Below are 128,288 nucleotides of genomic sequence, written 5' to 3'. Positions count from 1 at the left end.
GATTAGGATTTTACCACAGTAAATGTATGTTAAGTTTATAAAATATAATGCTTTGTTATAGACCATGTATTTTTCTTGTGACCCCCACTGGACGAAAGGACTAAACTATTGAACTATAAAGTAGTTCAAACCACCACAACAAGCAGTAAAATGCTGCTGATTCATTAATGCAGCAGTAAACAATCATACAATTTCAATAATATATCCATTACAGGGGCTGTTTTTCTGCAGAACCAGTATTTTGTTTATATGGTACATATTCCCAATATCACTCCTGTGCTATCTGATGATACTTTACTGAAGGTACAAGTGTGAATCCAAGGCTTTTACTTGTAAGGGCGTGTTTTTACATTGTTGTATTAGTACTTTTACTGAGCCAAAGTAAATGAGTCTGTCTACTGAAAGAGGGGCACTCCCAACAATCCAACGATACCACAAACCACTGCAACCAAAATAACAATGTGAGGAATAAAAGTAATTCAACAGTTTTGCAGGTGTGTTCTATTGTTCGAGATTCATGGTTTTCCTGTTTATTGTGATATTGTTTCCTCAATAGGACTTTCTTTTGCTACTTCTAAAGTAAATATGATGTAATAGCACTTTGTGTCCAGAAGGCGGCAGTGTGGATCTCCAGGAGAAACAACATGACTCAACAGCGCCACGTCATTTAATTATCTCATTCACAAAACCAATAACTCCTCAGCGGGGCACTTACAAGTAACACGAGCTAAATGCAAGGCGACGAGACCCATGAAAGCAGCCCAGTCACCTCTAACTACTTCATCTGATGGGCTACTTTATCTATGCACGCTGCATTTATTGTATCTCCATTAAGAGGTCATGATGGCACTAAATCAAGAGGCATAATGTGCCTTATTTATGCTGCTTTTCCCCAACAGTGATCATGAAAAATAGCTGTTTAGTCAGTGATCATCATGGGACAAACAGGCACTGCTATTAACAAATAAATAATGAGGAAAACACTGGCTTATTATGAATATTACAGCTACTTACAAGCCTATCTCTGGCATATTGAGAGTTCTTTTCGGCTACTTAAAAAGGAGGACAAACCGAATTTAAATGTTTTTAAATATTTAAATATCATCCCTGCAGACCAATTTATCACAGTATCCAACACTTCAGTTAATAAATAATCCCGTTACAACCTGATCACTAAGAGAGATGTGATTTATGACGGTTTATTGCAACATTATAGTTATAGCCTATAACGACCTGAGGTCATAAAGTGTTTTTTATCGAGTCACGTTCTTTTATTTGAAGAATAGTAATAGTATATAAGCAGGGTCACAATACAGTGACTCTTGCGTCTGTGCCACAGATTAAATTCTGATGTTCTTAAAAATAAATTTCTAGGGCAAAACAATAAAGACTTATAAGCAGACAACAGGGAGCAGACTTGTCTCCATAAACTCTGAGGCTAATATAGCCACTACTGAAGTATTACAATTGAGATATTAAAAGGATACCATAAGACAAAAAAAGGTCAATAAACTATTTCTCCCACACAACCTTCATTCCCCATGAGAGCAGCCTATTGCAGTTGAGTGATGAGATTCAGAACATTAGGAAGGCGTGGCCAGCAATCAAACTGCCGGAGTTTCCAGTGAAGGCTGTGCGCGTCCTTCCTCAGGTTTCGGTAGCCGACCAGTCAGACAGACAGTCTATCAGCGGGACCGGGGAGCTGCGCGTATAGGACACACGGAGAGCTGGACAAAGCGCACCGGGTCGGCGCATGCATTTGCTCATATTTCTTTCCTCTCTTCTGTTCTGCTGCGTCTCCAATGCTGGATGCTGGATGCAATCCATCCGCGTGTCAACAACACACCTCTGACGGACAAAACATGGACAGTCTAGGCAGCCGCTGTAAGATTGTGGTGGTCGGGGACACGCAGTGTGGGAAAACAGCACTCCTGCACGTTTTTGCCAAGGACTGCTATCCAGAGGTAGGTCTTTCAAAAGTCTGAACCAGAGTGCTTTTAATCTGAAGATACATGAGACCAGGAGTTTGTGAATGAGTGAGGAGCACTGCCATTAAAAGAATACAAATATTGAACAGTTCAACTTCAGCACTTGTTCACATCCACCTGCCGTGGAGCCGTAATGAATGACTGCAATAGTCCTGTAATAGTCCTATAATGTCTAAACGGACTTTTATTGTCTCTGCAGTGCTCCCCATAAAACTTTAAGGCGTTGTCTTCATCTGTTTTATTATTTATAAAATAAAGTATCGAACTCGCTTCACTGTTAAATGTGTCTGCCATTATTTTAATAATCTGCTGCATCATTTCAAATATGATATTTTTTTTTCTTCCCCCCCCCCCCCCCCCCCCCCCCTCCACCAGTCTACTCTTCTGAAGCCTGTGGCTGTGTATACACACGTTTATCTTGTCCGTCTTAATTGGATAACGAAAATAAATCTCTTATTTTCAGAACTACGTGCCTACGGTGTTTGAAAACTACACAGCCAGCTTTGAGATCGACAAGCACCGGATTGAGCTGAATATGTGGGACACGTCAGGTAAGACAATTTCATCTCTTTGTCAGCACCGTCTCTTAATAAAGGCTGACATCAAGTCAATCCACTCCCAGCCCTGCCGTGGTGCCCGTCCCTCGCTGCGACCGTGGGAGGATTGCCTCCAACGCCCCTCTGCAACTTTCCCAGCAGTCATCTCCATGACAAATGGCTTTGGCCTTGCCACCTTGAGAAGGATGGATTTTGCTTTTAGAGTCTTCATCTATATCTGCTATTTATGATTCTTGTCTTTGCTTGAAACTTTGGTGCCAGCCATGTGTCTCTTGCGTTCCTTCATGTGCTGTCCGCTGTGTGTGGCTGGCTTTTCCCATGCTCTGACCGGGGTCAGGCGGCTGTTGAAAGGGATGCGGGTGCGGATAATTGAGACAGGATGTGCCTGAAGGGACCAGTAACTGCCCTATAACTGTTAACGTGCAAAGACGCGTTGGTTTGCCGACATATCGGCCAGATATTGCTATTTGTGTTTGGGTGAGTTTCCTTCTTTGCCACATTGTCAACTTTGATATTAAGTTTTATTTCCTTTAAAATGTTGTTAAAGAATCGTGAATGTAAAGAGTCGTGTTTGCAGAGTTTACACAGCGGGCCTCATATTCCCGTCACCCTAAAATGATTGAATTTAAGAACTTTCTTTTCCAGATTCATTAATCAAGGTTTCAACTGGAAGGTTTAGTGACTTGTGATTTTGCGAATATTGATTGAGGAGCTTTTTCCAGCCTGAATAAAATTCAGTCACGTGAATGACTTTCCCATGTGATCGGCCTTTATTTGCTTCTCGCTCAGGAAGTCGTTTTGGCCACCACGCTGCCATGAAATCAGTGAGACTCCTGCACAGGGAAAAAGCCATGGTCTACTTTCATCCCGGTCTTGTCAGCATGAATGGATGAACTGCTCTGAGCTACCCTGAGATCTGCGTCTCAGGCTAGAGGCTCTTGTCAGCTCTCTGACCAGCGACATGGCTGGCCAGTCACAGGACTGAATGTAGGATCTTCCCAGGGGGATTTCCTTCTTTTACCATAAACATTCCCAAACATAAAACAAAAAACGATCCTCCAGGAGAGATGATGGGAGTATTTTTATGTTAGACGGCCAGTCGGTGAAAGAATGTTGTTTTTCCTTGGACCCCGTGTCGACCCGGGGAGTTAATCAGCTTGAGCCTGTCAGTCAGGGGTCGGGGTCCTCTGGGGCCCGGGGCAACAACTTAGAAGAGTTCCTTATCTCTGGGCTGTAGGAGCCTAATGATGTAGTGGGAGTATTGTGCTTCTGTCCATCTTAAAACCCTAAACCACCTTTGGCAGTGTTCGTCTTTAATCTTCAGTCAGGAGCCGCCCACCCCACAACAAACACGACGTCACCCAACCCACTGGGCAAATGTGTGTGAGTTTGGTATGTACGCGTGCTTCTGTGTTCAGAGGTCCTTATGTGGTATGCCATTTTCCACCGATTCACATCAAACACAGATGTTGATATTTTCTCTCAACAAGAAAAATAATTGGCTCACACATAGATGAGAGAAGCTTTCATCTGAAGAAAATAGCATATCTCCCATCGCTTTTGGATTCAGATTAGTTAATTGCCCCTCTCCTGCCCTTTTCTAGCTTTGTTTTGATTATTTATCTCCTGTACATTAGCAGCAGCACCACCAGCTCAGTGCCCAGGCTCTCAGGCACGGTCGCACCATCATTTAGAGCCAAATCAATGTATTTCAATGCAATCGCTGAAATCAGTGGATTTACTGGCGGAGGGGAGGTAAATGTGTGACATGCTTTGGCTCAGAGTTAAACGTCGGTAATCTTTGACCTGTTTTACTCTGTGGGCCTCTTGCGAGCCGTCAGACAGTGCTGACCTATGAGGGAACCAAAGGGGGTCCAAAATGGAGGAACCTGTCCCTGCTGTTGAGTGCCAATAGAGCTTTCCTTCGTCGCAACATCAACCCAGCCACATCATCACCAAGCTGTCAGTGCCTGCTATTTTGAGAAGAAATGAATTGTGCTCTCCCACTTTCAGGTGGCTGCAGTCTACAGTACAATATATATTTATATATTCTTTTTTTTTTACCACCAAGCTTTCAGCCCCTTCACACAAAGTATTGTCTCCCTTATAATTGTGGGTGAAGTCTGCGTGCTGCGGTCTGGCTCCGTTCACAAAGCAATATCGATCGCTGTCCGAGGCATGGCTATTCAAACAGCTTGTGTCTCGGCTGGTTCACATTTCTCCGGTATCGGTAGATGTGCATCGCCTCGAAAACAAAAATTTTCCCAGCACTCGTTGCCAATGATTATGTTGGTCTCATCAAACCGGTTCTTCCACAAGAACTAGTCCTTGCAGGATGTTTGAGAACAGCGGTGAGGTGTTTATCTAATCGAGGTCATTACCGAGCATGAATCTGTATGTCTGTGCATGTGTGTGTGTGTGTGTGTTTGTGTTGCTGTTCTAAATGAATGGGTATTTTAAGAAGCATTACACAGAAACAGGGAGGTCTTATGGCTTCTGGGAACCAGAGGGCAACTTTCCGCTGTGTTTTGTATTCTGGCCTGTTAGTCAGCTCCAGACCATCTGCAGAATTAAGTCAATTAGAAAGCAAAAAAAACAAACTGTGTCTGTGTATGACTGTGCAGGCAGCAGCCACACAGTGATCGATCGTCTGTTTCACCATTGCATGCATCTGTATCTTAAAGGACTTTTAAAGCAGCCCAAGCTGCTAAGTGGTCAAAATGTAAATGTGGCTTGGTGATAACTTGTCTGAGAGCCATTAGTGATTACTGTCGACGCTCATGGGGCCTATTGGTAGTCAGCCAGTCAGGGTTTTTATGCCTGAGGCATTAATACACTCTTCCTCTCTTCCCAATATGGTAAGGGTGCCTGGGAAAGATTCCCTCTAGCTGTTTCTTACAAGACAAAGTCATGACAGCCCGGGTTTCCCCCAAACTTCCTGCAGTACAGCAGTAGACTCATGTCTCTTTCTGCACTCCCCCCCCCCCCCTTCTGCCTCTCTAATGCCTGACCTGATTCTCACATGTACACTGGAACTCTTACTTTCTGTTTAGTCATGCGGGAATGTTGTTTTGTCAAGTGGCTATCCACAGGAATCTTGTTTTGCTTCCTTCTTTTGCTGAAATCTTTGCTGCTAATCGCTCTCGCTGTGGTGCTTTTTCCACTGTACTTCCCAGAGATCGCTCGTCGTTCAAACCACGTGTCCCTCGCTCTTAACCCGAAATGTTCTGTCAATGAAATTTGGGTTTCTGTTATGGTGCTTTGAATGATCAGTGATGTTCGCTGTAGTTTCCCCCTTTTCTTTCCCCCAAAGTGCTGCTGCTGGGAACATGAAACGCATCACTTGCTGTGCAGTGGAGGAGTTTTCCTGCAATAGACCTGCCTGACACGGGGTGGTCTCAACAACAAATATAAAAGCTTTCATAAACTGCCTACAGTTTGACGCACTATTGTGCTGCACAGAGAGCAGAAAAAAAACATTTATTTACCTGAAAGTGTCACAAATTGTAAGACATTCTAAAATAAAATGACCACATTCACATAGGTTTCACAGCCACTTTCCTATATTGCGTCTTCCTCCGTTAAAGTCACGTCTGATGTTTTATTTTCGGCTCATTTCTCTCGACAAAGCTGTCTCGACTTTCCACAGTCAGAGGTGTGATTGTTTCGACTTGAGCGACGATAACAAAACACTGCGAGTGTGCAACACCACTCCCAGCGCCAGCGCTCACTCAGAGTCACAGTCTGGCTGTCTCCGTCCTCTCATACCGACTTTACAACATTCCTGGTGTCTTCTTTGCTGTTTAAACCCCACATTCTCAGCGCACTGGACCAGTAGGGCATTCAGAGGCCTGTAAAACACGCTGGGTTCAGCGGGCTTTTCTATTCTTCAACACTTTACGCTTTATTAATCTTTAATAGAGAATGAGTGAACTGCAGCCACAACTCAGGGCGTAACTACTTTCAACAGGCAGCTCTTTGCCCTCAAGGCCACAGCTCACTGGAGCCAGAGGATGCTCAGAAAGTGCTGTCTGACCTGAGCAGCGACTACGCTGAACGCAGGAGATGACATGATTTGCTCCGGGCTCTTACGGTTGGTCCGTTTGGCCTTTTTTTGTATCACAACTGTAATGTTAGACTCAGCGTTAAATAATTAAAAACCAACATTTCGTTCTCTTTATCCTGAATTTGCAATTGGAGAATGAAATTATGTTTAGGTGGTTGCAACTCACTGGTAAGGGAGCTGTTTATTTCACCACAGACAGCAAATAGACCTTTTGTTTATTTTTGTCTTCATCCTGAAGGGAGGATGATGACATCCTTTCAACTGCCGACTGAGTTGTTTCTAGTCTCGGCCCAACCAGCCCAGGGCAATAACGGAACGAAACCTGTTTTGATGATGCATAGCAGGCTAGAAGGCACTCCCCTGCACCGGGGGAGAACGGCTGCATGACATTTTTGGGTAATAAGTAAACAGATGATAGTGCAAGCTGTTGAAATACTGTAACTTAAAGAAATAAAAAAAAACACATTTGAGAAATTTAGAAAAACTGTCCTTATCCAAAATGTTGGGTAATTTGCTTCTTTTTTTTTTCTGTGAACATAATTTCAAAGATCCAAACATACTCAGTTTACAATAATATGAAAAATAAAGAAACATCAGATCCTCACATTTGAGAAGATGACTTAAATTACTTAATTAATGAATCAATTAAACATTTTTATCAGATTTCTTAATTTACTAATTGATTAATGGATTATCAAATCAACAAGTTCCTACAGTTCTAATGTAGTTGTTTATACAGTTATTGTGCCACCATTACATTGTCACAGTAATATATTGTAAAGCCTCTTTGATGAAGAAGTTGCTGCCCGGCTCAAAGTGCAGACTCACAGAGCCACTAGCATGGCTGTAGACTCTGACTCTTGTTGAAGCATGAGAATTCATGTCAGGTGTAACATTTTGTATCGTGTTTGCGAAAAGATCACAATGTACACATTTAATAGAAGTTTCCCTTTTCAATTTGGTGGCTGAGTGAGCACAGAGGACGGTGAGTTATAATGTTCTTCGACTTGTGACTGCCGTGTTGGATTTGGAGAGGTTGGAAATAAATTTGGGCGTTTTTGGTGCAGGTCGCCACTCTCAAAGACAGTTACTGGTAACTGGTACAGTTACTATTTTTGGACAGAGGGGGTACAGTTCTGTTCCTGGGGCCTGGTGAGCTTGACAGAAAAACCACAGAGAATATATTCTGGCTCCTCCATGACTCTCATCCCCCTGGTTTGGGATGAGCCTGCAGCCTCTCTGGCAGCCTGCAGCTGATAATCCCGGGGATTTCAGTTAATAGTTGGAGCCCACAAAGACGTTTTGCATATTAGAAACTAAACAGCAAGAGCTGCGTGTGGTGAAGTGGACTTGCCGTCTTTGAGTGTCACAGTACTGTAAATTCTACACACTACCTCACATTTCATAGCCAAGGATTTTAGTGACTTCTGAACGGATCCCTCCCATGATCAGGAATAATGAGCATGGCTAATACATGCAACTAAATACATTTAAACTTCAAATAAGAAGAGAAATGTAAATGCAGTGAGCATTTGCTTTACGTTAACTGCCACTATGTGGCTGTTAAGTGCCTTAGATGTCAAGGTTTTCCATTAGACAATAACTAAAATGTATTTTACAGCTCACACAATTTGCTCCATATCACATGAATGCATATCACTAAAATGGCACTGACAGAAATACCTCATATTATAGCTTAGGCAAATTATTTGGGCATTACATGAACAAATCCCCTCTGTGTTGTTGACATTCCCTTCTTCTCCTCTTTGTGAATAGTCTCCAGCTCTAAATGTCTTGAATAATGATGGTCTCATGCACAGTGGTGCACTTCATTGCACCCTGACTCTCCGAGTGGGTTTGTGTGACGGAAACTCTGGAGTACAGCCAGTCGTCCTGGCTGCTGGGCTCGAAGTCCTGGTTCTTGAGCAGGCAAGCAGCTGTGCTCCATCCCACTACGTGAATCATATTCATAGACGATTACACAAATGGTCAACGAGCTGAAGAGGAACTGGCTGCGCGGTTGTTACAGTAGCTAAGAGAAGGGAGCTGGAACAGCAGGATTGTTGATGTGCAGGAGAGCGTAAAGTAACTTCTCTGGCGGTAGATTGTCAGTTATCTTTTCCTCTGTGATATTTAGTTATCCTCCCATCTTTCTTTTTCCTCGTCGGTGTTAAGGCGGCTTCTGAAGGCGTCCGGGTCACCAGCAGTCAGGGGCCGTGTTAAGCAGTAAGGGGTGGGCAGAAGTGCTCCATGAAAGCCAGCCAGCTTCACTGACAGGAACACACAGGCTGTAATTACCACACAGAATATCTGCTCTCCTCGGTGACACTGTGGAACACACACTCGCACAGACACCTCTACTCACACACGGAAGTGCAGCCTGCCACCTGCACCACACAGGCTTGTACCCATTCCTTTGCTCGCTTTTACACGCAAACGTCCCGAGCATCCCACATGTCCTCCCGCCCACAAACAATAAAACAAGCACTTCTTAGAGGCCCCCCCAGAGGAGACCGCCTCCCGTCCCTTCTGATCTCTCATCTCCACCAGAGGAGCCTGTAAATGTGACCATGGACTTATGAGCTGAGAGCCACCACACATTCCTTCACCACATCTCAGCCCCCATGCACTGTCAGCGTAATGCTGCGCACCAGCCAAAAGTGTATAATCTGCTTAAATAGCATGTCTTCTGCTGAACTGTGCTGCACTCTGCAGATAGGCCGTATATGGCTTTTGGCTTTTAATTACCTAATGTGCCAATGGAAAAAAACATAGAAAGTGGGAATGAACATTAAATGGGCAGAATTAAAATGAGTCTTTTGGTACGTGGTGAAGAAAAGAAGTGCAATTAAGGCTTTTGATGGGCTCACACTGCTGTCTGACACCTTGCCATGCCGTGCTACTAACAGAAGAGAATGACACTGTATGATGACAGACTGGGAGAATAAAAGGATAAAATAAAGATAAGAAACTGATTTGTTGCCAAGCGTTTAAGGCAACAACAATACAAAAGGTCGGATATGAGAATAAATTGTAACTAATAGTCGGGAAGATCAATTACATTCGATTATTGGAGTCATGCATATGTGTGAGTGCATGTTTACAAGCGTGTGGTCATGTGCGTGATCGAATGGGTTTGTGTATGGGAATTCCAGCAGCTCTGACCCTGGGACCTCTCCTATTGTTTCTCAGCTGAGGCCAGAGGCGTAATGAGGACTGATCCGGGGTGCTGGGGTGGGAGCCGGGAGACAATAAGCCTGGAAAGCGCAGCAGCTGCTTCGCCCAATAGGCAAAGAGATTGGGCGAGTGAGGGGTTGAAGCGAGTAAAAAGCATGAGGGGGGGGGGGGGGGGTGCCCTTTGAGCATATTATAAGAGCAGCAAGTGTTCACTAGATTGAAAACTGCGGAAGGGGACAGAAGGGGTAGACAGAAGGAGAAGTGTACATCTGTGCTTTTCCCACCCCAGCCCACCTCCCCACCCTCCGAGGCTTTTTGTCGTGAGGAAGGTTGGTTGGTGGCACCCTTGGGACCTGACCCACTGTGGTCCTCGGGGACGCCGACACACAAACGCCAACTGTGTCACACTTTTAAACCAATGCAGCGCTCTTGTTCCATGCTAAACACACAGCTACATATGGCGATATAAGAAGGCCTGTAGGGGACTTAATGCAGTGCTTTTGTCTATTGTGTTAAGAGATGGAGGAAACGCTTTAATCGTGCAACCTCTGTCGCCATTGACCTGAAGTAACATGATCTACGGCACGATGCAAAGGACATTGACAGGGTAGGATGTTATAGATCCTAAATGTAGTCACTTCAAAAGGCACATGGACTTGACCATACAAACTGGGAGCTTCTTAGGTTTGATGAGGAATAACTGACTACATACGAAGAGACACCAGTTTGATGCTGCTATTTGTGATATTCTTCTATGCTTTACATAAATAAAGTGCAAGTACAAGACTATCCAGCATTCAAGCCTCTCTGTGCTTTACTTATGTTATATAGTAAAGAGGTTCATGCACAAAGTGGCCAATGAGCCAGGACAATATCATTTGCCCTAATAGATATCCAAAGAGAAACAAACCTCTTCTTTCTAAATGAATAAAAACACAACAAATGATACATTTATTTAAAAAACATTCAATTTGGTGAGTGAACTTTGGTGCTTGCTTCTATTTAGACATTGCTAGTTTTGCAGTGATACTTAATTATACTTGATAGATATTATATAGGTGTCATAACGTGGTTCAGATTGAATTGCATGTGTAACACAAGGAACACAATTTTCAGCAATGTCTGCGTCACTCGCCCAGCACTGTTCATGTGTTGACTTCAACAAGAGAAGAGACACAAACTATTGCTCGAAACCAGGCAACAGTAGCAATCGTTAATGCCTTTCCAGGCAGACAGGAAACCTAAAAGGCAAATGGAGCCCTGTGTGTTTTCTCCCGGTCCACTCCCTCTACCGAGCGCAACAGAACCCGATGCAGCGGCAGCTTTGATCAGCCCACTTCAAAACAGCCACGCTGACTGGTTCTACTGTCCCCCCCCCCCCGGGAGCAAAACCCTCTCCGCATCCGTCTGCAACCCATCCGAGCGTAAGGGGATACAGGGAGGGAGGCCGTCTTTCACTTCCATCCTCCACTCCCCACCTGCACCCCGCTCACACACATTCAACAGATCCCATCATTTATGGATGACTTTATTTATAAACAAGACGCGATGCGCTCTCTTTCTCGCTCCTGCTGCTTTTGTGGAAGTGAAATTGCACTTGAAGTAGGGCCACGTCTCCCTGGCGGTCTCCCTGGGGAGTTTCAGAGTGGGCTTGGGGATAGATAGCGCCATGATCGGGATGAGTTTGGATGGAGGAAGTGGAGTCGATGGAGCAGAGGACGTCCTTTTCCACTCGCAAGCTATTCTTTCATATGCCGCCTGAATATTCTCACATCTTCTTTCGTATCAGACAGATAGCCGTGGACAGAGAAGCTTCCGTCAGTGTTATTACAAGTTTTAATGAAAATCCTGAGATTGAAAGATGTGTAGGAGTGGAAATAAAGAATGTGATCGTGGCTGTTTTACACGTGAAAAGGAACAGAAGGCGATGTGGAGTGATGGTAGTATTTGAGGAGGGCTGGTAGCTTTTCAGAGCAGAATTCATTGTGCCATGGAAATCACCAATACTAGGTCAAATAATTAGAGTGGGTGTCTAATGTTGACAGTACACTCCAAACATCATTGCATGAACCCGAATACTGTTGAAAATGGTGTTGTATAACCAATATTCAAGGCAGCCTGAGGTTTTTTCCTTCAACTATTCGTATTCATCCAAATGGAGGCACTGAGCTGCCGGCTTGGTGAACCTCCGGCATTACACTTTTAGACAAACATTGTCCCATGCATCAGTTTCAAACTTTGATTAATTGAAGGTTGACTATAGTGCAACTCCCTGTTGCAATGTTTGATTTGAATTCAACTGATCAACTTTCAAGGAGTTAAGCTGGAAATTCATACTAGCCTGCTTTCTTTGAAAAAAAAAAATATATATCTGAAATCTTCTGCTTTTAAATGTTCAAGTTGAGCAACGAGACAAAAACAAATCCAGCAAGAAGACTTGTGTTGGGGATATCAGAACCAGCTGGGGTCCAACACTGAGCGGTGAAAGAAGTTGTGCAAAGAACAAATAATCTTCAAGTCAGCATATGGAGTGCTTTAACTGCCGTTTGTCTGTTTGTTTTTTCATCAAACTGTGTCATTAGATGGATCTTGTCCAAACAGTCTGCTTTGACGAGAGTCAAAGGTTCTGGTGTGAGAGGCGCAGAGCTTGAGGAAACACATGAAGACAGGTACTGCGTGTGCTCACTGCCAGCAGTTGTTCCCAGCTGCTCGGCTTCCTCACACAGACAAAAACTGTGAATTGTAACATCTAAACACATGAACATCTCCAAGGAATTAAGTGCCACAGAGGGGGGGGGGGGGGGGGCACCAACATAGACTGTCACACCAGATCTCATCATGTCACACTTCGAAAGGGAAAATCAAAGCAGAGACATGATTGTTTTGTTTTTTTAAACGGAGACTGGGCATGTATAGATGGACAGAAGGAGTGAGCGACAAAATAAGTGTAGTGATCTTTAAAAGCGAAGCGCAGCATGAACCAGAGCCTTAGACAGGACACAGAGATCAAACAACAGGCGATGAAATTCAAAGCGGTTTCTACTGTGGAATGAGAGTGTGTGTGTGTGTCTGTGATTATAAAAGAGGAGCTGGGGGTGTGGAGAAACTGAAAGCGGACACACTAGTCCATCTCCATACCCCTGAGGCTGAGCAGGAGACAGACAGTAATGCCGCTCTGTCCCTTCTTGCCTGTGCTGTCAGCGCTGTGGCTGGCCCAGCTTTTCAACGACAGACCCGGGCATTGACTCCTCGGCAGCACGGCTCAGAGCTGATGCGTGGAAAAGGTGCTCGATGCCCTTCAAAGGCTGCACTTCTTCCACAGGGAAAGCACAGGGAGCTTTGATCAATATCCCCTGTGTGGAGGCTGCAGACATGGGAGGTTAATGGCCATTTAACCCGGTGTCACCTCTACTGGCCTGGCTGTGTGCTAATGCCTTTGAAAAACGTGACACAGCCATCTCTATTACAGATCAACAGATTTATATATGTGTGTGTGTGTGTGTGTGTGTGTGTGTGTGTGTGTGTGTGTGTGTGTGTGTGTGTGTGTGTGTGTGTGTGTGTGTGTGTTTTGTACACGTGTATGGCCTATATGTCAGACTGCATGCGCAACCAAAGATAAAAGCCCCAGTCTAGAGTCCAGGCCAGCTGAGGTTGCTTCATTACAGGCTTTTTAATGGTTTGTTTCACTGGATTGAGTTGATTTTTTGCTCAGATTCACTGCCCCAATCGGCTGCAGGCCGTGGCACATAGTGATGTCTGTGTTGCTTCTACATATTGCACAGAATCTGGCAAACATTTCATGTGATCTGAAAATGCAATATCACCTCCTAGGTTCAGTATTTCTGAAATCTAGTCTTTATATCATTGATGGCCATTTGAAAATGACATCACAGGAGGAGGAAGTATACAGTCCATCCGCTCTGCTATTATGTACCAGGAAGAACATCGTACAATGGAATCGTTTATTTGAGAGACTTCACTTCACAAGAAATAACAAATGAATTAAGAATGAGTGGATCCAACAAGAAACTGGAACTCTGAAATCCATTTTAATCTCCTGTTGAGATTCTATTCTGTGTTACACATCTCAGGATTAATTTAGTTATGCAGTAATTAATAAGAAGGTTTGACCTGGACGTAATACAATTATATTTTAACCCCCCTATCTATGACTAACCCACTATGACTAAAATAGATCCCTAAATGTAAAAGGACCAAAATAGTGGTTTTGCATGTTTTTACCAATTTAGAGAGGCACTCCAACGATTTAGTATTACACATCCATAAAGAAGTAGGACACAGCAGATTTAAAAAAAGAATGATTCAAAATCAAAACAATAGTGGGCAAGATATCATGACTTTTAGTCCATGGTATGAGCCAAGCTTCGAAAACGCTGGATCCTACATTTCCCATAATGCTACTCAATAGTGTCCTTCATTAGACTTTACCTGCCAAAACACTAATGAGAACAGCATCCCTTTCATTTTCTACTTTTCTATTGATTAATTTATTGTATATTAATTAACAGACACTTTAATCATGCTTGAGTTGTGTAATACATCACAGTGAATCTCAAGTCTGCTTTAATATTTATCACATTCGTGAACATTTAACACTGACCAAAATGAAGGCAGATCTTTATCTTCATTGCGACAGATTACACAACTCAAAAACACATTTCAAGAGTCTTCTAATTGATTTCCATATCATGCGCAAATGAATGGAAATCAATGGTTAACCTGGAACGGCATTAAAATGATGGACAGAACTCTGAAACGGTAGAGCCGGCATTTGAAAACTCCATGCTAATGTGAAATTGAGTTTCAAATTTTTTTGAAGTCCCCTTCTTATAGAAGCACTAGTTTTATGCCAATCTTCCCGGTAGGTATTTTCCATCTGGAGTGCGAGTTTACAATTCCTGCCATGTGAATAAGGTCAGTGGCACCATATGCGGTACACTGTATTGGATTCCGGACGTGGGACTGTAAAAGAAAGTTTTGTGCAGGCTTACATTCACACAAGAAAACACGCCGTCTTGAGCAGCAGATGGGTACACTGGGTCAAAGTAACTTCACCTCCTCTCAAAGGGTGCCTTGGCAGCCGTCTCCTTTTTATATGAGAGTACGCACCCTGATTGAGGAGCAACCATAACAGTGCACAACACAGAGCGAACCTTCAGCAATGAAAAGTCTGCTCAACCTTTTAAAAAGGATGGAGCGCCAACCCTCTTCTCCTGCTTTTAGTCACCTCTAATCAATGCACCGGAGTCAGTGGCCTCCACGATCCCCTCCGCTCTCCTGCTCGCTTCCTCCTTACTTCCTTTCAAGGCCTCACAATGAAGCCATTTGCATCCCTCCGGGTTGCTACGATACACGGTTACCCCAACTTGAAATGTTTTTGCCTTTGCTTTGAAGGTGCATTTCAAGAGGAAAACAGCTGCAGGAAAAGAATAAAGACGGCGGGTATGTGCCATTGAATGAGCTGCGTTTCTACGGTTTCGGCTAACTCAGTCACACTAACTGCTGTCGTTTATTTGTCTACATTTGAGAGGGTGTTTGTTGCCTTATACCCTGCCTTTGTCTGTGTGCATGGGTGTTTTGTTTCTTTCAGAATGTCTATGTGGCCTAATGAGCTGCTGTTGACTCCCTGCCATATGTGCATAAACACATCAGAGCCGCGAGGAAAAGACTGTTCTTTTCCCCTCGCTCATCATGGTTTGCGTTTTAGCTGTGTATGCAACGAGCACGCAACAGACGCAGAAAATCCCTGCTGTGATGGTACAGATTAATGCACTGATGACTGGAAGGCTTTGTTAGATGTTAATGCGCACTCAATTTCACAGGTTTTCTAAAGAATCTTCTCCATCTAAATGCATCATTTGTGTTTTATTGTTCCGTTTATTTCATCGTCTGTCCTCATAAAACAGAAATTCTCAGGGAGGAGGGTTTGAATGAGCAGACAGAGCGCTGTCCTGTTTCAGACAGACTGTCCCTATGCGTCAGGGGACAGTAGGCCTAAATGAAGTCAAACCACAAACCCTCGATCACTGTACATTAGCGTTCCTGTCCGCCTCAACATCTGCTGGGATATTCAGGCCTTTGATGAAGCTCGACTGACGGCTACTGAGGAACGCTGTCCTCTCACCTCTGTCACCTCGGCAGAGCCTCCTGCATGGCGCCGCAGCGAGGCTTAGCGCTAATTAGCCCCGTGGAAATAAAGACAGAAATCCACTTTCCACTTTGGGAGATCGCCGGTGCTAAATCAGGCTAATGCTAATGCTCGAGTAGGTTTTGTGAGGGGTGGTTTATGCCCGTCCTTGGCACGACGTAGCAGGGCCCCACTCCTCGTCAGGCGTGATATTTTTTAGTGGTTTCTGCCAGGCTGTGCTCCCCCCCCTCGCCCTCCTGCTCCATCCATCTCATCCTGCTCCGTCTGAAATTCAATTGACCTTTTGTTCTACCTCACAGTGAATGGGCACAGGCCAGTCTCACCAATAGCCAACCCAGAGCTCTCATACCTCTTTATTTGATCTGTCCTGCCGAGTCCAGTGCTTTGATTACCTACCCAAACACCCACTGCACAGCCCCTCTCCTCCCCTCATCTACAGCTACATCCTCTTTTATCTCTGATCATGTCTATTCGCTAGAAGGCGTACAAGTGCCTTTCAGGCGGTGGAGGCGATATATTTTACAATCGGGATAAAACTGTTTTTTCCCCCTTTCTCCTCATGTTGTTGATCGTTATGGTGATCGGCTTTTATTTGTGCCTGCTCGGCTTGTTTTAAACGCAGCCCTTTTCTCCTCTCCCTGAGAGGACTTTTCTTTCTGCCTTTGCAAACGTGCTGAGGTAGCTTTCTTGTCACTCAAGGCAGAAGAGCTCAGAAGTGCTGCGCTGTGACGAGGTCTGTCGTGACCGCGACCTGCCTATCATTCTGATCGACAAATTGATCCCGGAGGCCTCGTTCCAACCTCTAATTACATCTCAAGTCAAACAAGGACCATTGTTTCAACTGTTCTTCCCCCGACATCTCTTCCCCTTCATCTGGAGTCTGCTGTAATTCCGCGGTTGCTTCTGTCATCTCATGCTTCTGCACATGCCCTCGCCCTCGCATCAAAGCCATTAAATCTTTTCTGTCCCCTCTCCACCTCCACATGCTCTTTTCCTCCTCAGCTCTAACCTCAGTATGGTCTGCTGCATTGTGATACATACCAAAGACCAACTTCAGCAGCTACAGCACCTCATGTGTGACCACTACCAATCAGAGCTCGCTGTCGTTCAATGTGTGCTTTGCTGACTGTTCAACTTGGCATCTGTTTTATTGGGCTTTTTTTGCGAGCGTGTGTGTGTGTGCAAGTCCTGCTCTGTCAGCATTACAAAACGCTAGCAATCTTGTGTTACTAAGACGATGACGGGACTGTGATTTCCGGATAATGTCCTGTCAGGGGGGGGGCTAAAATTACATTCATTTTTCATTTCTTTATATTACACTGAAAATACGATTACAGTGTATGTTTAAAAAGAAAAGGAGAAACAAGATTGCTAAACGTGTTTGTATCAAAGAGCTTACAAAACTGCCATCAGGGTTTTGCTGCGTTTAAAAGGCAGCACTTAGTTTTCACCACTAGATATGCTGGGGTCTCTGTATTGTTTTCATACGGATTAATATTCACCAAGTCACAGCAACAGCGCCAGGCGGTGCAGTAATTTAGCAATGGTTGTGACACTTGAGACTGCAAGTCAAGCGATGGGGCCCTGAAACAATTGTACCCATAACCGATCTTTCGCATATCAATCACAACTAATCATTGCATTGCTTACATTGTTCTAAAAACAATGCAAATGATTGTATCATGGCAAATTTGTGTCACCAATAAAAACTAAAAAGTTTGCAAAGAGCCGTATCAGTATAATATTTCGTGCCCTGCATTTGTACAGAGAGGCTTGAAGAATGTTTACGTATGTACTGAGCAAGTTTCATGAAATGAATAGTGCACCATTATATAACAGCATACAGTTATCTTCGTACATTCATGACATACACGCCATGAACTATAGTGTGATAGGCTGACTGCAGAGGGTGGGGTTATGCATATGCCACAATAACGGGAGAGAAGAAGACTGCAAGCAAACATCAAGAATGCAGATTTCATGCCATTTTCTTTTTTTAAAAGTCTTTAAAGATTTGAAAGGCATTCAGAATTGTTGTTCGCCCTTGATGGCAAAGTGCATTTTGGTGAGAAACAGAATGTAAACAAAAAAAATAGTTTCTCTTACTTGGAGTCACAAAACACATCAATCTTTAATGTGCAGGCTGTTGCATTGTTCTCAGGTCATCATGGGACAGCCGGCTGAAGAACTGGGTCTGCGGGCCGCATGCAGCTCTTCTCATTAATCATTAACAAAGAGAACATAGTGATGCTAAAACAGGCTGTAGCGCTGTTGTGCAGACTCCATTCACCCCGCCAGACAAAGTCTCACAGCTCTTTTATACAAGCTGGCTGCCTATTGTGTCGGATCTGGTATGAGCATGTTAACAGCAACTATAAAGATAATCCATAATTATCACACTCAGTTGGCGTGGCCTTAAGAGATTAAATGTAATATCAGAGTTGGTTTAGTGTGCGACATTCAACAGGAAGTGATTCACAGCTCTATGCACATTTCTTGCAGTTGTAAAGGTAAAATGTGGCGATTTGTCCCCAAACATGGGAGTTTTCGTGACGCTAAACTTAATGCAGCCAGGGTGCTGCTGTTGCTATCGAAATGTAAGAGTTCAGTTTCGTACCAATTCCCAGGGGAGGCAGGCGGGAGGGAGGCCCACAGCCACAGAGAGAGAGAGCCCAGATATTTTTACAAGCCTCCTAATGAGAGCTGTAGGAGAGCAGGACCCGTGGAACCGAGCGACTTGCGAAAGTACAGCGGCACCACGCCGCCTTCTAATTTGATCAAGGTACAGAAATGAAAAGAGAGCGTGGGGAAAGGCATACGAGTGCATGCGAATCTCCAGTCAGAAATAAGTTTTGGATTTTAAAACACGGACCATTTGCAAGAGACACAGGAAAAGGGTTGAGTCAACAAAATGAAGAGGTTCAACCTTTAGTTTGGCCTTTGTGCTGGCATTCGCTGCTGTTTCAAGGTGATTATGGATTGTGTGCACAAGTCCTCCGGTCTTCAACGCACTATAATTCACTTTTGAGTGTGTGTGTGTGTGCTTGTCTGCGTAACCCCATCGACATTCCTCATGAAGCACTCTGATGAAGGGAGGCCACAGCTGTGTGGAAGCCCAAGAGACAAAGATACTGAAATATGTGCACACAACTGTTAAGCTCGAGACTCATTTGCGTCTGCAGAGTGCATTCAAGATGCAGCATATCCATGTTTAGGTCACAGCCTCTGCTTTAACGAGCTCTTCATGTATTATTGACCTTTAGATCACCTTCCAGGAGTATGCAGTATGTTTCTGATAGGCAGAATAAGCCGTATGGCTGGGATGAAGAACCTCATGGGGTTTAATTCAGGTTAAAAACAAGTACACACAGGAATTCCTCAGAAAACACCGTGACCTTATGCCATATGTTATTGTGTTTCCACAGGTTCCTCTTATTACGATAATGTGAGGCCGCTGGCGTATCCCGACTCAGATGCAGTTCTCGTCTGTTTCGACATCAGCCGCCCAGAGACTTTGGACAGTGTCATAAAGAAGGTCAGTGGTTTTTTTTTCTTTCATCGACTCCTCTCAACACTTTGGATCAGCATTTAATATCTGCTGTGACACCGGAGAACCAACCGGAAACAAAAAAAAAATCTGTTTCTCCCGATCAGCATCTTGTTCCCACTCAGCAGCAGCAGCTTGCATTTCCATGGCTCAACAATAGAGCAAATCAGCACAGAGGTTAGAGCCTCCCGCTCCGTTATCTCATTAAAACGTCCATGGACACTTGACCCTTGGGCCTCTGAGGAACGGAAGGTCAGAGTGAAGAATGAAAGGAGAGGCTTTGCATCCGAGTGGCTGCGAGAGGAATATCACCTATACGCAAATTTGCCACATCAGCCATATCAAAGAGGAGCTGTTGCAGAGTCTGTTCGCGAGTACTCAAAGGGCTCTTTTGTAGGCAATCCAAAATTACATTGAAATTAAAAACCAAAGTTTTAAGCAGAAGAGTTGGCCAGATGGTGGCACTTAAAATTTGTAATGGAATCTATGGTTCAGATGTTGCGATACTGGAGTTGAGTTTGGGGTGGCGGTTAAAGTGTGATACTGGCAGGGCGAGGTTGTGGTCATGGAAGTGCTTTTACAGCCGGTGGCAATACCTATTGTATATGTAGGGACACCCAACGTAATGGCTGTGTTTGTTGTGTTGGATGGGTGTCATGTAAAATAGGCCTGTGCCTGTTAGTGGTCCCTCATCTTGAAGCCATGTGTGTGTGTTTGCCTTTGAACTGCGCTCCCTGTGGGCCAAAGACAGTTCCCACGGCTGGCCCGTTGACGTGTTTAGTGGTCTGAGGGGAGCTGCTAAAATGCCCCTTGCAGATTTCGTAGAACGAACCTTTTTTTTTTTTTTACTCACACATATCTCACAAGCCTCGGTGCTCTCTGTCAACAGGGAGAAGCAGAGCTGCCGTCAAGCTTTTTGGTTTTCCCATGTATCCCTTGGCAGGGGGTTACCATGACCCCTGACCCCTAGCTGTCGCCCTGGTAATCTCTGATACTCAGGGGCACATGGAAAACCTGTTGCACAATCACCATCCCAAATTAGACTCTTGACCTCTAGGAACAAGCAAACCAAGGTTTCTGGATGACAGCTGGGGGAGGAGAGCGGGTTAAACAATCAAAGCTTTTGATAGGGTATAATTGGTCGAATAGGGGTGGGCTTGAAAGGTCAGAGGTTGTTTTCAACATAAAGGGCAAATGGACACCCTGACATTCTGCACACGGCATGAGGAATATTTCAGAGCCGTCGGCTGCGGTCGTGTATTAACCAGCAGAGAAAAGAGACTGTTGGTTCCGTGTCAGAAGTGACATTTAAGACTGCTCAGACCTTTTCTGTACAGAAACCTGAAATACATTGACGGGTACTGGAGAAACCTGAACCACGGTGGCATGAATAAAGAGCAAGCAATGTGAAGATGTGATACATTTCAGTTTATTATCATGTGCATTTTTCACTGCTTTCTGGTATTGACCAAACAATTAAGGGGTTAACCAAGAGAATAATTGTCAATCAATAATTTACAAAAATGTTCGTTGAAGCCCTAATGTCACTATGCATTGATGCATTGATGCTTTACAGGAGTGCAACTAACCATTTCTTTTTTTCAATGAATTGATTTGCTTTTAAGTCTCAGGAATGCTGTTATCAGTAGATTCTAAAGACATTTTCATTTCTCTTTGACTCTTCAGCTGAACAATTGTCTTTTATCAAGAGAGCATTAGTCCCCATCGGGCTCAGGTGTCCAGTGTCGGACCAGCCAAAGGTCGTCACTGTATCGCAGTCGGTACGGGCAGCTCTACGCTCATGTTTGGCACAATCAGTGATGTATCTCTGTCGGTTCATGTCTCAACAGTGGCAAGGGGAGACGCAGGAGTTTTGTCCCAATGCCAAAGTGGTGCTGGTGGGCTGTAAGCTGGACATGAGGACAGACGTCGGCACCCTGAGGGAGCTCTCCAAGCAGCGCCTCATCCCCGTCACCCACGAGCAGGTGAGAACATGCCCGTGATGGATATGTGAGGAGAAAGAGGAGGGGGATGAGAAATGAGAGAAGGACTTGGATGGTGCCCTGGGGGGGGGAAAAAGACAGACTTGAAAACAACAATGGTTCTCCGGGAAAATAAATTAGAAAGCGATCCAGCGATTATATACAATTTTTCCTTCTTGGCATTGCCTCTCAGGTGAAGTCCCGCAGGAAGGGAGTGTGAAAGGGGACTCATGCAGCACAATCAACCGCAGCAGACTAAGAGCCGTGTGAAAGCCCTCGGGGATATGTTGCTGGGGTTGGCGTTTTGACTGAAAGTAGCTGACAGGCGATGCAACGTTGCTTTATGTCAAGGGCCACGGAAGAGGCACAGGCGGGTTAGTGGAGTTTATGTCGAGGGACACATTTTTCCCTGAAATGAAATATTCATGCAGATTTGGGGATTTTCAAAATGCCAGATGAATAGAAAAACAGACATTGATAAATGAGTGAGCCCTTTCATCGCATGCCGCCATGACCTCTAAGCCAAGGGGATGATAAACTGTTCTGTAAATCGGTGAATTTTAAATCAGCTTTCATCGTGTTCAATTTGTGCTCTCACGTGTTGGACATACAAAAAGCGGAGGGGCTTTTTCACCACCGCACAAAAGCCCTCAGAACAAAGGAGCCTTTTTTTCCACCGCTGTCGCAGAGCTTGCCGGAGGCTAAAAGCACGAAGCCTCCAAAAAAAAAAAAAAAACAGCAACTGAAAACAACACGACAGTTCATGTAAATAAGATACGTAAACAAAAGATGGAGTGGCAAACCACAGAGCTGATGTAAAATAGATGGGGACCATTTGTGGCCATGCCTACATTAAACTATTGTTTTGCTCCTTCTCAGTCACTGTTTTCATCCAAGGCGACTGCTGTTCGTCCCTCCAACGAGCCCAGAAAACTTGTGTCACACAGCAGAAGCTAAAGCTGTGCACAACAAACATCTTTGCTGCTCTAATCCAATAGCCTGTGTCGTTATCCTGTTGTTGATCCTAAATTGAATTCCAACACCGCTGAGGAGTCGCCGGAGAGAGCGACCATTGGGTGAACTCCAGACATTTCCGCATTAATCAGCCCAAAATCTCATCAAGCCTTTTTCCGCTTGTTACAGCAATCTCTACCTTGGCCCTCTCCAGCCGCCACCCCTGCATCTAAATCTGCCGTTCCACCAAATGAGGAATTCATTGCTTCTTATATGCGGCTCAGTGGACCGCCGCGATAGAAATCAAACCACATCCACTGGGGATGAAAAGCTCTCTGTGTTGGAGAACATGCAATGTTAGGGTCATGGGAAATGCAGTCCTGTCTCATCGGTAACAACCTTAACCTGTTTTGAGCCTACGTGACTGTGTTTTGATGTACTGTAGCGAAGAGAGAGGCAAGAGGGACTTTGGAATTAAATTTGTCCCCGATTTGATCTCAAGCAAACAATTTACGGTCTCAATTAACTGGGCATATTGTAAGATTACTCAGGGGTGAGCTCCAGTGCTGGAGGAGCTCAGTTAGAGTTTAGTCTCTTCTCTCTAAATAGCTGCATAGACCATGTCAACAGTGGCCCAGTGGGCTCTGTTCCCACTCTCTCACCACAGGCGGAGGAGTCCGAGCCTCTACATTATTCATGCCTCAGCTGGAGGAGCTGCATTTGTCTCCAGACACGTTTCGATCATTGAAATTCAGTCTCCGGATTAGATTGACATCCTTGTCTCCGATCTGCTGCCTCTTTCGGGGACATTTAGTCTTCCACAGTTGAGATATATAATGCCTGCGTATTGACAAGGTACAATGACGGATAAGGTGCGTGTTGTAAAATTGAATTTCGTTGTGAAGCGCTCTCACAACACCTTGATGTGGAGTAAACTCAAGCACAACCTCTAAACAAGAGAGAACGCATCATGGAGAAAGAAAGAAAAAAAAAGAGGCTGAAGGTTGAATACAAAACCATTGAAAGGAGAAAAAGTGTAACATAAATGTGTTGTGAAAATGTCAAGTTTTACCAGCTGAAGTTTGCTGTGGCACTGCAGATAAAATGTTGCATGTATTCTCCCCTTTTCATGTTTCCTGTTTTGAAAAACAGTCCCATAAATGAAGCTTGCCTGCTTGCTAATAGTCTCTTGCCTGTCTCCCGTGTTCCAGGGCAGCACGATAGCTCGACAGATGGGGGCAGTGGCCTACGTAGAGTGCACATCCAAGGTTTCAGAGAACAGCGTTCGCGACGTGTTCCACGTCACCACGGTGGCGTCGGTGCGGCGGCCGCACAAGCCGCAGCTAAAACGCAGCAGTTCCCGCAGAGGCCTGAAGCGAGTGTCACAGCTGCCCCTGCCACCCCTGCCGGGTCGGACTGAGCAAATAGACGAGGCCCCGACCATGAGGAAGGACCGGGCCAAGAGCTGTGTGCTCATGTAGAGACCCATCACTGTAAATATATATATGTATATACATAAACACAGAAATATAGAAACCAGAGGAAGTCTATTTATTGTTTTTTTTCCCCATTGTTGTAGTTTTTTTTTGTACTGCAGAGGAGCGACAAAAAAAAGAAACTGTGCCGTGGAATGATATGCTTTGGATATTTTTTCTTTTTTTTTGCGTGTGTGCATATATTCTAAGCTGTTTACCTATTTGTGTTTTAAAATGATGGCAAATTGGACGAACCCTCTGGATACAAGGAAGCTGTGATAGGGGAAATGCCGTCTAGTCCCGGGTATTAAAGAGGAGTTAATTTCCTGAAACTGCCCTAATAGGAGGATGGCACCGCGTGAGGGGGGGTGAAGGTGTGAGGAGGACCATGTTGAAGCGGGACGTCTGGCGGTAAAGCTTGCTGTTGTCAGAGATCGTGTTGCTCAGTGACAATGAGGCCTAGTTCTCTCGCTGTGCTGTCTGAAGTTGCTTCCTGTCACCATACTTGAGAGGAAATGTACAGTAATGCTAAAAGGGGATTGTAGTGATTAGATGAATGATGGCTCAAACCAAACATTGGGAGCTGGAAATGAGATTTCGTAACACTGAAATATTGTGACGGTGTGTGTGTGTGAGCGTTACCACCAGTGCATTTTAGAAGTCACAACATATTTGATTTTGCTCATTTAAACACAATTTTTCTCAACAACTGCAACTGTGTCAGTTTGAGTCACTGAATTTCATGCTGTTGTATCTATTTTAAAGATGTTTCTTTGTGGAAAATAAATTGGTAAAATGTTGGAGCTATTTTGTTTCCCTTTCACTCTAAAGCAACAGCTTGACTATAGCGGAAAAAGAGGATTTTGGGCTAGTTATTACTTTTTTTCATTACATGGCATCAGATGTAAATCATGTGATTTCAACAGACTAACGAACTGTCTCATGCTGCTCAAAAGGAGACGTTTTTCACAATGCTCAGTCTTTTCTCTCCAACTTCTATGTGCATTCCTCTACCAGCCTTCAAAAGCCACATCTGTAGCTAATAACTGTCCATCGCCTTCTCTTAATGTCATCTCCGTGCTCTCATGTTGCCCTGCAAGTCAAACAGCACTGCAGCCTGAGGAATGAGTCAGTCTTTCAAAGCAATGTGCACGCTGTGTAGACCTCTCCACTGGCAAAAACTAAATTGACTGCAATGCAGCAGCACCGGAGCACTAATGTAGTGTTTTTAAATGACTGACTCCATACTGTTGCAGGAGCTTCAAGCCTATCCAGTACGACGGAGGACATGACAGATGAAAAGCTCTTTCATCTGCAGAGAACAATTTTGCCATCCCAACCTGTCAAAGCTGTTTCTGTAAAACAGTCCATTGGTCAGTCTTAATGTTTCTCTGAGGCAGCAGGACTTTCAGACTAGAGTGTTTTTTGAAGTTGGCAAGCTGCTGTATCCTGACAGCATTTATTGGGAGGTGAGCGTGGACAGGCCCACCTACTGTAAGTCATAACACTCTGGCAGCAACTGAAAGCTTTAACCTTACAACTGTCAGAGCCGTCTGGCATTTTAGCCGGCGTTACATCCCTGCTAGACATTAAACCATTAAAAAGACGAGCTCAAATAATGGATGAAATGTCAGAGAAATTGGGATGGATGAAGACAGAAATAAGATAAAACAAGAACCAAAAGGAAGTGATAATATACTGCTAAAACATAAATCTTTACAGTATCAAATTTCACCCCCTGTAGGCTTTGAAAGGGAGCTCTGAAAGGTTTCCAGCTTTTTCCTTCGCGCAGGACAGAAGTTGCAGATTGCGATTGGAATCACAAGTCTTACAATCGACTCACAACAGACTGCAGGCAAAAGAGGGGGTCGAGATTAGGGGTGGGAATCTCTAGGCACCTCACGATTAGATTCAGATTCAAATGGATACGATGCGATTACAAAACGATTATCTATTCTTCTTGATGCAACAAACTGTAACTGCTATTTTCAAAACACTGCATATTTGTAATGATTCATACTTAAAAAAACAGATGAATTTACTTTCATTATCTTATTAATTCAATGGTATAAGTAGAAGAGATGTGTCAACTGGAGGGTTACATTTCCAAGCACTGCAAAAAGAGAACCAACAAGAAAATAAATTAAACTCAGAGCTCAGCATGTTCTGAGTCATGTAAGCTTATTCACAAATAAACAACACAGACTTGTCTTCAAATGAATCCCCCGGTTATAGGGAGATATATGAATATACGACCACTGCAACACTCCTCTGTAAGGGAGAAAGGTACAGACTTTGAGAGACAGCTGTTAAGCCTACAAGGAGGTGAGTGCTTTATACTCAAAGATGTATTTTCAGTGGTATATGCCTCAAAGCAGAAAAAGGATGGTGGGATATTTTTTGGATGGACACATGACTCACTGAGGAGCTGTAGGAAGGTGTTGGTTGCCCCTGGCAGGAAATGAGCAGTGAAAATGAGGCCAGCAACCACAGCAGGGGCTCAAGACCTGCTGCGCCCCCACAGCTCGGGCTGAGACTTAGGAGGATTAGTCTTGTCGTGCCGGTGTGTACGTGTTTTTGTGTGTTTAACAGAGCGGACGTTGGGCAGCATCATCTCTGTTGCACTGGCCTGCATCTCCCCGTCAGCCTGCATATCCATCAAATAAAGCAGTCACCCAGACGCTGATACAGACGTGTACATCTTGTCGAGATGAAGACAAATCAGCTGCTACTTTGTTTGTAAAATTAGGCTGGCAATCGCATTTAATCTCGACAATCTACTCCCACTCGCAGGCGGGTTTATTAATGCAGGATGTCTCGCCTCGATTTCAGCAATCTGATCAGCCATTTGCCCTTTACCGCTGAGACGGCGGGAGGATTAGAAGTACCTTTGTGGGTTCACGCTCTGATTCTGCATTCTTGAGTTTCCTTTCAATTCCACTTTTCCAAGTGGCACAAGCACAGAGAGCCCAGTCATCTCATCCCTCAATGGCCAGAGCCGACGTCATGAGCACAGGAAGCACGCGATTGCCGACGTTCTTGGCTGATTACAACAATTTGCAGATGGGGTTGTGTCCCCAGACGTGGCAGAGAAAGAAAGAGGGCGAGAGAGAGAGAGAGAGCGAGAGAGAGAGAGAGCGAGAGAGAGAGAGAGCAAGGGACAGAGCGATTGACAGAGACACAAGGAGGAGGAGGGATGGACAGTGGCAGAGACAGAGAGACAGTACTTGGCTTGCCTGCTGACAAGAGGCTACAGAGCACAGACACAAATTGCATACAGTCATGAGAGGATTTGTAATGAGAGGCAGTATGTGACCAAGCTGAACTCACACTCTCTCTCTCTCTCTCTCTCTCTCTCTCTCACACACACACACACACACGGCAGAGATTGTCGGCATTCCACATTCACAGTGCAGGAATTGACCATCAGTGTACTGCACAAGCAAATGCCTTCGCCACAGCATATTAATCCGACGACCTTTCCCCGATTACCTCTCAAGATTTTCCAACTTTATTGTTTCCCGTCTCCCAGCAGATAAACTCAACAAAGAAGAGAGAAACCTGGCCCCTCCCAGAGGGGGTGAACGGACTGGGGAGATTAATTATCCTACGGTTTAGTGCTTTCTGCGCTAACATGCTGCAAAAATGTGTGTGTGTGTGTGTGTGTGTGTGCGCTTTCATATAGCTTCTCAGTGTGTCTTCATCTGAACGTGTCTGAATTTACATCTACATCTTATTGTAGAGAAAATGTTTTTTTACAGGAGAAGCAGAGCAGGCAGAGATTGATTGATGGGAGGAGTTATTGATATTTTAGAAAGCTGTGTTTTTCACACGTACCGTATTACCCTGAGGGATTAGAGGTTGTGTGTTGTGAAACTGAGCTTGAGGAGGTCTGGTAAGACGGAACCGATGGAGCGGTTTGGCAACGACATTTACTATCCAGCTCCTGAGTTTTTAAATTGGTTCCATAGACAGATATTAATCTTGGAGGGGCATCTGTTAAAACAGCGTTATCTGTGATGTGAGAGGCAAATAGTAGGGGTGGGGGGGAAAATCGATACAGCATAGTATCGCGATATTTTGCGTGGCGATATTATATCGATACACGGACGCCAAGTGTCGATACTTTATTATATAAACTATTTACAAAACAAATCTAAAAAATCAAATCAATTGCTTTTTCAGTCCACTAGATGGTGCGGAGTTGTTTTCTGGTGAGGTCAGCAGAGGTGCCGGGTCTGCGTGCGTGATTGGTAGGAAGTTGGTCGAAACAAAGATGGAGACATCAGAGAAATAACTCAGAAAAAACATGTTGTTGACACAGTTTTCCTTTGGGGACATAATTTGAAGTTGAAAAAAGTAATAAATCGCAATATATGTTATCACAATACTCAGAATATCGCAGTATCGTGAAAGTATCGTGATAATATCGAAGTATCGCGATAATATCGTATCGCGACCCAAGTATCGCGATAATATCGTATCGTGACCCAAGTATCGCGATAATATCGTATCGTGACCCAAGTATCGCGATAATATCGTATCGCGAGATCTCTGGCGATTCCCACCCCTAGCAAATAGTGAGTACCGGTATGTGTCAAGAGCAGGAACATGTCTAAACGGGCTGCTTTTTTTTCCAATCAGTAAAAAGCTGGACTTTCACCTGATATATGGTTGTTGGTTACTTATATTACTTGTATTTTATATGTCAACAACTCTGTTATGGATTGCCTGAGAGTTTTGTACAGTTAGTCATGGTGCCCATGAAGAGATAAAGACATCGATTATTTCCTAACCTTTCCTCTCGCGCCACCGGCAGATCAAAGTTTTATCTTGTGAAATATTTCAGCTTCCACAAGATGGATTGCCGACAGACTTTATACACACACATCCATGTTTCCTGGCTGATGTATCACAGTGACTTTTGGGCAGATTATCATAAAATTCGGCCTCACAGAGCCAACTTGCATGGCTGTAGATCCTTCATCGCGGTAGACTCTGTAGCTGCTTCAAGCTATTACATGATATACATTCACTGCTCCAATAACATGGCTGAATCTAACGGATGTTTGTTTTCCAAGCGGGCAAACTAACAACCTGCCAGCAGCTAATTATGTGGTAAATAACTACAGGAGAAAGTTTCATGTAAAATACTTTGTCACTTTGCAAGCAGCTGTTCTGTATTTTGGCACAATCCAGCAGACTGCTTGAGTTTTCTTGTTCGCTCAAATTTGGAGGACAAGAGGTCATCAATCTATACCACCTGCTGTAAAACATCAGCATGGAAACTGACATGACTGCTGTCTCTATGTGGCTCCTTATGGTCAGACAATGAAATAATAACAACAATATAGTTGTATAATACAGAAATATTGGAAATACAACTGTATATTGGTAGTGATCTTCAGTCGTGTTGTTTGAGGTAGGTCAATAAATCCCAACATCATCTCTATCCCCTCGGCCACTTCTCATATTTGCTGCAGGGCGTCACCCACTATAGTCACACGTTAGGGAGATGCCCTTTTAGTTGTTCTCTGTTTGGCCACCGAGCAGCTCGACTGGAGCAGTCGGGGGTTTAGTGCCTTAATAAAGGTCACGTCACTGTCAACCACTGAGGGGGGGGAGAGCATTTTCTATTCCCTGCTAGTGTAAAATAATCTCACCTGTCCCTGTTTGATATGAAAGATATGAAAAAAATGATTCTCTTGAAATAAGTCAGGGAACTAAGGTAAATGTCATTCGGTTTAAAAAAAAGATAAAGTTCATTTTCATTAGAAACCTGCAGGGTTCACTCCATTTATTTTTGTCCATCGGTTGTGAAAAGAATATCTTTAACATTTACATTTTCAGCTTTCATCCACTGGATGGTGGAGCTACTTTGGGGTTCATAGATAGGGTCATCTTCTTTTTTACATTTTCACTTCTAATGAAGGGGTTTAGATAATTGGGTAAAAGCGAACTTGAAGGAGCTGCATTTAACGTAGCAAACGTTATTGGCATCATCAGCGAGAAGAGCAGCCAGCCGCCACCCAGAGCAATATGAGGCTGTACAGTAAGGAGAGAAATGCTGTTAATGTGCCAGCACTCAACAGTGCAGATGAAATAAAATGACCATATTTTTACCCAAAACTGTGACAGATTTAAGGTTAAAGAAACTGTAATTGATATAATTGGGGCCTTTAAACAATAAAAAAACGAATCAGTCACTCAGCTTGGTACTGAAAATGTGTAATTGCTTGAGTGTAATACCATGTACCATGTTCAGGAGGACAGCACTTTGGATAATTATAATCTTGCTGCACCTTTGGATATATGAATATAGGCAACCCAGACTGTCCACACATAATATCACCAAGGAGACAGGCTCATGCGTCGTCTCTCTGGGCACAAAGTGTCTCAGCCGAGGTGATTATAGAGTAATCAAACCCATGTCCACTTATGTATCTCAGAATAGGTTTGTCAAGCCGCCTAATCTGATGCTGAAATGCCTCCTCCTGCTCACATGAGCGAGCAGGCTTTCTGAAACAATATGACTTTGGTGTGGACAATTAAACACTCATTAGAGAGCCAGTCAGGTGTTTTGTCACCTCTCGCTGCTGTTTGACTGTTCTTCCCATACGTTTTTGACCTGCAGGCATTTCAGACTGGTAGACTATCATCATCCACAGCTCAGGACAATGCTGGTTGTAAAATATGACTACAATGAGAACAGATAGCAGACAAGAAATACAAAACAAATTATTAACAGTGCGTTCTCCGACAACCGGACGGCAGAATGTGAATCTGACCCCTGAATAAGTCTCCACAGAGACACTGACGTCATGGCAACCGTGAAGGTGATGCCTCAGAATCTTAATGAGCTCGATGTAATTTCTGTGGATGTACACCAAGAGCAACGTAGAAAAACGGAGTCAAATTCCTTGTATGCGCTCGCATACATGCCAATAAAGCTGATTCTGATGTCTAAGATACGTCGTCAGTTAACCGGTGGAGGAGAGTCACTCAGAACAAAAACACGGCAACAAAACAAAAAGCAAAGCATGTCGGAAGGAAATAGCAGAATGGGATAAAGAAAAACGAGAGAGAGAAGGAGAGAGAGAGAGAGAGTAAAATGTGGATGTTGGGTGGTTTATCGGAAGGGAAAAAACCACTGAGGCATTCCTAATCAGACCTGTGTAGCCCGGAGCACACACGACAACAAGACGCATGCCCCACTGGCTGGCTCAACGATTCCGGCCTTGGGACCGGAATCGTTGAGCCAGCCGGTGGGGCACACATACTGGGACTCACACGCACTAACATGCACACGTGGACGGAACCAGCTACAGAAACAAAGCAAAGAGAAGATCGGGTTACAACGCACACCGAGAGCGAATGACTTGATTCTCTGCTCAGGTAGACATTACTCCTCTATATATTTACATAGAGATTAGCTGTTTGATGCCATATTAATGTTCTGAATATTAAATTTAGCACCTTTGAAATGAGACGCATCGGGGCTCCGAGACCTGCTTCAGTAGTTTGCTGTCGTCTGTGTGCATTTCGGAGCGCGTGCCTGTGGCTGCATGCATATGCCTGCAGTGCACACACTCGTTTCTGTATATTATACTTTAACTTTGCATTGGCTTTGCAAGCACAGCTGTGTATTATTCTGCAAGCCTGCGTAGTACATAGGGAGGGAGGGGGGGGTATATTGGCTGCAGTCCAGCTCCAGCCACGCTATTGGTGCCAGTTTTGGATGGCACATCACCAAGTTGGCAGCGACTGCTTTCAGACTCAGAGGCCCGAGCAAGAAGCAGAATGGCAACTTTGTTATGTGGACTGCTGCTGCAGAGTTGGTTGTTATATGTTGCAGTTAAATGGCAGCAGTATAAAGCGTGCTGGCTTTGACTTGCAAATGGTATTTCAGATGAGTTAAGTGAGGGAGAGATTGACGCGTCAAGACCATGACCACAAATGAATGCGTGTTATGATGCATTTACATGCATAAAGAAACAACACTTACATCAGTCTGTGTGTTTCTGATAAGATAAGGAATATAGACCTCATTAATTCAAGAGAAAGATATTGTTTGCGAAACAATCTTCTAATGAATAAAAACTCATTTGTATGTTTCTTTCCAGCACAATGCACATAAAGCAGGTTTACTGCTGATTTTTTGTAGACTGGGAGGGCCTTTTGGTCGCTTGTGTGAGAATGTTTAAAAGTGCTTATTTACAGTGTGATCTGGTTTGTTTGTTTTGCAACACAAAGTGTATGTGTGCGCCTTTGCTTGTGTGCATGTCTGTGTCCATGTTTATTTATGCTCTGTGGCAATGCATACATTTCTTGCTGGCCAAAGAGGAACGGATGAACAAACAGAGAGTGATGGAGGACCAGACTGGAGACTTTAGTGTGTGTGGGAGAGTCAAAGGTAATAATGTGTTTCTGGGTGGACATAACTCCTGTTGATGGCTGACTTGTGTCGGCCTCCCTCCTGCACGACACATAAATCACTGCCACCCCCGCTGAGTGACTTTACACCACACAAACAAACACCCAACAAAGTATTACCTCACTCCAACTTTTGCGTACTTCTTTGAAAGCTATAACTAAATAAATATTCACAAAACATACACAGTCTACTGTAAATATTTTCTAACTGAGTGGGGGAAATAGCAATCATCCCACAGAGTAGTCTGAAGGCAAATGACAGCCCTACACTCCAGATTAGGCATTTTAAATCATGTAGATTTGGGTAGATGTTTACAATATATTGCCCACCCTTATAGGATTCTCAGCAAAGTGTTTTGATCTCCTCTCTCGAAGCACAGCGGGTATATACTCCTTTCTCCATTCACATTCCTGTAACACGAAAGCTGCAGCTCGTGGCTTTTCTAACAACATTTTCAGACCAGTCAGAAACCAAAACCATGCTTATTATGAGCAGGCATCCAACACCAGAATGTCATCCTGGTTTATACATGAGGCCTACACCCCCAGGGCAGGCCTGGAGCAAAGGTCAGGGTCCGGCAAACTAGAGCAAAGTTATCTCGCGCCGAATCGGAAGACCTCGCTGATGCATCTCACAATGGAGAGATTTCCTGGTGCAAAAGCAAGCGCATGTTTAGGTTTCTTGACTTGACAGCCACAAGGATGTGCGATTTTGTAAGAAGTGCAGGTACGCAGCTGACAACTGGCTGAAAGAAATACTCTGGATTTCTTTTAACCAGTTGTTTATTTCCCTTGATGCACTTCTGTTTTCCATTTTCCACAATCCATTACTGCGTGTATTGCTTTCTTGTACGGCTTTTTGTTAAGTAACATTTAACACAGTCCCTGAAAAGCTACTCTAGCAGCTAAATGCTTTCCCCTTATATCCTGAAATGAATGCGTGCCGTCATCACTTTCAACATGAGCATATTTTTCTTCATAAACTCATTTTTATCAAATATTTCCAGCACGCAGTTGCACACAGGTTATTATAAAAAATGAAGAAAAATTGTTGTTAATAAATAAAGCCGAAGCATCATGTTGATGAATGGTGTTCATCTCTCAATAGTTGGAGTGGTGTGAAGAATCGTTTTAAAAGCGGTTATTATTATGAACCTACATCTGAGTCAAATTAAATTTGAGCCTCCCAGAAGCAGAACAAAACAACTTTTCAATGTAATGTTTTCAAGCGCAGGTGTGTCCATGACTGACTCACTAGGACATTACAGTGATGGCTTTAGTGCTTCCAGCTCTCCCAAATGTCTGAGCCAGACAGCATCGCAGTGAAGAAAGAGCTCTATTCAAAATGGATTGCCTGTTTAAACAGCATGTAGAATTACAGATGTATACATCTAGCACTTGCATTAACAAACCCCCCTCTCTCTTTTTCTCTGCCAGCCTCCCATCCTCTCCGCCGCTCTCTTTTCTCATCTTCTATTCGACTTTAATTCAGTCTTTATCTCTCTCACACTCATTACTTCTTTTGCTAAGACAATGACACAGGGTCACTCTAAATGGCCAGTTACGAGGAGAGATGCGCTCATCGGCAAGGAAATTAGCCTGTGTTTGTGATTTCACTTCAGATTTTCAGACTTAATTACGTGTGTGTGTGTGCGTTGCTCGGTGTGCCTGTAGATGTTTGTATGTGCAACGTTGTAGCACATGCGTGGGCACCATTAGTGATGGAACTGTAAGATGAAGGTAATTATTGAAGATAGCACGACTCAGGTCTGTCTCCTGGAAACAAGGAATGAGCGCTTCTGTGTTTCTAGAATAGACCTGTGTTATTAACAAAATATTGTATCTTTTAAATGTGAAGCTGGGATGAAAGTAAAAGAAAGAAAGACCTGACAGACAGCTCTGAATGGAAGAAAAGATGAGCAGAGATTATAAAGCCATAGATAGTGAAAAGCTCAGATTCAACGCAGAATTGGACCGAGTCATTTTGGAACCCTCGGCAAGTGTGAGGCCACCAGAATTCGAAACCTGACAGTCCATCCCTCCTGTACTTAAGCATTGTTTTAACCCCATCACCAACCAAAGGCTAATAAGGATTTGGACGATACTTCAAACATTTTTAATTCCCGCCTTATACAATATCTGTACATACGTGCTACATGCCCACTCACCACCCTGACCTCAACCCCCTTTATTCTCCACCTCGCTGCATAAAGGGCTCATTATGTCATGCATCCTCACTAAACATAGTTATCGGACTTAAACCATGAGGTGGAATTGTCCCTTTCCATTTGGGGCTATTGCTCTTTTACAGTTTCTGTTTTATTATGTGAAAATGTACGAATAAAATGTGTTATTACTGCTGATGCCAATTCAAACGGCTGTTTATACTGCCCCTGGCAAATGAGCGGAGCTTTTTGTCTTGACAGTACCACTATAGGAATTCCTAAGAGCCAACTTTTTTTAAACCCAGCACATAGCGTTGGTTTGCTTAAAATCTAAATTAAGTTTATATTATTTGACTATTCAAATTTGGGCATTTTAACCTTTGTCACCTATTTTAAATTCTACAAATTTCCCCCTGGTGATGAATAAAGTATCTATCTATCTATCATCTAGAATAGTAGAACCACTTTCGTGATAAATACTCACATCATAACACACACACACACGTGTTATTCACAGCACTTACACATATTATTTACAGATGGGAGTGATGGGCAGGCGTCCTGCCATCTACTCAAGGGTTCATCAGCACACACGCACTCACAGACATGCACAAATGCAGAGGTCATAGGTTTTCCCAAAACGATCTTATGACGTCATTCTAAGAAAAGAAAAGGTACACACACAACAAATAAACACATACACGCATCACCGCACACCTTCAAAATCACAATTCAGAGAGCAGAGAGCAAAAGATGACAAAGCAGCAACGAAACAAGTGAGCCTCGAGCTCAACATCAATATCTCCTATTGATTTCCCTTTTGTCCTGACACAGAAAAAAAGAATAATTTCACAACAGTAGACCGTCCTATTCTGTCCTCTGTTCTCCCCCTGCTCCTCTCTCCCTTCATTTCCCTCTACAGCTGAGGAAAGTAAAACCTGCAAAACACCTCCACAACAACCAAGTCTAAAACTTCAAAACAGATTTGCGCCATTGTCGCAGGATCCTAAATCATCTGATGACCTGGAGAAGCAGCTATCTCCTCAAAGCAGGGTAAGAACTGAGAGTCAATGTGAGAGTAAAAGGCCGCAGGCAAAGCTAATGACTGTAGATGCATCCACTAGCTCAGATTATGGAAAACAACAAAGTGTGTTATCATAATTATGCAGACGACACACAAATCTACATAACTATGTCACCAGGGGACTATAATCCCATACAAGGGCTGGGTAACTGCATTGAACAAATCAACAACTGGATGTGCCAGAATTTTCTTCAATTAAACAAAGATAAAACAGAAGTAATTGTTTTTGGTACCAATGACGAACAATTAAAAATCACCGCTCAGCTTCAGTCACTGATGTTAAAACCCACAAACCAAGCCAGAAATCTAGGTGTAGTTATGGATTCAGACCTCAACCTGAACAGCCATATCGAGACAATTACAAAATCAGCCTACTATCACCTGAAGAATACATCAAGGATTAGAGGACTTATGTCTCAACAGGATTTGGAAAAACTTGTCCACGCATTTATCTTCAGCAGACTGGACTACTGTAACGGTGTGTTTACAGGTCTCTGTAAAAAATCCGTCAGAAAGCTGCAGCTGATTCAGAACGCTGCAGCTCGAGTCCTCACTAAGACCAGGAGGGTGGACATCACTCCAGTTCTGATGTCTTTGCACTGGCTTCCTGTCCAACAAAGAATTTACTTTAAAATCCTGCTGTTAGTTTACAAAGCACTGAATGGTTTAGGGCCAAAATACATCTCTGATCTGCTGCTACCTTATGAACTCAGTTCTTAATTGCTGTTAAATCTCCTTTTCTCTTGCCTTATGTTTTGATGCTTTTAATGGTTTTAAAAGGACTGCACAATATATCGCAATTTCCTCCGGGACCGAGTTCATGCAAGGCGTACACTATAAAACGCAGATCGGCAGAGATCTTTTCCAGACGTGGTTTGTGTGCGAGTAATTGCAGAATTGCGGCAGTGTATGGTTGATTGCGTGCAGCGTAATGTCTCAGGGAGACATCGATTATTGTTACAATGTATGTTTTAAATCTCCTTTACTTTTGCCTTTATGCTTTTAATGGTTTCATGTGAAGCACTTTGAATTACCTTGTTGTTGAAATGTGCTATACAAATAAACTTGCCTTGCAGGCTTTGATTGCTGAGGCTGGAAATAATATTGTCCCGAGTCAGGTGTCATTCCAGGTCAAGGACCAAAGAGAGAAGAGAACCGAGGAGGAGACAGGGGAGTGAATCATTCCGACCTGTTCATCAAGTCAGTTCATTCTGGTAAAAAAAACATAAACCGACATTAAATACACAGCAGCATCATAACATTGGATACATATTAATGAGAGAATATTCTCACTGTGACCTCAAGCATGCACAAGTGGCTGTTCCTGAAAATCCCATTTAGTATCTTGTGGGAGCTGTGGGGTTTAGCATGCTTTCTAAAAAGGACCAGAGTAACACGACTATTAAATATACATCTGCACTTAAGCTGCGCATTCCTCAGGCTTCTTCTTGACAAATGAGGCCAGCTCTGGTGTGTTGACAACACTAGCTTTGCAGTGATATCCTAATCCTTTATTTACTTCTGCTGTAGCCTATAATATATATGGGCAGCAGCAGCAGCAGTAGTACTCTGCGTCCAGATGGCTCTGCTGGCCTACAAGTATACACTCGAAAGACACAAGATGAGGAGGTGGATTCTCTTGGCTCCGTGTTTGACGAGTATTTAGTCGGCCGTGGGTGTTTGATTGGTGTTCTAATAGCAAAGGGGCTGAACGCTGACCGGCCACCCCTGGAGGGATGAGAGGTGTGAGAATAAAATCAAATTAGCTGAAAAACAAAGAGGCGTCCGCGGAGAAGCAGCCACATCTATGACGACTGGCAGACAGACAGACAGAGCCACTCCCATCGGCTCTAATGAGAGGAAGAGCCGGGCCTCCACTCCCCATGTGGTCACAACACAGACAAGCCGGAAACAGGGACTTCAAAGCAGCCACACACAAACGCCACACACAGGGTCTGTCTGAGACATCTCCGGTCATGTGACTGCAGGCCAGGTGCACTCAGACTGGATGCTTGGCAAAGCAACATGGTTTCTGCCCCTGTCATTTTGATCAGTAGCCAATCGAAGCCTCTCTCTCCTTCGAGGTGGACATTTTGGGGGCTCAGGCCACCTCCCAGATTGGCTGAGCACCCGCTGCTCTCCAATATGCCCACCCGCTCCCCACAGTGTCACAACAGGCCTCTCATTCACACTCCTTCAAGCCCACCCCCCCATCTCTATCTCCCCCTGCCAGGTGGGACCAAACACATGCCCGCTGTCTAATAAACACGAAGACGTGCCAGTGTTGCCCGGTTAGCTGCGAAGACTCCTGAGAGACATCCAACTATCACACAGACGTGTGTTAGAGCCAAACAGTTCAGGGAGAAACCAGACAGGCAATAAACAGAACAAATCCCACGGAACTTTAAAACACAGCAGAACAAAAGCAGCTGACAGACGAGCAGCGCACACACACACACACACACACATCAGACAATAGAAAGAACAAGGACATAAAAGCAAAGAAAGACAGAAATATGCCAAACAGCGCTCTACAAAGCAAAGGCCTCAAAAGATTTTCAGCATGAATACACACAATATAGCAAATCAGGGGGATGGTATGGGGGTGCCAAATAAGAAATTGCCTTTCCCTTCTGTTCGTTTATTTCCTGCAAAGAGGCAACGATGACCAATATGTCTGACCATCAAAGCAGAGCAGCTTCCAGCCAATAGCCTTGTAATGTAAGCAGGAGTGGCATTAGGGGAGGCCGCCGAGCTCCTGGTCGGCTGATGGAGCCAGACCGGCTCCCCGATGATGACAGACGCACAGGGGAAATCAAGCCAATCATTCACTCCCCCCTCACACCTCCCTCAAGCTTCTCCCCTCCCTTTACCTCTAACTAACTACACTCCTGCTCTTTTCTTTTCTCTCTGCCCGTATCGCTCTCTCAGCCTCCTCCGTTGATCTATTAACCCTTCCCGCTCAGCAGAGGAGCCGGGGCAATATCAGCCTGGCAAAACAAATTCAACAGACAGTGTAATGCTCGCCACTTCAGCTAAGCTCCAACTGGAGCTCTTGAACCGGAAATTACATTTTCACAGCTTGCTAACACTGAATTAATGCCAATTATAATGGGTGTTTGAGATGAAGATGCGGTGAAAACAGCAGCTACATTTTAAGCCAATGAGCCAAATGTTAATACCACTTGGTTTTAGTTTTTGACAGCTGCAATTTGTGTTCAGAGCAATGGACAACACCTGCAGCATTTGCCTCTTTCTTCACTTTGCCGCTGTCTTTTTTTTTCCCGTCTCCTCATCCTGGGGAAGTGGTGTCATATTTAGTAATTCAGGGCAACAGCAGTATTACCTCCGTCATGTACAAATGAGAGTTTAAACAGCGAGGAGAGGACTAAGGAAGGCAGGGGCACAATGAGAAAAGGTGCTCATGTTTCTAGAAGAGAGAGAATAAATGGAGAAAATGATGGCACTTGGAGGGAAGTTAATAGTGATAAAGCACTCTGCTGGAAGAAAGGCCCCTCAAATCCATATAGCTGTAGCTGCTCAACCGCCACTAAGAGATGGGATTCTAAAACAGTACTTTTGCCAGAGTTGACAGACTTGCAGAGTTTTTGAGAAACATAAATGTTTCTCAAACATATATAAATGTACCGAGTCGCAAACTCACGCAAAGACAATATACCACCATCACAATTGCTTTGAATCCAGTCTCGATGTTTTCACAGGAGAGCGATTGAAACTATTCCTAATTTTGGAGACTGTATGAACATCCACACACACTGTGGAGAATTGATGTGTAAGTCAATAAAAAAACATTTGTTCCCGGATTAATTAAGAGGAAAAACAGCGTTCAAGTAAGTGTGAAACACTAAACAAAGCACTGAAACTCCAGTATATTAATTCCAGTGTAAGTATATTCTGTATCTGCATAATGTACGACAAAAATGCAAATACAATTTTTATTTTCATGTTTGAAAAAGCTAAATTATAGCCGAAATACATGTTTATCTTTCTCCATACTATACAGTGCCATAATGATCATGCCATTTTATATAAAATTAACTTTTCATTTTCAAAGTGACAGCCAATCTGCAACCCAATATGAAATTCTAACTGGAATTTGGAATTAGAATTATGTCCTCATTACAGCTCATTTACAGCGATGAACCATTGATAATTACTTCCAATTGGCTTTAATCAGACGACACCATGTCTGCCTAGCAGACATGAATTTGGACTTGTGTCTCTATGCAAATTTTAGGCCCATTTCAAATTCAGTTTTAAATATTAAGTTGAGTTTGTAGCAATTCATATATTACTATAATTGATGTCAATCCAATTTTATGAAATTGGTTTGTAGAACGCTAAGAGCATTGTATTCATTGGCTTACAGAGACAATCTAGTTTGTTTTTTTACAAAACTACATTTGCATAGTGTTCGATTTTGAGTTACGAAGCTGTTTTTGGAAACATTTTTGAAGCTTTATATCATATTATTTTCTGTTTTCCTACAGGTAAAACGATGGTAATTTTGCTCCTGTCGATTTTAAAAAAGTCATTCGTGTTCAAGGCACTTTTCTTGTGGTGTGATGTGTAGCTGAAATTAGAGCTGAATTATCACACATTGTGCAGTCAGAGTATCACAAGTGTACCGTAATCCTCAATGATAATCACACCCGTCACCAACACCATCTGGAGCATCAACGCTCTGCTCTCAGATCCAGCGCTCGCCTTCATTCCTCTCCCTGCTTGCATCTCTCTGTGTCCACAACCCTTACCTAGACCGCTTCTGTGTGCTTTTGATAAATCATTTGTCAACCCAGTCAAGCAGGTCAAGCATCATAGCTTTCTCTGATGATGGAGACGCTGCATATTTCGCCTGCAAAATATGCAGCCACTGTGTGCTGATCGAACGGCAATGAAGCAGAAATGGAGTTGCTATGCAGCTCTAAGGTTACTATTTATGATAAAATTTGAAAACAAAGCAATCTGGAAATCGTGCCTGACAGGGTAACATTAATTGCCATGCTCCAAAGATAGCAGATTTACAACAGAACATGTTTTATTTAAACACATTACCAAAACATTAGAGACGGCTGGAGAAAAGCAGGCCTTGTCGTGCGATTGCTCATCTCTGGAGGCTGTGCTGTGGATGTACACAGCTCATTAAAATGAGCAGCGATAATGGGAACAAGCTTGATTATCTAGCTAATGACATGTTGTCTCATAAAGAAACCAGGGAGCTACAGCACAGGGATTAACTACTGTACAACACTGCACAGCCCAAAATATTTCACATCCGCTGTCAGATTGTGAGTGTTGCGCTGTGGGCTGATGACCAGTGCTAACGTGCTGTATTTTGTGTAAACAGCAGCCAGGGTCAGAGCTGGGTTAAAGTCACTTCATCTGGATTATTAAAGAGCAGTTTTTCTCACGAGTGGTATTTAGCCATGCAGATAGTCGCTGAGATTTATGCCTCCAATCCAATAAATGTAATTCAATTTGTGGGGCTTACGGCACTGAAAACAACATTGTGGAAGTGCCAAAAACTGCAGTTCATAGAAAAGAGAGTCAACTCCCATAGAACCTGATGTTAAAATGCCCAACTTTACAACAGAAAGAAAACATGTTTACAGGCTGGAACAAAACATTTTTGGTCTACAGCTAATAACCCGGAAACTACGGCCATGTTTCATGCAGTGCATGCATTAAACACTGAGTACAGCCGAGGCTGATGGGAATGTATAGGTTTTGCAGGGCTTTGGTCATAAGCATTGGACAACTTAAACTTTTGCCCTGATGATGGTGCGAGATGAAGTCAGGTTATCACCAAAGTAATAACAATTCACCTTGTGACACATTTCTGGTCAATCCAGATCTGCAGAATTACGCTCGCTGAAAACAGCTAGTCTTTGCAGGACAATGTCCAAGTAAATCTCATCCCTATGAAATATGTTAAGTGCGTGTTGACTGCGTGAAAATTGATGACTCAAAATGTTTTTTCAAGTGGACTAATCCTAAAAAAATAAAGAAACAGGGTTGTTTGTCTGGCCTTTGGCTAGTAGTTCAATTTCGCTCTCGCCTGCACATGACACAGTAACAGGTTCCCGCAGCAGGTTCCTGTTGGAGGAGGCACAATGCTCGTCCATTGACCGAGAGGCTGCACTGGCCCAGTGGCTGTACGCCCAGGAGCAGAGGGATGTTTGTGTGTGTCTGTACCCATTTGCTCTTTCCCTCACACAGAACCTCTATGGTGATGTTTCTGGCACTCTGCAGTAACATTTGACTTGGGTCCTCTGCCAGTTCCTCCAGCCTGGCTCGAAGAAGAAAGACAGGTGAGAACTCGCATGCTGAACTGTTCTTCCCATAAAGAGTGTGTAGTGTCATAATGGTATACTCCGAAGGGCAAAATATGAAATGTAAAGATTTCTTTTAGCATATTTATGGGAAATCAGATTCTCTTTCCCCCATTTGCACAACTTACAAGACATTAAATAAATGGTCATTTCCGATGTGATGATAGATAGCCCTTTATCTGAAAGTTTCCAAATGCCTTTTAAATGTCAGAATATTCTGCTTTCTTTTGAAGTATAGCATCAGTAGAAGTATAAGGTCCCATCATCATCATCACATCTCCGGTGCGATTGAGCTGCTGACATTTGGGATGTTTCAGCAGTTTTGTTTGGAGAGCTGTGGGATCAAGTGTCAGCCCAGGTGACTGCCTCCCCTTTCCTCACAGCAGTTCACCCATCTCGTGCCCTACACAGGGGCCCTCCTCACCCGTCAGTCAACCTCCTCCCTGCTGAGCGACAGCTCTGTCAGCTAGTGGGGAGAAACTGAGCGAGTCCGGTCACATCTGTTGTTTTACAGGCAGCCTGCGTTCAGCCCCGGGGATCTCATTATAACCCGGCCTGTCGAGTGAATCGCTCATGAAGCACTCAGCCACACTATGATACAAACACGCAACAAGACTGCTTGCTTTTAGACACAAACGCAGGCATATGTTGCTCGTCCAACACAGGCAAGTCTGACCAACCTGCCCACACACACATACATATAGAGACAAATGAGCCAAGAGGATAACGAGGCAAAGAGAAACTGCCGCTTCACTGCAACACGCGCCATGCACAAACAATAAGTGACACCTCTCAGTATTCACTGCTTGTATTCTGGTGCGCAGCTGTCGATCTGGGTTTAAGTTCACCTGCAAACATGCACTAAAAGGTGAGCAAACGCAGCCTTCGATGTCAAAAAGGCAGCAGTCAGGAGGCAGCGAGGTGCGGGTTCAGGCTCAGTGCCACTTCTTGATTAGACATAGTCGGCAGATTTGCTTCACAATGCTGATTCTCACTGGCATGAGGGGCACAGTGCTCCATGCAAATTGTCGCTGTCTGTTTTAACGCCGGTGTGGTTTGCGCGTGAGGGAGGCAGGAGAATGAGCAAATGAGTAGAGAGTGGAGAAGGGAGGTGGAGTGTGAGGGATAGCGAGGGTAAAAACAGCGTGCATGCTGGGATATGCATGTTGATGCGAGCCATCTTGTCACTCTGAAGGCAGGTTGCCTATTTACCCCCCACTGTTAATTACGTCCTTGTACAAACATGCACACACTTTGCTATCAGCCGCTGTGTTCTTCATCCAAATAACTGCTATGGTGCTTTTCTATTTCACAAAATAACAAAGAGACGCTTTCAGTTTCTTACAATTTGGATCTAATTTCCTGCCCCCCCCCCTCCCCCTTAATTTATTTTGTGTATGACAACATTGTTCTCACCAAAGGAACTGTAAAACCAAAAGTGCTGTCCATATATAATCCTTCATTACACATAAACACTGTGTGTGTGCACAACTGCAGTATGTCACATTGCCAAGAATTAGTTTTTCCCTTTCAAATAAGTTTGGCTGACCTGTATTATTGTCGGACCGTTTGTGTTCTTTTAACAATGGTGATGCGTTCCCAGGTTGCAGTGATTCATTTCATGACTGCATCCTCACTATTACAGATAGGAATAGTGCTAAACTGTGAATAAACAAAGACGCAGGTTTTAATAAACCAGAACTACCGTACTTTTCGGACTATAGAGCGCGCCGGTATAATGATGTAAAAAAAGAAAAGAAGAATTTGTACATAGATAAGCCGCGCCGGTCTATAAGCCGCAGGTGTCCCCGTTGAACAGCAAGATGCTTTTAACAGTACTAAAGTTGTCTTCTTCTCTGAACATCATAACATGTCGCTAGCGCTAGTAGCGGCTTATAGTCCGAAAAGTACGGTATCCTTGCAGTTAAGTGAGAGGGCATGTGTATAGCTCTGATACTCTGTTGGATTTTATCGAGAGACAACCCCAGCTATTAGTCTTGATGTACTTGAAACAAATCTATATTATTCATCTATCCAGCAAACTCCCCATGCAATCTCCATTTTCTTTCGATACCGACTCCTCATCCACCGCTCTTCCTCTCAATGTCCATTCAATAATTCAGCACACTCCTCGCTTTTAGTGAACACCACCGACCCGCGCTCCCATGCGTCTGTTTTACTGGGACGCCATTGCCCATTCTGGGAGAGTATGTCAGTGTTTTTTAGCATTTGAGATTTTCAGTCTGGCTTGTGGGTCAAGATCAGGAGCGGACATTAAAATTCATAACGGAGCGATCCAAACTCCGAAGGCACGTCGGTAGCCGAGGGAGCCTCGGGTCGGCATGCACAGACAACAAGCCCCAGGCCAGAGCAAGGCCACTGTCTTCTCAGTCAACTCACCTGGGCTCGCCGGGGGCATTCATGTCCACGGACCAGTCGACCTAGCTTGCCGATGACTTAGAATGAGACGTTGCATTTCACCTTTAACCTTGCCTGGATATTTAGGATGACACTGACAACACTTTGCTTGGTTTGGATTCTGTACAACTCTGCTGGTGGAGCTACATCCTCCCCTTGTAAAGTTCCTGATGGCTGTGGTGCCCCAACTACAGCAGATTGACCTGCTTGTCCAAGTGGAGAAGAGGAGAAACTTTGAACAGACTAAAATTCCTACTTCTAAATAATTTGAATCCGAAAACTATCGTAATAGTGTGCAGGCTGAAACTGTCCTTGATCCGATGCACGACTGCGAGGCGGACTCCACCACAGCTTCGTATTTGTAATACAATCTCTCGCCAAAGGCTACACACCAGGTTAGACAATCCTTTTCATCCAGCCTCTTGTCCGTGCTGCGACACTCATTTAAATTCTCTCTCGAAAGACATTTTCGGTATGTTTTTTTGGCTGATCATTGTTCCTTAGAGGGACAACCTGTCTTCCATTTACAGGCTGGACAAACAAATAGATAAAGATTAAACATTGTTGATGTCTGTCAGAATATAGAAAAGGTTGTAGTCACACACATCTAGCAGTTCAAACATTGTGGACGTAAAAATGTGACTATCCTGTGTATACAGGACAATGATTATAAATTGTCAATATTCTGGATATCTAAAAGAGTATAACAAAAGGAAAGAAATCTGATTAGAATGTGAACCACCACGTGAAGGCACGTGGTGGTCGGATTAACTACACTTGAACCTGCTCAACCTCTAAGAGATACTCGACCATGCAAAAATACACTGCTTATGAAGACACAGCAGCACTGTTTCAGATGCTTACGTTGATCAAACGATCACACCATAAATCGATCAGTTGACAGACACAGACTTAATTGACCAAAATTGTGATAATCGGATAACCATTTAACTTCTTTATCGAGCAAAATGTGCCAAAGATGGGCATGTTTCCGCTTCCCCAGTGTGAGGATTTGCTGCTTTCATGTATTTAAATAATTGCTAATTGAATATATTCTGCTTTCAGGCTTGTTTTCTGGGAAATTGCTTCTTTTTTTTCTAACATGAACATTAATTACTGACATATTAATCAGTGACTGACTGATGGACTGATGGAAATAATGGAAATTGCCTGAATCTCTGCTATTTTTTAAGTAACAGATGGAAGAAAGCTTACATTTACAAGAAAGATAAAAAAATAAAAAAGTGACCTGTTATCAGAAAAGGGGAAACTTCTACATCATGTTTCAATTTAACAGATGGTGCATTCTCTTCTTCCGTCTCCAAGTTCCCAGAGAGGGGTGATACATTCACGGAGGCGTTGGCTCGGTGTGACTTGCTGCTCCTCTAAAGCCTTTTTATCTTGTGAAACTTTGTGTCTTCTGCCTTGATGTGCAGAGTGCCGGCTCTCTGGGAGATGATGGACATTCGAGTCTGTGAACTACAGGCGGTCCTCTCTGTTCCGTCTCAGGTTCTTGGTTTTACTATTCATCTCTACTGCTCTCTGTTTTCTGCAAAAGGGAAGCGACGTTGCCTTTCATTGACACCTCATTCCCGGAATCCAGCTGAGCAGGCACAACGTTTTGGGGGATGCTCTCTGTGTGTTCTGGGGATGAGCGACCAGAAATCCAGATTCATTTAATATGTATATCCTATAGACACACTGTCATTTTGTATTATTTGCAGAATCAGAATCGTTTATTGCCAAGTACGTTACACATACAAGGAATTTGACTTGGTGACTGGTGGCAGCAGAAACAGGCTGTTAACGCTACACCGACAAAATATCAACTTTTAAATTAAAAATATCGAACTGCACCGTATCTTTGTTTAGGTGCTTTAGCTTTTGACTGCCCCACTGTCTGCCATTTGGTGCTGGGTTTTTAGAGCGGTTAAAAAAAAGTGAAAACATTTGCCTGACTTCACATACAAGTGGTCATGTGATCCGTTGTAAACATAAAAATAATGACTAGTGCAGCTTATTTCTGGTAATTCTATATTAGGAAGACCAACAATCTCTCTGTCAATTTACAATAGACGTATAGCTGAACCAATCTATTGGATCGACCAAATATTAACTGATACAAGATTAATAATTCATTTTGGCAATTTAGTAATGTAAAAGATGAATTAACTCACTTAAGTTACCAAGTACATGGCAGGTTAATAAACAACAGGAAGGATTGTTACTTATGGATAGATGGGTCATATTTCTGTACATATTGAGGCAGCTTACTCCATTATGCAATGCAGTATGCTGCAGGGTGGTAGCTTCTCTTAAGACACTGAACAAAAAAACAGTTATTCTCATAGAAGAACATCAACTCACGAATATAATCTGCTGTCAGATCACAACTTGATAACTTCGTACCTCTGTAAATATCTTCAGTCACTACCAACACCACCAGTATACCCTCATTTCTCCAGCTCACGCTCCTCTCCACTTCATGGGCCACTCGCTCTCACACAGAGAAACTCATTACAGCTAAGGATTAGATCGATCAGTGTGAGGGGGGAGATGCCCAGTGGAGAGGCAGCCGGCCCGGACCGAGCAATTTATGCCAACAATGGAGCTCATCTCTGCATATCCTGACTGCTTCACGAAGGAAAACACTCTGCATCAAACCACACACACACACACACACACACACACACACACACACACACACACACACACACACACACACACACACACACACACACACACACACACACACACACACACACACACACACACACAGGTAGGAATAGCAAAAATCTGCAAATGGTTACTTGCTTAATTAAAAAGGTAGATCGATAATGAGATTAGGCCTAGAAAGTTCATGGTTAGAAAGCAGTGCCTCACACGCACAAACGCACTTGCAGTCTGTATTCACGTTCTGAGAAACGGCTGTTGTTGTTCTTCAGCGTGTCTTCACAGTAGCCTCATCTCACTCACCTTCTGCACCCTCGGCCTATCTTCATTTCCCAGATGGGCAATATTGGCTTCAGTACCTGTTTCCCCTGACTCAGTAATCCTCATCTCTTCAAGGTGTGTGTGTGTGCATTCAAAAGTGTGTCTGCACATGCATGTTCATGCGGGTATGCCCATGCCCACTGTTGTGGAGGTTAATAACAGATTAAGCATCAAAGCAGTGAGCACCGTGGCAGCCGAGCTTTCCATAAATTAACTTCATCTTTTGTCTCTATTTCTTCCTTATTTGTGTCTCATTATTATTTTCCGGGTGGAAAACCATTCAAATAAGGATAAGCTAATCCTGCCCCTGGTTGGGGGTGATATTGGTACCGCTAATTGTTTACAGTAAGGAATTATCGTCGGCCAGGTGGAGGAGTGGGCGCCTTGTGAAGTGATCCTGTCACTGCTATTTCACTTTACTTCACTTTGAGGCTTTGGCTATAGGCAAAGAACGCTCCAGTGCAAAATCGCTCAATATATTTCGGTCTCGAGGGCAAAAAATGGGGAAAAAAAAAAAAGAAGAGTAATCGATAATCTTAGAATGTCTGTACACAATACGGGTTGCTTTTTGTCTGAGTCTGTTTTCAGGCTAAATCTCAGCTCCTTTATCGATATATCATCTGTCCATAAGAGGGTTCGCTTTTTGAAATCAGCACAAGCTAAGCCCTAATCACACCCGTTAAACTAGTCACACACCTGAATAACGGTCAACAAACAAGACAATCAAGTGCAGATCCCAGCTTCCCCAAACGCAGCGACTGGGAACAGTGTGCCCATAATTCCTTTCACCACACGGATGCTGTCCTTGGCCTGAGAAAGAGCAGCATCCCGCAGGCAAAGACATCTTCTCCTCTGCACAGAGGAGATAACTGCACCACTCTCGGCCTCCAGTCCTTCTCCCCCCACCAACCTGCCTCTGCACCATCCATCCTCCTGGCCGTCAAAGTTTTCCTCTCTTACGACTTGTCCATCGCAACACGCACACACTCAAACTGAAACACAACGCCACTTAAAACTCGCTAGAAAGACGAGGAGGGAGAAGAAAGACAGAACTTAAAATTAGTTTGGACAGCAAAGCTTATTTTTTTTCTTCCTCCTGCTGTGGCGTTGCTGTTATTTGTGTATCGCTGCTGATCCCGTCACTTCGAAGTGTGCATCCTTTGATTTGGTCAGAAGTTTTTGATCCCCATTTTTAAGAAGCTGGCACACAGGGGTTGTTTTCGTGGCCCAAAAAAAATCACTTTAACTGGAAATCAGTGGCCGATTCCAGATGGGGCCTTCACTGCTGGGAGTGAAGTGCATCGTCTCTTGTCAGTGTGTCTGCAAAGTGTTTATCAGGCGACACACTGGCCAAGGAGATTATTATATTGACACTGCACCCACAGTTCAGAGGGGTTCGGCAATGACAAGCATCCAGCGGTAACAACAGGTGGATAGAGAGCCGTCATACTGCACCATGTCACAACAGAAGCAATCTCAGCCGAGAGCTCTTACCACGGCAGATAACAGGGACATCATCGTCTCTGTGTCGCCTCGATATACAATCAAGCAGCTGCAGCGCGAATACGCTGTGACAACTTAAAAGCAGAATATCAGAAATGCTCCAGTGGAGTCTCAGTGCTCTGATAGATTAGCAGTGGGGGTTTTATTCCTCACTTGCCCTCATCTCACCATGCAGATGGATGGGTTTCATTGATGAGTTTTTAAAATATTGGTTCCTGAGACTATTGGTTCATATGAAAGCAGCTCCAGTGGCAGCAAGGACCAGGACTTTGTTTTTCAAAAGGGAAATATTGCTTTGGTGTTTTTCCAAATGTCACTTTGCAATGCTTTGCGCACCATCAATTCCATTCAACTCCAGAATACTGTGTTGGTTAGGAGGACAAAATGAATTAGTCATCCTTCAGAGATTTTGCTTTCACATTTCTAATGAGGTAAATATCTCTTAAGTATATTCTGTTTTGTAATGGAATATTAGGTCATTGTGTGGGCAATGTTGCAAATGGCAATAAAGGATTGTTGCATTAATGTGATGGACTTCTTCGATCTAATTGGCTGGATAAGCCAAAAAACAGAGAGACATTATCTTCTGGTTAATTTACTTTGAAGTTATTTCTCAATAGAATTTCCAGAAAACTGTACTAGTACATCATTATATATTATACATCGACAGGACTGGAAAGAGTAAGCGAATGTTATACTCTTGTAAAATAACTTATTTTAAATATTTTTTTAACTCAAGTACCAGTTACTTACATAAAAGTAAAAAGTATAGTTAGAATACTCTGAGTAAACTTTACATTCTTAAAATGGAAGGGGATAATGGATAATATGATAGACCTATTAAAGTAAAGAACACATTTAGGCTACAACATAACATTATGTCGACTTATAAACACAACACAGACAGCTCTGATGTCCAAACCAACAATATTCATCTTCTATAGCCCTTCAAGATATAACCAGAAAGACAAATTAAACTAAACAAAAAAAACCCGACAATAAATTACAGCGTACACTGCAGCAGGTGCAACTATGCATTATTAAGCTGCAGAATTGAAATAGCCTGACACTTGTTATAAACATGACAGGCAGACAACAGAAACAGTATAAACTCCACAGCAGCAGACACAAACACACATTAAACAAGAGAGAGCTGCAGTTTTACACACCCTGTAGGCTGGTGCGCGCACACACACACACACACCCCCACACACGCGCACAGATGTTTTCCTCCAGAGAACTACAACCATCACAGTCAGCGTGTTGGGTTACTCGCCAGTCTGTCTGAACGTCATTCTGCGAGCATCACGAAGTCCTCCACAATCTGATCCAGGTTCAACTTCTCTGGACGTTTATTCGCAGCTTACATAACATAACCAGTCCGACTCAGTCAAGCAGAAGTCACCTGGAGAATACACGGTGAACATTTGAGCTCGCTAGTCACACTAAGCGTGCACCTGGAGACGACACGTGGTGGGTGTGTTTGATTTGGGTCACCTAGCGGGCTCGCATTAAACCGCTGCTTAATTCAAGTAGAAATACACAACTATCCCGAGGCACAACAATGTTTACCTTCAACCGTAATGACGTAACTCTTCATTATATTGCATTGCTGTACTTTTTTAATAAACTCGGCCCATAAACTGGGCCTAGCCCTGTTCATTGTGCCCGCCCGGCAAACCCTCTTGCACCACAGTGAACATTTCCAGTGTCGCCTATCTGCACACGTTCTGCAGATAGGTATTCCTCAACCTTCTTCTTCTTCTTCTTCTTCTTCTTCTTCTTCTTCTTCTTCTTCTTCTTCTTCTTCTTCTTCTTCTTCTTCTTCTTCTTCCCCACTCTCCTATACAACACCCAGAAATATCCTTGCTGCATCTAATAATTATGTTGATTTTCTCAGATTTCTTTTCTATTCCAGCAGTAGGCTTCACCTGGTCCTTACGGAGGCAAAATTCATGATGCTTCCTGACTGACTTGTCCTCTTTAGATTCTTGTGTCACACCTACTTGTCTTAGCTCTGGTCCTGTTTATTTCTGATCCATTTACTCTCGTTGGACAGTGATACTGATTTATTAATTTTTTTTAATTACTCAATTGGCACAAAAAAACAACTTTGGTACAAAAATGAGAGTAAATGTAAATTTCTTGGCGATATCGCCAACCCCTGTTGGATATCCCAAAACGTTGACACATTAAAACCGAAACTAACTGCATGTCTATATCACACCAGAGAAGTGGTGATTTGGGTGAACTGACCTTTTATAATAAGCCATCATAAGTACAAAGGGGAATGGTGAATGGACTTGTTTCTTCTTTTTGAGAAAGAATGAAGACGACTCAACATTAGGTCAGACATTGTGTCAATAGCTCAGACAAAATGGCCTGGAAAATGCATATACTTGAAAACCAACACCTAGTGGTAAAAATGACGTCCATCCACCTCCATTACTGTTTTCTACACTGTATTTCGTTGCCCCCTGGCCCTTAATCAGTAGATATTGTTCTGTAAAAAGGAATTAAGTGAAAGTGCTGTTTGGTTATTAGCATGAGCGGTTTGCTGATGAGCTGCATAGTCAGCCTCATAGATCCCATTCTGGACAAGAAGCGATAAAAGCAATTTATTTGATAAAATAAGCCAACAGCAACTCTGAGTGCAGAGCAAGTTTTTATGAGGCAGCTTCTTTTTCAAAACAGCCAATTCCACTGCTGGTGTTCAAAGGGAAGAGTGCATGATTATATTCCTTTCAACCCCCCACACACTATTTCTCCATTGCCAGCCTAACAGCTGCTTCTCCTTTGGCCAGCCTCCAAATGGATGACTGAGGAAAGTGAATGGGTTTTTAATTCCACTTGTTAACACCGCTTTCTCTCTGGTTCTCCTCCCTCAACCTGCAATGCCAGCACCGCCAGATAGGATGAGAACGTGGAGTGGAAGGAGGGAGAATAAACAGCAGCAGTTTGTGAAAAACACAAGAGCCTGATCTGAACATCAACAATTTAAATTAAGAGGACATTGATTAGGCATGAGCTGAGCTATTTGAAGTGTTGCATTCTCCTTTCCCTTTTCTTTTGTTGGTTAATTAATCATGAAGAGGTTTACTCGAGTATCTCAGAGGAGGCAAAGAGGAATGAAGCAGTGATGTTGTTCTGCTACTCCCTGAGCAGACCTCCTTTGAACTCCAGAACCACAGACAGGTGAATGCAAGATGCCTCAGGCAAGATGGCTGCAGTACATGTAGAAAGAGAAGCCCACAGGCCACCATAAAATCCATCTCATGATTCGACCCTTTTCACCTTACACTGACTCTATTACATTACCCATGTGACCTTTCAGTGAGCCATCGTCACATGAGGAAATAAGGGGAGAGCAGCACAACTGCTGTTAAAGAATCCTGATCAACTCATGTCAATACAATGAAAAGTAGGAGGTAGAACGGCTTCTAAGAAACATCTAAGGTGCATAGGTCAGGTGTTCTTATCATAAAGATGATGACAAAATTGTAGAACACACACACACACACACACATGATCAAAGTGTAAACAACATTTTTACCTGCGGTTGCCAGGGAAACATTTCAATTGCATGTTTCTCAGCTGTTGTGAGCATTTGGAGTGCACCTGAAACATTCATGTAACATGCAAGCAACATTTAACACAACAAAGTACTAAAACATAAGGTACAATGCAGCCACAGATAAATACAACATGACAAGAGTATTTAGACTACAGGTTATAGCTACAAATAAGGCTAATGGTAGAGATGTGACCCGAGTCTGACATTCAACAGACAGACAAATGTAGTGTTTAAAAAGTAAGCAAAGGTTCCTAAAGGACAGCGTCCATACACCAGAGACACATTAAAAACGAGGAGCGGGGTTGGGAAACTTATAAACAACTGCTGGAGCATATAACCCCTGGATGCTTTAAACTGAGTGCCTGCGGCATGCAGATGGATGAGCTGTGACATCCATCCTAAGTGCGATGGATTACAGAGAGCCAGTTTGATTTGAATAACAAACTGATGGCCCTGATGTTTCGCTGCAGAGGTCCAGGTCTCTGGCCAGAAAAGGTCACAAGCTCCCATCGCACCAGGTGATGGGTTTCAAACATCCACTGGTCTCTGTGTTGGTCTGCCTGTTCGAACACAGTCCAGCTGGGTGGATGGAGGCGGTGGAGTATGGATTGTAGCTGCTACTCTTACTTAGTACACTAGCACCAGTGGTGGGCTGGTCAATAGAGGGCCATGGGGCCTGGCCCCACCATGAGCCACACAAAAAAAAACAAAAAAAATTATAATAATCATAAATTATACAAATTGTCAATATTTGTGTGTTTGAACTATGGAATGTACCCAGTAATGTGTGCAAAATATGATATCTGTGCAAAATATATGCTTTTCCTGCTCGTCCTCTCAGCCTGTGTGTAGACACGTCTGAGAACGCGCAGCTTGGGCCAAATCGTTTTGGCCCAAAAGAGGCGGGTCTATGAAGCAGTTTAGCCAATTGCTGATTCAAGATATAAATGAGTGACATACAATTTAGCCAATCAGCGCCCTCAAATAGATTCAGCGTGGGGCCAGAACGATTTGGCCCCCCTCGCTGCGCGTTCTCGTCAGGAGAAGTCTCTACAGGCGAGCGCGAGCTCTACTCACCAAAGAGCTGATATCAGATCAGCCTGACCTCACAATCAGACAGCAGACTCGCGGGAAAGGGAAGCAGTACATGCGAAGCTTCTGTACTGCACACCAGACAGGTTTGGCTAGCTGGATGACGTTATGCTAATCTCTTATTTAGCTTTTTAAAAGAACAGGGACGGATCCAGCACCGACAGTTACGGGAGTGAGGGATGAGGAGGTAAGGAAACATGAGAACACCAGGACACACATGAGAACTCTGTCAAGCTACATATTAGGCAAAGTGAACATATTTTCTTCTACATAGCTGTCCTCAGTCTCATCTGCTTAACTTGGTCATGGAGGCATCAACATGTAATAGAGATGTTAAATTAACAGTGAAAACTCATCATAGCTTAATTTAACATCAGTATTCATAATTACACTTCATGTTTACTTCTCCTGATCTTCACCTCCTATAACAAGGTCCATAGGGGCATCTCAATAAATGAACATGTTATATTATATTATATAAGTGTTATTTACTGATTGTTTTCGTGTTGGAATACATGTTAAATATTTAACTGCAAAGTAGTAATGCGTGTTTGATACTTTAATTAGTTTGCATTAAATCATACTGGGATGTTTGTTGAAATTGATAGGATGGCCCTACCTAGAACATTTTCCACCAGCCGCCACTGACTAGCACATTTTCATCAGGTAAAATCACACATTCAAAACCGTTCAACTGAAGACATGATGGCAATCACAAAGAAATTGAAATTATGAAATTGATCCCAAGATGTAGATTGTAGATCAGTAGCGCTAGAAAATAAATGGTGACCTGTGCAGGGAGCGATAAAGGTCAGGTGAATCAAACGGCAACATGAGCAGGAGGCTGTGTCCCATACAGCAGGCAAGGTGTGCCCTCTGGTGGAGAAACGGAAACATTGCAGTCCACGGTGGATTTCCCAGCTCACTATTAAAACTCAAAAATCTTAACACAAAGATTGAAACAAATGGATAGTGTGCAGCTTCTCTCTGTTTGTCGACAGGTAACACATTTGCATGATCATTTGCTCCACGGTTAATGATGATTCATAAATAACTGTGAAAACAGAAGCTTTGAGAACATAGACTTTATTCAATTCATATAAAAGTGACACAAAAACTTTAAAAAACAAACAGGTGCTTCAGCTAATCTTCACGGGGACAAGAGCCGGCCGGCATCGCAGAGATGCTCTCATTGGGGAACCGATGGTCGTTGCATCTTCACCTCAATCAGTTGACATCATACTGTATGTAAAGACAAACCTTTACAGTAAAACCACCAGCAGAGGCCGGGGTAAGCCTGGGACAAACCACTGCACCCTTTACACTCCTCCTTCCCTGCATGTTTCCTCTCTTCCTACAACCCTGACTCTTCCTCACACTCCTCTTTTCGCCCCTTTTCTCCTTCATCTAGTTTTCCTTTTTGTCTGTCTTCTTTCTGACCCTTCATGTCCCTGAGCTCTCCTGCTCTGATTGGTTCCAGACTTGCCACTGAGCTTTTCTTGCCGACTCAACATTCCACAGCTGGAGACTGCACACACTCACACTCACTCACACACTTCTCCTCCTCCCTTCCCCCTCTGTCTTAATCCAACACACGCAGCTTTTTTTTCTTTTTCTTTTACAATAGCTCTGTGAGACACCAAAAGCCTCAGACTTAAATGGCTCCAATGAATTCCTGCAAGCAAAAAGACAGAAATGCACTCAGAGGCAAGTTGAGGGAAAAAGAAAAATGTTTGAGGCAAATGAACTCTAAAGAACGTGGTCATTACCCTGCGCAAATGTGAAATCTTAAAATGACGTAGAAAAAGACTGGAAGGAGGTTTTCTTTTACTAAATAGTGAATTCACTTTTAAAACATTTTTTTGGCTCTCATGTATACAACGGAGTCATTCACTTGAGGGACTTTTCCTTTGTGAGGCAATGAGAAGTTCAAGCGTTGGCGTTTATCCCTTAGAACGTTTCCAAATGTCTTTACCAGTCGTATTTAAGTCAAAACACATAATGAAACCTGCATCATTAAAAAGACAGAGTGAAAAATAGCCAAGTGATAAAACACACAGAGAAGTGAACTGCGCCCGTAAAAATGATGAATTAGACAAATGTCAAATTGCAACTCCATGGTGCATACAAAGAGAATCACTGGCCTTAATAATTGCTGAATCAGCACCAGATGGTACATTAGAAGCCAAAACAAACACAAGTTTGGAATGACTAAAGGCAAGTGGATGACCAAGATTGAATTCGCTCAAGATAATTGAAGAAAGTGCCAAAATGTCCACAGAGCCATGGGAGCTGAAAGTCTGATCATTTCATGACAACCTTCAGTCCTGCAGTACCAAAAGGACAATGTAGTCGACTTAAAGACCAGCTTTCAACACTAAGAACCCTCAGACGGTCACCACTAATAATGGTCCCTGTCACCCTCCACACATTCACATTTGGACTTCTTCCTCCTCTGCTCTTCTGCCAGCTGGTGCTGACGTGTCAGATCAGAGAGGAGGAGAGAGGCGGACCCACAAAAACCACACATGCATCATCAGTAACAGTTTACAGTCTTACCGCTGCACAGACAACGACAAATCAATGGGAAGGACATGAATGCACTAAAACAACAAAAACACACCTCGAGTTCCGGTAAATACTGTCACGGTAGAACAGAAGAAGACTGCGGCTATGTATTTAGAGGACAGAGACAAATGGTTTGAGTTCAGAGTCGATCTGTGGCTGTGATTGTACTTTTTTGCTTTGTAAGTCTTTCAATCAAAATGGGAACAAAAAAAAAGGAAATTTACACCGAGCAAAAATTTACATTGGCTCCAGAGGAGACATTGAGGAGTGATTTCATAAAACCGATTTGTGTTGAACATTTCCAGCTGCTGCAATAAACCTAAACTCCGGGTAGATCCGTTTGTGGGCTTCATGAACGCTTTCAGGGGGAAAAGCTGTACATATGGAAGGACCTGATTTATCTGGAGAGAAATCGGTAGAACTGTTAAGTCTTGGCAGAAGATGATTGAGAAGGCGGGGGTTCAATTTAAAACGAAACAACTGCTGCGCTCTACACAGCCCTTCAGCACTTTAAAAATCTTTTTTTTTTGGTTTCAAAAGAGACAACAACATAAATGCCACAATGTCTGTCTGAATCAGCCTCTCCTGTGCAAAGGGTTGGGTCCGGTTCTGGGTCGGTCTCTGCTACTCTGCCTGCTCGTTCAGCTCCATGTCAGACACCAGGATGTTCTTCTCAACCTGCTCCGCCTGGCTGGAGTTGGTGCGGCTGTAGCGGGCCCCTTCATAGGACCCCCGGGACCCGATCGTTCGCCGACGGTACAAGTAGATCACGCCGACTATCAGCACCACCAGCACCAGGCCCGTCACCATGACAACAATCAGAGTGGACAGGTGGTTGCCACTATCCACTAGGTAGAGGTAGAAGACGGATGTCAGGATTAGTGTAAACAATTAACTTTGTCCACTTTGTCAATTTGGCCATTTGATCCGAGTAACGCCGGCAGAAGATAACTGTGCTTACTTGTTACAGCTGAGGTTTCAGCAGCTGCAGACGAAGGAAAGGACAGTTAGTAAAAATGTATCACTGATCATTGATATCTACTGGGGTATTTCTCAGGCTGCTCCACTGTGTCTGTCACAGCTTCATTGTTCATTTATTTTAATCAATTTAAGGGTTTGCAGTTATGTATAGTGTGTGAATCTCTTTGAATTCATGAGCCAATATTTGATTTATTGATGGGTTTCATGTTAAAGGAAACTGCTACTATCATTAATATCATGAGTCGCATTCCTATTACTGATGCCATTACTGCTTTATTATCATTATTATTAATATTCTATATCCACTGCTGCTGTTATTATTATTAGCGGTTGTAATTTTTCCATCATTATTCTGCTTACTACTCTCATTATATGAATCCTTTATGTCATATGCATTAAATGTGTACGCATGACATCATTTGCACTTCGGCCCATCCTGGGAGAGGGATCCCTCCTCTGTTGCTCTCTCTAAGGTTTCTTCCTTTTTTTCTTCCCGTTAAAGTTTTTTTTGTTTTGTTCTTCCTGTTCCGATGTGAGGGACAGAAGATGTCGTATGTGTACAGATTGTAAAGCCCTCTGAGGCAAATTTGTGATTTGTGTTTTTGGGCTGTACAAAATAAATGGAATTGAATGTAATTGTCTCAGCTCCTGCACATGGATCATGATGATTTCAAGAATTAATGAAACCTTGAAAATGATTTCATTTGCTCTGGTCTCATTGTCTCAAAGTCGACGAACTCAACTAGAGCAGGTTCTGTGAATGACGTCCCCTTGGCTAAAGCGGTCTTGTGTTTGCTTACTGCGAGGCCCTTTGCAGATGACTCCATGTGTGCGATTTCTGCAGGAGCCCGGCTTCCACAGGCCACTGTTGCTCTGGATCCAGAAGCAGGAGTTTGGAGACAGAACAGAGAAGGCGACATCATGCGCCTCCCAGTTGGTGTACGACATCTCTGTGTCCCCGTTCCACACTAGGCCTCTACCTGCAGCAGGAACAGATGCACGCACACACACACACACACACACACACACACACACACACACACACACACACACACACACACACACACACACACACACACACACACACACACACACACACACACACACACACACACACACACACACACACACTCTCTCAGAGGAGCTTTAAACAAACTCAAGCAGAAGTGTTTCTATAGTGTAATGTGAAGGAGAGCTAATTCATCATGTCATGTTCTGGCTGACATCTCTGTTTAGTCATAGTCCAATATTGGATATATAAAATAGATAGTTCTTCCCATTAATTTACCAATCATAATTAAGTACATTTCACTCAAATTACCTAATTAAGATGAATGCTGTTTAAATAAATGAATTGTTCCGGCATAACGCACCTTGCTTTATCACATTTATTTGACACGAGAGAAACAGATTTAATTAGGTTTCCTCTACTTAATTAATTGTTTCATGGTTTCATATGTTATGTTTCAAATCATAATCAGTCACGTAAAACCTTCTTATGTACAATCTAAGAAGGGTAAAACTCATTAAATTAGGAAAGTTATCTGCAAGCAGAGAAAGATAACTGCACTACACGCAGCCTAAAATGAATACACTTGGATTAAAAAAAAAGAAATTTGGAAAGTCTGAAGGTTAATAAGTTTTCTTCTGTAGAAAGAGATGGAACGGACTGTCTGATGCAATGTGCCTGGACCTTTCACGCTGACGCCCAGCCAAGCTCCATGTGCCTGCTCTGCATAGCTCTGGATGTGTTCCCATACAAATCCATTCTCTGTCTCATCCAAGATCGAGAGAAGCTCAGCTCCCACTAGAAGAGACAAAACAAGAAAGAAACACACAGAGATTGAACAAAACGGAAATGGGAGTTGATCATACGTGGAGATTCAACAATGGTGCAGCCAGCTCGATGAACAACACTTCTAAATTTAGACGTATTGATGCATTTTGTCAATTACGCTTGCAGTTGAGAAGGTCAGAAGCATGGCACTTAATTGGCTTTCAATTCAGTATCATGAGCTGTACGGGCAGCGCAGCAGGAGTCAGGAAGAGAGGTACCTTTTTTACAGGATGTACGTGCATCCTGCTGCAGTCTAAGACTTTGCAGGTTGAAGGCGTAACAGTGGTTTCTGAAAGGCACCCATGACCACTCCCCCAGAGAGTGGGGGCACTGGCCGGGGTAGATCCACTCATGAAACACAGGCTCATCTGGCGAGGAGGAAAAAAACTGAGATGAATACATTTAAACTACAGTAAGTGATCAATGAAAACTGCTGGTACGGTGTTTCCATTTTTTACAAGATGTGTGCACACACAACAGCACTGTGTATGGCATTCTGGGGATTTGTTAGGTGCATTTGTGCCACTTCTTAATTGATATTATTGCTGTTACATTACACATACACACACCACTAATTTGACAGATAGCAGCCTCCAGTTTAGCATCACAGGGAGTCATAGTCCACTGCCCAATAGTGGTCATGTGACCGCATCCGGCCATCTGATGGGGCTCCCCATCTTTCCAGTTGGAATACGACACTTCATCTTCACCCATCCAGGTGAAGCTCCGTCCCTGAAAACATTAAAAAAGTAAGTCGCAATTCACTGCAGTTTCTTTCTGCAAGGAAAACACTGTTGCACTTGTGTGACTCTATTCATATTTTAATAACATATCCTGTAAGTTAATAATCTCACTCCATAATTGTAGATACCGATCCAGGCAGGCCGGTGCAGGCTGTTGATCAGAAGTGTGAGGTAAGCCTGTTGGTAGGGATCCTTCACCGTGGCAAGGGTCCCATTCAAAGACTCACAGAGGTGGAGAGCGCCGGTCCAGTCCAGACGCTTCTCCACAACCCTGTAGGTCACGCCACCCAGCTCTACGGGCTTCGGCAGGGAGGCAGGGATAAGAGCCGGGACCGCAGGGAGACCCGAGTCTGAGGCAACGACAAAGTCAAACAACTTTTCACACTTCTGTTTGTGGTGCAAATATCCTGCACTTTTAAAGCAGTCTATTGTTTCATAATTCATTATCACACCTTGGGACCTTTGACAGATGTAGCCGTTGCTTTCCATCTCACAGGCGCGGGAGGCCCACATGCCAGTGTTCTTCTGTGGGTTCCCATGAATCATCACCACACAGTTTCCCTGAGAGGTAACAGTGAAATGGTCAGAGCAGGAACAGATCAAGGACAAAAAACGATGACACGTGTACAGCGAGGTGAGTTTTGTGGGTACCGGGTTCTTGTCGTGGTGTGGTCCGCTGTTGTCCAGTGGCTCTCCGGGAGCCCAGTTGGTGTAGCTGAGCAGGCCAGCCTTGGCCCACTGGAAATGGCCTTTAGAGTCTGAGGTCAGACCCACCCAAAGGTCGGCGCTGGCATTTTGAAGCAGGGTTGTGACAAAGGCTATTAGGAAGAGAATCGATTGCATCAGTGCGCATGTGTGCGGTGAGACTCTTATCAACAGTGATACATATAGGGACAGTTTAATATGAACATGAATATCTAAACCACATACTAATTGTTGATTCTTATGATTTTAACATACTACATCCATGTGATACTGCTCACAATGAGAGATCATACACATTTGCCGTATAAAAGTATTTATACCTGAGGAAGTAGGTAATCTATATTCGTGGAGAGGTAACTTTATGGCCAGCTGTATTCTGCTGTAATTACCTTGCTCCAGATGATTGGACACCACTGCCAGTACTCCCTGTGTTTCACATTTCAGCTTGGCTGCAGACCATGTGACTCGGTATAACTGATCAAAAACTCTGAAACACTACAGAAACAATCAGATGTCATTGCGCACATTAACAAAAAACAAGGCTCAGGTTAGGTTGAGTAAAGACCAAACACAGGTGCATGAAATAAAACATGAACAGGTCCTTCATGTTTACTTGCTATGAGTCACTGCCGGTATGGTATACTTATTTGATGGTTTCTAGATACCCTGCATCCTGTATACAACTTAACATAATAATGGCATCATACTGGTATAATACCTTATGTTGATAGGAAGACCATCCGTCAGGACAGCCTGAAGGTGGGTGGGGGGATGACGGAGTTGGAGGAATGGTGCCTGTGACATTCACTCTTTTACATATGTAGGGCAGGTCAGAGTGGCACTTTTGATCAGCCCACTCCGCTGTTAGGGAGAGAAAAATACAAGCTCATGCATGTGTGTGCTCTATTTGATTTAATCTCACCAGGTCTCATTTTCAGGCTGTTCTCACCTTTGCTGGCGGACAAGTGGACACATCTGCGATCACGGCTGACCGGGTGCGGCCTCCCGAGGGCCCAGGACACATAATTGAGCACAGAGTGGTCTGACCAGTGGAAACGGCCATCTTTTTCATAGGTGTGAAGCCCCAGCCACCAGTTGTCACCCTCCACTTTCACCATCTGAATGTGAGAGATAAACTGTGAGAAGGCATATCGAGGCCTCACAGACCTTGAAACAGGCAGGGCATGACTGTAGAAAAGGCTGGCAGCAGATTAAAAACAATGATTAAACAGATCACACAGGTTGATGCTTGTTCGGTATTTCTAAAGTGCTGCCCTCATACAGCTGGATTGCCTGCAAAACCACCAGTAATTGATTTCCTTTATGCATCATAATCAACTCATACAAACAATGATGAACTTTTTGATAAAGTGTGCAGTGCCTTGATTAAAGTGTTTGCCAGGAAAGCTTCCTCCTCGGCTGAGTGGACCGAGGCCAGCGAGGAGTCAAACCAGGAGCAAATCCTCTGGGCCTGGTCCCAAGTGGTGCGGTGGTCAAAGAATTTATACTCAGCCTCCTGGAAGCCAATCCACTCCGGTGAAGTGGTGCCTGACGGATGAGGGGTGAGGAAAGAAGGAAAGACAGTCATGAGACATAATAGGAAGGTTTTGAAATAAGGCCTCAGGAGATCAGTTCAGTATGCTGAGAGAAGATCAAAGATAAGAAGATGAGACTGACCTGCAGAGACGTCTGGTTCCTTCTCAACACTACCTGAAAGCCCACACACAAGAAGAAGAAGCGTTTTCATGACATACATAATGTGAGCGACCCAAAATGCAATGCGGAAAAAGGGGAAGCAATCTTGACTCAAATCAGAGAGTGACACTGTAGGTGGAAAAGGGGATTTCTAAAGATGAATAGAAAATGTGCAACATGGAATAAAATACAAACATTTTGATTTAAAGATGTCCGGTGCTCATGTACTAATACAGTATGGGACTTTCTAAATGAGCCCACAGTGTTGTTGTACCTCTGGGGATCTTGCAGATCCAGTCTAACTCAGAGTCACAGTGCATGGCCAGCCAGGTCATAGTGCCCAGGTCTGCTGCAGCGCATTGCCTGACGTTGTAGTAGTAGCGGCCGAAGTTCTGGTATGTGAACTGAGACACAAGCAACGAGTAAACCGATTGTGCTGCTCAGGATATCTAGACAGTTAGGTTGCATCTTGTCTTTACTCACAGCCAGTCCATCACTCCACTTCCAGCTGCCATTGTCCATTGGGTTTCTGCGGTTCAGTCCAAGCCAAAACCAGTGCTGCTCGTGGTCTTCTGACTCCCTGTGGGCCACACCATCATCAACACCGTTGATTCAGCATATAACATCACACATCACCTGGTCAGAGGCGCACACTCACCCAAAGGCCTCATGGAGGACCTGCAGAACGAAGTGCTCCTCCTCAGGGCTGCTGATGCTCAGCAGGTTGGCTCCGTGTCTCCGGCAGGACAGGTGAGCCTGCAGCCAGCTCAGCTTCTTCTCCAGCCGGGAGGAATGAAACACCTGCACAAAGAAGAATTTGGTGCTGTCAGCTTATTTTTGTTACAGACTTCACAGATTTAAGGGATCATTTTGGTAATCCTACACTTTATTTTATTTAGGTTACTGTTGTGCATGGCTGTTCAGTTCAAACAGATATCACAACCTGTGCGTTGACTGCTATGTGCTGTATAAGCGTTTAAAAATACATCTTTAGATTTGCTAAATGTTACAAATACAGCATCATACAAGATGTGTTTCAGCATTTCATGAAGATAGAGTTCAGAGTTGCATATGAGGGCTATCTGAAGCTATGTACATGTTCATAATCGAGATGAAATATAATTTTAACTCAAATATTATCATTAGACTGGACACGTACAAAGTAAAGCTACCTTGGTTTTTCACTGTGAAGAAGTTGAACTTTTAAATCGCCTTGAATTCATCAACCTACTTTGTAAAATGTGATCATATCTGCATCTACATATAATTCACTCGGATGCTCATTAAAAATAAGAATAATTGATTGTTCAAATATTAGCCAAGGCACACTTAGTCCCAGACTGAATTAATTAATAATGAAAGGAAATTTAAAGACATTTCCAGCAGAGTAGTGATGGTGTGAAACTGTGAAACATTGCTGAGGTGAACCTTGTAACAGTAGTGCAGGTTGCTGCTGCTCTTCCAGCTGCTAGGACAGGAGCTGCTGAGGCTCGGGGTCGGCTGAGGGACGGGGGGCTCGGGGCTCAGAGACGTGTCCTGGTTCTGACGGCAGATGAATTTCGCCTTCGATGACGCACACTCCCTCACCTCCCACAGACCTGTTGCAAAGCCCATCGCCATGGAGACGCAGCCGCCACGGACGCTGACTGAAATAGTTAAGAGGGTGAAGCGTAGGTGAGTGGAGAGAAAGAGAGGCTACACTGATGAAATAGATAAACGGGAAAAAAAATGCGTGGAAATCGTGATGACACAATTCTTTTAAGGAAATTATGAGTGTCGGATGCTACATTAAACGTTTCTCCAAAAAAATTGCCAACATTTGCTGTAAACCTAATCTAATCTCTGATAAGAATCAATTTTTCTTTTTTTTTTAACTGTGTGTACAGCAGTAGTGGTCTTCTACATGATGATATTGTGTTTTATTGTTATTATAGAGCGATAATCTGTACATATGTCATTGTGATGCTCTCTGAAATTCATTCTCCTCGAATGGCATGATACAATCCAAGCTTTGGAGCTTTAAAGAGAACAAATGCATTGTGGTTAAACTGTCGTCAGTTTTTCTGCCACTACTCCACCTCATAGGTGCAAAATAAATTGTGGATTATAAATGGCATATATACCGTAATAAATGTTCATACTAGAAATGTTGTTATGTGCCAAAAACCTACAGATGGAGTAAAGAATAGACAGAGATCCTTCAACTAGCCACGTCTACTAGAGCAACAAAGTGCAGCTATACTCTGTGCAGAGGTCAGACAGTTCATACCTTTGAATACGAATGACTCTAAAGCCACAGAACTGGCTCACAACTGTTTTTTGAAGCTCCAGGTCTGGTTTAGAAATTTCAATTTATCCAAACTCCATGATAGCAGGAATTTTTCAAGGAGTACTTTCCTGTGTGCTGCCTCATTCAAAGCACTTGGGACCAATCCAGTTTGGGCTCTGGTTTAGAATGGAAAATCTTCAGCCAAAGAAGTTCACTCATCACAGCAGCAGGAACAAAGAAATGAATAGGAAGTGGGCGGGGAAGATATGCAACAACCCCAATCTGGTCATTCTGCATCCTGTAATACATTATCAGATCACATCTGTAAATCACTAACATGCTCATTGACATATGTGGCCTACCTGGCTGGTCGCGATTCCAGTTGGTGTAGGACACTTCATCCCCACTGAGCCAGTGGAAAGAGCCGGGGCTGGGCTGGTCATGGAGCCCGATCCAGAAGGAATCACCAGAGCGACCGAACACCAGGCTGTTGGCAAAGGCCTGCTCGAACCTTTAAAGATGTACAGGGGCTTTTAAAAAGGCTGCACTGACAAAACACTGTGGTGTGTGTGTGTGTGTGCGTGTCACATTATGTGTGTGTTGCTGTTCGCACCTATTGGTAATGGTAACAAGGACAGCTCCATGGTCCTCACAAGACTTTCTGGCTTCATCAAAGGTAAACAGATCTTCTCCCACCCAGTAACAAGCTGGGCTGTGCCACTTCCAACCCTGAGAGGAGAGGAGAGGAGAGGAGAGGAGAGGAGAGGAGAGGAGAGGAGAGGAGAGGAGAGGAGAGGGAAAACAAAATTCAAAAATAAATAAATAAATAAACCATTGAAAGAAAGCAAACATTTCCGAAGGCTGTGCAGAAATTGCTAATTCAACAATTTAAAATCTGGATGTGCACCAACATTGATCATGTTTCAGTAGCTCCCTAGCTATGCCAGCTTCAGGAACTATATGGCCAACAACAAACTGGAACATGAAAGGAAAATAGAGAATCAACATAACACAGAACTTTTATGGGGTAGAGGTGTTGGACCAAAGAATCAAGTAAAATCTCACAGATAGAAAGACAATCAAACAACACCTAAAACATAGAGTATCCTCCACTGCATTGGTTAAAAAAAAAACACATAAATGGTGTCTCTCAGAAAATAATTGAAATGTCGTTTTAACAGTCAAAACAGAAGCACACTTATACCAGCCAACTGTATCCCAAGCCAAGAATAAAAAGAACACGTCCAGACATGCAGGAATGACTTTTCCCTGGCCTCAATCCCTCCTGACAGATCATGTAGGCCTACTAGAGTTGTCGACGTGTACAGATGCAGAGAGCAGCCAACACAAAGAAGCTGAAGGGGAGAGGTTTTGCAAGACAATGATAGTGACAGACAGTCCGTGTAGTTTTGTACAATCATATTTGGCATCGAAACAAATAAACTTGTGTCTGTTTTTAGCTTTTTTTTCTGACAACAGCTGCATGCTGCGGTATAAATTGACGCTGTGAGAGCAATGAAAGGGAACTGAAAGACAACTAAACAAAGCTTTAAAGCTCTGTAAAGCCGAGGAGGGCTGTCGATTCACCATTGAGAGCGACCTTTTTCACAATATCATTGTATACTTTGTTATTATACATAATATTGAGTATAGTCACTTTGAGATACACTTTGAGATTTTTTGTTGTTCTTCCTCGAGAAATTTGATATTGCACAAAAGTCTTTAAACAGTTAAATAACCAAAAAAGAGCACACATTTTCAATTATTGTAGGGCCCCCATGGTGATTGAGGGGCCTAAAGCAGCTGCTCACGCCCCAGGCAGCCTCTGACATTAGACATCAATGTTGTCCCAGCTCTCTGTTTATCAAGCAACTTATGCTGATCATAACATCACTATCTTTGGAAGTACAAAGCAAAAATGCAACACTATCGTGTACTGCGTGGATGCTCCAATGAGTAAGATAAATGACAGCGTTACAGTGATGAGCAATCCATTATATTTTTTGGAGTAATGAGCCCAGCGCTGGATGGGGTATGTAATGTTGCTGAGGCGGTCAGCAGGTTTTCTGTCATCGTTGTTTTACATGTTGTGTAAGACAAACCGCACCGCCTCAGGGCACTGCAGCGTGTCATGCCAAATGACTCTCCGTCGCATTACCACCCATGATGCCTCACTCCCCAGGGAGAGGGGTAAAGATTCATCACACCAAACAAACGGTTCTACAAAGATCTTTGTTGAATGTAGCAGCTGAGAATTAGCACGACTCTTCAATGTAGATGGATTCTCCAGATGTATCTGTTTGCCATGTGGGGTACAAGTAGTCAGGATTGATGGTGCATTTCTGTTGTATGTACCAAATACACTTGTTGAATGGAATTACAAACAATATGTCCCAATTTGAATACCTTAAAAAAATGTGTTTTGTTTTGTTTTGTTGGGTCATGGGAAAGTACATGAACGTGTGCGTCCAGATTTCAGTTTGTCTGAAAGTAGACCGTGTGGAAGGGTGAGCGATAAAGGAGAGTTCTGGGGAAAGGGCTCAAATGTGAAAGAAAGGCTGAAATACTTATATAATAATAAGTATGCCCCAAGCAACACTACGGACTGTCAGCAGCTGGAATAAGAGCACGGAAATGCTACTGAATGGAGTCTTTGTGGAGTAAAACTGCGACATATAGAGACAAAACACAAAAGAATTGTATCTAGTCCAGAACTGGGGAAGAAAAACCCAGTAATCTAAAGCATAAGAAGAATATGTGAAGGAGAAAAATTAGGTATGTACCAACGAATGCAAATTAAAAAGAAAACAGAATTACTTGTTTGCAGTCTTGGTGCTTTGGCTTCCCATCACTCTTTGTTCCCGGTTTCTTACAGATGGAGGCCAGAGTCAGATTACAAGGGCTGTCATCCCAGCGGCCCTCCTGCACATGTAAGCAAGACACAAAGAGAAAGAGAGACCACAGCTGTTAAATATATACAAACGGAGGAGACCCGCTGTCAGTGAGAGTCCATTCGTCCATTTGAGGTGATTAAGGCGCCAGACTTTTTTAAGGTCAGTGTGAGGGTGAAGGAGGTCACTCACAGCTCCCCAGATGGAGACGCAATCTTCTTGGGTGTTGCGGAAGTTGTTGGGTTCAAAGGGGTGCCAGTAGGTGAAGATGACGGGCGTGTGGTCAGTCCATTGGAAGTCCATTTGCATATTAGTGTCATGGAGCCCTATCCATAACTGGTCAATATCTGATAGAGACATTGGGGGAAGAGATATTCAGATCATTTACTTCAGTAAAAGTAGCAACAAAACTGTGTGAAACTACAAGCCCGGCATTGAAGACGTTACTTAAGAAAAAGCACAGAAGTATTAGCATTAACCTTGATGCATTGTGCATGTGTCAGTGGAGCAAAAAGCACAACATTTCACTCTGTGTGCAGTGGATTAGTATAAAGTAGTATAAAGTAGCATACAATCACCACAGGACAAATAACACAGACAATAGGAAGGTTAGGAAGACAATAGAAACAAAGAAGCAGGGTTAGAATAGGATTAGAGTTCCATCGATCACCATAACACTGACAAACCTTTCCATGAGGTTCAATAACTACATTGGAGCAATTCCATGACCTAAAAACCTGATTCCTCGCTTCATGTGCTGTTTTTCAGCTCAGGGAAAGAAGTGAACCGCCTGGTTTCCACTACATGTCAGCTTACTCATGAGATGAGGGCATAAAATATCGGAAAACAGCTGGAAATATTTTACTTCTTTCAAAAGAATGATCTACTTTTTTATGAATAAAATACATACAAATCTGTCAGAAAGCGTTTTTTAATTCTTTTTTTTGCAGGCTGAAAGGCATAGCTGAAACATCGGTGCATTTTGCTTCCATGTGCATAAAATAGAAGCTGAGAACATAATTTAAAGAGCATTCTGATAGATTGTGTGAACCCATTAGACTTTCGTAACATTAGTTACACAAACTCATATTCTTTCTTTCTTCGTTGATGCTTTTTCTTCTTTCAGAAAAATATCAAAGTCCCTCACTCCCCCTGTCTGCAACATAGTTTACCTTTCAATGTTTATTATATTCCTTAAAGTCTACTACTTTTATTGTGGTACAGAAATTTAACTTGTTTTATTTGAGATCATCATATTACATTTCTGGCTCCCAGCAGCAATGCGGTTCAGAGGAAAATGTACTGTTAAATTATTTTAAAATTTGACAAATCACCTTTCTTTAGGTTGCGTATGATGAACTCGAGCTCAGGTAGGGTGTGGACGCTGACCAGGTTGGCCTCCATCCTCTGACAGGTTTTCTGAGCTGTATCCCAGTCAATCTTCTCTGAGGTTAACTTGTAGCAGCCAGCCTGGAAGGCCTGCCAGCCCACATCACACTCATATTTCTCATCATCTGCCCACGAATCTGTGGCAGCACAAAGATAAAGCCCATCAAATTCTAACCTTCGGCACTGCGGCAGAAATGTAACTGCTGTAAAAATGTCTACACACTGACCAGTAGTGAAGGGGTCCAGAGTGGCATTGGGCCTCTTCTTACAAACGTACGGCAGAGCAACTGAACAATCGCGGTTTTGCCAACGACCCGATGACTCGGTTCTTATCACAGCACAGTTCTCCTCCTCGGCATGGTTTGGCTGGTCTGAGGGATGAGAGTAAGAAAAGAAACTCTTCAAAACATCACTATTACCAAGGCACCCTTGTTCAAAGCACTTAACCCCCCAAATACTCCAGCCGTCGACAGCTAAAGACTGAAAATGCCCTGGAAGGCCACCAAGTGTGTATTTGAGCAAACACGCTCAAATTCAGCCTTCTGTGGGGAAAAAATGTTTCAAAAAAAGACCACAGAAATGTCAAGTTAAAAAAAAAAAGAAAGCCGGAAAGCGTTGAGTTGTTTTTACGGTCTGACCTGACTCCCAGTTGAGATATTTGAGTGGTGAGGAGTCGGCCCATTGCCAGCCTCCATTGATGTCCAGGTCATTGAGGCCAATCCACAAAGCAGCACTGTAGCCTGTCAGTAAACCTAAAACAGCAGAAAGAACATCTTTCTCAAATGTTATGAATTAAAACAAAATACCCCACGGTTTCCTCTGTGTCATTTTGTGAAGGAAGACACAATAAAAGAAAACACTCAATAGTGTGCTTCCACTTCGGCCAAACAACCTCTCTGGTTTGTCATGATTTTAACTGTCAACACTGTATTGGGCAGATGACATAATTGTTATATAATAATGGACTGATAATGGCAACAGGGTCACAACATCCCAAAAATCAATTACTCCTGTTGGAAGAGTGAATGTGCAAAGCAAAGAGGAAATGTGATGCTCCACAGCACATTTCATTGCTCGAGATTTCCTATCAATATTTGAGTTTTTTTTCATGTTTTCCACAAGCAAACTTAGAAACAAAGGCTTCATTGACATGTCTGCCTCCTTGTTATATATACAGTATGTATATTTATTATCGTCACTGCCTATTTAATCAATGTGTAATTATATCCCTACAGGAAAAAAAACAAACCAGAAATGATCAGAATTCCATATGATCTTAGACTTTCCGTTAATTTGATGTATTCCAGGATGTATATCAATGATTAATTATCTCACTGTTTGCTCAGCATTGATTCATTTGGGCTTTCTGGCTACTTCTGAGCTTTTATTTGCTGGCATGTGCACATTGACTTTACCATTGATGTATGTCTGCTCATGCAGCTTGGTGATGCTCAGCAAGTCCGCTCCCTGCTGCTGGCAACTGAGCCTGGCCTCGCTCCACGACAGCGTAGCCTGGAAGTTAAACTGGTAACAGCTGTGTGTCAGCGGGTCAGTATCCCAGAATGTCTCACAGCCGCTGCCTGACAAGTGAGGGGAAGGAGATAAGACGTTAGGTAGACCGGGGGAGAGAGCGGGAGGCCATAACAGTAACAGTAACAGTTAACAGGTAGGTGAGAGGAGATTGTGGAGAAGCTCGCTGAGTTTCTGGCTATTTCGCCAGTGCAAAAAGTGATAACTCACTCTTCACAGGACAGAAGCCCCAACGCTCGTCTTTTTCGTAGTCGTAAGTGGTGGCGCACCAGAGGTGACCGTCCTCACGCCCGATACTGGTGCAGTTGTGGAACCACTGGCCGTCATACAGGAAGGGCAGGTAGCAGGGGCGGCCGTGAGAGTTCCCCTGGATCGTGTAGATCTCTGGGGAGCAAAGGGGCGGAGGAGGAATTGAATCCCTGCATGCCGCAGGAGAGTCAGACCATGTTGCGCTGCCTGAAGTTATGGCTGTGAACTGTGCTGAACTGAAATACCTTGTCTGTTTTCCCAGTGACTTGTGTAATCAAACACACGGTGAAAAACAGAGGATGATGTTACAGTCAAAACAGTAAAGTCAAATAGTGGTCAGCAGCAGGAAGAAGAAACAAACTAAAATAAGCAGCTTATCAGGACAACGCTAATATTAAAACTGAATCAACAGATTTCATTTCACAAAAAAATGATTAGATCTGCATATTTATATTCCATCGCAAGATCTTTTTGAACCAGGCTAGCTAGTTTGAATTTATAAACTATATCTGTATCTATGTTTCTACAGCTTAACAAAACACCCTGAGGCTGCTGTTTTGGTCTCTAGATTCCAAAAGTACAGGGTGGTGTGAAGAAAAGAGCAACAGGGAGAGGGGAGAGGCTGGATCCGTAGTGTTACCAGAAGAAGTTAGGCCAATGGAAAGTAGGGCAGACATGTTAAACGAGGGAGGAAAGATTTCTGAAGCTCCCTTTCTGACTTCCCTCTCTGCTCCATTGCTGGCTGGTTGCTACTCCGCTGACTAATGTCAGAGGCATTCCTCTCCAGCAGCCAGTTGACTTCACAAAGAAACTTGTGAAAATCGGCACTTGAAAGTTGAAAATGTCTATGCGCCCAATTCCCTCGCCACAAAAGAGCACAAGAGGCCGAGGAGAGGAAGGATAAGGAAGGAAGTGCAGGGAGATTGTCTGGTCTTACGTTGATGGCAGATCTGGTCTTAATTGCAGTGAAGTAAAGCCTGTTAACTGCCGACTCGTATGACTGGCTGAGCCTCGCCGTAAGGTTTCTCAGTGAACAGCCATGACATTTAACATTGGTAAGAATGGTACTGATAGCGGAAATGAGGCTTAGCTGTGAACCACCATGGTTGGATTTCATCTGGACTGAAAACTATACATAAATACAAATACACTTGAGGTCAAGGACAACTCGGCGTGTTTACTGCAGTTTACAAACACCAGCAATGTTTTCTTTGGCTCTCTGACTGGCAATCTGCCAGTTGTCCTCAAAGATGCCCTAAAAGCAACATGTTGCTATATCCATTTGACCAGATACAGCTGTGGCATTCACAACAGTCAGTCTATCTGCTGCACCGAGGCAGCACAACATACAGTGAAGGAGCAGCTCACTGGGTCACTGTGTCTCTACGGCTGGGACATGAAGGACCTTAGTCAATAGAGAATGATTTGCATATTCCTCAATGGGAGCAATTTGTGATCTCATTTCTTATTTTTTATATTTATATTACATTTATTGTTCCTCTAGTCTTTGGATTAATACATTTGTAATCTCATCCATGTTTTATTTTGATCAAATTTCAATAGAAATGATCACAAACATAACTTTAATTAGCCAAGAAGGTTGTGTAGAGTGTGTGTATCTTTCATCTATTGTATTGTCAATACAATATTCTATGTTGCTCAGGATTTGCGATTTTAAAAAGGAAGGTATTTCTGGATCTGGAATTGTAGTTATCTTATAAAACTTGATTATCAATCTGAAGAATCCTTGCTGTGCAAATCTGATCTTTTTTTAATTACCAGCGTGCTTACCACGATATGTTTTAGAGCACAGGTCCTGCCCACCGCCATGCAGTCTCCATTTGACATTTGAAGAGGCTGAGGAGCTGTTCCAAAACATGGGTGTGGGAATGTAGTTGCTGAGGTTGTCCAACACCTGGCCACAGTTCCAGGTCCAGCGTACTCTGGGAGGCTCGCGGTCACAGGTGTACACGCCCAGAAGAGACTTGTCCCATTTGGAGGTGGCATTCCCAGTGGTCACGCCCAGGCAGAGCGAGGAGCCCAGGTTGAACAGACGACCCCGGGTCACCCACTTCCAGCGCTGGTTGTCTTCCTCACAGGAGGGTGACAAGATGAGGGTGTGACCCTGCACTCCCATGCACCCCCGGAGGCCCTCACTGAAGAACGCAAACTCGTCAGAGTCCAGCGGCTCTGTGCAGAGAGAGGGCAAAACAATGGCATCAGTCGATAATGCTGATTAAAACAGGATTCCGTGTTAGCAGCTAATGTGGCAAGAGAACGGGTCAGCAGCTGGATCAATATCTCCAATAACGGATGCCGTGCTGGGGTAGAGCTAGCTTGAGTTGTGGCCTCTGATTTGCCTGCGTAGTATACTTCAGTGGTAATAATATTAATTATAACCCTTTAATAACCCCAAAAATCCTGCATACACATTATATAAAAGAGCTCTCAGCAGGAAGTAAATGTTATGAAAAGTAGTTGCATGTGTTTTTAATTCAAGTTTAGTGATCACGTTCAAAGTATTTCAACAAGCACCAGGTGTCAGGAATTCACCCCATTCTCAAGGTTTGAGCTGGACTTGCCTCTCATCTTGTTCACTACATTTTGCGATGTCTATTGATGCTGGATCTTACTATGGAGAGAGTAGCAGTAGAAGTCTTTATCATGAGAATCTGTAACTTAATATTTTACTGGTCTGAATTTGATTAAATTGATGAAACAGTGATGATCCCCGGGGGTGAAATGGGTAGCTGTTTTCATACTGCTGTACACGGATGCCTTTATTGGCATTATTTCAGAGTAATTCTCCGGGGAACTATAGCTGCCTGCAAGGTGTTGAACGAGAGAGCTTTGCAGTAAATGTTTGCAAAATACTGAGCGTTACGGAAAAAAACTGTTGAACTTAACACATTCAGAGCGGTGGCAGGATGCCAGCCTCAGTGACTGGAATATCAGGAACAAAACCCAACTCCCTTTTCTCAACAACATATGTGGTTTTCATTTATTCCTTTCACCCCCCTGTTTTTTCTTAACGGATTTAGAGATTGGTAACCTAGAAGCCAGGATTGTGAATATACTGGTCTGTGGTTGAGAGTCTGTGTGAAGTTGGTATAGATAGAAAGACAAGTCAGGAGTGTAGGAGGGATTCTAAATGAAGATCCTGCTAAAATACACATACATCCCTTCTCTCAGACCTAAGATATAGGGGGAGAAAAAGTGTGACCCTCAGCATTCCTACTCGGCGGGTTCTTGAGAGTGGCCAGGAAGTGGGGAAGGTGGGAAAAGATCACTGAGCATTTGCCTGAAAAACACAACTCTCCTATGTGGACACTTCACTCCGCTCAGTCTGCGGCAATCCCCTGTTTCATAAGCTTAAACACTCCAAACCTCCAGTGCTGCTTTTATAGACACAGAGACAACAGTCTCATCAAGAGCCCCATACAACTCCCTGTAATCTGGAGGAGACGACAGACACGCCCTCTTCTTGCACTCAGCCTCTGTGGTTGAGTTTCTCAGAAGTATAGCAGTTCGCTCATTTGGTCCGGAGCAAACACAGAAATGGAGCGCATGTGGCAGAGCGGTTCAGTGTAAGTTTGGATGTGCGATCAGATATAATCAGCATGCTGTTGTTATAAAGCTCTCCCTCTTGCAGTATAGCACCCAGCTGATCGGCTTGTTTACTTCATTGTTTTAATCGTGTTGAGGGACATACAAACGGTATGCATTATGTTATGCATTAAGCCCTCAGGATAGTTCATATAAAGCCTCTGTGACAGGCATGTTCTCAGTTCTCTGCTGTAATTCATCTCTACTCTGTAATTACAGTATGGGTGTCTACTAGGGCTGGGCGATATGGCCTAAAAAAAAAATCTCCGATTTTTTTACAAAAAATCCGATTCACGATTTAAATCGATTTTTTCCCCCACAAATTTTTGCAGATGACAGAAGCTGTTGAAAACAATTTTTTATTTTGTGATGATTTTCCCTCGTAGGTTGATAAAAATAAAGTGCAAACAAAACCTGAACATTGTAGAAAGGTGCCTGTAGTATACAAAAAGTATTTGGTCACTCTTTTGTTTGCCTGAATCATTTAAATATAAAATTAAATTAAACATAACATTAAATGGCATTAAATAGTAGCCTTCCATTGTAAACAACTGTGCAAATGTAACTTTTTACAGTAAGCTTTTCTAACTGAATACACTGATACAAACACAGCATGAAATAAAATGTATGTGACCCTTTAACATTCACATTTTCAAAAGTGCAACATCTGATCTAACATCAACATAACATATTTTGCACAGTAAATAAGTGCATGTAAACAAAATCAAGTGCATTCACAACATAACCAACAGTATTAAACAGTCGTGCATGTTTTTTCTAAATATTGTTTGCCAGGAAGACAGCGTCGCTTGTGCTCCCGCGGTCCTGCTCCCTCCTCAGGGCGCAACGCTTCTCCCACTCAGCGGCATGCCTCTGTTTGAGGCTGTTTGTTCTGTGTCAGATGACACGAACCCGAACCATTTCCAGACCACCGAAGACACATTCTTACCTCTCTTAAGAACGAGAGCTTCACTGCTGGCCGCCATTGTTTTCGTTTGTAAACAATGCGCGCGCACTCAACTACGGGAACCCAACGGGGGGAGGGGTGGGGGCGATTTTCTCGATTTTCAATAAAACACATCGCCTTAAAGCACACATTCGAATTAATCGATTAAATCGATTTATCGCCCAGCCCTAGTGTCTACCACAACAGACAAGATGTTGATCTACTATAATCTTAGCTCTGGATTTAGCTACACCTCTCAATGCAAGTAAAAACCTGACATATACTTGAATAGCCAGAGCTACGCAATGCTGACTCTTTAACGAAACAAGGCACACATGGCAATAAATCAGTCTTATGGCATTTTGTGACAATAGGAATTAAACCTTTAAAAATAGACCACATTGTCTGCTTCAATGGTGCATGTGGGAAGATTTTCACACCAGAACAGGCCCAATAAAAATCAGCCTTGAGTGTTAAGTTCACTTCAGTATGTGAATATGAGCTGAGTATTAATATGTTGACTGCATGAGAAGTTCCTGGCATGACGCTTTTGAACCACTAGACAACCTGAAGCTGCAGCTCCAGACAGCGAGAAGCAAATGCAAGTTCTTTAATTCCAGTCTGGAGGGGACACATACTGGATGTTTGATGTGAGAAAACTCCCGGGCAATCAGAGAGAGTGCAGAATTCCAGATTAACTTTAAGCCATTGAGCTCTGTGAACGCTAAGCCACAACAGCTCTCCTGCTGTGATCTCGTCCTCTTCTTTGGCCTGTCACCCCTTTTTTCAACACTGATGACAGTTTCCTGCTGAAGAGAGAGGCTGGAACTCATGGCCAAGGACACTCGCCAAGAGAAGCAGATATTCCCAGAACCTCCACCTCCTCAATTCTGTTGGAGCAGGTTTTGAGGCCAATACTTGATTGTGGGTGTCGAATCAACAGGAAATCTCAGCTTTATTATGAGTTCAACAAATTTCTCCTTGTCACATTGTTTGGTGGAGTGTCACTCATTGCTGCTGCTGTATAGTTAAAACAAAGTGGCCATTTCTTATTCATTGATTTTATAGACTTATATCTAATCTAGAGAGCTAGACTGCCGTTTGAGGAGACGGCATTGTTCCCGTAACCTCTCCTGATTTTGACAGATGTCTGAGATTTTTTAAAAATGGGCCTTTAACTGACCAGTGTGATGAAATGGCAACCAACAAATAGGCAGGAAATTCCAGCCTGCTGTGTTTGTTTCTTTGGTGTTTTATGGTGGTGCTCTGAAGCAACCCATACTGTGGATGGTTACTCATCCAATGAGTAAGAGGCGAGAGAGAGAGAGGCGCTATCGGGAGAGAGGAGCATATTTGCATCTTGCAACGTCACTCAGAAACAGTAACTGGAACCTCTACGAAAGTGCGTATCAAATTTAGAAACCAAAGTGCAAAAGAAACTTTCCATCTTCCCACACTTAAGCACGGTATAATGGCAATAACGACTTCTCACCGTGGAGGTCGTAAAATCATAGTAAGATAAGAGTTATGTGCAAATGCAGTTAAAGGAGTGCTCTGAACCGTGGCACCAGAGACCACCACAGAGTCCATGCTGTCTCCACAGATAGTGAACGGGAAACTTATTTTGACATGCCACACTAGATGTTCGTCATGCCCAAATGAACTCTGTTGCATTTCAGTTCTGCCAGTCATGAATCAGGGAAAGAATATTCCCTATAAATGATCTAGTATCATCACTGTCACCCCTTTACAGCACACAACTCTCATTACTTATGAAGTTACACACAGCATGGAAGTTCATGACAACATGCTGAGCTGTTCCCGATCACAAATACAAAGATACAACATTTCATGAAACAAATCAACAATGATAATTCCCTCCCCTTAGATCCCTCAGTAGCTCATCCATTTGGTCCAAAAGTGACTGAAGAGGGATTCTTAACTTTGGCAACGTGGGAATTTGATGGCAGGTGGTTGCAAGTCATCTTAAAGTTACAAAACTATAAGCCTCGTCAAAAAGCTCAGGATTATTTAGGAGGTAGCAGTATATTCTGAGGGATAAGAGAGTGAACCTATATTATCTAAATCTGACTTCAAGATCAAACTAAAATAGGTAAATTAATGTAAGAAGAAGCAGTATGATGCCCTGAGACTGGCATGACGAGGTCATGCAATTAAATGAGGTTACTATAAACTCTCTTTTTGGAAGATCAAACTGATTAAATGAAAATGATGAGAAAATGTGTACATTTTCTTAGCTGATTGTGTTAAGATGGCCAGAGATTACAGTCTGGTTTGCCCACAGTGTTCCGTGCTTCCAATTAAATGACTTGATACTGACATATACCGGTATATTCTTTCTCTTTATATCGTTTTCTGTGCCAAATAAATAAATCATGGCCAACCTCTGTTGCAGTCCACCTCATCATCTCATTAATTTACTGTAGAAAGGTCACTGACTGTATACTAGTTACATTGGAAAAATCAGATTTCCAGAACATAATTATGTGATCAAAAACATGAAACAAATACATATACATATACATATACATACATATACATCTAATCTAACCTTTACTGGACTACATTGCTTAGGTGGGTTTGCCCTCCACAGCATCCCATAACATGTTATGATCTGTAGGACCAGACTGAATGTATTAATTCCAGCCTGTAACAGATGTAAAGGTCACATCTGCCCGCAGGGTGCCAAATGAGCGTCAGGTTACGTCAGCCCACAAAAACCACTGGGCACAAAAACAACAAAGCGAAAAGGTACGTTGCTTTGCGGCTGGAAATAAACGTATTATATAAATAGAAATCACAATAGAGACACTAAGCTAGCAGCCCCTTCCTTTCTCCCCCCGCTTTCCTCCACATCTGGTTCCACTCACTGCTCGGACTTTTGGTTCGTGGCATATCGAGGCACCAAATCCAGAATACGCAGGAATGATCTTTCAGTGTCTGCTTTCTAATGCATTTTCTGACTGCGAGCCGCTACTAAGACAAAGGCACGCACAATAGATTAAACGTCGGCTCGGTTTTTTTCCGACTTTTACATCAATGAAATTGAGCGAAAGTTGATGTTTTTCTCACCCGTAACGCTCCTCTTCAGTTCCAGACTGAAGACGAATAAATATAAAGTGCATTTGTAGAATATAAGTTGACGATTCGTCCATGTTCTCCTTGATTCCTTGTTTCGGTGACGACCGTTGCCTTGCATGCTCACAACTAATTTACAACACACGCGCACACACACACACACCCGCGCGCGCGCTGCAAATAAAAAAAACCAAACCGAAAAAAGCGAAGTCGGAGCAGCAACTGCCCCAGTGTTTTACTTTGAGGACGATGGTGCAGAGTTGGTGGCGAGTTTGACCGCTAGAGCTCCGTCTGCCTCTCAGTCAGATGAGAGTGAAATGAATGGAGCAGCGTCAACAACGTGTGTGTTTGCGGTTCCCAACATGAGGTCCGGGGACCTCCAGGCGCCTGTTAGAGGACCCGCAATAGCAACCATGTGGTACATAGAGGGAATGAAAACATATGTGGGCTATGATAATGGAGATGAAATCAAATACAAATTGGGACATTTTAGAAAATACTCATCTTCATCTCCATCATGTATCGTTTCATTTATTCTTTTTACTTTGAGAGTTTTGCCTCTTTTGCTAAAATAAATTCTATAGGATATATATATCCTAATGCAAATCTAAAACAGCACCACAGGAATGCAGTTATTGTTTTCTCATGTTTTTCTTGTGTTGTAAATGGGCTAAAACCACCGTTTGTTGTGCAACCCTGCATGTGTTGCATAATTACAATACATTATCCTGGAATTTTGCTAAAAGGAAACTCAAAAAAAATAGCTTACAGTATAGGCTATACAACAATTTACCTCAGACGCCAGACACTGCTCTGGGCCAATAGGATACATGGTAGTTGGTCATCAATTGAAACCTTTTATTGATATTTATCATTTTCACTGCCAGCTCTGAAAGCTTGTGACGGGGTGCTGGAAGGGACTCCGACTGATTGTTGGACCTCAGATTCACGAGGAGCGCCAGAGGACCATCACTTTACCCTGACAGGGTTAGAGGGATTGTGGAAGTTTGTTATCCAGGTTTTTATTGGATTTAAGAGGACTTACAACTTGTCCTATGGGTAGTCCTGTGGGAGTTACTATGGGAGTGTGGGGCACTGCTGGGGCCGTTGCTAAGAGCCAGCCAGTCCTTCTGTGAAAGTTGTGTCTGTATTGTAATATTTTTTCAGTGGATGTTGGTCTCTTTCATGGTTGTCCCTTGTCATTGATTCTGTGTGCGATTTCCATGGACAGAATCCCAAGCCGCAGCCAGGGGCAGGACCGTGTCCGGTTCGGGGAACAAAGAAGTGCTTCTCTTTGCCGACAATGTGGTTCTATGGGCTTCCACGGGCCAAGAGAGATGAGAGTCAGCACCTCTGAGGCCACGGTTCTCTGCTGAGAAGCGGTGGTTTTGCTCCCTCTGGGTCGGGAGTGAGTTGTGAAGGAGTCTGCAGTATGTCAGTGTCAACAGCTGGATTGGTGTGGCGTCGGCAGTGATGCAGCCATTGGTGAAGAAGGAGCTGAGCCAAAAGTTTAAGCTTTCGATTTACCAGTTGATCAATATTCCAACCCCTCAGCTATGGTACTGAGTTTAGGGTAGTGACTGAAAGAATGAGATTGCAAGTGGATTAAAGGTGTTTCCTCCATAAAATGTCTGGGCTAACCCCTAGAGTTAGGAAAAGGAGTTCAGGTGTCCAGAGGGAGCCTGGAGCCTCTGCTCCTTTGTGTCAAAATTGAGGTGGTTCGGTCAGCTGATCGTGATGCGCCCTGGGCGCCTTCTTTTGGAGGTTGTCAGGTCACGTTCAGCTGTTAGGAGACCCAGAAAATGCTGGAGAGATTACATATCTCATCTGGCCTAGGAATGCCTCAGGATCCCCCCAAAGAGGAGCTGAAAAACGTTGCTGGGTAGAGTTGTCTGGACACAGTATTTTATCCAACATTATAGCGACGGTATGACCCGCCCTACTCTGCCTCTGATTGGCTTACCCTGATATTCTTACCCTAACCCTAACCAATCTCACACCTGATGCTTAAGTCCCTGTGTACACATGAACAGAAATATTTTAAACTGATTTTTTTTGGCCTCTAGTCCACATGGTTATTAAAAAAAAACAAAACACCTTTTACGGTATTGATTTACGAAAATGCTGGTTGCTTTGTATCTGTGTGGACATGTTAAACGGAATGTTTAACGGAACAGACCTAAAGTAAACCCCGTCGTTCCTTCATGACCGCACTCAGAGCACAGCAACACCACTCTGCCGTGTCAACTGTGGCGTCGCGTGTCAGCTGGCCCACAGCACTTTGACCAGATGGTCTTGTGCTTGGTTGATACCATTGCCTTGTTTATCATATCTTTTGCATGAGGAAACTCGTCCCCCACCGTCTCAGATTCTTCCTTTGCAGGATACCGCTCCTGAAAGGCCACTGAGATGTGTGAATATTTCATATAAGACTCCCAATCAATGTTTTAGTGGACTTTCATCACCTTATATTGTAAAGTGACCCTAAGCAGAAACTCCACCTTGTCATCCTTCCATACAAGTCAATTAAAATGTTCGCCATTGAAATAAATACATATAAAGAAATAATTATCTATTGCTCTACTATTGTTTACTATATGTTAAGAGCGTCAAAAGATATTAAGCTCACTATGCTCCGAATCTTCTTCTCTGATATTTAAGGTATCGTTTATTTAGTCTTCATCGCCATCCATTAGCCCGGCCTGCGTTTGGAGTCGCGATCTAGAGTGGATAGTTGTTTTTTTTAAACGAAGGTGGAAAATATGTGCAAAAAAATATCTATATTGTTAGAGGGACTATATAGCTATCACAACCTAAGTAGGCAAGGAGTACTAGCCAATAAGAGCCGATACGCCCCTTAGATTTGTGATTTAGCAGTTTGGACTATCTTGCTTAGCCTACTGCCACAGATACCCAGCCCCAGATAAGCAGCAGAAAATGGAAGGATGGATGAGTTGATTAGACTGCCAAAACCAGAGACAGAGGTCACACCACTGACTGTTTGTATTAATGTCGTTCTTCTCCTGACAGAAGCATGGTGACCGTACCCGATCTATGAATGAGAGACGTTCATCATGATGCTTTAGTAATTTGACTGCGACACTACACTAACATTTGCATTAAACCATCACATCAGCCCTTTCTAAATACACATTAGTTAGTTTTCTGACTTTTTTTTGTTCCATGTACCTCACTTATCAGAGAATATAATAAAAGAGAATATACACTGTAATTTTAAAGTGTAGAATACAACTTGCAGACATTCAAAGAAAGCTGTAATGGTAAACCCAGTAAGACAGAGGCCCAGAACAACAAACACATTTTAACCAATAGTATTTAATGGTTTATGCAACTGCTAAGGCCCAATCTCCCCCAACAGTACTATTAGGTAAACCAGTCCCTTGCATTTTATTGGCCAAAAATAAATTCAAACATTGCTAAATAAATATGTGTGTTTATGGTAGGGGGGGGGGAGGGGGGTCAAACAACAACAGTTCTAATTAAAGGCAACTTGAAAAACACAACAGTTTTCTCCATGAAACTGGTTAAATTAAAAAGTTTTTAAAAAAATTGTAAAAAGGGTAATTTCTCAACAGCTTCCAGTCCACATCAAGTAACACAACTCTAAAACCATTCATTATAAAAATGGAGGTGGAACACTGCCACCAGCTGGAAGTTATAAGCTTTGGTCATAGGAGTTTGAGGAGGAGACGGGAGAGTGTCAGGGGAATAGTAGCTTCTGCACCTCCTCGTCACAAACTATCTGGGTCTGGAATTTAAGCAGGGCAGGGGATCCCAGAGCAGCGGGTTGGGTGACATAGTGCCATAGATATTTCGGGCTCAATACAATAATTGGCCAGACTGGTTCTCTTATTTAGGTTCATCGAGATGAGAACAAACAGACATGTTTGAGCTTGGGGAGTTCAGACGACCTTGGACCAGAATGGCTCATGCATGGGAGTATGTGTCAGTGAGTATAGGTCCCAGGTCTACCGCAGTCCTTTCCATCTGGCCAAGCTGAAGCAGTTCTACACTTTTTTATTTTCTCTCTTTCTAAGCAGAAAAGAACAATCCCAAACACTGAACCCCCCTTTTCACCAACACAGTGCCAAACCTCTTACTGTGCGACTCGTCCAGGGCTTTGACCCCCAGAACAATGCCACCATTTCGAGAAAGGAGGACAGGTGGGCTGGGATGGGTGGACATGAGATGGATGAAGGGTGACATGGGTCTCCCTTCCCAACCCGTCCATGACTTCTCATCCACCCCTTGCCGTCGTCTGACCCGTTTCTCTTTCTATTTGTGGCAAGGTGGGATGCTGTTGGGAGGGGAGGGGGTGCACAGATTGGTGTTGCCCCCGGCCCACCCCCACTCTTTCAAATGGATCAGTCAGTCAATCGATGGGCGTGGGCTCAGTTTGAGGCGCTGCTGTTGGAGGAACTGGATGTGGAGGCCACGGCCATGCCCGAGGTGCCTGAGGAGGCCACCGACTTGCGGATGTGGGGCATGAGGAAGGGGTCACTGGCCAGCTGGTGCACATCGATGCGGTCCTCCTTACGGTAGACTAGACAGCGCCTTATAAAGGCCTGGAGAAACAGAGTGAGAGTGGAATGACTGAGCAAATAAAAATGTTTTGGTGAAAAGATAAGAAATTCCTAAATATGTACATGTGTACAAAAAACTCCTATAACTATGTTTGTGAAGATGAGGACTTACAGAATTAAGAAAGAAAACATGGAGGGTGTTGTGGGAGTTGAAGATGCGTAGATGTGTTGCAAATACTAGGGGGACAAAACCAAAGCAGAGGCGACAGCGTCCAGTACCTTAGCTTCAGGTGTGACTACTGGTTTAGGGGGAAACTGCACATCTGTTGCCTTGAGTATGGTGTTCTCCTGCAGGATGTCCTGCTGGGACTGGTTGTGGCCGAAGGGCTGCAGAGCAGAGAGAAGGAGATGAAGCGTTGTTAAAACAAACCAAAAACATGACCTAAATATACCGCGTGAACAGGAACAAACAAAGTGTGTTGGTGTTCAGTACACAATTACATTTTACTTAATCTTGTTTTGTCTAAAGATCAATTATTACATACAGTTAAAAAGCAAATTATGTATGCATTTTATTGACTTTATAACAGACTTAATTGCTTAAATTTCTTCATGCAACATATTTTCAGTCTCCTACCTTGCGACCATACAAACACTGGTAGAAGATGACTCCCACAGACCACACATCCACCTTGTTGGAGATTTTTGGTGGTTCCTTCCCAACCACAAAGCACTCTGGGGGCAGGTACCTAAAAGAGAAAGGGTTATATTCATCTGAATCAGTTTCAACGGATGAAATAGTCATGACTCAAAGACTTGAGTATGAAATATTGTGGTCAAACATGATTTCAGCTCTCTGTCCCCACATATGAAGTACCGGTAGTAACATCAGAGTAATTCTAACCCTAACACTACCTTTAAATACCAAGACATACCTCAGTAATATTACAAATATGATTATTTCAATACATAACACAACATATCTTGAGCATACTATTGTTGTTTAATATCCATGTGTTAATAAGTCTGCAACTTGCATGTTCTTTGCATTCTCTTGTGAAATGACACAAACTCTACTCTTAGCCATGAACTTATCAGCTGTTCCATTGCTGCTGGAATGAAATGCCTCGTGGGCAAGACATGAATATGTTTAGCCTGGGGTGCTGCTTCTGGCAAACTCCAGTCAACCCAGTGTGCTGTCGCACAGAGCTGTTGTATAAGACAGTGCTTTATGTGCCAAGTGCAAGACTCAATGCTGCAGCATTCCCCCCCCCCCCCCCCCTCAAGTGGCTCAAAGGGAATTCCCTAACATGTGTTTACAGATGTATTAGTTATGGTAAATAATAACAGTTTGGCTTTGATACCCAATAAAAAAGGGGTTTGTCATTCAACACAATACATCATTTCATTTTGCATTATCAGCTTTGCTGTTTTGCTCTCTGGATGGATTTTTTTAAACTAGTTTTTGTTTCCAACAATGTCTATTGCTCACGCTCATATCTCTTTGCATGATGCTTCTACAAAAGTGTTATCAACTCTAAGTCCAACTCTAATTCTGCATCAAAAACACTCAAACTGCTCATTTTTGTTTCATTCTACAGCATAAAATGTCTCCACACAGAAATGGCTGCTTTCAGTCACAGCCCCGACTACTCAACATAAATCTGACCCTTGAGGAGAAATGCTCAGTAGTAAAAATAAGAAACACAATTCATTATATCCCAGATGGTGTGACCCCCCCCCCCCCCCCCGCAGCAGAGTGGCTTCCTCCAGTGTAAATCTTACCAGTATGTCCCTGCTCCCTGCGACGTCAGCTCCATCCCGTCCACTGAGTTGTAGCTGTCGTCGTCCATGATCTTCGACAGGCCGAAGTCTGTGATCTTGATCTCCCCGCAGGCAGTGCCGTTCACCAGGAGGATGTTGCCTGAGGATGAAAGGATTTACCGGCATGAGAGAAAATGTCTGCGTAATTCAAATGTATATTCACATTTTGAGGCGAAAATGACTCAATTTTATCGCTAATGTAACTGCAGTGGTTAAAGTGGTTCATTCAACTGACAGTTTTACTGTTTTACCATTGTGGTGTGGAGACTCACCAGGCTTAAGGTCATAGTGGATAATGGGCGGTCTGATCTCATTGAGGTACTTCAAGGCGTTGACAATCTGCATGATGATGGAGCGGCCCTCTTTCTCTGACATAAGCTTGTGCTGCTTCAGGTAGAAGTCCAAATCATTGCCCTCGCAGTACTCCAGGACGGTGCAGAACCTGTTCCAAAATAAGGCAAAAGTATTTATCCATCTCTGCAGGATTTGGTACAACAGATGAAAACAAAGGTAATGCTCTCGTCTACATATTGACGAATAGCTCAGAATGAACACAATCTGCATAAACATGAGTATGTATTTTGGAAGGCAGACAATTGTTTACAAAGGAAATGACTTACGAGTCGGTGTCGAGCGAAAAGTAGTCGTAGAGCTTAACTATTCGTGGGTGGTCCAGTTCTTTATGGATTCTATATTCTCTGCACGCATGTCTGAAACAAAAAGCGTTTCCAACATTTACACCATTCATTTGAAATGTGGATCTGACGGGTTAATAAATGATGAAAAGAACATATTTCATCATCATTGTATATATAATAAAGTATCGCAAATGAAAATTGCACAACACTCACTTGTGATAATTTTCTTTCTTCTCATCCCTCCAGTTCTTGTTTAACTGGTGGATTTTGACCGCAACATACCGTTGCTCTGTTAAGTCAAAGGCCTGGAGAAAAGAAAGTCTCATATTAGTTCCGTACTGCATTTAGCATTACTTTTAGCTGCAGTGAGCCTATTGCTTGACATTAAATGCCTGTGTCCATTCATCATTTTTACAGCAGATTCTAGGAACAACGCTCACATTCTGGCAGTCATTTACTTCGAAATATTTGTGATGTCAAATTAGTGTAATGTAAAGAAACACGCATCCTCAAATATTTTCCAAAGTATGTGCAGCACAGCCAGTTTTCACCAGTGTCTCTGACCTCAAATTACCACAGATTTTTTAAGAAACAGAAAAACTGGTATTCATTGCACTGACATACAGGCTGTTTAGGCAAAGGTCTTCACTACACTTATTCAAAAACAGAAACTTGAAGGTATTTTATGTGTTAACTATTGTAAAAAAGAAGTGGTTCTGCTTTAAAGGGAAAGATGAAGTTTCTCTCACCTTGTAAACTTCACTGAAACCTCCCCGTCCAAGTAAATAGAGGAGCAGGTACCGGTCATTTAGCGTCGGGTGATCTTTGAATCTGCACAGGGTGAATTTATGGAATTAAAGAAGGCACAGGGACACATCACCCGACAAACTAGGAAAGGACCATATAATGCTGCGTTCACACCAAACGCAAAGCGAATTTTCATGTTGCGTCATAACCGTTATCAACTAAGCAATTTATTTTCGCCATGAACCATGGAAGAAATAACCACTACTTCTGCACCACGTTTGGTGCGAGCACAGCATAAGAAGAAATCGTACTGAGAATTATCTTCATTGTGGATCCTTTTCAACTCGCGAATATGGAGGTTTCGCACTCGCTCCAACCTCTCCAGCTCCGCCTGGATCTCTGCTTCCTCCTGCAAAGGACATCAAAGTATAAAAATCTGGACAGTTAACAAAACAACTAAACGAAGGAGACACCACAAAAAGCATGGTCACCTATAAAAACAAAAATCAGGCATTACCTTCTTAAGATGGCCTAGTCTCAGCTTAAAGATCTCCTCTTGTTCGTGGTACTCTGCCTGCGATAACCTGGAAGGACAAAGAACAAACCTCAGTTCAACGTTGAATATGCATTCAGCGGAAAAATGGCTTGTATGTAAAAGAAGATTAATAACCAACAAAAGCAACATACGCTTCACTTTCTGTTCCATTGGTTTTGCTTTTGCGTTTGTTTTGCTCCAGGCTTGGAGGTGGAGTCTGGGCCATGGACGGCGGCTTGCGTTTGGCCAGCAGCTTCCTCTGTCTTTCAATGTCCTCTCGCTGGGAATTGATCCTTTCTTGTTGTCTGAAAACAGATGACACAATGCAATGACTTTATAGATCTAAAGCATTTCTCACTTATGTGTATGATGCTGCCTTTACTTGTATGTAGGATGTGCTCTCATAAACTATAGGCAGAGGCCACACGTGAGGATTTTAAGGTAGCAGTGTTATTTTTGACCAGCCCTTAGTTTTAGCAGTGTGGTTGAATTTTGCGTACTCTTGCCCTGCTTGTAGTTGGCTTTTTGTTTATTTATATTGTTTGAACCCAGTAGTGAAATTCTGCCCCCGATATCTTTGGAGCATGTGGATAGGGATCAAACAGTGCACCTTGAATAACTATAATAACAGGGAGAAAGGGTGAAATGAGAGGCTGAAGTTAAAATATCAAGTTCTCACTTGATAAGGTTTTGGAAGGCATATCCATCCGTCCACTGCTCAGTGAAAGACGCTCCATGTCTCACTGTGGTGAAGTGACCAAGTCGAAGCCTGTCCTGCATGCTTTTGTCTCGGCATGCCATCTTCTCCTGTTTGGACTGAAGGAAGAACAGAGAAATACAGGCATCAAGGCATTGCTTTTGACTCCATGTGGCTTAAATAACGGGTTCCAAAAGGAAAAAATAATTTTTAAAAACCCACAATGATCCACACTCTTGGGCCACTAATAGTTTAACAACGTCACTGTTCTATGAGAAAATTACTTTTTCAATCAGCAGCTTCTTGGACATGGTCACACACTTATTTAAGCGTTCCTTGTATCGTTCCAGCATCCTCTGCTGTTCATCAATCTGTCTCCGCAGATCACAGTTTGCCTGGAGCAGACGATAAAAACGAGCAAGAAAAAGGTCAGGCAAAAGGAATAAACAAAATGTTAACTTGTTCATACTTGTACAAACAGAAGGAATGTGTCAACTCTAACATGCCAAGACTGAAAAACCAAGACAGAGGACTTTGTATTTTCAAAAATGGCAAGCAGAGTAGCAGGGATGAAATGTAATGAGATTAGTACCCGCAGCAAATCGTCTATTCGGCCCTCCTTCTTCTCCAGGTCAGAGTTCTTGTTGTTCTCCATTGCTGTTAGTTTCTCTATAGTAAGGTCAGACTACAGGGTACAGTGAGCAGAAAAACAGTGTTTATGTTAATGGTGGATCATTTTTGTATCAGTGAAAAATGTAGTACAACAAGTAGTAACATCTCACAAAAGCTGCTTATTGGTTTCCATTTGCAAATGTATTGGTTTATATACTGATTATACAACAACTACTTTTGGAATTATAATCAATTAGATAACGGCCAGCCCGCCCTGATGGCATGTCAAGTACCTGTGTGGCTTTGTGGAGCATGTGAAGAGATGCCGGCTTCAGCGAACACGTCGAGTGCTCCGTGTTGGCCGAGCTTACGGAGGAGGGGCTTCCCTGCTGCACCTGGGAGGCACAAACATTCATCCAATAAAAATAATAAAGAATTTATGAAGACCTGCAGAAGCCAGTCATAATAAACCGTGAGAACAATCTGGCAAAATAAATTTGCATAAAAATTATTACCAGAAACGGTAGACACTCAAACAAACTATCAGACATATGTGTGGGTTAAATTATCACCAAAAAAAGTCAGGGTAGAGTAACAAAATCCATGAAGTTTTTACCCGTCGTCCATCTCTTTAACGGATGCATGCATGTTGCGGAGGCTCACTTGCTAATCACAACCAAGTTAGTTAAACGTGACACTGTGTGGGTAACATGTTTTAAATTAAATTTAAATTTAAACTCTTTTCTCTTATCATTTGACTGTCAGTTTGTTTATTAACATTTCTACAATATGTTCCATTTCATTATTGGTCTCCTTGGTTTTAGGTTTTGTAGGAAGTTTGCACAGAAGTGGGTTTGAATCTGTAATTGTTGCCAAACAGTGTTTACAGACCACATCAGATTCTTCCCACTTGTAAGCAAACCTGACCCGGTGATGTTAAAAACAAGCGTGGAAGAGAGAATGGCAGGAAAGAGTGTAGACAAATGTAAAAAAGCACGAGACAGATCATAGAGCAAACATGCTCACCGTGACAGGGGGGTTGGAAAGTGAGTGTTGTGGGGAAGAGCGGACCACTGGTGGAATCCCCCTGGCAGGGCTGGTACCAGGACCGCTACCTCCCGCAAACTGACAGACAAGTAAAGCGAGAAGAACTCAGTTCAATAGAAGGACCAAAATGACAGAAAAGGGGGTTAAAAGTAAGTATGAAAGGTTAATGCTGAAGTAGGAGTGTTGCTGGACACACACTTAGTGTATCAAACAAACTGGAAACATTTCTGCCACTCACCTCAAAATAGTCACTAATTTTATGTCCCCTTGCACCTGCTTTGCCTAAAGGAGAGACACAGGGAGTTCAGAGAGAGCGAGGCGGATATTTGGGATACGTGATGAGAGGATCATGAACATTTTGTTTTACCTTGGCTGCTGTCAAAATGGTCTGCTTTCCGTTTTCTTACTCTCTGGTCGTTTGATTTTTTCTCAGGAGTCTGTCAGGAAAGTACCGCAGTGGGAATCAACCGCATGCACAATAGGGCAACACAGACAGATGGTTGGCATGAAAAATCGTGTTCATTTGTAACAGACACTAACCTCTAGCTCTTTGTCACTGAGCGAGCCTATGCTGCAAAGACTTTGGTTGGACGACTCATTTTGGTTCTGACCCGAGCCCTGTTAAAATTACATAAAAACACATCAAACACGAAGAGCAAATACACAAAGATGCTTAAAGCATGCAAGAGACATATTCATAGGCGTGTATAGTCAAAATGTGTGCACATGAGTGGCGTAACGGACTGTGATCCGTACAGATCTTCCCTCGTGATTCGGCACACAGGTGAACCGCTAATTAATTACACAATTTAAGCATCACAGTGTGTAATAAAGTTTTACTGATGATCATTATCGTCCAATATTCAGTAAAAATATGCGATCAGGACATCTGCGTTTATGTTTTCTATTTGCCGATCCTTGGTAATGTCACACTGGGAACAACAAATCTGAGTTAATTTGACAAGACGAGAACTATTAACGGTAAAAAGTAGGAGCCTTGTAGACCAGCTGCTACAACAAAACAAATCAACAAAAACAATGTGTATCTGCCAATATGGACTATCAACGATCGGCAAAAAAGACGCGATCGAGGCCATCTAAAGTTACATTTGCTCCCTTGTATTTTGTGCTGATCTGATCCGTGATCCCCGTCTCTGATCCGTGATACAATCCAAATCGTGAGCTTTATGATCTGTTGCACACCTAGTGCACACATGTACTTGAGTATGCATGCACTTCTGAGAGAGAGCACACACACACGGTGTTAGGAAAAGGGGTGAGGAACTGAGGGAACGGATGCCGAGGTTCGGCTGAATACCGTCACCATTAACTTCCCACTGGATCTAAACCTGCATCAGTCCTAATGCCGGTTCCCGAGGTGGTGCCTGTCAGTCAAATGAATCGCATCAAAATTCAGCAGGCACTGTCCAATCAGAGAGAGACACTTAGTCATTCAGAGCACACTACAGCTCCCTCACTGAACCCTCCTAAAATGGCTGAACATTAGGCATGCTGCTGGGGATGTATTCCTTCCTCTGTCTGTCACCTTTAGATAATGTCATCCATTTTCCTCCTGCTCACCATGGTCTTAACTGTTCTTTTCCCTGAGCAGAGCCAGAGGAAGATACTTTGGTTGATTTAAGAATGACAGCTTGTTTTTACCTCTTCCCGATATCTGGTTGTTTGATCAGACCTGTTCAAAAGGAAATGCACTTTCCAACAATTTCAGTAGGTCCTCTCTGTTCCATTACTAAAAGGTGTGCTAGCCCTTTGTCCTCAAAGGATAACAATTCCTCTTTATTTTTGACCAACTCCCAACAACCAAGAGATAACAGAGAGAGAGAGAGAGAGAGAGAGAAAGCGCATCATTGCCACAGGGCTGTTCAAGGTCAAGAATAAAAACTATGCTGCTCTGTGACATTGTTGGGCTTTTAGACCATTAACCAATGTTTCTTCATCACCATTTGTTGACACACTTCTACCACCCCCTACACATATTGCATCTCTTGTCATACAGGGTGGCTGTGGCATGATGCCTTAGCGAGAGCCGCCATTTTCTCTGCGGCAGCAGCCATGCCATGCTCTGGGCTCAGCTCTGCCTATGGCTGGCACAGGGCCCACTCCTGGCGCTGACTCTCGCTCCCTAACTGTTTCACCTTCCACAAAGACTGCTCCATCCATATAGCAAGCAAGAGGATGGAAAGTGAAATGCTGCCTTCCCTAACACCTGGTCAAGAACTATTTCTGCATTCCTCCTCTGCCTGCACTCCTCCTCCCCCCTACCACCCCATGTCCTGTCTGTGGCCTTTTTGGCAGGCATCACCACTTGCATATGCAGCCTCTACATCATGAGCCAGGGAGAGATGCCATGTCACACCAGCCAAAAAACACAGACACAGCTCAACCTTCTCCAGAGACGGACAAAGAAAAGGAGTGGGGCCAAGCCTGTCCAGGCCACACAGCAGAATGATACTGAGGCGGAGTGAGACAAAGACAAGGAAGCGATTTACTGTGATTATAAGCACTTTGACAGGAGAAAGTTCCCATGCTACTAGCTCAGCGACACCTGCTGTAAAACAAACCTTAGCCACGCCGACCCCAGTAAAGCGAGCCTCCAACAGCTCTTGCCGTCGGGGGTCCAGGCTATGCAGTTCTTCCATCATGGCTGCAGAGAGACAAGAGCAAAGATTAAGGAAGGCGTTGTGAGGTCTGGTATATTCAAGTGGGAGTGACAAATCACTGTTTCAAAAGGCATTGGTTGTGATGAGTCATGGCTGTTTTTAGCTATATGGATGTGGAAAATTCCTGTTCTGAGTCATCAATAAGCCTGACAATAATGTTTTCCAATATCACGTGTGTTGCACCAGCCAAGTAGGCTGGTTGAATACAGTAGAATACTCACAGCATTAAAATGCACACAAATACAGCCAATAAAGGATATAAAATATGCATCATACACTTGGGCCAGATGTGTAGTCATTGCCTGCCAAAGGAAAGCATCATGTAATAACACCATGGCATTATAGGCCTTAGTTACATATCGCTGGAGTTATAAAAGGTCACTAATGGAGGGACTGCCAAGTATACTCACGGCAAGGGAAAAGGCCACAACAGACAATAAGTGCCCAGCTTGCTACCCTGTGCAAAGGTTAACGTTTAAGTTACACGCCCAACTAAGTCTGTGTTATCTATAGCTTGCATACATTAAACTAACAGTATAAACTACACCATTCGTGTTAATTTAGGGATGTATACTAACGTTAACCCGTATTCATATTCTAACTTTACTTGGGATTGCTGGCTCAGTTATGCATAACTATTTGAAATATCATGATCAGCGAGGTAGCTAGCTAACATGGATACATTAGCTAGCAAGCCTCCCGATGTTGTCCGTCACTTAGGTAGCATTGCGATATAAGAGCTAACGTTAGCTATTAGCATTAAACGTAACGTTGTTATCCAAAGAAGGCAAATGTAATTAATGTTGGCCCAATGACAGCGGTCTGATTAAATAACTACTCAGAAAAACACATCACAAGTACTGTACATTATTTTACAAACACAGTGAACTAGCGTTGGTAGCCAACAGGCTAGCTTTAACTCGTCTGTCAAAAAGAAGCATCCTCTCGGTTCTGTGTTGACGGCTGCTGGTGCCACGACACCTGGACTCACTGTAAAAAGATGTCCAGATATATTCTTTTGCTCGACAACCTAATGAGATACTTACTGCTATTCAATATTTGTCTCGGTCCTCCGGGGGCCTGTTAACCCTGAAACCGTCCCCGTTGTTTCCCCGATGCTCGGCAGACCTCCCAGAGTAGGCCGCATTCACAGCCGCGTCCCTCGCGTGCCGACTGTTAACGGTCGAGACAGGGGAGTGTGCGGTGTGACTCAAGGTAGACGACGGTTGATTCCCTCGGAGGCCTCGACAACCCCGGGTAACCCAAGCCCGCCTTGCTGTGCTCCTTAGGCAGGGATCTCCATCACATCCCTCTCGCCGAGGACCATACCGTGCCTATGTCGGGTAACTCGTTCCACACAATGGCGACCCTCGAGATTCAGCGTTTTTCACCAGGTATAGCTATATGATGTAGTTAAACTATCGTTAGTTACCCCTATCTTTTTCTCCCCCAGTGGTGAGATCAATTTCGGGTCCTGGCTTTCAGCTCGATCAAAACAAAGTTCGGCTCCAGTTGCCTTCCTCGCCGCAGGGAAGAAACCAATCTCTTTCGGAAGTTGTGCTGTTGCAGGCGTTTCAGTTGAATCCGGATCGATTCGGTTCGGTTCTCATGTTTTCACAACGTAAACAATAATCAGGAAAATATCATATTTTCTCGTGAGATTGTTCAAGTATTTTCACCTTCGTTCAGTCCACGCCTGCCCCAAATCTCTTGTCTGGACCAATGGCAAATCCCTCTGTACACAATACAATTTAACAGCGCCCACCCAGGCAACGACTAAGATGGTCACTTATCAGAAAGTTGCCATTCCCATGATGTTCACACTCTGAATTTAAATATCAGTATTGCAAAGTAACGCCCCACCCACCACTGAAGTAGCCATTTAATCATAAATAGGGATTCAACCATTCAAAACACTGTGATGGAAAGTAGGTTAATTAAGTAGAATAGGGACCAACATCATGAAGTGATTCCTTTGTTAAACAAAACACTTGCTTAGCAAAGCATATTGACACCAACGTCAAACAGATTTACATGTTTTATTGATTCTGCATGTACAAATATGTCATGAAGTTATCCTTAAAATCATGCCATTTATTTCAAACACCAGCTCCCTAAAAACAGCATTTGGCAGAATAGAAACATTTAAACAGGGGTAACCAGCCCTTTCTCCGATTACTCAACTCATCAGCACAAAAATGAGAAATGATCACTCTTGTAAGTAGAATTGCAGCACCATCAGGAACACCAAGCCATAAAACAAGTCCATCAACATTATGGCAGCTGAGATATTGTAAGGTCTTTACAGCATCTAGTTGCATCCCCTTTATCACATTCACAACAGAGTTCTCAATTCCATACATCCTCAGAAAAAGGCCAGCACCGCCTTGATTTGAGCTCCTAGTTTCAGCTGAAGGTCAAGCCAGGCGGGTCCTCTCCCTTGTCTTGGTCCTGGGTCTCAAGTGGCTGGGCTAGAGCCTTGCGGTACTTGCACTGGATCCACACTCTATACATAGTGAGCTGTTTGCCTCTGTTCACCTGTAGCCGCCTGTCCACAAGGTTCTGCATTTTCTCAAGCCCAGCCTCACTGAACATCTCATGTAGCTCATCTGAAACAGAAAGGACAGAAATATTTTCATACACATAATTAAAGAACAATTCTGCAAAGTAAGCCCAATAAATCAGAATTAATGTCTATATTTTTACCTTGAGTAAAGAAATACACTCTTGTTCCATCACCTCGGACATAAAAGTTTTCTGACAGACACCTTCCTAGAAGAAGTAAAGGGAAACAACATACAAATTATTCTACAACAAATTGCAAACCTTAATTTAACACAGTCTTCATTAGTGCAGTGCCGTTTGAATTTGCAGTGTACCATTAGAAGTACTGCAGGTATTGAGCAGCCAGATTTACTCTCTACCTTAAGTGTGGTCCATAAATTTCTTTAATATAATTAGAAGGACCATACTTGTCATTTAAAACACAGCAAGTTACTCTGGTGTGACCTGAGGCAGCAGTCAATTCTGAAATGGTGCCACCAGAAAAAAACAAACCTAAGTAGGCTAACACCGTTTCAAGGATAAACACTAATAATAGGCCATGATTAATGGACCTTTCTGGAACTGTACGTTCTGAACAGCTATTTGGACTGGAGCCTTGCTGGATTTCAGTCCGACGAACCTTTCTTGAAGCGAAGCTGTGCCAAATCGTAGCGTCCATAGTCTCTGAGCAGCATCACTCCCCCGGGCTTCAGCAGCCGCGCCAATCGACTGATGGACGCCTGCATCCTGAGAGAGTGAAACGTTAAGACAACCACTGCTATATTCCATGACTCACACCAAGTGAACACCAAAGAGACGAGAAGAAGAAAGACAGAGAAAGAAGTTCATACTTGTTGGGATGCAATGCCGATAACACAAAGATTAGCACTATAACATCAAGGGTTCCATCGGGTACGGGAAAATTGGCTTCCACATCACTCAAGTCATGAACAAAGGCGAAGCAGCGCGCAGGCTCGTACTCTGGATTAGCCTGAAGAAGGGAAAGCAATGTTAAGTCTTCAGATAGCCCACAACCCTACAGATTAATACATCTATCAACATATCATCCTTTCATTGATCCCATCTCACCTTGACTAGCTCCACAGCAGTGCTGGAGAAATCACAGCAGTAAACAAAGAGTCCCGGGTCACTGCAAAGAGCAGAGATGCAGTTATACCTTTACGTGCACATCATAAGACAGAAGCAGAGAACAGTATTTGTCAAACACATGGCAACATGACACATGACAAAAGACATGTCAATGCCTTGACTGCACTCACTTGTTTGTCTTCAGTATCGGAAAAACGGTATTGCCTACACCGCAGCCGACCTGCCCAATAAACATCAATTAATATAGCGTTTATTTTGTTCACTCGATGTCAAACACCAACGGATACAGTAGCAAAGTTTGTTTCTGACAAAAAAAAGATTGATAAAATTACTAGGAAAGTTATTTCTCCAAGGTTTCAAAATATATTTGAATAGAAAATGTTTTAAAGTGTTTAAATTGGCAAAATGATAAGCAATACCACAATGTGATCCATGCGAGTTCAGTAGAAAAGGAGGAGACTGCTCTCCAAACATTATGCACAACACAAAACAAACACATCCAATGCGTGTTGCAGTCAAACATTTGACTTTTTGCTCTTTAGTAAACTGGTAAACATGATGTATTGAGTAAGACCCATCACTTTTCTACTACAAATGCTTTATCTGTATCTGAAACTAGACAATCATGGGACATGTGTCTGATTTTTTAAAATAAATTTAATTAGCAATTTTGAGCAATTCTTTATCAAATATACGTGACATTTTTGGAGATAACTTACTCACAGACAGACAACAGATATGAAAACAGAGGTAAACATAACATCAGTCATTCTGCTATGTCATTTTATGTGTATGGTTCAAGTTTGGCTTATTCGCTTTCAAATTAAACTCTCACCTCTAGAATGCGATATGTGGCAGAAGAGCCAGGGATGTCTCCGTCGGTGTGAGACAAAGTTGGAACTTCCCTTTCTTGATCCAGACTCTCCTGTTGACTGTGATCGGAGTCAGAGACCTCGAGACGTGACACGTGGTTAAGGCTACACTGGGGAGCCAACTCTGGGAACTCTGTGAACAGCCAGTGACGGTCTTTGAAGAAACGATTCTCATGGATTGTGTAAAAACCATTCCAAAACTCATTTGCCCGGCTGTCATATTCCTCTGCAAAAAAAAAAAGGTAAGGCAGTAAAGAGTAAGAATAAACTCATTATCGAGAACATCTTACCATCGTTACAAATCAACAGCGATACTGTCAATTTCTGTTAATGTTGCAGCCACACTGATCACATACAACTGAAATGAAAATGAATACAACATTAGAAGCAGCGATAGTTCTGTAACTGATCCCGAACAACAATGTTACCTTGTTTCTCTTGAGGTAGTGGCTGATTGTTTTCTAAGACTTTCTTCTTAGCAGATGCCTCTTGTTCCTCACTCCACTCCACATTGTCCCTGCAGACAACAGAGCCCTATTATCCAGTGTGGTTGAAGTGATGTGGTGAACAACATAAATACTTGACAATACTGAAATGTAAAGGTTTTCATGTGATCATCTGGCCATCCACATATGATTACTGCAATTCAATTATATAATTACTAAACGACCAGTTAACGTTATATGATTATACTATACTATATGACCTGAGAAAAGATTATATTTTCCTATAAACCGGCCGAAATACATCATGAACATTGCATGACAACATTAAGACCTGTCCTTTGGTAACCCCCCTATCAAAATAAACAGAAGGTTACAGCAACTAAACAATAGCTTTTACATTTGCTTATAGTTAGATACAATCAATTCAGCAAAAACATCCACACAGCTAATGTACTACAAATAATAAGAGAACGTTTAAGGCCTCAGTCGGGGGACACTGGCTCTGACAGAGATGCAGACCAAACATCTTTCTTGAATAAATTACCCACCATGCGTTGTGCTGGAAGACCTGCCGCGGGTCTGTGAGGAAACGTGTCCCGAACAGAGGCCTCTTCACATCTCCGGTGCTTGAATCTGACAGAATCAGTGGTGTTTGACTGCTGCCTTCCTCCACACCGACCACGGCATGGGGCGCCGCCATGTTTGAACCGACGCGACGGAAAAGGGGCCGCGCAACTATACGTGCTACGTTCAGGGACCATCTGACATATTGTAATTCGAATAAATAATACAAATGCACCTCAATGTGTCGAAATGTTCTCAGGTACAACCATTGACCGGTGTTGCAACGCAATTTTTAGTTAGAAGGCGGGGATTGTAGTTCTGTAATGATGTTGTTTTTTGGCTCTAAATATTTACTATTAGCATGTTTCCACTTTGTAAAACTGGTCAAACATACAACTCGAGGCACATTTTGCCTGCAAAGTAACACAGGCAATACACTGTAGTTCCGTCTCACTTGCTGAAGAACGGGCTGCATCATCATATTAGATATTTGCTACGATTTTTTCATACGATGCAGTGTTTATAGCATACACTAGAGGGAGACATATGCCAGGAATATCGTTGCTATGGTCCACTAGTGTCAGCCACATGAACGTGGAGAATTCCTAGACTGAGGTTTCAGTGGTCAACAATTAACTTTTGCTTTGAGTGTATATATATTAGTGTTTACCAGTCCTAACAGACAAACTGACAAACAGCAGTTCCTCACGTGCAATTTGTTAAACATTAAAATGTACATTTAAACTGGTAATTTTTACATTTGTGGATTGATTTTAGATTTTCACAAAGGTTTTCACAAATACACAGGTTACATGCCATTTTCTCGTACTCCGGAAGTCTTCGTACAGAGCCTACAATAACTACTTATTCATAACTTTATATACTTAGCGTGGAGTAGAGATTTATTGATAAATACTTTGAAAGAGTGTGACGTCCAAAATGCATAGTGTTCATGGCAATGACTTCAATGTTTATCTTCAGTGAAAGGGAATTAGACTATTCTAAATTATTCTGCACACATATCTAATTATAGCATTTTCATGCACTGCAAGAGCAACCCTAAAATTGTATTTTGCTACATTTTTAGAATGTAGACTTTAGGGTAGCATATTGTATTTGCTACCCTAAAGTCTGGAGGTAGTCAACATCTGGACTGAGCTATTAGATTGACAAAGAACCCCTCCTGGTACTGCAGCCAGACACACTCATCATTTAGAAAAAAAGAAGTACTGTAAAACAGTAGAGATGCTACATACCAATGAACAAACAAGTTAGATTACAGTATGAACAGTAATCTACACATATGGTAATGTCCACATGTCCATAACAAAGTATAAACATTTATAAAATACTAGTAAGTGCATATTTAGTGTACAGGTAACCAGCTAAGAGGTAACACATTCTATTGTTTTACTTGTAACTTAATTTCAGCTATAAGAGAAAATAATAGACAATTGTGATAAATGTACGCTTTTATTTCCAAGGGTAACTAAAGTACCAATGAACAGTGTAAAACACAACTGGATTCAGTACACATTGAGTGGAGTCATCGTGCTGGAGTGAACAGGATATGGTGACAAAGATATGTTGTGGGATGTGAGGGGAAGTGCAAAGTTTTATCAGCAGAGCAAGGCACAACAACAGACAAGGGAAATACCAATTTCACGACATTGGTAATGCAACAGGAAATATTCTATGACTTGATAGTTAAGTAGATAAGTTGTGACCGGATGTGGTCAAAGGAAATGTTCGCTTCTGCACACTGATACTAGTTTTAACATGATCGTGAAACTGTCTGAATTGAATGGAAATGCAAAATGTGCACATGTACACAGCACAGCACAGTGCGATTTAGCCTTTGCATACTAGTATTAGGAAAAAGTGGGAATGTGATATGCAGCGCCCGCAGAGCAGTTTGGGGGTCGAGTGCCTTGCTCAAGGGCACCTCGGTAATGCCCAGGAGGCAAACTGGCACCCTTGTTTGTGCCTGAGTGAAACTGAGAGGCAATATTTCTATTTCTGAATTTTCAGACAACTTTTTGATTTGAAATATGAACTTCAAGTAACTTTTGTAATGTACATCTGATCCTAATGAATGCTAAAAGTAGCTTTGACATTTGTTAAAGAAACCCAAATATCAAGCATCACACAAACATTGTCAAAGTCAAGTAAAATTAATATTTATACATTTCCTCTGTGTAACAATCTGGAGTTAAACCCCACCCTGCATTTAAAAAAATGGTGGAAAAAAAATACAGACATATGCAATGAGCTTGCAGGCCATGTCCTAAGAGAGGATCAGAGCTGTACAGCCAAAATACACCTATTTTCTCCCAAATGGAGGTTACAAAAGAGCAAGAGTAAGTTTGTTTGTTATCAACAATTACAAAGCAGCATGGCAAATATCATTTGATGTGCAATAAAATCAGCTTATATACACAAATTAACTACATGGCATTTCAGAGTAACAGTGCTGATCACCATCAACTTTAACATATAAAACAAACAATAAAAAAGCCTAACAAACGCAACAACAGTTAATGGTGCAGGGATAAAAACAAAACAAACATGTCAAAGCATTTATTAACTTACCATTGCTGACATGCATTTAAAAACAATATACACCACAAAGATCACCGTAACCCAAGTCAGCCTCGAGGCTGTAGATAAGTGGATTTACTCCTTTTTACAGTTAACCGATACTCCGCAGTGCTGCATTGTTGTCAAAATGAATACAAGCTTTATTGTTTATTTGTAAAAAGGGAATTGGTCATATACATGAAAACCCTAGAAGCGTGTTTTAATAATTTATCAAAATACTATCGTACATATTTTACGTTTGCTGATAAAATTTCCTGTGGTTCGTTTGGAACTGCCCTTTTCTTTTGTACTTAAATATTTTATTACGGAGTTGTGTTTTTTCAGCAAAGAAAAACAAATCCCAAACAAATGAAATGGAATTACCCTTTTCAATTGAGAGAAAAGTGAACTTAAAAAAAGCTGCACTCTATTTTCTATACGGACTCATTACTATTAGGTCATGATGATTTCTATTTTAATGTGAGCCACACTACAAATGTTGTTTCTGTTAATGAACTCCTATCAGCATGTAGAGTACCAAAACTACATGACATAGTGCAAAAACAGAAAGTCTAATAGCAGGCAACTGCCTGAATTACGTTAACAGTTTTAGTTGTTTTTACTGTATGTGCAATCATTACACCATGTTGTTGACAGCAACTCGTTTTCAGCTACAGTGTAGGATCTTCTTCCCATCCATTGCTCTACTACATTCCATCTCTGTCGTTGACCCCTGAGTTGTTCCTCATTGCATTTCGTCGTTAGTTGCCTCGGTATGCGACATTGGTGAAGGTAGAGGTGGCTCCCTTGTATAAGGGATTGTTAGCCTGGGAAATGAAAACAAGAGGTAATGCTGTTCAATCCAGTTCCACACCATACTGTTGCTACAGTAGCAGTACTCCATTGATCCCTGAATAAGGAGCAGTTAGCATTTTAATTAGAAAAAAGGGTTAGAAGAAGAAAAAACTCTCACCGTATCCCATTTGGCTTTGGCTCTCTCCTCCTCAAACCTGGCAAAGTCTCTGCGGTCATGGATGCTGACTAGCAGCTTCCAGATGAGCAGTCCAATGAGGCCCAGTAGCAGAATGGCTCCGGCCACAGCCAAGAGCGCCACCAAAATGTCTGGACCCTGAGGACACTCTGAGAGAGGAGAGACAGGAAGGGAGAAAAAGAGCTAATTTCCTCCTGGTTTCCAGGATGATTGTTAAGCAGGCGGAGGTCACTCATGGAGTTTAGCAACGACTGCAGTCCAGTATCAAACACACTATAACACAATGATTCCGTCCATAATCACCATGAGTCTGGGGATCTGTGGTGTGGCAGAGTGCAGCTGTGATTACATAGCTGATGATGTGTTTTTAAAATACCGATTTCTGCTGCACACACTGTTCCCCATTTTTCTGTAGCCGGCCAGACACAGGCTTAAATGGCATTCAAGAACACACTCTTCTGTCCTGATAATGCACCTAAATTATAATGCTCAGTTCTCTTGATGGTTTACGTGTCTCATACATGCACACAAACTCTTACAGTACCTGGCTCTTTGACCACATACAGAATGGATTTTCCATTTTCATCTTCGTAATACTGGAAGTGCTCCACGCAGTCATCCTCGTCTTTGTATGAGCAATTCACCGCATTTTTATTTCTATCATTATCATGGAAAACTGCAGAAGAAAGATGATAAGAAGACACAGGGCGATACATTGTTTAACAAAGGTTTAGAATATGAATTAGTCTGTTATATCTTTTGACTGCCTTGCATGTTTGAAGCCTTCAAATACTTTCACTGGCATTTTGCTCATGATATTAGCAGCAGGAAAACAGCAGTAAGCATCAGCACAACAGGTTAAGATCACAGTATGCAGTAAAGAGTTCTCACCTAGTTCATCCACTACTTCAATTTCATTTTTGCAGATTTTATTGCAGCTGTTGTCTTTGGTGTACTGTCCTCTCTCGAAGTGTTGACACTCAACACACTCCCTGCAAGTAGAGTCCCATTTGGTTACCTTTATAGAATGCACAGTGTGCATGCTATTGATGCTCTTTAGTAGCAGTGCATGGTTCAATTTGATTTAAGGTTGATGGACAAACAACAAAGCATAAGAGCGTCTAAGAGTAAAGCTGTATCAAGATAAATCTGGGAAGTGTTAACATCTGCCGACTGTCTGGCCGTGAGAGGAGTTTGACCTTTTTCTGCTGCTCACGAAGCCACACCTGAGTTTGTTAAAAATGTGTGTGGGAGAAGTTTGTTATCATCCTGGAATTTGGGAATATCATGATGCAACGATGTTGCATCATGATATTTTGCTAATGGCAAAGTAGTAGTAGTTTCAGTTATTTTCTATGAAATTTGGTATACATATTAATGGTCTAGAGAAGATAACTTCTAATATTTTTGGTGACCTCTTGACCTTTTTAGATCAAAATCTTTCCTTGAACACTTGTCATGTCAAGGTAAGGTATTTTTTAAACCAGAATTTCCATAAATGTATATCTGCGGATATTCATGGTTCCCTGATAAATCCTGTTGGTTTTGATGACCAGCTCTCTGGTTCTGTTAGTGCCACTACAAGGCCAAACATTTCACTTGTAAACCACAAAAAACAGGGAAATCTAGTGGACTTACCATACATATTCTTGGTCCCCAGGGGATGAACCCTTTCCATTTTGGACACTCCATAATATTTCTTCTTGAACCACCCTCAGGTCAAAAATGTTTATGATATCTCATCTTCATGGTAGACTGCATGTCTGCTGAGCACATTCATGCTCCCAGGGAAATAAACCCCATAACCTTTCCTCTAGTGGCAACTAGAAATGGCAATAAATGGCTTTGTGCTGTCTAATACATGAACGTTAAAACATCTAAGAGGTTCACTCTGTGTAATAAGAACGAGTTACTTCAAAAGTTACAGTCTGTTTTAATGTGTTTTTGTCCATTCCCTCATCTCTATTGTTTGTTAAAACGTTAATAAATATGATTACTTTTTTATAGTGCAGGAATCAGGACAAGTGGGGCATTTGTCACAGGTATCTCCGTAGGCACCGGGCTGAGTGCATTGACAAACCCCACACTGGCAGTTACCCCGGCCGCTGCACAGCAGGCCAATGCTGGACATGCAGGTGTCTATGCGTGTGCTGCAGTTACAGTTGTCTCCTTTCCAGCCAGCGTCGCACTGACAGAGGCCACAGCTACACTTACCATGATCTGAAAGATACAAAAAAGACGAGGTTAATGCTATTATAGTCCTTTTAAAGTACTTTTCTTTCAATTCAAATCAAATTTGTATTCAATTCAAATATTACCTCTTATTGCATATTAATTCAAATATGTTTTTCAGTGACCGTAATCACATGGGTGTGGCAGGGCAAACAAAACTGCGAAATAAAAATGAAGCAATTGCAAACTGATTCACTATATGTGTGTGTGTGTGTGTGTTTTATAGGTCTATGTCTGTGCATTTTCCTTTGTTGCCTATTAACCTGTGAGTTTTTAAAGCATGTTGCAAGCTTGGGCAAGTGTACCTGTGGAGGTGTTTGTAGATTCTGCAACAATGTAATTACTATTGCAATGTGTTACTAATGTGTTATTTTTGTTACTTTCTAAAATAAGAATGTTGCTCATGGTTGTTTGACTGGTTTATGAAAAAAAATACAAATTTTAAAACAATCAACAGCAGTAGCCATAAACTGAGGGTATTTCAAGTGGGTAATAAAAACATTTACTTATGATAACAAGTAAGCTTTGTGTACAGCTCTGTTTGTCTTGCATAATCTATGTCTTCTCTTTAAAACGATGCTAAGCAACAAAATAACTTGGTAACTAATTGTTCGAAAATGTAATATTACTCAGCAAGGGACATGACACATTTATCTTAATCATCCCAATACTGACAAAGGCAGGTTATGTTCTCTTTTGATTGAACATACTAATGAATCCCTGTCTCCCTACAGGCAGGCACACACACACACTAGTGCTTCCTCTGACTCTACTGAAGTGAAGAAAGGACAAAAGCCAAGTGATTCGGGGAACAGTGTTACAGTGATGCAACCATTTGCTGACAGAATCTGGAGATGAGCTTTTCTCCCTAAATTACAGAGAGATTAAGCAACATTAGAAACAAAGGCAGAGCCCAGGAGACTATTGTTCTTTGCAGGAAACCAAACAGGATTTGGCACTGGATGACTAAGAGCAAAGTGGGTGAGTCACAGCCCAGCTGGATCAGACTAGGGGAGTAACTGGTCATGAAATATCACAAAGGGTCCAAGGGTCCCTAATTCCAGAGCTCAAAACAAATCATCCGCCGTTGTAAACTCCAGGCTACAATTCCCCAGTCTACGCCCTGCCAACGGCACCTCTTTTAGATTGTGTTTGTAGCTGTGAGGGGATCAGACGTGGTCACCGGTTAATGGTTAACAGTCTCACATTTAATGCTTAGCAAAGCCACCGTTGAGTAATCTCTCTTACTCTGTCAACAAGATAACTGCACACAACTGTTGAATAACTGAACTATATCTGATACTTGTTGTCAAAAACATTGCAAAACTACATTGCCATTGTAACTATGGATATCTTTTGAAGTGTAGAGCACTTCAACTTGACAAGAGTGCATAGCTGTGTTGTTCTCATTCGTTAAAGTTGATTCACAGACATAAAAGGGAATTTTTAGGGTCACATCATCCTACTCTCTCTGTGAGACTGCACAGTAATCCTGCCCATTAATCACATGCCTGGGCTTTAGTGAAGGTTAACATGGGGGCCACGATGAAGGGGCGAGAGCAGGGATAGAGACAGAACAGTAAAACTACACATTACACTGTTGGAAGAAGAGAGGGAACACAATCAAGTGCAGTGGAGATAGACATATACTGGAGAGAGAAAGAGGTTGGGCAAATTGCCAGAAGAGGAATGCAAACTTTCCTGTTCTCTCTTCCCTCAAATTGATATGCCCTGGGGCTGTGCTTGCTGACTCCTGCGCCCAAGCCCTGCACCGGTCCCACAGCCCCTCAGCAGACGAAGAAATACTCACACCACAGTGAATACCACAGAGATGTGGCTTTTCAGTGCCCCAGTTTTGATTAGCTCCAATTGAGCTGGGGCTGAGGGATGCTCGCTCTTTAAAGACAACAGCAGCATGACTCTACTGAGACACAACAACTTTGCGGCCCCAAATTGAGCTCTGTGGACTGTCTTACACCAGCTCTGTGTGTGTAAGTCTGTGGGTGCGGGCAAGATGGGTGACTGTCTGCGCCCAAGCCCTGTGTGTCATCACTGAATATCTTAATACCCGTTCGTCAGAAAAACAACCTTGAGCAAGACTCCTCCTTGCTGATGTCAATATGTCATATTCCAGGAAATATTCCAGTTTGCCAACACACATATGAGCCGTCATTTTCTCCTTAGGCCATGGTGCACACACAAGGGGCCCAGAGTATGTTTAGTTTAGGAGGTTGAAACTAAAACCTGATGTACTATGAGGTCATGACGAGTATATATACATCATATGAGATTTTTTTTTTTTTTTCTGTTTTATGGATGGATGGATGGACGGATGGACAGATAACCTGTAAACACAATGGCTCAAGCCACGGCTGTCGGCGGCTTGGAGGCATTATAAAACAGTTTACTATTCTGCTATTGCTCAGCCTCCTCTTTACAATCACAGGCCCAGACTACTGTTACATTAAATTGCCCAAAGACAAAGCCTGTTAAAGTTTTATCACTGTGATTGAGTAACTGTGCACTGAGCTGTGCAGACTTGTAATAGGGAGTGATAGCACAGCATGAGGCACTGCTGTGAGTGGTGAGTAGGAGGATTGGACATTTGTAAGCATTACCGTTTATGCTTGGCAGCTACATGATGCAATTATTTACATCTCCTTTACAAGCAAACAGACTGTAATAATAATTGTACATGAGTTTGGAAAAAGGCTGTGGATTTCTGATTTGTCAAGCTAAGTATCAGGAAACTATGTAAACTGACCACGGTGTGTTTACAGACTGAGATTGACTGAAAACAACCAGAGTTGTGTTCCAGCAAGGTCACACTGGGCCTCAGAGCAGGAAAAGGAAGGGAAGGCCAATACGTTTGTTTTTTATGTTTTCCAGATAATTTACTGGCATGTATGTTCTCTGTGTGTTTGTACAGTGAGTACTGAGTACAGGTGTAGTGAGGGAGAGTGAGATTGTCTGACCCTAGGGAGGATTGGTGTGCTGTCGACCACAAGTTGGTCTTGTTTTTAATCATGTGTTTTGTGTCACATCACTTTCAGATCCAGTAAGTGCTTCCTCCTTTGTTTTTGTTTTAAGCAAAATGTCATATTGATGTTGGCAAAACTGCAAAGAGTACAAACACTGATTAAGACAGAAAAAAAGTGCATCGACTCACCGGAGCACAGTGCCCCTTTGAAGTGCAAGCAGTTGAAGTTGTCACATTCGCAGTATTTGCCCCAAACCTGACCGAACTCATTTGCATGGCAGGAGCACTGTCCACACAAACAGTCCCCTCTCCCGCTGCAGATTGGGTTCCCCGGCTTCGGGATGCAGTTGACATCATCAGATGGACTGTAGTCCTCCACCGAGCACTCGCATCTTGGGCCCAGACGACCCTGGTGACACTGACACACACCACACTCGTAGGTCCCGTTGCCATTGCTACAGACGGGGCTGTCGGCTATGGCGTTCGCCTCACAGTCGCAGCCGCAGGCAAAGTCCACAGTGACCTCCAAGGAATCCTTGAAGCCTCGCGGTTTGATGGTAAAAGTCCGGCTCTTGTCTTTGGGGCAGCTACGCAACTGAACCTCCACCGTGAATGACACCTAAAGAGGAGGAAAGGTCTCTGTGACAATTTTTACATGTAGATACCAGATGTGCATTGTCAGCATCTCAACAGATACGTACTGTGTCTCCAATGTTGAGGCCAGTGCAGGACTTGAGTCCAGGGATGACCTCTCCATTCAGGCAAGTGGCATCGAAGGAGAGATTCAACTCGTCTGGGACTCCCAGTAGCTCCAACTCCACTTTAGAGCGGATTTTCTGATCAACACAAAGTTATGGAGTTAAACAGTTACATTTATGGTAGTATCATATTTGTCATTAAATAGATTACATGACTTTTTGATTTTCCCCTTATTGTCATCATTTTTGGAAGTCCTTACATCATAAGCATCCACAATGAGCTTAACAACATTCCCAGAGTCATCTTTCAGTTCTCCCACAGTTGTACCTGCAATGAGCCGACTGTAATCCTGGGGAAGACAGGCATAACAGCAAGGTGATGACCCAGTTTTTGTGTTTTTAATACCAATAACATAAAACAAATTCATGCGGTGTGATACAAGCAGTGCAGTTTGTTTACCTTGTAAAGTGGCAACACATGCTTGGTCACGGCAAAAATTAAATTGATGTTGTTTTCAGACATTTTCTCTGTCATGAGTGCCAGGGAGGGATAATCCTGGAAGACACAGGAAACAAATAGTCTTCAATGGAGGCAGGTTCTGTCCAACAACTCCACAAACTATTAAAATCCAAAGTGAATTACTGATGTACTTAAAATTCCTGCCTTTACCAGCACAGTGGATTTGTTGTAAACGTTCTCATTATCAAGGTGACACTCTCCATCATTGGGCTGGACAATTCCAGCTATACGTCCATCCAGAGCGATGTGAGTTGTGGCATCAGTGGTGAATACCAAAAGGTGTGAGGCATCTGGACGCCAGCCAATCCTGTCCTAATGAGGATGAACACAGAAATAAATATAACAAGTGTAAGAAAGACAGTTTTGCACATCAGCGAGCGAGTGTATGCGATTACATTTTCATACCTTGCACACCACAGCCTGCATGACAGCATCAAAACCACCCTCTGGACCATCTCTATTTCGAGACACCTCCTGTTTCACCACTTCCTCAGTGAAGCGAGCCACCTTCTCCGTCAGTGACAGCACATGCTTGAACCCGAATTGAGCCTGGCATGTTTCAAGAATTCTGTATGCATTGAATAGGTGAATGGGGGATAGAAAATCAGTGGAGGAGAACTGGACAGACTTTCTCAGAATATGAGAAAATCTCCCCCTTCAGCTCCTTTTCCTCCTTAAACGTAGCACCAACAATAACCTCCACACCTACCCATCGCAAGGGTTTTTCACTGCCGCTGGAGGATAGGTGTACATGTAAGGGGAGGCGGTTTTGTCCACAAAGGCTCCAAACCCCATGCGTAGGTTGCTTGTGGTGCGGCCCATGGTCATGGCAAGCTCATTGCCCAGGATGCGAAGGCGAGCCAAGTCATCCTTCATTGAAAATGAAAGATCCATCAGATAGTAGAGGTCCACTGGGTAACCCTCCACCTGTTTCACTGACACGGTGAAACGCTTGGAATCTCCTGAGAGGGAAAGAGCGGAGGGCCGCAGAGATTGAGCAGTGAATGGTAGATTGAATGAGATCAATTGTGTGTCCACATCTTTTTTTGACTTTCAAGTGAAACAGATTCAATATTAGACAATAATAACATATAGAAACGTTAAAGACGTGCAACCAACTTTGGTGTATCAGGCTGCTAGTGCATGCACAACAATAATAATGGTCCTTGGTGTCTGGTCTCCAATAAGTATATCTGGTCTTGTAGATTTGTTAGCATCTGGTCTTATAGGTGATGTCTGGTTGGATGTTTAAGTACCTGGTCTTAGTGCAATACCGATTTTCTGAGGCCTTATCTGAGTGACATCATCAGCTGTGCCCGAGGCCTTGCTGCTGAGCGGTGCATCCTCGTGTATAATCAGGGTGCTGGATGGAAACTCCACAGCTGCCGGACCGCACCCTCCAACCAGTAGATTCTCCTTCAGGTCACAGCGGGACGCACCTGATCCCCCTTTCCCATACTCCTGAATAAAGAACCATTGCATTACAACACCAGCCGATGACAACAAGAGGTATGCTGTTGGGAAATTAGGTTTCTGTTCCAACTTGCTGCACTGAGCAATGAACGGGAGAAGCAACTAGACACTGTGGTGTATGTGCATATGAACCAGGTGTTTTTACCTCCTGATAGCACCATGCACATCGAGGGTCTACAGCCAAGCACTGTCGACAAGTGGTGACCCCTTGTGATGTGCAGATGTTGGAACCTTTGATAATCACACCAACAGAAATGCAACACAGAATCAGTGGTGGAAGAAGTACTCAGATCTTTTACTAAAGTAAAAGTAGCAATACACAGTCTGAGCCTAATGTAAATACATAAATATATATTATACACCCAAACATGACAAAATGAAAGACATCAGATAGCCAACATACCTATACATATAGCACCTGATGTGTATATTGTTGCAGCTGGTAAAGGTGGGGCTTTTTTTTTTACTAAATCAGCTCCCTCAATCCATAATAACAAATGATAATTTATTTGTTGATTTTTTTTTTTTTCAATTGTTGAACTGAATCGGCTAAGTAACTTGTAAATAAATGTATGAAGTGAATGTAGTGGAGTAAAAAGTACAATAATTCCCTCTGAAATGTAGTTGAGTTAAGCAGAAAATAGCAGGAAATGTAAAGTAAAAAAAACTTGCTCATAACTTAAATACTTCCCATCATTGAGAAAAAAACATTTCCTTTCAACTTGTTGTTGAAGCAAAGTGACATAGCGTGATAGCACTGTTGACCACACTTTTTTATCGGAAATACCATGCAGCTCTGTTCAACCACAAACTTCCACAACCATCACATGTCTCAAGAGTAGCCCACTGTGCAAAACATGTGCAGTTTACCCATAACATTAATAGATAGATATATAGCTAGATAGATAGATAGACTTTATTTCAGACTCGGGGTCCATACAGACAGATACATAAAAAGACAGACACAAACAATAAAAGTACATCGGCCTAGCAATGCCTTACAAAGAGACAGCTGTACCAATGTCGCCACAGCTGGACTGGTAGCGTGTGGTGCTAAACCTTATGTTGGTTAAAACAAGTATGATCCCATTTACAGAGTCATTCAGTCGACAGATGAATTTGTACATGAGATTTCTTAAAACTGTTTGGAAAGTGTTGACTCGTGCAGCCACAAACATTTCACTGGCACTACTCCATCTCGGTCTCTTTAAAAGTATTCTCATGGCGTCATTGTACGCTACTTGAAGTCTCTGTAGACTCTTTTTTTTTGTAGTTTGACCACAAGTGTGCAGTGTAGAGTGGAGTACAAGATGCTCTGAACAGAGACATCTTCACTCCATCTGTACACAGACCAAACTTGCGTGAGAGACTGTTTGCTTGTGCATACATCATACGACATTGCCTGGAAATGTCGTTATCATCAGACATGTGTTCTGTTAAAAAATGACCAAGATATTTTACTTCACTACAGACACCAAGATTATTGTCAGACAATTTGAAGTCAGGGAAGTTTAGACATTTGTCCTCTTTAGTTCTTTAGTAATTAATGATGCTAATTACGTTTTCTGAGGGTCATTTGACCGTGCTAGCAAATTGCACCAAACGTTTTCTTCTAAGAAAGTCAACAGATAATTCCAAATGCTTTTCTATTTGTTATCTAGATTGGCCTATGGGTGTGGCCCACTGGAGTTAAACATAGAGTCAGTCAGTCACCAACATGTATCTACCTGTGTGTAGTGTTAAATTTGAGATCTGACAGAATATAGGCTATAAGAAAAGAAATACTTAATTTGGCTTTTGAATAACTGCCTGCATTTATATTAACTCCAAAATGAACTGGCATAGTCAAGGGCCCCACGAAGTAGCCTAAATACCCACTGAATAAGCACCACACAGTATGTTTTTTCAGCTACAGTATTTTAGCTATTCAAAATAATTATGATGATGTAGACTGAATAGAAAGGTCTGTCACAGTGTTTTGTTGTAGTTAGTTAGTTTTTGAGTTAATTGAGGGAAAATAAAAACAAAAAGCACCTACGCACATATATATAATGCACATATCTATTCTGAATGAAATCATGACATTTTAGACTTGACCTTTGCTGAGGAGACCCGGTGAGCCTGGTCGCTTTGGGAAACCCATCCCGACTATTTTCACTCCCTTATAAGGAAAGGTGGCGAAAGCTCCAACGGAGGAGCGCAATTACAACCAACGTGGGTCTAACGCTGAATTATTCTGTGTTCCGTTGAAGAACATTCCGCTGTATTGAATGGCCTAATCATCAGAAACTATTTAGCCTACTGTAAATATGAACAGTAAGGTGGTACCTTCAAAGATGCCCCACGAGCCGGGCGGAAACAGCCACAGTTCGCGTAAGCAGGCGAAAGTTAAAAAAGAAAAAAAGAAAAGAAGAATAGTTTAAGTGATAAAAACTTACCCAAAACGTTTGATGGCGACAACAAAAAAAGAAACAGTATCACTGGACGGTCTAAAAACGGTCCCATGGCTGGAGAGTAACGGGGCTGACTTGGCGTGCGTCGTCTGTGTTCACTTCGCAACTTGAACGCCTTTCCTCATTCTTGACTTAAAAAGCATGTTGGGTCATACAGCGTCGCCTCATTCACCAAAACGCTCCATCCAGTGAATATTTCGGGGAAGTGCGCAGATTACGACATGTTGACACTCGTTTCTTCGTGTTTTTTTTAATAACCAAAAGACGACTTGACTTCTCCCACAAGTGGAGTAAAGTGACAGTATATTCGCGTTACAGACTTAACATAAACATATGATTTGTTTTCACGGATCACCTGGACAGATTTCCCTGCTGCTCCTGAAAGCTACACATGATATGGGGGATGGGGCGGGGCGAAAACAACTTTTTATATTGAACAAAATCACTGAATCCTAAAACATGCAGCCCAGAAGTGTGTGGCATTCCTCTATTTTGGCACTAGTTTCAAAACATATATGTATTTAAATTATGAACAGTTTTTTTTTAATTAAATGACATCAGGGAAGTTAATCAAATTGATACTGTTGAGCACAATTACAATAAATTGATGCACATAAATTCATTGATAATTCATTTTATTTTCATTTATCTTTTCAAAAATGTTCACTCTTCTGTTAACAACTCCTTCCTTTTCATTGTAGCCTAAGATGCATTATGGACAGAAATCACCATCAACACTAATAGGCATTCATGTGTATTCATTTAGGTGTGAATATACTCACAACCCAGATATTAATCCTCACTGTGTGTTACCAAACTGAAGCAAATGTTCAAATAAAAAAAAGTATGAAAGTGCTCCTCTCCCAATATTAAAACACTATTTCACAATGAAGAGATATAGTTGTATACATCCTTTTTAAATATAAAATGCTTTGCAAATCGCTCTGCCCTCTACTGGATTGAAAAGCATACATCAGTACACCTGTAAACTGCACAACATGTGTGTGTAATGCTGGCCTAAGGGCGAAACCTGCCCTGAAACCCTGCATTTACAGCTCAAAATGAATGAATCACCACAAGTTGAAGCAACACGTAGTTGTGTAGTTGTGGTAGATGGACCCCTGGTGGTAAAGATAATGTATGACAAGGTTATATATAGTACTAGAGTTCATAAAGGATTGTGATCAGCAGTGCTTTCTTAATTAATTTAGGGTCCAAAAGGAACTGATTTAGCCCCAAGCTATTGCTATGTAATAGGCATTCCCTAGAACCAGTCTAGCCAAGCTCGCTGTCCTCGTCACCAAATGAATGACTCTGATAAGAGCCCGCCACAAAAACCATCTTCCCATTCTACTGAATGATGGAGCATGACGAAATTTGCCAGCTTCTAAAACAAGAAAGAAATGGCAGTAGAAAATGGGGTTAAAGCTAAGATTGCTCTACAGAAATTAACTTTGGGAAGTGTGTGGTGGGGGCTTGCAGAAGCAGACAATGCTTCTTACTCTGCTCTTGTCCATTTATTGAATCTTTATCTCTGTGCCCTGCTCTTATTCTCCAGCTTGTTGCTAAGTTACTGCCACCCGTATCCAAGAATTGCCGTGAGAAGAAATGACAAAAATAGAGAAATAAGTAGAAAAGCTATAATAGTCATCTTTTCTGCTGGCATTCTGTTCTCAGTGTGGGTGGATGGTGCAGGTAATACACAGGTGGCAATCAAATCCCCATCTCCAGTATTGACTGATTTGGATCTATTGGCTCCAGAGCCTTCTGTGGCGATCACCCCCACAGATGAATGGCATTTTGGGAAGAGCATAGCGCCAGTCGTCCTGAGTAAAAAGCCAGAGACTGGGTCAGACGGCAGTCAATTAAGGCTGAACAAGAAGCGAGGATGGGGGCTGGGGGAGGAAAGGGGGATGGAAGGGTCCTGACCTGTGTTTCAGATCTATCTGGAGCCCTTTAAGCTTTTCACTGAGTCTGAGAACGCTGTCACAGAGAGCCAATATCAAAGCGCAATTGCTCTCAGACAAAATCAGTGTTTGGTTGTTAACCACAACCAGCAAACTCTTTCCTGCTACGATGGGTTTAACTCCAAGTGGGGGGCTGTGAGTTTTTCTCAGGTGAAGGGTTGGCAGGCTTATGAAATGTGCCCCTGCGTCGCTGACGTGTGACAATATGTATTTGTGTGGTGATACTTATCTGATCTGCCATCCCCTCCTCCAGCTCCACTAGGATTTGCAGCTTACATTTCTCTCTCAGGGGACGACACAGCGTATATGTGGAGAAAGAAGGAATAAACAAATAATACAAATAAATAGCTGGGGATACATGAGGGATGGAGGAAAGGAAAGAGTGCATTTCTGTTGTGTGTTTTAAGTGCATCCAGACTTCAGAACTGTGGGAAGTCTAATGTAACCTAACCTACTGTAAGTGAGGCAGCTGGACAGACACAAGTTGAAGGAGCAAAGACGACAGAATGAAAGGACAGAAAATAAAAGGCAGATTATGGTAGCCTGCATTACTGAGATGTATCTAAATGGAAATGAGGTTAATGGGTAGCGGCTGGTGGAGTGCATGAGATGTCTCCACTGGAGATGAAGAGAGGGAATTTCTTCAGTTAGATTCATGAAATCTGGAATCTGGAAACATATTTTCACCAGCCATTCAAATAGACAGGCTGCAATATGTGAACTAGGAACACACACACACACACACACACACACACACACACACACACACACACACACACTGTAATATCCCCCTGCAACATATCAAAGCAATGAAGTCATTATCTCCTGAAAATACCTTGAATGACCGATGGTTGCTTCGTGTGGGGTTGTTGTGGGGCACCACTCTGCTGCACTGTATGAGCATGCAAATAATGACTGTATTCACTTCTGCGTGATTAAGAGTCCCAAAGGTGACAAGCCCCTCAAGATCAAAACACAGCCTCTCGTACTTTCCCTGCATCTTGTGATACTTGGTCTATCCATATTTAATGTCCAACACACTTTGTTTCCTGGCATATACTTAAGCACACCCTCCCTCTCCAGCACACACGGGGACACGGCGGCTTCCTCGCAGTCCTGTGGGCTTTGATCAGCTAATAAGGTAAATTGAACAGAGGGAAGTTGTGAGGAAAGTCTGCTCCCTCCGCGATGGAGGGGCTTGACCATTTTGAGTCCTGTCAACCTTGTGGCAGCCTCACAAACATAAGGAATGTATAGGTATAAAGACCAGAGGGGAGGTGGGTGTGGTCAAACACCACCTCCTTGTTGCTAGAGTTGTCTTCACTTAGTTTGTGTTGCTAGGCTGCCAATTCCCTCATGTTAAGTGGAAATGTCCCCCCCCCCCCACATCTCCTCCGTCCAGGCACCTCATCGCTCCCTCCCTCTCTTTCTCCTCTAAACCAAAATAACTTCACCAACCATCTGTCACTGGGCTCACAGGTCTACTGTTGCTTAGGAACAAGTCAGACACTCTCATTAATGACTATATGCTTCCTCATATAAATATACAGTATCGTCATATACAGTGATACCAACAACAAGCACCGGTAAGGTATTCTCGCCTGAGACCGGTATATCAATGAAATGAGTCGCGTTCACAGCAAATCTCATGTGAAGTTATGCATCACCCACAGGGTTTTCAGTATATGAAGCTTTTACAGGGCAAAACTAAGACGTTCAAGAAAGACATGAACATTTTTCAAATGATTTTAGTAATTAGTTCAAAGGAGCAGCCTATTCATAGAAGTGTTCTCCTCCTTGACTTTGCAACCACTTTCTCCCCATTTGTAAATTCTTTGAAGTTTTTTAGTTTAAAGCCTCAAAGAGGCATTGTTGGGTTTTAACTGCAGCAGAGGATTTACATATTGACAGAGAGATGAAGTGTAAGTTCAAGCTATTACCATAATCACACTGCAATGAATAATAGAACAGAATCAAATTGTGCAGCATTGATTTACATGCTGCCAATTCATTTGCAGCGACCACATCCTAAGGCTAATGAGATTATTTGACCTTATTGTCCTCAAAAAAAGACTCCCTGTTCTTCTGTTTTCAGCCTTTAATAAATTATCTGAAAGTACCTCCAGGCTTATGAAAGGTATTTGTGTAAGGAGCTAATCATTGTTTGTACACAAGCTTTTCAGTTGGTGGCTAAAAACTGCTTACCCAGACATCAGGAGGATTTAGACAAACAGCAGATTCATTTGACAGGCTCTGTGGACAAGTTTAAAATGTTTGAGGCAATTTTCTTTGTTAACCTGTTGAAGTTCATCAGTGCAGCTGTTCAATCTCACATCACAAGGCAGATGGTAGAATAGGAAAACACGCTTTCTCTTCGGTATTAAGGGAGTTAGCCATAATCCTTTGCCAATGTAATTAGATAATGAATATTAAATTGGGGCCAACAGTTTCTAACTTGGTTATAGTCACAACTTTCATTGATTTTAGGGCCCTTTCCTCCTTAAAGTAGTAACATGTCCATATACAAATCTTTGAAATTGATGAATTTATGAAATGGCCTCTTTGGGTAGCTTACTGGGCAAGTATCCATCCATCCAGTAACAATCTGTGTTGATGTCTACATATCTTACAGTCATCAGAAAAAAGGGAGAATCTTGCAAACATGTCAGAATTTTCAAACGATTTTCAGGTGATGGATGGAAATCGATTAAATATTTATAAGTAATCTAATAATAAAATCACTGGAGTTATTTTAAATTACAGGTACGACTTTGTGTCTAAGTTAGCGCAGATCTAAAGAGAGATAACTATTTATTGTTTTATACATATATACTATACTCATTACCAATAACAAAAGGTAATTCAAAGGTAAATACCACAATACGGCATGCTAAGTATTAACACATTTTTTCCCACAAATGAAGTCGGTCAATATACAGTACAGATCTCATCAAATTAAAACACATTTTGCAAGAAGGTCAGCAATGAGGGAGAATATTATTATTATTGTAATAAGAATCAATAAAGATTTTTCACTTATTAACTCATGTGGTTTATTTGAAGAGAAACATGTTTGCCAAAGGTTCATAGGGGTTTCACCGCCACCTATAAGCTGATGTCCCAGAGAGCTGCAACAGTTACACACAACAAAAGGCAAAGTGATATTTGAACAATACATCCAATAAAGGCGGAGAGCTGTCTGTTGTTCGGGGGTTTCATTACAGCTGCTGCCTTCAAGGAAACAGCAAGAGCAGTGAAAGCAGGGGAGCCAATAAATAGGAAAGCAGGGGAGCCAGATAAATATTTGCCATGGTTCAATTATTAATTCATGTCTTCATTTCTAAGTTATGCTCGCTGTTCCTATATTGATCTCTGTCTGAGCAGTTCCCTCAGCAGAAAGCATTACACTCTATAAATACCTCTCAACATAGCTGCAATAGCAGGATTGTCAATCTGCAACTCATTTTGATTCTAGTTGAACTGAATGCTTTCTGGTTTTAAATGATATTCCAACACTTTCATGAGAAACCTTCAAAGTTAATGCTGACTGAATCAATATGGGTGAGGCTTTCAGGCGTTATTGATGTGCATTAATGAGTGCTGCGTTGTGTTTCAGAAAGACCCTTACAAATATCCAGGTTCAAAACAAGTCATTCAGCAAAACTCATTCTTCAGAAACATTTTTTTTCTTGAATTAAGAGACGAACAGGAAGTGCCACTTGTTCGAAATACATTCAGTTAGATGATCTCTTTTTAATGGGTAAAATGTGCATTCTTTTGATTCCAGTAGCAGTTTCACAAGGAAATAAGAGAGAAGTGTCAGATTAAGATTTGTTCAAATGATGTTTCTTTACTTAACTTTCTTCAACAGAGGAGTCGTCATCTGATACGTTGTGACTACCTCCCCTGGTGAGGAGTGGTGGTGTGGTCCACGGGGATCTCATCATCACTTTAAAACGCACCAGAGACTTGGCACAAAAGAAGCTCTCGCAGGCGAACACAGACGCAAAGGGACCGTCTCTTATTTCAACGGAGGAAACACGTTTTGCACCTTGCGCGCTGTCTAAGAAGACTCACTTAAAGTCAGAACAACGTGGACTTTAAGTTGAAGAAACTTACTTTATGCTGCACCCGATGCGACGCTGTTTGTCTGCAGCAATAGTCCGTTGATGTGGATGTTGTCATTACGCACCAAGGCTGTGGCAAAACTCGATGTTTGCCTGTAGAGCTGGACTTTAAAAGGCGTATTTTTTGGGGGGGTTCTTACTCATATTTTTCACATGACGCAAAGTTTTACTTGGAGTCCAGGTTTTAATGTGAGACTGTGTGCCAGAGGAATCGCGTGTATATTTGCTGATAACCCTCAAGGAAACATGAACATGTCCTTCTTCAATGTGACCCAGGGCGCGCTGTTTAACGGGAGTCAGACTCTGGCCGGGACTCTGGCGACATACTCCGGCAATGGCACCGACAACGTGGTGACCGGTGACGGTGGAGGGTCTCTGGTGCTGGTGCAAGACGAGCGCAAACTCTTTGTCATGCGTGTGGTTCAAATTGCGGTGCTGTGCGTGTTGTCGCTCACCGTGGTGTTCGGTATTTTTTTCCTAGGATGCAACCTGATGATCAAATCGGAGAGCATGATTAACTTCCTGGTGAAGGACCGGAGATCCTCCAAAGACGTGGAGACGGTCATGATCGGGCTCAGCTAGAGCATGGAGAGTTAGTACTGTGGAGAACTGGAGCGGAGATCCGGTATCTGGTGCAAGATCTGCATGTACTGCTCAAAGACGCTCTCTCTGTGTCCTAGGAAGGAAAGATATGCAAAGATGTCTCACGTCCTTCTGATAAAACGACTACAGGAGCCAGCGACCAATGTATGCGTAAAGTTTGTGCGTAAAACACGGGGAATTGTTTACATGTGGGCCTGTTGAATCTTTTGAGTGAATATAATTTTGCCAACTTGAACAAAGTGACGAAAATGTTTACAAGTTACCTCATTTTTTTTAGTTTGTTTTTCTTTTCTCTTTATTTGTAAATTTGAAATGATTGTAACTGAATGTTTTTAAAAACTGTTCAACCGCATGATTGTGAATTCTTATAATTCCACGTCTGCCAGTGTAATATGTGGACGTGATGGACATAAAGGTATTCTTTATGCAAATATTTTTCTTGGTCTCGTTTGGTAAATACACTCTGAATATTGAAATCTTGCACGTTCTTCAACGAACTCGGTCTCCGTTTATGTGAGAGGTTCTGCTCCTGTTTGGCATGCTCGCTAATTGATCTGTAAAGTGATTTCTGGACCCGTTTTGCACTTTTGAAATCACTGATGCTGCATGAATTATTTTGTACCAAAAAAAAAAGAAATATAAACTTGAATTTGCAGCATGCAATTAAAACACTGAAATGACCATGAAGTGTTGTCATCTGTTGATTAACATGATACAGAACATGTTAACACTGAACTACTTTGTGTTTTTCTTCCAATATTGTGTCTCCTCTCTCAACTTAGAACTGAATTTGTACTATACCAATCTCTAGAGAAACATGAATTACTGTTTGATTTTAAACTCAAATCAAATCAGACTTGTGAAATCGTGTGATCTTTAATTACGCGATGAAAGCATTAAGTCAACACATTAACACTATGCATGCACTTTTAAATTCAAAAGGATACTTTTTAGAGATTAGTTACACAGAAAAGGATATTTTACATATAGTTCTCGTTTAAAATGAAGACAAACGATGGAACAATCACACTTAGGCACTCAGTAACAGCGTGGCATTTATTGCAGCGTTATATAGAGGTGATGAGAGGCCAGGCTGAGTTATTCATCTTGTAGACAACAAGCCGAGCTTATATTGGCTTCACAGCATTTAATCTGATCTCTCTGAAGAGTGGGTATAACTGCAATCAAGGAACACGCCAGCTCACCCGGACCACTTAACGTCCGCCCCCACTGCACCTTAAGAGTTTAAGTATGGCATCCACAGCTCATGTTCTTCTTCTTTTGTGACACCGGAACGAGTGGAGAGCATGAGTGTGACTAAGCGAACAGTGAGAGAACCTATATGCAGCTTTAGAAGGATTTCACACAAAGAGGACATAAAAGGGACATCTATGAACTGTCCATTTGCTTTAATTACTCTTCCTGTCCCTTAGTATCAGTACATTGCACACACTCTTTTCCTTTCTCAAGAAAAACACTTTCTTCACCATTTCTATTTCAGACCAGCAGAAAACCCACAGAAAGTATCATTCGGGTGCCATATTAGGTTTCCATTGCATCCAGCTCAACATTTTGGTTAAATTTGACTTCCTCAGTATTTCTATCAGCACCCCCTCATTCTCTCTCAGAAGCAACCAATGTTCTCATTATTATTTCAGTACTTGTTGAGAGCTGGGGAAGATGAATCCTTATACACACCCATGCTATTCACCATGCACACATTGGACACTGATGTGCAACAGACCAGCACATTCTGACCTCCACCACGAGTATCTCGGAAAAACATCATGAATAAATACAACTCATTAGATAATTAGACTTTAACAGCTGAGAACAACTTTACACTCAAGTTACAACTAATATTATGCATGCATACAAAGACTATGCACTTAAACATGTTGACATGGTAACTAGTACAACCCATGTGTGAAGTGGATTATTATTGCTTTTAAGTTTTCGGAGCACGGCAGAGAGCAATTAATATGAAAGCATAAATGATTGCTTACAAAAATGTTTAAAGTCTGAATATCATATTGTCTTTTGAAGCGGAAATGATGAATATTTATAGAAACAGTTTGTGATTTCACTCAAATATAAATACCAGATTTTATACAAAGAGGCGGTCAAGTGGTCAGGCTAAATTATCTCCTGAAATAAATGCAATCATGTTGGTGAGGATTAAGACAATTCATGATGGTTCTTTGTCAACCTAAACTTTGCTTCCACAGCCTGTACTGTAATCCTCATAGAAAAAATAAACAATTGTTATGGTATTGTTCCCATGTAGTGTTGTTGGGAACAAGGAAGCATGCATGCTATTTTTGGAGAAAAGAGTTGTTCATTCAGTTATATGGCTTGAAATGATTGTGTACAGTAAGTCAGGCATCGCCTCAACGCAATCCCCACAGGGTGAGTATAGGTACAGTTAAGGGGGGGCATGAATGATTCAGAGGGCTCACTAGGCCCCTGGAACATGGCAAAGTTTATAGATGTGTAATGCTTTGCTGTCCTCAGGGGGCTCAAAAGTTTCTAGAAGCATCTGTGCCTGAAGTTAGCCTTGTTTCAGAGCTCTGAATTGGTGAACACTTCTCTGTGTTGTGCTCATTGAGGCCTGTTTCCCAGGTTGCAAAACAACTGAGTCAATCAAAACTTTGTATGCGGGGATGTCAGAACATCACAATGGGAACGTCAACAGGAAAATGCCCAGAATGATGAAAAGCATGGACAAGATCAACACAGCCATAAAAGTTGTTGTAAGATGTACAAAACGAACATGACAATTGATTCTTCCGTGCAAGTCTTGTCACTTTATTATACAAAAGTATTTTCTTTTGACTTGGCAGAATGTCAGTTAAATGACTAACCATCTTGCCTATGATCCACTTAAAGTCTTGTTTTCTCACTTTGAAGGCGCCACGACTCGCCCACTACCACTGAGCACATGCTAAAGAGTTAGCATGTGGCGCCATCGATGTGTCCACAATCTGTTGTGGACACATCACATGGATGGGTGCTTCTCTTCGCCAATGGAATGATCTGCAATAATCATGGTATATTCTTTTGAGAAGGAAGTCTTGTACTATGAGCCCACACGTTGGCCTGCTTGACAAGGGTGCGATGTAGTTCATTATAATAAGTGCATGAGGAGGATATTAATAGGATAATGTTGCAGTGGCAGTGCAGGCACAACACGTTAACATGTTAACCCTTCACCCCAATCAACATGTGTGCAGTTGTGCAGGTTTGGTGCGTTTCAAGCTCTCTCTCTCTCCATAGGCTACTCTACATTTGCTTGTCAGGAAGTGTCACCACTGACCTTTTACAATAGAGACCTCACAGAAAATAATGAACGTGCACTGGCCATGAAATCATGACAGATATAATGGCATACACAGTTACCTGTAATAAAGATAGCTTTTCTAAGAAGTGCGGTTTTGACTTGAATAATATATCATTGTGAAGGTCTCTTATTGTGCTTTGTGTTTCGGCGTAGGCGACACGGTGTGTGAAAGCCAATTTTTATTCCCTCAGTGTTTTTGATTCGAGGCCAAGATACACAAACGATCTCAATGCCGACATACATCCCACGAGGATGAAATGGCCTTTCTCAGCCCCATTCAATTGGTTTCTATTGGGATGTGTTGTATTCAAAGAAGGAAGCAATAACAATACATGCAGTTGAAACTGAGAAATGAACTCGGTATCTCATATCGCACACAGGTGAGTGGACGTAAACACTCCTTTCTTTCTCTCTCCCTTTGGTGCACGCACGCACGCACGCACGCACGCACGCACGCACGCACGCACGCTAGAATGTGGTTTGACTTGACAATCATTTCAAAAGGCGTCACCAACACCACTACACTCAAATTATAGGATATATTTTGCATTAATTTTACGAGCTGCTTCACACATTGCCACTAAAACACAATTAAATGAATTGTTTTCCAAAAGCAATTCTGTTCATTTTCATAGTTGTGGTGAGACCCCTCACTGGCTTGAGCCTGCTGGAACTGGTAGAACTCCCAAAAATACTAAAAGTGCTGTAAACACACAGGGGTCCATGTACAAATGTACACACGTACAGATAAACGTAGACACACTGTTCCTTCACATTACTCCAGGCAAATTGTGCCGCAACCAATTCAGCTGGGAACAAACAGTCCTTGCCTTCAAACTCATGAAATGTTAAATAAATCCATTAAGTGCAGGCAAATGAACAACAAACAACAAAATTGCCTCATTCCTTCCATTACCCACAACACTATGAAGTTGGTGATGACTGTCACAGCTCTGCCCTTTCTCTCCTGTCTCTTTATTTCACCTCACTCACTTATCAGCTAATTCAGTGCACCTGTCAGCCTCCCTCCTCATCAGCACAACTCCCCTCACCTGCCTCTATCCAGCCACATATAAACCCCTGCCTCTCAGTCACTCCTTGCCAGATCATTGCCATGTCTACCCGCCAGTCTTGCTCGTCCTGTTCCCCAGTCGGCCTGCCCTCTCCTGCCGGATTTCCCCCCTCGTCTCTTGTCTCGTCCTTGGATTCCCTGTTGTGTTCCGGTAAAGATTCCTGTTTTGTTCATATCTCATTAAAACCCGTTTCTCACTGCAGCTGACTGTCTGCTTTTGAGTCCTCCACCACACCCCGTGACATAAACATGTAATTAACGCACTTCAAACCATCTACAAAATTATACACATACATCATTTCACACACACAAAGGTGTTGCTATGCTGCACATATCGTCAGCGGGAATGTGAGCATCATTTGCCAATGTGACTGTTGTTGATTTCATAGTAAGACTCTGCTGTCAGCTATAACCCCAAGGCATTCTTCAGCATTTCGGTGATGTCACGTGTCACTGCTTTAACTACCTGGACCTAAACCAGTGTGTAGGTGTGAGTGTTTTCACTCCAGCAGCTCTGTCCCTTCCTCTAATCCTATACCTTTTATCTGTATGCACTCTCAAAAGTGTGTTCCTGAGACTACAAACCAGTACTGCTGTTGAATTCAAATGTGTGGTTTAGTGTAATAATGGATGGAATTAGGAGATAATAAAGAACAAGATGGGACCAACAGGGCTAGTTTAGAAATAGTTCAGTGGAAATGTTACTCTGGGACATAAAATGGAAATTAATTTGCCAGAAATGGCATAGACCTATCTCCACAGTACCGTGTCAGCGCTGGAGAATGGTCTGGCTGCACCAATTATTATTCTGCTGTAAGGGAAAAATATGGAATGCCATTTTATTCAATATTAAATAAATATTTAAATAAATAAGCGAGGCAATATATTTAAAAATATGTAAATATATATAAATGAGTCAATATAGTTAAATATTTTATTTAAACGTTTTTCAAAGAACTATTTTTGTCGGACCTCCTTTAATTCCCATCTGTTATATTCAAATGAATGGGGCGTTATCTTACAGATTTCGACTGTCAGTGTTTTTTGTCAGTGACTACTTCAATGCTATTTGAAAGTTTGATATATTTTGATGAGTCCATTTAAGGGTGAATTGGACTACTTGGACACTGGAATTTTAAATGACCTCCTTTGTGTGTGTGTGCCCTTGGAGATTTATGGGCCTTCCTGTTTGTCTGCTCCTCCACTGACAGGTCTGCTGTCTTCTCGGAGCTGTTGATCGAGTGTTCTCAGCAGCGTGTGTCCTGCCCTGTGATCTCACTGTGTATGGAGCTGGTCTCTGTTACAGAATCATTTCTCCTGCCCATTGTCCTTATTGTTGATGGAGCTGCTGGTCTCTGTTGCCATTCTCAGCGATGAAATACTCAATGCATCATATATATGCTGATGATACGGTCCTGTATTCCTCTGCTCATTATTTTGAGACTGCGGATGCCAATTTGCAGTCTAATTTTTAACAACTTGCAGCATGCCCTAATTGAAACTGCTTTTAACTGATGCTGTGCTATTTCCAACCTACTCATGCAACTCTATTATCACCCTTAAAAGTTGTTGAATGTACAAGGATATTCTAGGCAGGTTACCCATGAACATTAAGCTCTATGTTTCTACATGTACAAAATACCTCCAGTCAAAAAAAATAAATTGACCAGGTTTAGGACTTCCAGACTGTTTGGAAAAAGGAGTCTATTACTATGACCCTTGGTCTTTTAGTGACCTGCAGGCTAGACTTAATCTAGACTCAGTCATCGCTCTTATCAGTTTAACAAAAATTTACATTTTAGTAAACTTTTTACCACAAACTGTTCTTTAACCTCTCCTGTTGATGCATGGACATTAGGGAATAAAAGTCCCCTGGAACAAATAAATGTGAATATCCCGAAATGATGCCATTGAAGGACAATAAATCATTATATTGGATTGTTGCCCAGCTAATACTTAGTACTCACAGGTTTAGATATCACATGTGCTACTTTGTGTAAAGATCTTAATCATATTCAGAAGGAATAGCCGAGAAACCAGTGGTAGTTTAGTCTGTAGCAGTACCCACTGTCTTATTCCGCTCTGCAGTCAGAGAAAAATAAGCAAAACAGGTACAACAGTGTGTGACTCACTGTTTCATTGAGGAAATTCAAAATTGAATTATCTAATGAGACTCCAACCCGAAGGAAAGTTTCAGATGAAGAATAATACTACAAAGGCTCATTGTCTGTGGAGGCCTTCGGCAGTACGGTTAAATCTAACTCATGAGGAATGTCGAGTCGTACGTTGCACTAAACCAGCTTTCATTTCTATATTTAATCGACGATCGCATCTGGATACACACACAGATCCAGTCAGAGCGAAGCGAGGAGACAGCTCGGCACTGGGGATGTCGGATCGAAAGAGAAGGAGGAAGCTTGGCACAGGTTGTGTCTGATTAAGTCAGCATTCAGAGAGGAGCACTGGAGAGACGAAGTTGAGACACAGTGACACCATCTTGGCTGCCTTAGCTGGGGACAATCACCATAAGACTAACAAAGTGCACAATAAACAAAAAGCAAACACCCAACAGAATGGGAGCTCATTCTTTCAAATGATTGAATATACATTTCTGTAATGACTGCGTCCTCAAGGGGATGGTGGGTGTCTCATCCCATTGATTTCCGCTGAAAATCCCTTGTGTTGACAATAAACTGGTGCACTGTTGTGCAGCATCATTACAAATCCTTCCCATTTTCTACGATACGCCTCCCCCAAGCACTTACATTCAAATGACCGGGTGCAAGATAATTGGTGTCTGCGTCGAACTAGTTGACTATGTATTAATAAACTCAGGAGTGTGCATGTGTTAATTGGCTTGAGTTGGTGGTAGGCACTGTACACAGCTTGCCCACAGCCGAGGGAGGAGGTGGTGGGAAGCGTCTGTCAGTCAGCACTCCTCCTTAGGGAGAGGAGAAAAAGAAGAGAGTGAGAGGATATATATTCAAAGCCTGATCTCACATTGCTCCTCTGGCTCTCTTTATTGTATTTATTGGTTTATTTGATAAAGGGACAGTGCACGTTAATAAAAACATTTCTGTAAATGCGCCAGAGTTAGCCAAAAGGCTATTTTTCATCCGTAGTCCCGAGAGGCAGATGTTACAAAGTAAACTTAAAAACAGAATAAAAGATTACATTTAAAAGGTTATACAATATTGACGCTTTACAATGCGTGCACAAACAATGAAAAAAAAGTGAGCACAACCAACTCTCTACCTCATCCCTGCATCCCAGACAGTGGATAGCCAAAGAGAGAATAACATCCACGCTCTCGTCTCTGCGCTTCAGTCTATTTCGGCTCTGTCATGTCAATCTTGTTATGTCGTCGACTCTAGATATCGTGTCATTTCATCTCATCCACGTTGTCATTATGTCATTCAACATTACAGAACATTGCTACTGAGACGGCTCCAAACTTCTGCTTCCCTAAAGGGGTCGAAGTGACATTGGATAGCCCCTGATGAGAAGAAATAGAGCCTTTCTGACTGTCCAGTTGTTCGAATCAGAGATTTACTAATCACCTGCCGCAGGGATCAATCAGGAATAATTACAACAAAGCTGTAAACTTAGTACAAACCCACGAACATTTACTGGATTGCAACACCATTCAATATCTGTTAAATATTCAACATCATTCAATATCTGTTGTTAAATGGTGTCTTTCTTGAGGCGGTGAGCAGTGCATGTTTAGCAGAGGAACAGAGAGCAAGAGGACATTAATAAAGAACCTTAAATAAAATAGATTGTTACTCTTCGCTGACATTATCTAAACAAACCTTGCGCCATGCCCATGCACACACACACACACACAGACACACACACACACACACACACACGTGATTGTGAACACACGTACACACACTGCCACCAACACAAGGGCTGCAAGGTGGTGTTGCCATAGGAACGGAGAAAGGTAATGGCCATGTTCTTGAGCTGATGTCGCAGGGGGTGAAGGGCAAAAGAGGGTGGGGGGGGTGGGGGACTTATGGACTAATGACAACAGCTTTAACTGTCACCATTCCCCGACTGACGACAGCGACAACTGTGACACCCCGGCATATGAAAAGGATAACATTGGAAGAAGTTCTAGGCAACAGTGACGCCATGCTATTTGCTTTTCACGCCTTCAGCGGAACATCCAGCTAATGCGGTTACTGCTGTTAGCTTTGATGCAGCGAGAACTGCTGGGCATGGCCTTTCCTCTCCACCCTTGGGGTATAAATAAATGATCCCTAATGCAATGAGTTAACCCTTAAACCAACACTGACAATTTCTGTGAGTGTGTGAGTGCATGTGGGATTAAATATTACTGAGAAGTGCACCTAATTTAATCATACCTCAGGAGCCTGTGCCTATAGTGAGTCTCATTTATATTTGACATATGTCATATGTGGTTCCTGAAAATGTTCTAATAATCTGTAGATACTTCTGTGGCCTGACTTTAATTCAATTTAGGGCTTGGTGGGGTATGGTTTAAATCGATATCATGATTGAGAAGAATTATAATTAGTACTATATTAACAAAGTACATTTACTCAAGTACTCAACTGCAGCACCATTTTGAGGTACTTGTACTTGATATTCTATTTCTACTCAACTACATTGATTTGGTATAGAAAATTACTTTTCAGATTAGGATTTTACATACAAAACATAAGATTAATTTAATAAATTGATGCATTGATACAGGTTAAATTACCCAACAGTAGAGTTAAAATTAGCTTAACCCCGACCAACTACAACATCAAAGCACTGCTTCATATTAATACAGCAACAACTAGAAAGGTGCACAGTGGACTGCCGCCATGTGTGTCTGCAACAACCACTGCTGTAATGTTTCATCAAATGAAGACAACCCACAATTGGCTAACCCCCGTCTAGACTGCGAGTGTATCAGACCTGTTAAGTCGCATGAATCACACAACTGATAAGCTCTCATTTAAACCTATGCAGATATCTCCACCGGCTCTCTGAAGGCACGAAGTCTCAGGTCCATCTCACCGGCATAAAAGCAACTTGAAAATTTTAGCAGCGATGCTGTCAGCTGTGGCTGGTATAACAGACGATAAAAGGTGTTTGAGAAAGTGTGAGTTACCCTAACCCCCGAGAGGTCTTTGAGCATGCAGCCATAACTGGGCACCCAAAATATTATGCAGTCTGCTGCAGCAGAATGTGAGATTAGCCGTAGACAGAAAGAGAGGTGCACACTCACTCACAGATGCATGCAAGCTACTGCATGATTCTCCTGGTGGAGATAACAATAATGATGCAGTAATAATACACCGATATTCTGCATAATGAGTACTTTTACGTAATACTAATGTATTTCTAGTCATGTTCGATTTTGGATGCAGAACCTTTACTTGTAATGTAGCATAATCTTGTCTTGCGACTTTTATTTCAGAAGATGATTTGAACACTGCAATATGGCTATTGTATGCAACATCACATAAAATACTGAAATTGGTGTTGACAAACATTGGTTGACTTTTATACACGACATGATACTTTTTAATGACATTTTATAAGCTTTTAACTGCAATTTCCAGAATTCTGCCAAATGGCCGCACAATATCTAAAGATGATGAATTATGATCTTGAAGTATTGTCCAGCCTTTGTTTCTGTTGTTAAAGTTGTCCAGGGATGATGCTATTTGATTGTCTGTTAAAACATTTACAAGTTGTGGATTGCATTTCAGTGTGGTATGCATGAAGCCTTTTGTTCCTATAAAAAACGATCTGTTATTCCAAAAGAGTTGATGTGAAGTACGTGGGCTGCACTGGATAACAAGATGAGAATTATCTTTTGGCCACTCTGCCAATGAAACTTAGTTTATTGGTTTCTTCATCAATTATTTTTCCCATCTCCCCCTACCACCACCTCCTCCTCTTTCAGCGCTTGATGCTTCCCTTTGTGTCACTTTACCCCACACAATTACAGGGGCTTTTAAAAATAGAGACGATCCACCCAGATTGCAGCGTTTTAATTACAGAGCTGTAGATGAGATGGGGGCGTAGAGGCTCCTTTTACTGACAAGGGGTGGGGAGGGTTGAGGAGGGAGGGAGAGTTGGAAGGCAGAGGGTTAGTAAATGTGTGCTAATTAGGGTCGTCTGCCATATAACGAAGCTCTAGGCTCTAACCGGTATTTTACATGGATTGTTGGCTGCGTTGCAGTCTGAGCACTCCGAAAACACCAGTAGTCTCATCGTTGTTATCTGGAATATTAATACCAGAAAATCACCTGTGGGGAGACAGGGAGCAATTCAAAGCCATGACAACTGTATCACACTCATATTATCAGGAAACAACTAG

The 128,288-nt window shown here is 42.6% G+C and overlaps 5 protein-coding genes across 6 annotated transcripts; 2 read left to right on the top strand and 3 right to left on the bottom strand.

The window, feature by feature from the left end:
* The first annotated feature begins 1,694 nt into the window (after nt 1-1,694).
* Nucleotides 1,695-24,626, top strand: rnd2 (Rho family GTPase 2). Its single transcript, XM_079281268.1, has 5 exons — nt 1,695-1,964; nt 2,452-2,539; nt 19,383-19,492; nt 21,355-21,489; nt 23,652-24,626. The coding sequence occupies exons 1-5, from the start codon at nt 1,803-1,805 to the stop codon at nt 23,919-23,921; spliced, it is 765 nt and encodes a 254-aa protein (XP_079137394.1). The 5' UTR covers nt 1,695-1,802; the 3' UTR covers nt 23,922-24,626.
* Nucleotides 24,627-54,600: 29,974 nt separating this feature from the next.
* Nucleotides 54,601-78,335, bottom strand: mrc2 (mannose receptor, C-type 2). Its single transcript, XM_079281830.1, has 29 exons — nt 78,034-78,335; nt 72,180-72,578; nt 70,350-70,523; nt 70,025-70,189; nt 69,248-69,361; nt 68,837-68,980; nt 68,555-68,746; nt 67,413-67,567; nt 67,147-67,251; nt 64,943-65,058; nt 64,692-64,840; nt 63,489-63,706; nt 62,719-62,861; nt 62,544-62,640; nt 62,335-62,464; nt 62,043-62,075; nt 61,747-61,913; nt 61,315-61,483; nt 61,084-61,226; nt 60,755-60,860; nt 60,312-60,478; nt 60,113-60,221; nt 59,772-60,010; nt 59,487-59,649; nt 59,136-59,285; nt 58,774-58,887; nt 57,881-58,060; nt 57,061-57,084; nt 54,601-56,947 (listed from the first exon to the last, which is right to left on the bottom strand). The coding sequence occupies exons 1-29, from the start codon at nt 78,158-78,160 to the stop codon at nt 56,724-56,726; spliced, it is 4,416 nt and encodes a 1,471-aa protein (XP_079137956.1). The 5' UTR covers nt 78,161-78,335; the 3' UTR covers nt 54,601-56,723.
* A 3,152-nt stretch (nt 78,336-81,487) lies between these two features.
* tlk2 (tousled-like kinase 2) lies at nt 81,488-97,036 on the bottom strand (the record flags this gene model as incomplete). Of its 2 annotated transcripts, XM_079281834.1 has the most annotated exons (28): nt 81,488-82,625; nt 82,863-82,970; nt 83,221-83,332; nt 84,369-84,507; nt 84,680-84,849; nt 85,028-85,117; nt 85,259-85,350; nt 85,795-85,876; nt 86,104-86,201; nt 86,310-86,376; nt 86,480-86,632; nt 87,007-87,143; nt 87,309-87,419; nt 87,617-87,709; nt 87,930-88,031; nt 88,663-88,761; nt 88,922-88,965; nt 89,051-89,120; nt 89,224-89,301; nt 91,266-91,348; nt 94,071-94,136; nt 94,549-94,655; nt 94,760-94,899; nt 94,998-95,058; nt 95,189-95,238; nt 95,854-96,116; nt 96,319-96,407; nt 96,885-97,036. In XM_079281834.1, 28 exons carry the CDS (start codon nt 97,034-97,036, stop codon nt 82,452-82,454), a joined length of 3,030 nt encoding a protein of 1,009 aa, XP_079137960.1. In that variant the 3' UTR covers nt 81,488-82,451. The 2 variants fall into 2 exon arrangements, with proteins under 2 accessions (XP_079137960.1, XP_079137959.1); XM_079281833.1 differs by lacking the exons at nt 94,071-94,136; nt 94,549-94,655; nt 94,760-94,899; ... (3 more) ...; nt 96,319-96,407; nt 96,885-97,036 and adding an exon at nt 92,411-93,053.
* A 2,219-nt stretch (nt 97,037-99,255) lies between these two features.
* LOC306786906 (integrin beta-3-like) lies at nt 99,256-110,945 on the bottom strand. The gene is made up of 15 exons (XM_079281831.1): nt 110,813-110,945; nt 108,520-108,605; nt 108,158-108,362; nt 107,611-107,863; nt 107,307-107,469; nt 107,052-107,213; nt 106,842-106,937; nt 106,642-106,731; nt 106,385-106,519; nt 105,873-106,302; nt 102,469-102,691; nt 101,363-101,463; nt 101,016-101,147; nt 100,454-100,620; nt 99,256-100,307 (listed from the first exon to the last, which is right to left on the bottom strand). Exons 1-15 carry the CDS (start codon nt 110,877-110,879, stop codon nt 100,242-100,244), a joined length of 2,376 nt encoding a protein of 791 aa, XP_079137957.1. The 5' UTR covers nt 110,880-110,945; the 3' UTR covers nt 99,256-100,241.
* A 6,222-nt stretch (nt 110,946-117,167) lies between these two features.
* On the top strand, nt 117,168-117,503 carry rprml (reprimo-like; the record flags this gene model as incomplete). The annotated part of the gene is made up of 1 exon (XM_079281840.1): nt 117,168-117,503. The coding sequence occupies one exon, from the start codon at nt 117,168-117,170 to the stop codon at nt 117,501-117,503; it is 336 nt and encodes a 111-aa protein (XP_079137966.1).
* Between the last annotated feature and the right edge of the window lie 10,785 nt (nt 117,504-128,288).

Source organism: Melanostigma gelatinosum, assembly GCF_949748355.1.
Source record: "Melanostigma gelatinosum genome assembly, chromosome: 13".
NCBI lineage: Eukaryota > Metazoa > Chordata > Actinopteri > Perciformes > Zoarcidae > Melanostigma > Melanostigma gelatinosum.
Note: the sequence above shows the minus strand (reverse complement) of the source record. Positions and strands in the feature narration are given on the sequence as shown.

Bases quoted from the DNA above. Each gene is read 5' to 3' on its own strand.
- mrc2 (XM_079281830.1), bottom strand. From the start codon at position 78,160: ATGCAAGGCAACGGTCGTCACCGAAACAAGGAATCAAGGAGAACATGG. The intron at 60,011-60,112 runs GTGTGATAATGA...TCGTTGCCTCAG, and splicing joins CATCTGTCAAAGGTCCCAAG to ACTCGGGTCTCCCTGCGGTC. The intron at 57,085-57,880 runs GTAAGCAAACAC...CTTCGTCTGCAG, and splicing joins CATCTGCAAAGGGCCTCGCA to CTGCTGAAACCTCAGCTGTA.
- LOC306786906 (XM_079281831.1), bottom strand. From the start codon at position 110,879: ATGGGACCGTTTTTAGACCGTCCAGTGATACTGTTTCTTTTTTTGTTG. The intron at 108,363-108,519 runs GTAAAAACACCT...TTCTTTATTCAG, and splicing joins GTGCATGGTGCTATCAGGAG to GAGTATGGGAAAGGGGGATC. The intron at 102,692-105,872 runs GTGAGTCGATGC...TGTATCTTTCAG, and splicing joins CAAAGGGGCACTGTGCTCCG to ATCATGGTAAGTGTAGCTGT.
- rnd2 (XM_079281268.1), top strand. From the start codon at position 1,803: ATGCTGGATGCTGGATGCAATCCATCCGCGTGTCAACAACACACCTCT. The intron at 1,965-2,451 runs GTAGGTCTTTCA...TCTTATTTTCAG, and splicing joins CCAAGGACTGCTATCCAGAG to AACTACGTGCCTACGGTGTT. The intron at 19,493-21,354 runs GTCAGTGGTTTT...ATGTCTCAACAG, and splicing joins TGGACAGTGTCATAAAGAAG to TGGCAAGGGGAGACGCAGGA.